Source organism: Adiantum capillus-veneris, chromosome 25, assembly GCF_014529385.1.
Source record: "Adiantum capillus-veneris isolate H3 chromosome 25, ASM1452938v2, whole genome shotgun sequence".
Lineage (NCBI taxonomy): Eukaryota > Viridiplantae > Streptophyta > Polypodiopsida > Polypodiales > Pteridaceae > Adiantum > Adiantum capillus-veneris.
In genome coordinates, this window is record NC_140955.1 from 122,968,436 (window position 1) to 123,112,614 (window position 144,179).

Genomic DNA, 144,179 nt, shown 5'->3' on the forward strand with positions numbered 1-144,179 from the left:
TTATGATTGGCTAAGCTTTGCAGGGTCCAATGAGGTGCCAGCTAGAGTATTATGCAAGAGGGGTCGACCAAGAGAGAGAGGGGGCTGATTATGGGAAGGCATTATCACACACACACTCACACAATCTCATGTGTGGAGCAAGAAGACTCTCTCCCTCCTTCTCAAGCTTTAATGGAAAGCTCATCATCTACTCTAAGCTTGTGAGAAGGGAGGCCTACACCAACAACTCTTTGTGATGCAAATCCAACCAAGAGCCAAGCTTCAATGCATGCTCATCTCCTCTACCATGCTAATTACTAAGCTATGCTAAGCTTTTGTGAGTGATTATGTGAGGAGATATACTTCTTTCTTGTAAGACTACTCCTTCTTCCTCTCAATCTACTCGCATACCCCGCTAGCTCTCACCATCTTCGAAGGTGTGTGAGGTCTTGGGTCTGAGACCGTGAGGGAATTGATGTTGTGTTTTATAAGTGTTTTCTTAGTGATTGAAGCTTCCATCTTCATTGCACTAGCTAGTTATTGAAGGAGCACAAAGAATTGTATTGTAAAATGTCTCGTTGTTGGGGGAAACCTATAATACAAAGCCTTTTGGAGGGGGGACTGGCTCCATGCAAATCCGGTCCTCAACTATTGTCAATAGCTTAATTTCTCTCTCTTTTGAAGTATTATTCATGCCTATCTAACTAGGTGTTATGCTTTTTTGTTGCTCTCTCCATCCAAGCACTCTTGCTATGCTCATTAGGAATCTATTCTAATGAAATGCTCACTATGTTTATGCTATTTTCCGCTACACGCAAAGTTACTAGGCCATTAAATGTTACATAAACATCCTACATCGAGGCCTCAAGACAGCAAATGTGCTTCTTGACGAGGCGCTAGAGGCGTTGCCAACTTCAAGATGGCGCGTTTAGTAAGTGCATATGACACACATCTTACTGTGAGCGCTTTGGTGGGGACACCTGGGTATGTACCGCCAAAGTACTACCAGATCTTCCTGTGTACAAGGCCAGGCAACGTCTTCAGCTTTGGGGTGGTCTTCTTGAAGCTGGTGGCTGAAGGGCAGGCTACATGGTCGATAGGAGCAACCAATAATGGTAGTGCTAATAGGCGATATAATGGGAAGAGGGAGTGGATTTAGTTGGATGGGTGAAGAGGCATGTAATAGAAGGCAGTGCAGGAGAAATGATGGATACAAGAAAACCACTTCACAATGCTTGAGGGAGAACCAGTGGCATGTATATAAAAGAGCAGGTGCATGACAATTCTAGTAGCTTAAAGGTCTTTGACCTTAGTAAAAATGCATTCATATACTATGGCTTGGGTTCAATGCTTACCATGAGACAAGTTCACCCCTCAAATCTAAGAAGAATTCCAAACTTCTAGAGCAGAAGTGTAACTATACGCGTTTCTATGTAGCCATATGCCGTATTACATCATGTACCTCTATGTATAGCTTGTCATTGCACATTTGCTATTTTAAGGTTCTGATAGAAAATGTGGGGAAACACTTCCGTAAGAATAGCAAGCCCTTGGCTTGGTTGTGTCAAAAGCAAATAGCTTTTGACTTTTCTGACTAAGCTCCATCATGGGCAGCTATAGGCTGCTCATTGTGACTATTTTGTGGTCTTCATGTGATGTGTAAGTAGAAAAAAACTACAAAACTTTGGAAGCGCAAAAACATCACTATCTTATTTCGAGACGAACCAACAACGTATTAACATAAGGGAGAACTATATATATCTATGTATATATATCTTTAGAGGGTCATATAACGATCAATTTGTTGCAAAGCAAGAGATTCAAAACACAGAAATTCTAACTTTTTTGTAAGTGAGCGACAAATTGTACATGACAACTAAAAAATACGGCAAGTGTCCAATGGCATCTGTAAAATGACACATGTACAATGTATGAGTTGTAATAATTCATAACAAAAAGTCATGCATTACTAATATCTCCATACTCATCCACAATCCAAAAAAAGTGAACATGTGGTTGGAAATGTCAACTCTTCCCAAGTAGTATTGCTCTCTCACTAGGCAGAGTTTGATCAAAAGACAACCACAAGCTATCGACAAACCAAACATGTTTGAGAGTGTTGTCTTCAAAAATGTGCTCCATCCACCTACACAACCATGGGCTTATTATGCAACATATTCACAAAATATTCAAATAAAAAAGAAATCAAGCAAGCAATACTTACATGACAAAGAAATTGAGCATACACGAACTTGTCTTTTTACTTGTGATATCACTTGCAAGTTTATAATCATGAGTGAACTCAAGTCTATATCTTGATGATCACAATTGGATGGGGCTTTCCTTAGATGATTCATTAAAAATAGGTCTCTCGTGACAACCAAAATCCAAAAGGAAAGAAACCATAACATGAACAAAAGCATAACGTGGTGTGTTTGAGCCCATGAGAAGGTCATGCACATAGTAACTCCCTTTTGGAGAAGAAATATCTATATGTATTTGAATCTTGATTTTAACAAAATTTTTTTAGGACATAGACGTTAAAACTGCCTCATTTTGCATAAAAATCGGAAACAAAACAAACAAATTATTTAGGAATAAAAAATGAAACCACTGTATGCACAAGCTAACAAACTAAGTCACAATAAGCAATTTACCAGAGACATGGTTTGGAGGTGATCCTTATTATCCATGTGTGATGTATCTTCAGCTTCACTTTCCATACTATCACTAGGTGTAGAGCATCTTCTTCATGTTCCTTCTCATAATCTTCTTCCTCCTCATATTTGTTATCCCTATATTTTCTTAGAGAGAGAGAGAGAGAGAGAGAGAGAGAGAGAGACATGGAAAAAATCTTATAATAAAGAAAAGAATACATGTATCGACATTGAGCAAGGAATAAGAGCATTTCTTACCATCCTCTCATATCCTTTTGCAATAGTTGGTTCGCAACACGAGTTAGCATGTCACTTCCCACTTTGCCATTTTCTCTTGCACATAGTGGCAAACTATCATGCATATGCCATCTTTCCAAAAAAAGAGCTAAAGCACCATCTTTTCTCACCATTTGCATTAAGATCTTTCAAATGTTTTTTTCGAGAAATTTTATCCGAGTCTCAATGCTTGAAAGCGCGTCCTGGCTTGCCTATGAGACCGTAACCCATTAGCCAGTTCAGACTTTTGACTACCCTTTGGTCTCCTAGTGGCTCTACGTTGAACGTCGATGATGAGACCATGTTGCTCTTTGATATGATGGATAAGATCAACGGGTTTCTCCCATGCTCTATTCCATATCGTGGACAAGCTTCATGTACTTGACAATAGCGAACAAGTGCCCCATCTCTTTCTCTAAACTCCTCAATGAAAAGTGGTTTTGCCTACAACATACACATGTATTCTCATCTTTTCTCTCTCTCTCTCTCTCTCTCTCTCTCTCTCTCTCTCTCTCCAATACACACACACAACACAAAAAGTATTGATTTGGTCATTCTCTCTCTCTCTCTCTCTCTCTCTCTCTCTCTCTCTCTCTCTCTCTCCCCCTCCCCCCTAATATACACAAAATAAACAATAATGATTTGATCATTCTCTCTTTCTCTCTCTCTCTCTCTCTCTCTCTCTCTCTCTCTCTCTCTCTCTCCCCCCCCCCCCCCTAATATACACAAAATAAACAATAATGATTTGATCATTCTCTCTCTCTCTCTCTCTCTCTCTCTCTCCCCCCCACACACACACACATAGCAAAAAATATTGATTGGCTCTCTCTCTCTCTCTCTCTCTCTCTCTCCCCCCCCCCCCCAAATACGAACACATGCTCAATACAAAGGCACACTAAGAAAAACATGTTGTGAGATAGAGGTATCCTAAACATACCACGATTTCCATTTTGTCCGCGTCGACATTGCATTGTGAATGTGAAGAGGAAGCCTCTCCTGTCCTTTTTGCGAGGCTCTGTTTTGCTGTACCTATCGTGTTCCTTGGTGTTGTGTCATCCTACCAAATGCCTTGCCCGCACATAAGTAAATTCAAGAAAATTGATAAATTCGGATTGCGTTTTGGGCGCTCTCCATTAGCGATATGCCCTCCTCCTCCAACCCTAATGAGGTGGACAATTTTTCCTCTACATTTGTGTGGGATAGCTTCCCCTCCTCCAACCCTAACAGGCTAGTTCTCAACCGTCGTTCAGGAGTTCATGCGCCCACAATTCTTGCTTCCTCACATGCGACAAGAGAGGCCCTGCGATTTCCTCCTCTCTCCACCCTCTTGGCCTCACCTTCCCATAGTCTGCAGAGCCTCCATCGCTCCTCTCTTTTTGAATTCTGCTTTGTGCACGACGATTTTGACTTTTTGAAGCCCCCAAATCCTTGTTTTCCACTTTCTAAAGTCTCCAACTTTCCACTCAAATTGAGGGCTGAAAAGGGCCCTTGATCGCCCATCCTCCTTCTATGTTTCGGCGTGCAATATAGTGAGGACTTCTCTCCATTATAATAGTTAGAAGATCCAGAGAGAGTGCTCTAAATGAGAGAGAGAGAGAGAGAGTGAGAGAGTGAGGACTTCTCTCCATTATAATAGTTAGAAGATCCAGAGAGAGTGCTCTAATTGAGAGAGAGAGAGAGAGAGAATCCCCCAAGATTCTCCACGATTTCTTTTGAATCCCGAGCTTCAAGTATCTTTTGGCAAAGTGAACTTGCAGAAAGGGAGAGTGTGTTGTGCTCCCCTTGGAGATCGAGCGATAAAGAAATGCAGTAAGAGCACGGGCGGTGGGTGCGTAGGAGATGGCGGCTCTGGGCATGCTGGGGTCTTCTACGTCGTCCTCTCCGGCTACTCGCATGCAGTCATCCCCCCCTCGTTCGCCCATTCAACCGCAGCATTATCAGCAGCAACAACAACAGCAACAGCCGCATCAGCAACCCAGGGTTGGCTTCCATGGTTCCTTTTTCTTGTACTTACATTGCCCATTTTCTTGCCTGAACTCTCTTTCTTGGTTAATGTCTCCACAAGGCCACACCTTTGAGGTTCCCTAATTTGGCTTCTGAAGCCTTCCAGCACCGAAATCGCAGATGGGTAATACGTGCTGCGGCTGCTACGGAAAGTCGAAGATTGAGCGATGACCAAATGCTGGTATGCTCTTCTTTTGTACTCAAAGCTTTATTCTTCTGTACGTCTTTAGACTGTACAACAAGGGTTTATGATTTATATTAACCGAGGTCAGATGGAGATTGCTAGTTCATGGCACCAAACATATTTGACATCGTTCCTTGGAACAATAAGTCACGTTTGTTGTTTCATCATGGATACCAATTATAGGCAATTGACTGCTCTCCTCTCTTTTGCCTGCCGCAGAACTTTCTGTAGACTCAGGCTGAATACACAAATGTGTGCCAAGCGATCGCTTTTGGGGATGGGTGGGCATGCACACACTAGACGATTTTTCAGTTTAAAAATTGAACCTGTTGTCAGCAATCTCACTTAGCCTATTGGTTCTACGCTAAGGGATGTGTGAGCTGGCAATGGTTCCATCCCTGCCCACGCTTGGGCAGGCAGTAGCGGCTGCCTATGCTGATGTCCACAATGCACATCAGTTTTCTTGCACTAATCGTTTTGTGGTGGCTGACTTACACGTCTACGTGCCCAAAATTGGGCGGGTGATGTGTAATCAGCCTCAGTTGAGTATGCTAAACAATTGAGATATATAAGGTCTTTGAGGTGAGATTTTTCATGGACATGTATCTTGTAGTGAATGCCTACTTTCATTTTGCTTATGTGTTTTTGCAATCTCCTCCATGATGAAAAAGCAATCCATGTTATTGGAGTGAAGCACAGTACCAGATTGTCGATAATAAAGAGACCAAGTTTGACAGATGCCAAGTATGCTAATGCCTTGCTTAACATGGAATGGAGGTAGTTTGCTAAAGCAACCACCTTCTGGTGCTCAAGATTGGACTACTGCACTCTTCATAATACATCTAGTTTGGGCAAGAGACCCACTTTGATGTACAATTGGTCCATATGTCTTGAGAAGTGGCAACAGAAAGTGGATGGGAATGATGTTAGAATAGGTAGAGGAAGATGCAATGAAGACACGGACTAGCCTCCGATCCGGTACACACCTCGACTCCAATCTGGCTCGGCTTGGAAAACTTAAAAGATCCTTTGACACTAGAGAGAACCTGCAATGCCACATACATAGACAAGGCAGCTATGGAAGAGAGATTACTGAGGTAGAAAACACTTCGTAAAGTACAACTCCCAAGGGTCCAACTCTCTCCGAGACTCTGCGTCCAGATGCTCTCGGGACGTGGCCCTCTAGGCACTTATAAATTGACAAGGGATGCCCAAAAGCCGAGCCCCAAAAGCATTAGTCGTAAAAGCACTTGAACGATAGTTCTTGAACTTCACCAAATAGCGTCTTGCAACCTTTCCTCTAACCTTTCTTTCTTTATGTGCCAATATTTGTTCAGGAACAAGGATTTCATCCAATTCTTCCACTTCGGGTTGTTCCTCATCAAGCATATTCTCTGGCACATCACCAACAAAGGGTCTTAGAAGGCTGACATGAAAAGCATTATGTATTTTCCAGCCTTCTGGTAGCTTCAACCTGTAAGCTACATCGCTGATCTTTTGTGAAATCTGAAAAGGACCATAATATCGCATACTGAGCTTAGGAAACAAACGTTTCTTGCCTTTCCTTTTCCTTAACCTGGCTTTTTCAAAGCGCAAAAGCACCCAATCACCAAGTGAAAATACAAGTTCACGATGGTGACGATCAGCAGCTTTCTTTTGCTTAGCCTGAGTCTTCTCAAGAGCAATCTTTATCTTCCTGTATGTTTCATCCACATCTTGTACATACTAGTCTGCCTCAAATATCTTGTCCTTAGTCTGTAAAATGGGCGGGACTTTCTTCCCTCCTTCCACTATCTCAAATGGTGCCTTACCTGTTGACGTATGCACAGTGTTATTATAAGCATATTCAACCAATGGGAGATGGTGTTCCCAAGTTGCCTTGTGCTCTGACACATAACATTTGAGCAGATCCAGGACAGTAGAATTTGCCTCTGCTGACTGTCCATCAGTTTGCGGATGAAACGAAGAAGAAAACTTTAGCGTAGTGCTCATGGTCTCAAACAATGCCTTCCAGAAAAGACTCATCATACGTGGATCCTTGTCACTGACAATTGACTGAGGCATCCCGTGGTATTTAAAGATATTGCTCAGGAATATCTTGACCATGTGTTCTGGCTTTATCTTCTTCCTCACAGGAATGAAATGGGCCTGCTTCTTGAACCTACAAATGATAGTCCAAATCCCATCATTGCTTGTTTGCGTCCTTGGAAGATCAAAGATAAAGTCCATTGCTATGCTTTCCCATGGCCTATTAGGGATCGGCAATGGCTGCAACAATCCCGGTTGCTTTTGCCTGTCAAATTTGACTTTTTGGCAAACTAATCATGATCTTACAAATGTGTCAACATCTTGACGCAAAGCTGGCCAATAGAAGAATGCCTCAACCCCTTTCACTGTCGCATCAATTCCACGATGTCCAACATAAGGTGGAGCGTGATTTTCCATCAAAATCTTTGGCCGTAACTGTTTAGTAACGCATAACTTTCCATGCATCATGAGAAAGTCATTCTCAAGCATATAGTGCTCATGATGTTGCCCATCAACAAGGTGGTCATAAATCCTTGCAAAATCTGAATCTTCAGCATATTGTGTCTTCATTTCGTCTAGTTCACAATGGTATGGAATTGACTGCTGAAATTTGGGGCTTTCGTGACAACACATCAGTCACCACGTTCTTTTTCCCTTGCACATGCACAATCTGAAAATGGAACATTGACAAGATGTTTGCCCATCGCATGTGCTTCTTAGACAACTTCGTCCGTGTGAGAATATCGCAAGGTTTGATGATCCGTTTGGACAACAAAATCAGCCCCTCGCAGATAGTGTTTCCAACTAGTGAGAGCATGAATTACTGTCAACAATTCTTTCTCATAGACTTGCAAGTTTCTTTCAGTCTTCAAAAGAATTCTGCTCTCATATGCGACTACTCGGCCATTCTGCATTAGAACTGCACCAAGACTATGGCCACACGCATCACACTGAACCACACAAGGTTTCCAAAGATCTGGTAAAATGATTACCGGATCTGAAGTCAGCTTCTCTTTTAAGTGTTTGAAAGCTAAAATTTCCTTGCCTGTCCACTTGAAAGTAACTCCTTTTCCTTGCGGTGCATGGAGTGGAGAAGCAATCTCGGCAAAATTTCGGATGAACCTCCTGTAGTAGGAACATAAGCCTAGAAAGCTTCGAATGTCATGTACGGACTTCAAGTCTGGCCATGACCTAATGCTTCCACTTTGGCGGGATCCATGCGTACCCCATCCTTTGAAACAATGTGCCCAAGGAAGTGAATCTCTTTCAGAAAGAATTCACTTTTTTTAGCATTAACGAGTAGCCTGTTCTTACGGAACTCATTGAAAACTGCGGTCAAGTGATCCCTATGCTCCTCTTCGGACTTTGAGTAGACAATCATGTCATCAAAGAAGGTACCCACGAAGTTTCTATGTGGTCTAAAAATTCTGTCCATCATTCTATTAAACGTGGCAGGAGCATTTGTGAGACCAAATGGCATGACAAGAAACTCATAAAGACCAAATGTTGTCCTGAACGCAGTCTTATGGACATATTTTGGCCTAATGCGTATCTGATGGTAATCACACTTTAGGTCTATCCTTGTAAACAATGACGCTCCCTCAAGCCGATCAAGAATGTCATCTATCCTCGGTATGGGGAACCTGTTCTTGATGGTATTCTTATTCAAGGCGCGATAGTCAATGCACATGCGCCATGAACCATCCTTCTTTTGCACTAAGAGTACAGGCGAACAAAAAGAGGATGAACTGGGCTGAATCAGCCCCTTCTCTAAAAGCTCGTTGACCTGACTCATAATCTCTTTCTGCTGGGTTGCACTAACCCTGTATGGTGGTCTATTCGGTGGAGTAGAACCTAGCACAAGATCTATAGTATGATCCTCACTTCTCTCAAGAGGTAACTCCCCTGGCAAAGAGTCTGAAAAACAATCACTGAAACCACTCAAAAAAGTTGACCTGTCTTTATCTAAGGTAGACAAATTAGATACAACTTCAGGTACTTCTTTTGCAAGATCAAGTATGCAGAAAGATGATTCTTTATTACAGATGAAATAGCAGAAGCAGAAACAACTGGAACAGACTCGCCTTTAAGCTTTACATCAAGGACACGAGTCTTTCTTCTATGTACAAGGGTAATCTTTTTGTTGTAAGTATCCATCATAGCATGCAACCTGTAACACCATGGGATACCCTGTAACACATCACAGCCCTCAAGTGGCATAATATGAAATTCTTCCGTATCCACATAGCTCTGAATGTGCAGACGAAGCTTTCCCAAAATGGGAGTAACAGGCTCTGAATGACCTGGGCATGCCATGTCACGTGATACATCCAACCCTATGTGTCTGTGGACAAGCTACACCATAGCATGGTTCAGTCAGTCCAGTCAGTTTAGATTAGCAGTGATCTGGCACTTTGTGAGTTTATTCGTAGAGCGTGCATGCCCAGTCACTGAGTGTAGATGCATATCCTCCGGTTGCACACCACGTAAGCATAAGCATTTCCATCAGATTCCATCAGAGTCAGTTTGGGGATTTTTCAAGTGACTTTATCCCATTTTCCCTATTTTTGACATTTTTCACTTATTTATTAAGTGGCTTTTGTTGGGTAGTTAGTAGGGCAAATTGGGTAAGTTAATATATAAGCAAACCCAAGTTAGCACAAATTGGCAGATGAGCAAAGATCACAATAGGCTTCCCCAAGCAGCAGGTGCTCCCTCCCTCTCTCAGCAAGGCCTCCCCAAGTCACCCCCTTGGTGAGCCACCCCCAGCAGATACCATCGCCATCATCACCCCATCCTTGGCGTTTCCTCCCACAGCAAAGCATCACCATCAACCATCAGTTCTTGGCGTTTTTCCCCTCCTACAGTCACTTCAGCCACAGCGTTTTTGGACTCAGATACATCAGCCATGCAGCGTTTTTAAACTCTGCAATCTCAGCGTTTTTTCAGCAATTACTAACGCTAGGATCTGCTGCCATTTCAGCGTTTTCTCAGCATGGAAAGCACTGCCACAAACAGCGTTTTTCAGCCTTCAGTAAGAGCAGCAAAACGCAGCAATAAGGAGACTTAGCATCAGCGTTTTTGACCTCAGCATGAACCCCGACAAGAACCATTCATTTTCAGCCTAAGTCGTCGTCATCTCCACCATCGTCGTCCTCGGCATAGTTCCATTGCATCAGTCCATTGCATACGCATTGTACACCTTTGTGCAATCAAAGTAGACCACTCTCGCCGACGAGAGTGGGGCCTTCGGAGGAGGGTTTTACAACCTCTCGGGTGTCGTATCTCTTCTCTCTCCTTCTCTCAGTCTCATTCACTTGCACGCACAATATCCACTCACTTTGTTCGTGACCACAGTACTCTACAAGACGGAAAACTCTAAGAACTAAAAGGAACCTTGAGCAATAAAGATCACTAATCTTGAGAAAATACAACATTCATTCCGCTGCACCTTACATGCCAAACTTGCTTCCCCTGTCATACCCATCTCCTCTGCACGAATGCCCAACTTTGATGCCTATTCTGGTGATATGAAATTTGCACGGGCTCGTGGATCAAAGAAAACTAGCATTGTCTGGTCTCTAACTTTGCCCCAAGCTCTACACAGCTCTGTGGCATCTGTGTTTGGCTGGTCTCCAGCCAAATCTGGAACAAGTCCTGCACTCGGCTTTGGCTTCTTCCCTTCATGGTCTGACTTGTCATCCTTATCCTGTGACTTCTTCTGTGGGCATTCATTTGCAAAATGTCCTTCCTGTACACAAATGTAGCATTTCTTGGCCTCCCTAAGAGCTTTCCTTTCTTCAAAAGTTTTGCCAGAAAAATGCCTTTTTTGTCCTTGTCCTTGTCCTCGTCCCGAAGAAGACTTAGACTGCTTCTTGGACGTATCACCTTCTTCAGTGGAGGGCTTCTTTGTGGGAGGCTCAGAAGGCTTTGCTGCAACATTGCCCTTGGCTGAAATCTGTTTGCCCTGGGACCCTTTCTTGTGGCTATTAAATCCATCGAAATCTCCCTTCGACAGATTGCTGGCCACTCTTGCATTCTCAATCAACTGAAACATATTCATGACAGTAGTCTTTGTGCAGTAGTCCCTGATTTTCTTGGGCAATCCGCAACGGTACTTCTCAATCTGTTCTGACAATGGCACAAACCTGTAAGAGGTAACTGGTAACAGTGCGGCCCAAAACTGTTTATTGTACTCTTCCAGATTCTCACACTATTTAGCATTCAACTCGTGCCATTCTGTCATCACATCCACTTCAAAAGTGTTTGTCAGCTATGCAGGTGCAAAAAGCTGTTTGAATTGGACCCACGTTGTTGGGGCTTGACCCTGGTTCAACAATGCGGTCCACCATGAAGCGCATTCCCTTTCAAGAAAGTGGGAGCCTTGCGTATCTTTGAAGATTTCGTGAAGTTTCCTGCAACATAAGCTGCATCGAACTGTTGTATGAAGGTCAAAGCCTTCAATTGGTCCTTAGTTCCTCTGAAAGTTTCAAACTTCACTTCCTGCCCACCTTCCTTGTAATCCTTAAGCTGACTCAAAGGAGCCACATTATCATAAACAGGTGCCTGTAACAGTGGTGCTCCATGATTGTTCATTCCAGCACTCGCATCAACTGTTGTACCTGTCATATCTGCATTTTGTATGTTTGGCTGCGAAAAACCAGCCATACCAAGTTGTGTTCCAGGCACTCGAAACTGGCCATAGGCACCCTGAAAACGTGGTTGGACACCCATGTTCGCGTACATAGGGTTACCCATGCCTGTTTGCATTGTCCCGAACACATTCCCTGGCATATAACCTGTGGAAGGTCTAGCCATAGCTTGGAACACTGAACCACCTCCGAAATAACCAGGATAAGTATTAGGTAATGGAAGGGTCTGACGCATAGCCTGTTCATTACTCCCTTGACCATTCACAAACGGTTCCTGTCCAGCTAAAGCAAGTTGCTTTGGATCATTGGACACCGCTAGTTGCTCAACCACATGGGCTTTCCCTCGAGCATCATGAGTCCTCTGCGCATTGGAAATCTCCTTTTCTTGCAACGGCTCAGTCATGCCCTGTGTAGGAGGCTGAAAACCCTTTGTCGGAGCCTGTAAGAACTCCTGCATCCTTGGATTGCTAGCCAACTGCTGAAACATGTCCATGCAGCTATGCAGTTGAGTTCTAAACAACCTGTCCTCTTCTTGAAGAGTTGAAGGAATTTTCTCTGTGCCATGTGAGGAAGATCCCTCTTCAGGTACTTAGTCTCTCTTCTTTGCCATAACAACAAGCTCTATGTTGCTTTCACCCACAACAATTCACGCTACACTTTTTGAAGAAAAAGTGACTATCCCGTCGATGGAACCATATAACCGGCCTATACAACGTAGAGGGCGGTACTATTTCAATTACTTGTTAACTTTACACAGAGCACTGAGAAGGGAAGAGAACACAGTTGTTTCCAGCGACTAGAATGTCACTGCGCACACGAGACCGACACCCTGTAGGCCCCAAAGACTGGCGCCCCTTTCGGTATTTCTTTATTCAAATTAAGGTAGACGATCCGACCACTTAGTACAAGCTTTCACAAAGCTGTCCAAACCTGGCGAGGGCTGAAAACGCAGGTTTTCAACCTGATTTCGGCAGCATAACGGCGCAAAAACCCCTGTAGGTCAAAAGCATCTGTCTAGGACGAATTCCCTCGCTATCTGGAAGCTTTCTGGTGAGTTGTCACAGAAATTCAACGGGCTGTAATTCTCTGTTTTTCACTGTCGGGTGCCCAAAAGCCTGTACACGCATCCCAAGGCTCTCACGAGGCTCCCCCGGTGTTCCCTTGCAGTTTAGGTGCGAAACCCTAAACCTGCAGAAAAACACAGCAGGTTGTAATTCCCTGTTTCGGATCGTTTTTAGCGGAGCAAACATGCCTACGCGTGTCCCAAGGGCTCCCGCACACAATGGGACAGTTCCCCTGTGAATTGGACGAGTTTTCACGCGAGAAAACTCTCCAAACTCGCAATCTTTCGCGATGGAACTGTGCGTATCTGTGGGGGATTAGCAATTAGCTAATCTGGTTCCTGTTCAGAAGGCTCTTGCCTTGGCAAACGCGCATAAACCCCCAGAACTGCACATGTTCATCTGAGTAGCCCAACTAGTGGGGCATTACCATATGTGCCAAAGGGGAGAGAGAGATGCACGAGAGAGAATCATCGCAATACGTGAGAGAGGAGAAGGCAAGCTTTCCATTAAAGCTGTAGACCTGCACCCACTACTCACACACACACTGTGGGTCACTTATCAGTGAAAAATCAGCCCCCTCTCTCTCTTGGGCGCCTCCTCTTGCTGAGGTGTCCTGCAGGCTGCTCTCCTCCTGCCAAGTGTCCAGTTTGCCCCTTTGAGTTAATTCCCTAGTTCCCACTGACTTATAAAGTTATAAGTGACTTTCCGAGTGGCCCAGACTTCATTTGGCGCACACAGGCTTCCATACTCATCAAAATTCACTACTAATTGGCCCGACCAGTCCCAGGCTGACCAACTCAGACTCCCGATATGAGAAACCTATTCGGCCACAACCGTTTCACACTGGCCATGCAATGTCCACTTGCACCTTTTCAAGGGTTCCGAGGAAAACAAGTAGAAATACAAATAAATAAAAATATCTAATACTTATTTACGAAAGGCAACAGGAAAAATACACCTCCTGGTGACAGACGGAGTGCCAAACCGTTCATCAAACACACGCAAACAATGGGGTCGAAACTTATCTTTCTGATCTAAATCAATCAACTGTGGCAAACTACAATGGAAATGCCGATGCTTGATGCTCAATCCTTCTTGTGCTCTTTCGGATACTGTGTCATGCCAAGGAAGAGACATGGAATGTGAATTCCTTGGGTGCAAACATTTCATCTTTTCACGAGTAACCCGCATACATCCGTCCTCATTCATGAGTGAATCGTGCTCATCGTACAATATGTCATACCTATGAAAAGGGATCCCATAAGTACGGTGACTAAAATACAAGAAAGCATCACGAATGAAACACTCGAACAATGCGTGCTGACTAATCATGCGTATACACAATACTTCCTGTGGGGGTTCTTGGGACCTCGACTCGAGAGCCAAGATCGGTTCTTCGTGATTGATGGAATCTTCCTGAGGGGGTTCTTTGGACCTTGACTCGAGAGCCAAGATCGGTTTTTCGTGATTGATCGAATTTGCAATGAGGTTAGCTTCACTAGAAAAAGCATCAACTAAACCATCATCCTTGTGAACAATCACATCATTATCGAGCAAGTCATCATGCTTGTGAATAATCACATCTTGATCATGCAATTCATCATGCTTATCATCTTGCTTATCATTATCATGCAAATCACGTGTGTCGTGCTTTGGAGAAGAAAAGACTGAGAGAGTCTCCTTCTTTTGATTCTTTTGAATCTTCGCCTGCACATTAGAAATGAGAGATGAAGAATGAACAACTTGCTCCCCATGAATGACAATGAGAGAGTGACTTTTAGCATTGAAAGTGAACGTATTTTCCTTTTAGTTCTTAGGGAAGGAGAGAGCCTTCCGTCCTTATGGAGAGTGCTATGATCACGAACAAAGTGAGTGGATATTGTGCGTGCAAGTGAATGAGACTGAGAGAAGGAGAGAAAAGAGATACGACACCCGAGAGGTTGTAAAACCCTCCTCCGAAGGCCCCACTCTCGTCGGCGAGAGTAGTCTACTTTGATTGCAGAAAGGTGTACAATGCGTATGCAATGGACTGATGCAATGGGACTATGCCGATGACGACGACGGTGATGACGACGACGACTTGGTGGCTGAAATCTGAGGTCTTCTAATTGCTGATTTTCGGGACTGTTTCAGTGGCCGAAAATGACTGTTTTGGCTGCGTTTTCTTGGGCTGAAAATGGGGGAACTGCTGCAATCAATGGAGATGAATCTGCTACTGTACCCTAGGGCTGGAAACACTGAGGATCTGATGCGGTTTGGGCTGGAAATCATTAACGCTGGGGCTGCCCTTCCCTTGCCAAAACGCTGGGCCTTTGCAGATCTGATGCTAGCCAAAAACGCTACAAAAACGCTGATGGTGCTGTGGTTTCAAGGCTGAAAAGCTGAGGCAAAAACGCTATGGGCTGCTGATGGTTGCAATCCCAAAACGCTGGCTTGAGGGGCTGCTTGAAGGGTGTACAAACGCAAGACAAAAAGGCCTCATGGCGATGGCTTGCTGTAGGGGGGAAACGCCAAAGGAAGTGGGAGGATGGCGATGCTAATGCTTGAAGATGCCCGCGAAGATGGAAGTCCAAAAACGCTGGGAGTGTTGGGGGGGTTCTGCTGAGAAGTTGTCTGTTGAGCGGGAAGCTCCTGCTGCCTCTTCTGCCAGAAAGTGCTAACTTGGGTTTGCTTATATATTAACTTAGCAAAATTGCCCTACCTACTTTTGTTGGAAAGTCACTTAAAAATAATAAGTGAAAATCCCAATAAATAGGAAAATAGGCTAAATGCATTGGAAAATTCTCCTAACTGATGCTAATGGATTCTGATGGGAATTCCGATGATCATGCTGTGTGCAACCGGAGGATATGCATCTATGCTAAGTGATTGGGCATGCACGGTCTACGAATAGACTCACAAAAGTACCAGATCACTGCTAATCTAAACTTGACTGAACTGATTGAATCATGCTGTGGTGTAGCTTGTCCACGGACACAGGGTTGGGATGTGTCACGTGACAATTTTCCGCCCAATCAATGAGAGGGTTATGCTCACGAAACCATCGAATGCCCAAAAGCATATCACATCCTGAAAGGGGAGAGACTACAAATTTTCTTCGGAAGGACGCTTGTTGAACAGTGAACAAAACATGAAGGCACTCGTGCGTGATAAGAGAGTCCATACCGGGAGAGAAGCCTGACGCCTCGAAAGGAGATGTCTTGCTAACCTCCAATCTAGCTCTTTCGACAAGAGAGTCACTAATCAAATCATGCAAATTGCCTGGGTTAAACAATATGACAAAAGGCTGACCCTTCACATGACCATAACACTTAATGAGTGACTCATCAATGGGAGGATCATGAGAAACTTGGGTCACACTCGTGTTCTCATTTATTGCATTGATAGAGGAAGTGGGTTCTTTGGGTTCTTTAGATTCATTAGAGTGAAGCTTAGGACATGTTCTTTTTATGTGACCCTTGATGTGACAATGAAAACAACGACCTTCCTTAAAATAAATGCTTTGTTCTTCGGACGTGATGTATTCTCCTAAAATTCCTTGTTCTGCCTTTTCATCTGGAGTGAGCTTAGGTTTAGCAATTGTGTTAGCTTTGCCCTTAGGTTCATTTGGAGAGTTCTTTTCTAAGAGAACCGTTCTTACCATTCTTACCGTTCTTACCGTTTTGAGGAGTTTGAGTGGGACTTGGAGAAGTCTTGTTTTCCTTCGGCTTTCCCTTGTTGTGCTTCATGTCTTGTGTGAAAGCAATCGCTACTGCCTTGTTGAGATCGATTGGGTCGAGGACTTCGACATCAAAGCTGATATAGTCGTCCAACCCGAAAATGAAAGCCTCCTTGCGCTCATCATCCGATTTGCGTAATTGGGTGTCGAGTTGCAAAACACGATCAGAGAAAAACATAACTGGCATACCATTTTGCTTGAGACTGCGCCAATTGTCTTTCAACCGTGCTAGGTACTGTGGTGGCATAAACCGCGCCGTGAGCTTGTCTTGGAAGTCGGCACAATTGAAGGAAAGGGGCCTGCCTTCCTTGGCTTCCTCTAGGTGCGCGGTCAACTGTGCTTGCCATGCGTGGTACCAATTAATGGCATCACCGGCAAGGTACATAGCTGTCGTCAAAACCTTGCTATTTTCTGTCTTCTTAGTTGTTGCAAAATAGCATTAAATTGATGCAACCAAGAATGAATAATCGTAGCATCCATCTTACCATCATACTTACTGAACGTGATCTTGATTCTTCTCTGTGACGGGGTTGTTGGAGTTCGAATCTCGGCTTGCGTTACTTGATGAACTACCAACATCTATGGCCGGCTGGGGTTTCGAGGTGAGAACTTGTCGGACCAACTTTTGCATGTGTAGGTCTCTGTACGCCTCATGCTCGGCCTCCAAGGCTGCTCGTCTTTCTTCGACCGCCTCCTTTCTTTCTTCGGCCGCCAAGCACGCTTGCTCACGCTCACGCTCAATAGCTGCCTTTCTTTCTTCGCATGCTTCGTGCTCGCGCTCCAAGGCAACGCGATTCGCTTCTTGTTGTAACATCATGTCCATCATGGACTTGATGAAAGCCTCCATAGGATTTGGTGCAAACCGTGGTAGCGTAGATGGGGAAGGAGGAGAGTCGAAAAAACCTCCTGGTGGGGAAACTTCTTCTTTACCACCCTCATGCTCATCACCTTCATGCAAAGTATCCATTCCGCTTTGGGTGATGACCATACACTGAAGTCTTGGGTTCTTAAGTTCACGAGGAACTTGGGTTCGTGCGGGTCTTGGATTCTTGGGTTCTTGAGTCTTGAGGTTCTTGAGGTTCTGGAGTCTTGAGGTTCTTGAGGGTCTTGAGTTCTTGAGGTTCTTGAGGGTCTTCTTTAGCTTGCAATCTGTGTTAGAGAAGGATCTTCTCTTTACCCGAGCTCTTCTCTTTTCCGCGGGCGCACCCCTTTGCGGCCTTGCGCTCACACCAAGGTTGCTTTTTCCCACCTCACATCGATTGGCTGGCCCCTAAGTGCACGGTCCGCTCTCAATGAGTGAAAAGAGAAACAAGGGGAGATTGGACAAGCCCTTATTTCTTGGGTTTCTTGTCACTCTTCAAAAACACGATCAGGAACCGACACGCCCAAGAGGACTTGGGTTACGTGCGACCACAACATTGCCAAAGCTCTGATACCAATGCAAGGTGCAATGGATGTGAATGTTGAACTTTGCTCAGAATGAGCGCTCCGAACTGTGCTCAAGGGTTCCTTTTACTTACGGAAGGGAGAGCCTTCCGTTCCTTTAGTGAGAGAGTGCAAATGATCACAAACAAAGTGGCAAACACTGTGAATGAAGGTGTTGAGATTGAGAGATAGAGAGAGAAGAATATGACACCAGAATGTTGTCAAACCCTCCTCCGAAGGCCCCACTCTCTATAGCGAGAGCGGTCTACTATTGATTGCACAAATCTCTACAATGCTTGGACTTGCCGACGATGTCGACGACGATGAGGACGACGATGAGACAGGCTGAAATCTGAAAATGCTAATGGCTGAAAACTGCAAATCGTTATCTACTGAATTCTGACTCTATGTTGGTGACGACGGCAACGACGACGATGCAACGACGACGCGTTGAAAGCGCAGATGTTGAAATGTGCGTTTTCCGGGCTGAAACTCAAACGCTCGTTGATCTGATCGTGCGGCGAGGATTTGCTGCTGGGTGAGATCTGCGAGGTTTGGGACTTCTATTGCGGGGTCTTGATGCTGAAAACTAAAAACGTTGATGCTACTTGTGGTTCTTTCGCGGCGAATCTGTAAAAACGCTAGGGTGCTTGCTGATTCAAAAACGCTAGGGGTTGATCTGGGTCCTACTGCAAAAACGCTAGTGATTTGCTGTGTCTTGCTGTCGTCGGGGCTGATCTGCAATGCAAAAACGTTGAGATGAACTGATCCAAAAACGCTAGGTGTCCTGCTGTGGTCTGCTACCTAACGCCAGGTAGATGTGCAAGTTGCAAAACGCTGGCTGATTTGCAATTGTTGTAAAACGCTGACTGATTCTTGTTGATGGCTGAAAACGCTAGGTTGACATGCCGGGGGGGGGGGGGGGGGGGGGTTGTCTTGCTGAGAAGGTGCCTTTTTGATGTCTGGTCTCTACTGCCTCTTCTGCCCAAAAGTGCTAGCGGTAGGGTTTCTTATATACTTGCATGGCTAAATTGCCCTACCCAGTTCCCAACAAAAGTCACTTAAAAATAATAAGTGAAAAATGGCTAAAATAGGGAAAATAGGTCTATGCACTGTAAAAATGCTCTTGATGGGTTCTGATGGTCATGTTGTGTGCAACCATCGGATATGCATCTACTCTAAGTGCCTGGACATGCACGGTTTGAGAACAGACTCACAAAAGTGCCAGAACACTTCCTAAGCTAGGTTGACTAAACTGAATTGAACCTTTGTCATGAAGTAGCTTGTCCACGTACACATAGGGTTAGATGTGCACGTGAGTAGCGCTCGCACTGGTCCTCCAAGGGAATGAACTTAAAGAAGGACATCGGAAGGTAGACGTCGAGAAACCTTTGGTTATAGTCCTCCATGGTGTAAGGTGCAACGGAATGAATGTTGTATTTTCTCAAGATTAGTGATCTTTATTGCTCAAGGTTTCTTTTAGTTCTTAGGGAAGGAGAGAGCCTTCCGTCTTTATGGAGAGTGCTATGATCACGAACAAAGTGAGTGGATATTGTGCGTGCAAGTGAATGAGACTGAGAGAAGGAGAGAGAAGAGATACGACACCCGAGAGTTTGTAAAACCCTCCTCTGAAGGCCCCACTCTCGTCGGCGAGAGTGGTCTACTTTGTACAATGCGTATGCAATGGACTGATGCAACTTGGACTAAGCCGATGACGACGACGGTGATGACGACGACGACTTAGGCTGAAATCTGTGTTCTTCTATTGGCTGAATTTCGTGGACTGTTTCGGGGCTGAAATCGACTGTTTTACTGCTGTCTTAAGGGCTGAAAATGGTGGATTGGTCGGGGGTCATGCTAATGGTAAAAACGCTGAGGTACTGTATCTGTCAGGCTGCGTTTTAGGGGCTGGTTTGCACCTTCTGAAAACGCTGCAAGGCTGTGGTATACATGCTGAGAAAAACACAAAAAACGCTGAAGGGGCAGGATCTTGCTAGCGTTAGTAATTCCCTGCATTGGCTGAAGTTTGCTGAGTCAAAACGCTAAGGGCTGAGGCTTGTGGGTCGCGGGAAAAACGCCAGAAAAGGCCACTTGTTGGCGATGGTAAATGCTGAGGAAGGAAACGCCAAGGGTGGGGAGATGGTGGCGAGGCTAAGTGCTAGAAAATGCCCTCGAAGATGGAGGTCCAAAAACGCTGGGGGTGCTGGGGGGGTACTGCTGAGAAGTTGCCTGTTGAGCGGGAAACTCCTGTTGCCTCTTCTGCCAGAAAGTGCTAACTTGGGTTTGCTTATATATTAACTTAGCAAAATTGCCCTACCTACTTTTGTTGGAAAGTCACTTAAAAATAATAAGTGAAAATAACCAAAAATAGGAAAATAGGCTAAATGCACTGGAAAATTCCTCTGACTTAATCTGATGGATCCTGAAGGGAATACTGATGATCATGCTGTGTGCAACCGGAGGATATACATCTATGCTAAGTGACTGGACATGCACGGTCTACGAATAGACTCACAAAGTGCTAGATCACTGCTAATCTAGACTTGACTGGACTGACTGAACCCTGCTGTGGTGTAGCTTGTCCATAGACACATAGGGTTGGGATGTGTCACGTGACATCCCCTCCTTTTCAAAGTGAGGTACTAGTACCGAACTGTATGGCAACTTCGTCTAGAGTCATGCTTCCTTCTTCTTCAAGAATCTCCATGGTTGAAAATTCCTGAAACCATCTCCAACACAAAACCATGAACATACCCATTCCATGTAAAGTGAAGGAAAAAAATATAGTCTTCTCTAAAGACTGTGTATGCAATGTAGATGAACATAGAGACGGAGTGACAACCCGTTCATCCAACACATGCAAACAATGCAGTCGAATCTTTTCTGTATGATCGAAATCAATCAACTGTGGCAAATCCCAATGGAAATGCCCATGCTTGGTTATCATACTATCATGTGCTCTTTCAGAAACTGTGTCATGCCAAGGAAGAGACATGGAATGTGACTTCCTTACATACATACCTTTCAGCTTTTCATGAACAATCCGCATACATTCGTGCTCATCCATGAGAGAAACGTGCTCAACATACAATATGTCATGCCTAGGAAAAGGGATCACATAACGATGTTGACTAAAATACAGGAAACCTTCACGAATGAAACACTCGAACAATGCGTGCGTATCAATCATGCGAACACATAATACTTCTTATGAGGGTTCTTTGGGCCTAGGCTCGAGAGCCAAGATCGATCCTTCGTGATTGATCGAATCTACAACGAGGTTAGCTTTGCTAGGAAAAGCATCAACTAATACATCATCCTTGTGAACAATCACATCTTCTTCATGCAACTCATCATGCTTGTGAGAAATCACATCTTGATCATGCAAATCATCATGCTTGTCATTGTCATCTAAATCATCATGCAAATCATTATCCTTCAAATCATCATGCTTCTCATAATCATGTAAATCCTGTGTGTCATACTTTGGAGAAGAAGAGACTGAGAGAGTCTCCTTCTCCTGAATCCTTGCAATCTTGTCCTGCATATTAGCAATGAGAGATGGAGAAGGAGCAATGTCCACTCCATGAAAGACAGTAGGAGAATCACTTTTGGCATTGAGAGTTGAAGTGTTAGCCTCAAAATCAATGAGAGCGTTAGTCTCACGAAACCATCGAATGCCCAAAATCATATCACATCTTGAGAGAGGAGAAACAAAAAATCTTCTAGTGAATGCAGTCTGTTGAATTGCAAACAACACATCAAGGCATTCCTCTGTGATGAGAGCGTCCATACCAGGACGAAAGCCAGAGACTTCGATAGGAGATCTCGGACTAACCTCGAAGCGGGCTCTCTCAATAAGAGAGGAACTGATCACATCATGCATACTACCTGGGTCAAACAATATGACAAAACGGTGCCCCGACGTACGACCATAACATTTAATGAGAGAATCATCAATGGGAGGGTCCTAAGAAACTTTGGGCACAATCGTGTTAATCATTCATTGCATTGACAGATGTAGTGGGTGCTGTGGTTCTTTAGATTCATTCGATTCAAGCTTAGGACATGTTCTTTTTATGTGACCCTTAATGTGACAATGAAAACAACGACCTTCCTTAGAATACGTGCTTTGTTCTTCCGACGTGGTGTACCCTCCTACAATTCCTTGTGCTACCTTTTCATCTGGAGTAAGCTTAGGTTTAGCAATTGTGTTAGCCTTACCCTTAGATTCATTGGAAGAATTCTTTGATGAGAGGCTGTTGGAAGATTGGTTAGAAGAGTTATCATTCTTACCATTCTTACCGTTCTTACTGTTCTGAGGGTTCTGAGAAAAGTCTGAGAGGTACTTGTGGAAGTCTTGTTCTCCTTAGGCTTTCCCGTGTTGTGCTTCATCTCCTGTGTGAGAGCAATCGCTACCGCCTTGTTGAGATCGATTGGATCGAAAACTTCTACATCGAACTTGATATAGTCGTCTAATCCAAAAAGGAATGCCTCTTTGCGTTCATCATCCGACATGCGTAATTGGGTACCTAGCTGCAAAACACGATTAGAAAAAGACATAACCGGCATACCATTTTGCTTGAGAGCGCGCCAATCGTCCTTCAATCGTGTGAGGTATTGAGGTGGCATAAACCGCGCCTTGAGCTTGTCTTGGAAATCAGCCCAATCGAAGGAAAGGGGCGTGAATCCGTCGGCTGCCTCTAGGTGTGCGGCTAGCTGTGCCTCTTGCCATGCGTGGTACCAATTGATGGCATCACCGGCAAGGTATATAGCTGCCGTCAAAACTTTGCTATTTCTTGTCTTCTTAGCTGTCGCAAAATAAGCATTAAATTGATGCAACCAAGAATGAATAACTGTAGCATCCATCTTACCGTCGTAGTTATTGAAAGTCAACTTCTCCGTGACTGGATGGTTGGAATCCGCATCGTGGCTTGCGCCACTTGATGAAATTCTCCGATCTTTGGGTGGTTCGCTCTTCGAGGCTAGCACGTGGGAAATAAATTCTTGAGTGCGTAGCTCCCTTTGAGCTTCACGCTCGGCGTCCCTTTCTGCCTTTCGTTCATTTCGTTTATCGCGCTCGCGTTCGAAAGCAAGGCGATTGGTTTCTTGTTGTGCCAACGCAACGCGATTCGCTTCTAGAGTGACGCGAGTCGCTTCTTGTTGTGCCAGCATCATGTCCATCATTGTTTTGACCATCATCTCCATAGGAGTTAGTACAACTCGTGGCGTAGATGGCAAAGGGGGAGGGTCGAAAAAGTCTCCTGGTGGGGAAAAATCTTCGCCGCCTCTCTCATGCTCATCACCTGTATGCGAAGTATCCATTTCGCTTCGGGTGACAACCATGCACTAGGATCTTTGGTTCTTAAGTTCACGAGGAACTTGGGTTCTTGAGGGTCTTGGTTCTTGGGTTCTTGAGGTTTTTGAGGTTCTTGAGGTGTTCTTTTGCTTGCAAATCGCGTTGGAGAAGGATCTTCTCTTCACCCGAGTTCTACTCTTTTCTGTGGGCGCACCCTTGGCAGCCTTGCGCTCACAGCAAGGTTGCTTTTTCCCACCTCACGTGGATTGGCCGGCCGCTAAGTGCACGGTCTGCTCTCAATGAGTGAAAAGAGACACAAGGGGAGGCTGGACAAGCCCGTCTTTCGTGGGATTCCTGTCACTCTTCAACAAAACACGATTAGGAATCGACACGCCCAAGTAAACTTGGGTTCGTGCGACCGCAACAAGCAAAAAAAATTCTTGTGGTTCTTTCCTTGAGTAATGCAAAACACTTCCAAAGCTCTGATACCAATGTAAGGTGCAGCGGAATGAATGTTGTATTTTCTCAAGATTAGTGATCTTTATTGCTCAAGGTTCCTTTTAGTTCTTAGGGAAGGAGAGAGCCTTTTGTCTTTATGGAGAGTGCTATGATCACGAACAAAGTGAGTGGATATTGTGCGTGCAAGTGAATGAGATTGAGAGAAGGAGAGAGAAGAGATACGACACCCAAGAGTTTGTAAAACCCTCCTCCGAAGGCCCCACTCTCGTCGGTGAGAGTGGTCTACTTTGATTGCACAAAGGTGTACAATGCGTATGCAATGGACTGATGCAACTTGGACTATGCCGATGACGACGACGACTTAGGCTGAAATCTGTGCTCTTCTATTGGCTGAATTTCGTGGACTGTTTCGGGGCTGAAATCGACTATTTAATTGCTGTCTTAAGGGCTGAAAATGGTGGATTGGTCGGGGGTCATGCTGATGGTACAAACGCTGAGGTACCATATCTGTCAGGCTGCATTTTAGGGGCTGGTTTGCACCTTCTGAAAACGCTGCAAGGCTGTGGGACAGGATCTTGCTAGCGTTAGTAATTCCTTGCATTGGCTGTTGCTAATTGGACTATTTTCTTATTTTTAATGATTAAATCTCTTTTTTATGATATTTTATTATGTGCACTAAGAACTGTTAAAAGATTGTAGCTACAGGAACTGCCATCAGGAACGAACAACTCTGATGTGTCATTTGATGGGTGACGGTAAACATCGCGAAGGAGTTTTCGTACGTTCGGTAAAAAGGGCCGGGTTACGAGTCCCCTGATGCGTCACATGATGGGTGACGGGTGCATCAGTTAGGGGGTATCCCGTAGGCTAAGGAGGAAATCCGAACTGAGTAAGAAAATACGCGTAAGAACGCAAGCACAAGAATAAAGATGGGTTCAATGAAGCTTTTTACGAAAAGTAGGAACAATCGTGGGAAGGCAGACGCTTCCCCGCGAGGAATCTATGTTTGCATTGCATTCGTGCATGTGGTTGCATCCAGGGACGCCTGGGAAGTATTGTGAAATGCATTGGTTTTAACTTATAAGGTTTTATTGAGTTTTTGGGCAGGTTCAGACCAATTTTAAAATATGCCGGCCGCCCACTTAATAAGTGGGCAACCACTTAGAAGATAAAGCAACAAAACCAGCCAGCGAATTCTCTCTCCCTATTTCGGGTAGAACAGCGCAAAAAAAAAAAAAAAAAAAAACGGCCGCGATCTCTACGCGAGCAGCTGTTCGTGCCGTGGCCAGGGAGCTATAAAAGCACCACATGCCCTCGGCCCCTCACTCAAAGGGGGTACCAACGTCAGCAAGAGAAGACTCTGCCGCCGCAAGAGATCGCGAGACTACGAAGCACGGAAGTCGCTTTTTCCCGCGCAAGAGCGACAGGTATTTATTGTGGATTCGCCATACGAATTGTTGTCGCGTGTTTGTGTGGTTTGTTTTGCAAGAATCTCTCGTCTTACGGGAAGGCCCTTCACGGGAAGTACGGCTTCACGCCTAAGTCCCTTACGTGAAAGTACGGCTTCACGCCTAAGTCCCTTACGAGAAAGTACGGCTTCACACCTAAATCCCTTACTGGAAAGTACGGCTTCGCGCCTAAGTCCCTTACGGGAAGGAACGGCCTTGTGCCCAAGCCCTTTACGGGGAAGCACGACCTTCGGGTCTAAGATTACAGAACGGAGGGGTTTCCTCGGGTTCTCGTGCTTGTATAAGAATTCTCCCTGAATAAAAGAATACTCTTAACGGGGGGGGGACCAGCCCATCTTCTGGTCCCCAATACTGTGTCGATCTTCTCCCTTCTCTCATGTTTTCAAAGAATTATAATTTTTAGATTTTCTAAGTGCTCGTGTACGCTCCCGTTTTGTGACAGTGGTATCAGAGCTCGGACTCCTCTCTTTCTCTGCAAAGAAGGACGATTCCGGGAAGAACGGGAAGAACCATGTCGAGCCAAGGAAGAAGCGTTGAAGAGGAGCTTCAACAAGTGCAAGCTCAGCTTGCGGAGTTGCAACAAATTTTACTGTTGCCAGACGTCCAAAAGCTTTTGGGCGGAATGAAGAAAACGAATGGAACTGATGCAGTCAAGCATCCAGACAACACTATTGGCTTGAGACCACAAGAGGCAAGAGAAGAAGAACGTGCCGAGGTGCACAAAGGATCTTCGGATCGTAATGAACGGCCTACTCCAAGGAAAGGCCAGGAAAAAGCGCTCTCTTTGCTAGACGAGAGCAAGAACATCTCTATCTCATCTCCATCTTACTCTCCTGATTATACTTCTACTTCTCGATCATCTCGTCAGAAGGCGGAAGCCGCTACTACTACTACTCTTCATCAACCTAAAGATAAGCCTCGATTCAAGAAGCATGGTCGCAAGTCTCAACATCTCATGAGAGTCTTCAAATCGGGCGACAAGGACATCAAGTTCGAAACCTACAATGGACGGAGAGACATCTCCAAAGCACTGTCCTTCATCAGACAGTTTGAAGTCGCCTTTACCAATGAGCACTTCACAGAAAGATCCAAATTACGCCATGTGGGGATGCACCTCAAGGAAACGGCAAGTAATTGGTGGCTAGCCAAGATTCTGGAAGGTTCTCAGGCCAGAACTTGGGAGAGCTTCAAATCTGAATTTTATGAACTATTTCTTCCACCTGACTTCGAGCAGGACATACGGAAGGAATGGGACTGGCTTGCCCAGAAGGAACATGAAAAAGTAATGACCTATGTGGACAAGTATTGGTCGGTTCTTCTGAAGGTCACTCCCTTCATGAAGATTGCCGACGAGGAAAAGAAAAGAAAGTTTGAAGCGGGTCTCCAACCGCAGCTTCGAAAGAGTATGAAGGTGTATCCGCATGATACTCTTCAAAGGATGATGTAGTCAGCAATCATTGCTGAGGATTTTCACTCAACTGGGACGCCCAGAAAGATGGAGCATAGCACTTACCGTGCAAGGCAAAGAGGGGTCTATGATGACCATGGGGGCCAAGGAAGAAAACTTCCTCCATTTAGAGACGATGATCATTCTAAGAAGCCAGAGGGCACTGGCAAGCGAACTAAGTATCTTTCTCCTACTCAACTTCAAACTTTCAGAGAGGAAGGAAGATGCTTATACTGTGGCGAGAAAGGACATATGAAACCGGACTGCCCGCTAAAGCAGCAACGGCAAGAACAAGCCTCTACGAGGCAAGAGAAAGCAAGGAAGGAACCCGCACCACCAAGCTCGAACTCAATTCCAGATGTTCAAGGAAACACAGAAACAGAGAAAGGGAAGCGTCAACTTCTGAAGGGTTGGGGGTCTTTGAACAACCAGCGAGTACTGATTCTTTATGATCCAGGAGCCACGGATAACTTCATCTCCCTGGATACTGCAGAACGTTTGTGCCTTACACCGGCTCAGCTTGGCACACCGGTTACATCCGGATCGGCATTCGAGGGGTTGACAACCAATGCAACTCCCGTGCAAGGACAGCTCAATCTTCGGATTGGCGAGTACAAGGACCGCGAATCATTTTTGATGGCACCCATCGAGGGATGTGATATCATCTTGGGTATGCCATGGCACTTTCACATGACACCTATTCTCGATTATGTGGAAAATACCCTCACTTTTGATCATGGGGGTAAGAAAATAAAGATTCAAGCTGATGCAGGAGATTGGCAGTTCCCAATTGCAAGTCATATCTCCATTAAGAAAGAAATGAAGAAGTGTGTTTCTGCTTACTTGATTTTTGCAAAGGATAAAACTAGTAGAGACTCTCTCTCTAGTCTGGAAATCAAGCGTCTTCAATTTATTGAAAAGTACAAGGATTGTTTCACGGAAACACTTCTTGATGAACTCCCTCCGGTACGCCTGGAAGATCACCGCATAGATCTCATACCGGGTAGCTCGCCTCCCAATCAACCCCCTTATCGGGTAAGTCTTGCTCAGCAAGAGGAAATTTTGAAGCAAGTCAACGAGCTTCTAGAGAAAGGGTTAGTACGGCCAAGTGCTTCACCCTACTGCTCTCCAGTTCTACTGGTGCAGAAGAAAGATGGCACGTTTTGAATGTGCATAGACTATAGGTCTTTAAACAAGATCACAATCAAGAATCGCTTTCCGATCCCTCGGATTGATGATATACTTGATAAGTTGCAGGGTGCAAGTGTCTTTAGTCGCATAGACTTAAAGAGTGGGTATCATCAGATACGGATCGTCCCTGAGGATGTCCATAAGACTGCTTTCCGCACAACCTTTGGACTATATGAATTCTTGGTAATGCCTTTCGGCTTGACCAATGCTCCTGCGACGTTCAATCGCATGATGGACCGCATTTTCAGCCCGTATCGAGCTTTTACGGGAGTATTCTTTGACGACATACTCATCTTCTCTAAGTCAGAAGAGGAACATCGGAAGCACTTAGACTTAGTGTTTCAAGAATTGCGAAAGCATGAGTTGCATGTGAATGCAAAGAAGAGCGAGTTTTTTCTCTCAGAGATACACTATCTCGGCCATATAGTCTCCCACAATATATGTGAGTATGGATCCTGCCAAGATCCGAGTGGTAGAAGATTGGCCTATTCCCACTATGGTACATGATGTACGTAGCTTTCTGGGATTATGTTCGTATTACCGACGGTTTGTCCGAGGATTTGCTCATGTAGCAGGACCACTTCATGATTTGACAAAGAAGAAGATTCCTTTCAGATGGGGATCGAGACAACAAGGAGCTTTTGATCGGCTCAAGTACTTGCTAAGCCATGGACCTATTTTGATAGTGCCTGACTTAAGGAAACCATTTGAGGTGCACTGCGATGCTTCAGGCGATTGCATCGAGCAGTGTTAAACCAAGAAGGCCATGCAGTGGCTTATGAAAGTAGACGGCTTAAGGATGTAGAGTTGTATGCATCAATCTACGAAAAGGAACTCACGGCTGTGATTCACGCCTTATCAAACTGGAAGCACTATCTTCTAGGAGCGGATTTTGTGATCAAGACTGATCACCAGAGTTTGCGGTATTTTCTTACGCAAAGGAAACTATCTGAGAAGCAGATGAGGTGGGCAAACTTTTTGTCTATGTTTCACTTCCAGATCCTTCACACGGCTGGGAGTAAGAATGTAGTCGTAGACGCATTGTCTAGGCGGCCAAGGGTGAACGCTATCACTTCGGTGTATCACCAAGAATTAGAAGCACTACCGGATTTGTATCTGAATGTGTCCACTATTTGGGAAAAGCTACATCGTGGAGAGAATGAGTTTCCCTATTCCATTCGGGACGGTTATCTCTACCACCATCAGGCCATATGTGTGGCGGAACCATTAAGAAAGAAGATCATGGATGACGCACACGCTTCACCTTATGCGGGTCATCGGGGTATTCTCTCTACGACCTTAGCAATGGAAAGATATTTCTTTTGGCCTAGCCTTAAAGCAGACATTGATAAGTATGTCAGGGAATGCTTGGTTTGCCAAAAAGTGAAGTATGATCGGCATAAGACACCTGGGTTGCTACAACCATTGCCTGTGCCTAATGAACCCTGGGAAAGTATTGCCATGGACTTCATCATGGACCTCCCTAGAACTCAGACTGGAAATGACGCGATCTGGACCATTGTGGACCGGTTTAGCAAGCAAGCACACTTTATACCGGTCAAGAAAACGATCAAAGCAGATCATATGGCTAGGGTCTTCCTGGCACAGATCTTTAAGCATCATGGAATGCCTAAGTCTATTGTGAGTGATCGAGATCCTCGCATGACAGGAAATTTTTGGCGTGCCTTGATGGATAATCTTGGTACAAAGCTGAATTTTTCATCTGCTTACCATCCTCAAACGGACGGGCAAAGTGAGATAGCCAATTCCACAATATTGGATATGTTAAAAGCTTATGTGTCAGACCGGGAATCTGACTTGGAGAAATATTTGCCTCTTGTCGAGTATGCGTATAACAATACCATACACTCATCGACGGGGAAAGCACCTTTTGAGATTCTCTATGGTAAGCCTTTGCTTCCACCCATCCTTTTAACTAAGGATAAGATCTTTGCAGCAGATGAGTTTGTCCGGGATTTGGACACCGCCTACGGGCAAGTTAGGAGAGCTATTCTACGCTCTCAGGAAAAGCATAAGAAAGCTGCAGACAAGCACAGAAGGAATCTAGACTTAACAGTCGGACAGTTAGTCTTACTCAAGTTTGAGAAGGCAATACTTAAGAAACAAGCGTCTCATAAGGGGAAGGTGGTAAAACTTTCTACCCGTTACTATGGGCCGTTTAAGATCACTGAGCGAGTGAATGATGTCACCTTTCGAATAGAGCTACCGCTTAATTGGAAGATCCATAATGCTTTCCATGTCAGTTTACTCTGGCCGTATGTGGGACCGCCTCCGAGCTAGCCTAGCGCTGAGGAACCTCCTGAGGTTGAGGAAACAGAAGAAATACTCCAACCGGAGCAGATAGTAAGTCATCTGGAGCGGTCTCTCAAATCCGGAAAGATAACATGGAAGTATTTGGTTAAGTTTAAGAACTATTCGAATCTAGATGCTCAGTGGATGACGCAGGAGGAATTAGCAGCTTATCCCGAGATACTGGAGGTATATGTCCAAGCACTACAGTTGAGGTCAACTATTTAGAAGCCAGAGGGATGTTGCTAATTGGACTATTTTCTTATTTTTAATGATTAAATCTCTTTTTTAGGATATTTTATCATGTGCACTAAGAACTGTTAAAAGATTGTAGCTACAAGAACTGCCATCAGGAACGGACAACTCTGATGTGTCATTTGATGGGTGACGGTAAAACATCGCGAAGGAGTTTCCGTACGTTCGGTGAAAAGGGCCGGGTTACGAGTCCCCTGATGCGTCACATGATGGGTGACGGGTGCATCAGTTAGGGGGCATCCCGTAGGCTAAGGAGGAAATCCGAACTGAGTAAGAAAATACGCGTAAGAACGCAAGCACAAGAATAAAGATGGGTTCAATGAAGGTTTTTACGAAAAGCAGGAACAATCGCGGGAAGGCAGACGCTTTCCCGCGAGGAATCTATGTTTGCATTGCATTCGTGCATGTGGTTGCATCCAGGGACGCCTGGGAAGTGTTGTGAAATGCATTGGTTTTAACTTATAAGGTTTTATTGAGTTTTTGGGCAGGTTCAGACCAATTTTAAAATATGCTGGCCGCCCACTTAATAAGTGGGCAGCCACTTAGAAGATAAAGCAACAAAACTAGCCAGCGAATTCTCTCTCCCTATTTCGGGTAGAACAGCGCAAAAGAAAGAAAAAAAAAAAAAACGGCCGTGATCTCTACGCGAGCAGCTATTCGTGCCGTGGCTAGGGAGCTATAAAAGCACCACATGCCCTCACTCAAAGGGGGTACCAACGTCAGCAAGAGAAGACTCTGCCGCTGCAAGAGATCGCGAGACTACGAAGCACAGAAGTCGCTTTTTCCCGCGCAAGAGTGACAGGTATCTATTGTGGATTCGCCATACGAATTGTTGTCGGGTGTTTGTGTGGTTTGTTTTGTAGGAATCTCCCATGTTACGGGAAGGCCCTTCACGGGAAGTACGGCTTCACGCCTAAGTCCCTTACAGGAAAGTACGGCTTCACGCCTAAGTCCCTTACGGGAAAGTACGGCTTCGTGCCTAAGTCCCTTACGGGAAGGAACGGCCTTGTGCCCAAGCCCTTTACGGGGAAGCACGACCTTCGGGTCTAAGATTACAGAACGGAGGGGTTTCCTCGGGTTCTCGTGCTTGTATAAGAATTCTCCCTGAATAAAAGAATACTCTTAACGGGGGGGGGGGGGACCAGCTCATCTTCTGGTCCCCAATATTGTGTCGATCTTCTCCCTTCTCTCATGTTTTCAAAGAATTATAATTTTCAGATTTTCTAAGTGCTCGTGTACGCTCCCGTTTTGTGACATTGGCTGAAGTTTGCTGAGTCAAAACGCTAAGGGTTGAGGCTTGTGGGTCGCGGGAAAAATGCCAGAAAAGGCCACTTGCTGGCGATGCTAAATGCTGTGGAAGGAAACGCCAAGGGTGGGGAGATGGTGGCGAGGCTAAGTGTTGGAAAATGCCCGCGAAGCTGGAGGTCCAAAAACGCTGGGGGTGCTGCCGGGGGGGGGAGGTACTGCTGAGAAGTTGCCCGTTGAGCGGGAAACTCCTGCTACCTCTTCTACCAGAAAGTGCTAACTTGGGTTTGCTTATATATTAACTTAGCAAAATTGCCCTACCTACTTTTGTTGGATAGTCACTTAAAAATAATAAGTGAAAATAACCAAAAATAGGAAAATAGGCTAAATGCATTGGAAAATTCCCCTGACTGAATCTAATGGATCCTGAAGGGAATACGGATGATCATGCTGTGTGCAACCGGAGGATATGCATCTATGCTAAGTGACTGGACATGCACGGTCTACGAATAGACTCACAAAAGTGCCAGATCACTGCTAATCTAGACTTGACTGGACTGACTGAACCCTGCTGTGGTGTAGCTTGTCCACGAACACATAGGGTTGGGATGTGTCACGTGACACATGGTCTCTGTGTCAAGCATTTTCAAGTTGCCACATTCTGACCTAATCTGGACTTCGAATATAGAAGTCTTGTAACTATGTGCAAAAACTGTTTTGAAAGCTTGCCAGGTCCTTGGATGTCATGTGCACAACTAACCCTATGTGCATGTGGACAAGCTACTTCAGGTCTAGGGTTCAGGTCATCTTAGGAAGTCTTCTGGCACCTTTGTGAGTTTGTTCGCAGGCCGTGCATGTCTAGACACTTAGAGTAGTTGCATATCCTCTGGTTCCACACAACATGATCATCAGCATTACAGTCAGTAGCCATCATGAGCATTTTACAGTGCACAGAACCCATTTGCCCTATTTTAGTCATTTTTCACTTATTAAATAAGTGACTTTGTTGGGAAATTGGGTAGGACAAATTGGCTAAGTGGATATATAAGAAAAGCTAGCGCTAGCACTTTCTGGCAGAAGAGGTAGCAGAGACCTAGTGTCTAGCAGTGCACCTTCTCAGCAAGACCCGGCAGGACAGCCTAGCGTTTTTCAACCATCAAGACTAGCCTAGCGTTTGCAACAATTGCAGACCAGTCCCAGTGTTTTGCAGATTGCAGATCAGCTTGGCGTTAGCATTTCACAGCAACAAGCCTAGCGTTTTTGCAAGTACAAGGTCAGCCTGGCTTTTTTGCATTTGCAGATTCACATCCGCGTTTGCAGATTCCCGGCGACAGCATCAGCCCTAGCATCAGCGTTTTCCATTTTCAGCAGTCAGACAACATTTTTGCAAGTACAAGGTCAGCCTGGCTTTTTTGCATTTGCAGATTCACATCAGCGTTTGCAGATTCCCGGCAGACAGCATCAGCCCTAGCATCAGCGTTTTCCATTTTCAGCAGTCAGACACGGCAGGTCAAGTCCCAAACCTAGTAGGTCTCACCTTCCCGCAGCACATCCTTGCCGCGTGGTCAGATTAGCCAACGCTTTCAGTTTCAGCCCGTTCGCAGATTTCAGCATCTGTGTTTTCAGCGCATTGTCGTCGCGTCGTCGCCATCGCCGTCCTCGCCGACATAGTGTCACGTGCACATGGCTCTGTGTGCCACGTGGACATACTTCATTGACCTCCAGAGCCAGTTTTCCCTTTCTTCCTAGATAGGGATGTCTAGAATCCTAAGAGGATTGGTACCAGCAATTTTGTGAGCCTGTTCGTAGGACCTGCATGTCGGACAAGTCCATTAGATTAGGTTTTCCAGTTTGGAACCCTCTTGCATAAATGGTTTGTATACGCGTTTTGACAGATGTTATTACACTACGGTGGGCATCTGGCATGACAAGCATGTAGTTCTAGGTTAGAGGAATCCGATGTGCCAGACCTCGCATCGATAGGATTCTCAGGAGGGCAGATGTGCGACAATCTCACCAAGTTTGGACCAATTTTTAATAAATCATTTTATGATTTATTTGTTGGCAAAACTGGTGGACACTTGCCCTACCTAAGGCCTAATAATTACTTAAGTCTTATTCCTCACCTATAAAGGGAACCCTGGAGCTAGCACTTATTCATATTCTTAGGGACTGCAGATCAGCCCAATGTTTTGCAGAATTCAGCCAGCACCTAGCGTTTCTAGAACTGAGCCAGCGTTTTCAGCAAGAGCTCCAACGTTTTGCAGAATTCAGCGAGCACCTAGCATTTCTAGAATTCAGCAGCCAGCGTTTTGGTTTTTCAGCCCATCCTTGGCCATGTGTGCAAGAGATTCACTGCAGTCCTCCTTGACGGATGCGGTCCGGTACCTCGGCAGCCAATTCAACCCTCTCCTAGGCCATTCCCTCACCGAAATTGAGTGCGCCATTGCTGTCCATCATCGGCCTCATCGAGATCTGCGTTTTCAGCCCATCATACTTCTCACATCGGGAATGCAAATCAGCCCGTGGTGGTCATCCGCAATTCCCACATTGGAGAAGGATCCAAGGTGCATCAAATCAGCCCCGGAGGTGCCTCTTCCCGAGGAGTTACTGCGGTGATTTGTCGTCGTCAAGTCAGTAGAGGTTGCATTGAGGTATTGCATTGTGTATACATTCCATTTACGCAATCTAAAGCAAATACACATCGGTAACGGTGTGGGGAGACCTTGAGAGGGTTGGTTGGGACCCCATCGGGTGTCGTTCTCTTCTTCCCTCTCTTTCTCTCTCCCTCTACACATCTCTATTGCATTCTCTCAACCCCTCTCTTTAGGGGAACATAAAAGGAACATTCATTGAAGCACAAAGTACTCACTAATGCAAGGAAAGAAGGAAAGGATTTTGTGGAAGTGTAAAACTAGATCTTCACCATTTTAAATCTGCTGCACCTGACATTGGTATCAGAGCTTTGAAGATTTTGCACTAATCCGCTAATCCCCAAAAAGTTTTTTATTTTCTCTCTTGTGTTTTTGGTTGTGTTGGTAGCCCTGCGGTGTATACTCCTCCCACTCTTGAAACAACAGGCCTGCCATTGCTCGTAGAGCCGTGCGCCTTGAGCGTCGGAAAATAGCAACCAATTGTATACCGGGTGTTGCATGTGGGGTGTGCCAACGAGGGGATAGATAGTCTCCGGAAGTTTAGTGTGTGATCTTCCTTGAACCAAGAGGAGAAGTCCTTGCATGGTCAAGACTCGTAGCGGTATGAATACCTCCACCAATCAAGAAGGCGAGCAAGTGCCACCTATGGATCCTCCTAGCCCTCCCCCCACCTCTCGACCTAAATGACTTTGAATTGAGCCCAAACACCCTTTTACTATTAGAATTCTAGTGCCGACCAACTTCCTGTCTGCGGATGAAACTACTGTTTCACAGTGGCCATACAATGTCTGGCCATTTGCAATGTCAAAAAGAGGGTCTCAAAAATTAAACGAAAATCATCGGAAAGAAACCAACAACTAAGGTTAGCAGTTGCCACGTCCTCGTGACAGAGTCTCGAAGAGAGTTGGACCCTCAAGAGTTGTATTTTGCGAAGTGTAATAATAAAGAAATATTCAAAGGACGCTAGTGCATCTTCGCTCGGAACTCCATCGCACCATGTCGTCTACTCTCGTTCTTTCGTAGTTATTGAAGTGTTTTGAAGTGCTAAAGTATCGCCAAAATGTGTAGATTGTCACAAACTGTTGTTGTGTCAAGTCATTGAAGAACGAAGCTACCGGTCGAGGGGCCTAAACCCTAAGAAGCAGAAGCAGTACAAGGAGATGACCTGACAGCTGTACGGATTCACAGAATTCACGTTGACAGGCTGTACGGAAAACCCAAATTTTTTGTTGGCTGTTGACGTGGCAAAACTGTACGGATTAAGGTTTGGGGCCATTACTCTCTGGGATGGAATTCCGCCACTCCGTGTCGGGTGTTGTCTCTCTCTCTCTCTCAACTCAGTTGTTATTGAAGTGCTAAAAGTCTATTCAGTTTGTTCTCTTCTATTGGCACGTGGTGCCTGTCTTGTGACAAGTGGTATCAGAGCATTTGGCGTGTGCTTTTCTGAAAGCATACCGGTCCTACAAAAGAGCAGACATAGCAAACGAGAGACTATTGGAATTTGATTTGAAGTAACTTATTTTCCCCGCCCGGACTTATTAGCCACTCCCACCCTTACTTCATCGTGCATCGCGCGCGCTCCCGTCTTCATCGCTCTGTCTTATAGGGCATAAAGCCATAAAGAACCCAAGCCAGTGCTTCCCCATGTGTCTCAAAAATTTAAATTTTGCCTTGAGTTATCTACACGGCTTCCTCAATGAGAAAAGAGCTGAAATCATCAAACTCTAGCTTTTCCTTTGTGACTTGTAGATGAGTGTCCTAGACACCGTTTCTGTTAGGAAATAAGACGTAGCTAAATAGATATTTGAGTAGATTACTTAATGGAGAGAGATAGATTCACACACAAGAGATTATAGAGTAGAGAGAGAGAGAGAGAGAGAGAGAGAGAGAGAGAGAGAGAGAGAGAGTACACACGATATACGTGGTTCACCCAATGTGGGCTACGTCCACGGGAAAGTAGCCACTCAATGGCTTTAGCACTTCAAAAGAAGAAGTAGTTTACAAAGGGATTAAACCCTTAATAGAGCTCCCGCCTTGCTTCACTCTCACCACCTCACACTCACCTTGTTGCATCAACTTCACACTATGAAATATGTGTAGAAATGGCCTCCTTTTATAGGCCAAAAGGGTTGCCCTCTCTTATGAGAGGCAGCCATGTGTAGTCGCCCTTGTGCGAATAAGTCCAAATCGGACCCTCCAATCCGCCCATGTGTGGCCGCCCTTGAGAAGACAAGTCCGCTTTTGAATTCGGCCACCGGCCATTGACTACCGGCCACCGGCCAACCGACGGTTGTTTTCCGACCAATCTCCGGCCGCCGTCCGGCCATAATATTCCGGCGAGGAAAAAAAAAGTCTCGGGGGCGGGCCCCTAAAGTTTCCCCTGATTCTTGGCCGTGAAAATTTTGGTTTTCAGTGAGTGATTTTCCTTCACACACGATGGCTTCTCCTCATAATGGGGGCCTTACAAATGTGCGCTTTTACCACAAAAAATTACAAGGGTAAATCAGGCTCTATACTTAAGAGTTTCATACTCCTTAAGCAACTTCGTGAAAACCAAAGCAGCTAACTGAGTACTCGTCAATGCATTTTTCATAGCCAATAGTTGATCATGAATAACTTTAGCCTTTATAAGAAATGATTGCATGGAACTTCCTCGTGGAAAGTGGATGGCAAATAACTGTCCAAGAAGGGTGACAACTCGCGTCGTAGATTCCCGATCAAACATTCCAATGAGCTTGAACCACATATCATTGGTAGTTTGCAAAGTTTGAATGGTTGGAGAAAGGTCCTTTGTAAGAGATTCCACACTGGCCGACATAGCCTTCGCATTGCCGCATCTCAATCGACACATAATTCGAGATATTCGTTGTTACGTACACATCTAACCCCTTGTTCATGTGAACAAGCTGTACCTACTTCTAGGGTTTAGGTAGCCTAGGAAGGTGTTCTAGCACCCTTGTTGTGAGAGTGCGTGTGTGTGGAAGCGTGAGAGAGGAGAGGAGAGAGAGAGACAGTAGACACGAACGCAAGATATGGTGAAGAGAGGGCGATCAACCCCGCATGACTACCATGAGCAGAAGACCCGTACAATGAGTATAATGGAAGTGGGTACCCCCCTGGCCCTATAAATAGGTGCCCAAGGGGAGATAGGGCAAGGCATGATAAAAATCCCCACCACCCAATAGAAAAATGATATATGGAAATATGAGGGCGCCCGGACAAAGTGGGCGGCCGGCCCCAAACTCGAGCGGTCGGACCAAGAGAAACCTAGGCTATGGGTGGTCAGCCCGGAGACATACTAGCCGTACAAGTATGCCCTAGACTTGTGAAGCAGCAGAATGGTGTAAATCTAACACCCCCTCTCAGCATCGGATGCTGAACAAACCGCATGAAGCCGAAGATGTGGTCACGTGACATATCCAAACCTGTGTCCATGGACAAGTTACAGCATGACCAGGGTTCGGTTCAGTCAAGTCAGTCTAGAATAGGAAGTGATCTGGCACTTTTGTGAGTCTGTTCGTAGACCGTGCATGTCTAGACACTTAGAGTAGATGCATATCCTCTGGTTGCACACAGCATGATCATTAGCATTACCATCAGAAACCATCAGGAGCATTTTCCAATGCACAGAACCTATTTTCCCTATTTTTGACATTTTTTCACTTATTATTTTAAGTGACTTATGTTGGGAAACTGGGTAGCGCAATTTGCATAAGTTAATATATAAGGAACCCTAGCGCTAGCATTTCTGACAGAAGAGCAAGGAGAACACAGGCACAAGTTGCAACAGGTTCCCCCCTCTCTCTCTCAAGCAAGATTCCCCTTAGGCTGGCGTTTTTCCACAAGATTAACCCAGCGTTTTCAGAAGCCCTTCCACCGGCATAGGCAGCGTTTTTGGGACAGTTTGCATCATCATTCCAAGCATCAACTTCAGCGTTTTTGAAGCCTTCAAGACGGCGATTTCAGCCCCCTACACTTGACGATTTCAGCAGCCATAGATCAGCGTTTTTGCAGCAGCGTTTCAGCCCCATCAGGCCAGCGTTTTCAGCAAGCAAATTCAGCGAATAAAATATGAGCAAAATCAGCGTTTTTTCAAGCAAGCCAAACCAGCAAATACAGTTAGCCAATTCAGTGTTTTGTCAACAGCCAATTCAGCGTTTTATCAATAGCAAATCAACGTTCTGGGAATAGCAAGGGAGTCAGTTGTTTTCAGCATTCAAGGCCACTGTAACAACTACCGACGTGTCGAAACCCTAATTCTGTTGAAACCCTAGCAAGGAGTCAGTTGTTTTCAGCATTCAAGGCCACAACAACAGATAGAGGTTCGTCGTCGTCGTCATCGTCATTGTCGTCTTCGAAGCATCTACACTTGTACTAGATTTGTGCAATCAATAGCATAGACCTCTCTCACCATCGAGAGAAGGGCCCTTGGAGGAGGGTTTGACAACTTTCCGGTGTCGTATTCTTCTCTCTCTATCTCTGAGTCTCATGCACCTTCATTCACAGTGTTTATCCACTTTAATTGTGATCATTGCACTCTCTCACTAAAGGAAGGGAAGGCTCTGCCTTCCGTAAGTAAAAGGAACCCTTGAGCATAGTTCGGAGCTCTCATCTTGAGCAAAGTTTAATATTCACTTCCGCTGCACATTACATTGGTATTAGAGTTTTGGCAGTGTTCTGTATCACTCAAGGAAAGAACCACAAGGACTACATTTTTTTTTGCTTGTTGCAGTCGCACGTAACACAAGACCTCTTGGGCGTGTCGATTCCTAATTGTGTTTTTGAAGAGTGACAGGAAACCCAAGAAAGAAGGGCTTGTCTAGCCTCCCCTTGTGCCTCTTTTCACTCATTGAGAGCGGACCGTGCACTTAGCGGCCGGCCAATCTACGTGAGGTGGGAAGAAGCAACCTTGGTGTGAGCGCAAGGCCGCCAAGGAGTGCGCCCGCGGAAAGAAGCAGAACCCGGGTGAAGAGAAGATCCTTCTCTAACACAGATTGCAAGTGAAAAAAGAACCTCAAGAACCTCAAGACTCTCGAGAATCTCAAGAACTCAAGAACCCAAGAATCCAAGACCCACAAGAACCCAAGTTCCTTGTGAACTTAAGAACCCAAGACTTCAGTGGATGGTCATCACCCGAAGCGGCATGGATACTTCACGTGGAGGTGATGAGCATGAGGGTGGTGAAGAAGAATTTTCCCTACCAGGAGGTTTTTCCGACCCTCCCCCTTCCCCATCTACGCCAAGGATTGCACTAACTCCTATGGAGGAGTTGAAGCAGTTGTTTATGGAAAGGAAGTTAGAACGCGAAGAAAGAAAGACAGCTATTGAGCGTGAGTGTGAGCAAGGGCGCTTGGCGGCGGAAGAAAGAATGGTAGCCATAGAGCATGAGCACAACGAAAGGAAAGCCGCCTTGTTCCGATTTTTTTCTCAAGTGCAGACACAGATGCAAGAGATTTGGAAAAAGGAGACTCTCTCAGTCTCTTCTTTTTCAAAGCATGAAACACATGATTTGTATGATAATGACAAGCATGATGATGATGATAAGCATAATGATGAGCATGAGATTTGCATGATCAAGATGTGATTTTTCACAAGCATGATGGTTTGCAGGAAGATGATGTGATTGTTCACCAAGATGATATTGTTTCTAGTGATGCTAATCTCATTGCAGATTCGATCAGTCACGAAGAACCGATCTTGGCTCTCGAGTCGAGGTCCAAAGAACCCCCTCAAGAAGAACCGATCTTGGCTCTCAGCCTAGGTCCAACGAGCCTCCACAGAAGTATTATGTGTACGAGTGATTAGTCAACACGCATTGTTCGAGTGTTTCATTCGTGATGCTTTCCTGTATTTTAGTCACCGTCCTTATGTGATCCCTTTTCATAGGCATGCCATATTGCACGATGAACACGATTCACTCATGAATGAGCGCGGATGTATGCGGATTACTCATGGAAAGATGAAATGTTTGCATTCAAGGAATTCACATTCCATGTCTCTTCCTTGGCATGACACAGTTTCAGAAAGAGCACAAGAAGGATTGAGCATCAAGCATCGGCATTTCTATTGTGATTTGCCACAGCTGATAGATTTAGATCAGAAAGTCAAGATTCGATCTCATTGTTTGCGTACGTTTGATAAACGGTTTGGGACTTCGTTCTTTGTTGATCTACATTGCATGCACAGGCTTTATAGAAGAGTAGAATTTTTCCAGTTACTTTACGTGGAGGTATGTTCATGTTTTGTGTTGGAAGTGGTTTCAGGAATTTTCATTCTCGGAGATTCTTGAAGAAGATAGATGCCTGACTATAGACGAAGTTGAAGCATCGAAGGAGCCACAGAAGACTTTGTGTCGCTTTCGGAGCGGCCCAAAGAAGCAAGCGTTGCAGACCTTTATAAGTTCAAGTATCGCATGACCCATGCATCAGAGTGGGCCAACGAAGAGTCCTTTCCAGGATTCCAGATGCTGAGGAAAGCTTTTCCATGCATGGGAACCCCCCCATATATTTTTGCCCTTTTATCAAAATATTTCCCATTATATAAGTTACTTTTGATTTTTTCTTCCTTTTTCACAAACGTTTTAGCCTTTATTAAATAAATAATACTTATGCTAATCAATCACGATGTAGCATAATAAGTAAGCTTTCTTTGTTGATCTCTCTTTTGACCTTAAAAATATTAAATATATATATTCTAGTATTTTCTAATATTTTTTTTTCATGTATGTATATTATTCCACTCTACCAAATATTTTATTCACTAGTTTTCATTTTCAAACCTCAACCCCACTTTCAAATTTCAATAATACCTCCATCTAAATGATTGCCAATCTTTTCAACACTCTAGGTCATGTTTTCATACACATGAAGGAGCTTACACTTGAAGGCAAGAGAGAAGTCCACTCAAAGGGGACCACCAAAAGACTTTTGCAGCCACAAATAATACATTATTTGGCTGAATTTTTTAAGTAAAGAAGAACCCCGAATCTGAAGGAGCGTTCAACATGAAAGATGTAGCTCGTGATCTCAACTTTTAGCTCAATTTTTTTCAGAATTTTTGGAGTTATGAACACGGAGATATGATTTTTGTAGTGGACCCCAGTTTTCTCGTGTAATGGTGACACAGGCCATCCCCACTTTTCTTCCTTCTAAAATGGCTATGGTTCTACAAGTCTTCAAGCATGATTACAAGAGACAAGGCTCTTTTAATGAGGTCTTGGCTAGTTTAGAGTAATTCTATCACCATTTTTGGAGGATCCATCCTCATCAACAAATATCTACCTTCGACAACCTCTTATAATTTTCTTACCTCTCTCTTCTCTCCCTAATAAGCTTATGTCTATCCAAAGCTAGACTATTGTAAATATTTCCTATCCTCTACATCCTACCCACATTCTCTCTTTTTCTCTCTCTATTGACTCTGGTATTCTAAATAATGAGGAGACAAGATGGGAGCCACAGTCACATGCACCCCATTTTCCTAGTCACCAAAGTGGGACACTCACCTCAAATAGAAATATTGCTAAATCCTTCCCTCCTTCCCTATATAAGGAGGCCATGAGAGCTCACTTGGGGGGAGATACACACCACACACACACACAGACACACACACACACACACCTATCCATACACACTCTTGTGCTACATGCTTGTAGCATGAACCCGAATCACATAATCACAACACCATCACCATGCACAAAAGATGAGCACCACACCTCCACACCACTTGTAATTAAGGGTTGCAGGCACAATTTCAAGAAGAAGAAGGGTGGACACACTCATGATATTCCTCGCCATCAACTCCCATCTCTCCATTATGCCTCCTACGATCTTGTTCCCTTGTCATTTACCTGCCATACGCTACCTATTGTATTCATCTTTTGCAAGCAATCAACACACTCCATCTTGGTGCCATACTTTGTGTCGCTTTGGATACATCTCATTGTGAGTATGGTATATGCTTGTTCCTTGCCATTTTTTTTCTGCTTATGTTAAGGTGTGCGGATTCGCCACCACACACACACACTCTCTCTCCCTCTCATATTCCTATCATCTTGCTACTTCCATCTTAAGGTGTGCGGATTTGCCACCTTTTGTATGAGAAGTGAGCATACTTGCATGTATCCCTGACCTCGTTATCTTCCTTACTACATGCACGCGTAGCGAGCCCATTCTCACTCACTCACCACTCCTCTCACCTTATTCTCCGACCACCCCATTCCACATTTGGGCGTGGATCTTGAAATTGTTTTCCATGCATGCTTCATTGTGTATATGTATGCATCCTAGCCGCATATCTTGCTAGGTGGTGCCCCTATTGTGTATTCCCCATGATGAGGCCATTGTGCATAGTCTTGGTGTAGAGGCCACCGTGTCTATTTTTTCCACTTCCGCCTCTCATTTGGTGCCCCCACGGAGGAGGGCTCTTGAAACCCTTCAGTTTACAAGACTGAAAACCCTAAACTATTGTGAATGGATGAATGAGTATGAAGAATTTTCTAACTGGACGACAGAAGAAGAAGAGCTCCAAGCACAACTAGACGAACTCCGCATCTCCATCGAAGCTCGAGTGCCAGGCGTAACGGTAATCGATTTGAAGTGGGAGAGTCAACCAACGCGCCAAACCCAGTGGATATACATAGGCCAAGTGCCAAGAAGAAGAAGGAGAAGGTGGAAACCATGTCCGCAACCTACAACCAACCAACAACAACAAAATGGAAGGAGCTCTGCACAATAGAGAATCAACACTATTCTACTTTGAGAATCGGGTAACTCAAGTCACCGAGGTAATTATCATAGTCAGTTTTCAAGTCGCACCTGATGCTGCAGCACAGATAACAGAAGCATTGGCTCACACTCTCACTAGAGAAACTAGGGATCTACTGAGTTTGTTTGAGGAAAGAACACCACCCTCTCCTACAAGCTTGGACAGTGACTAAGCACCTCTAAGCTTCACATGAATCAGGACAACCTACCTCAAGACAGATCACACATACCAACACATGTACGCTCAATCAAGGTAATATTGGACTTGAAGATTCACTACCAACACGTCATTGATACCATGCCGGGTGGGGAGCGGTTTTTTGAGGTTCTGGCATCAGATCAGCCATTTGTTTTACCTTTGGTACAAGGCAATGTACCGTTTGAAGTTTTAATCTATGTCCTAGTATAATAGGGTATACACGCCTCCTTGTAAAGAAGAAAAAAATTTTGCAAGTTAAGAAGTGTGTCTTTCTAGCTCTCTCTCAGTAATCATGGCAAATGTAGCATTTCCAACCTTTATTGGTAAGGTGGGCGAGGATGCTGCAGACTTTCTAGACAACTTGGAAATAGCATGTGTCATCTCTGCGAGAGATGATGATGCTTCGCGCTTGCGCATCTTCCGACTTCTAATGAAGGTGGAGGCAAGATCATGGTACAATGCCTTGGCACAAGAAACCAAGGAACAGTGGGACTTATTAAGGGCAGCCTTTGTCAAGCGTTTTGGAGAGGGCACAACATCAGAGAAGCTATGGCAATTGTTGACAGAGTTGAAGCAGGGCAGTATGCTGGAATACGCATCATATGAGTCAAAGTTTGTAGATTTATGGGGGCGATGGGTTGCATCGCTAAGAGAGGATGAGGGGGCACCTGATTTCCTAAAGAAGGATCGGTTTGTGGCTGGGTTATGGCCAACTCTTAAAGAGAAGGTGAAGGGAAGGTTTCCTGCTACGTATGAGCTAGCAGTTGAAGTGGCCCACCTTAAAGACAAGAAGTTACGCCTACAAGCCAGGAATATCGATGGAGAGAAAGCTGTAGGACCCCACCACCTCTAGCACCACCTACAACAGTCGCCCAGAGGATTCAACCACAAGAACCAATTGAAGATCAGCAAGACCTGCTCAACCGAATCACCAATCAACTTGAGAATCTCTCAGTCCATTTGATACAACAAGGGCATGCACACAATCGCAACCAAGAGCAAGGGAGAGGACAACGAAGGCAAAACCAAGAATACCACTGCTACAATTGTGGGGAGGATGGTCATGGCATGTACTACTGTCCACAACCAAGGAGGCAGAATTTCAACAGAGGAGCCAGACAAAACCAGGTTTCACCACCAAGAGCAAGACCACCACCACCGAGGGCACCACGACAAGCACCACCCATGCAAATCTTACAACCACCGATTCAACCACAACCACCACCACCACCACCACAACTTCTCATTCCACCCTTACCCCCACCACCAGTTGGCAATCAAACAGTAAGCGTCATCAGTCTTGAAGATAAGGGAAAGGAGAAAGTAGAGGAGGATAAGACCAAGGTTAAAGGAGTAGATGCCATTGGGGTAAAACGCGCTAGGCATGGTGAATCTTCTCAAAAGGAAGAAAAGATGCAGAATAAAGGGGAATCTAGCAAAAAGCCGTCCAAGTCAGGACGTAAAATTGACATTGTAGATTTCTCTTTGGGTGAATGTTCTAAACCATATGATTTGGTTCAAGATGTTTCTGTGCAGGGCCCAAAAATCACCTGGCCCCAGTTACTCCACCTAGCACCTAGGGTGAGGAGACAATGGACAAAGATGGTTAACACGAGGCGACCAAAGCCAAAGATAGCTGGGGCTATCTCCGGGAGGAATCTAGACGACATACTACCAGTGATGGATGCTTACATAAAAGGGCAACACATCTCCAATATCTACATCGATGGTGGCGCACAAATATGCGTCATGAGTGAAAAAATGATGCACCGTTTGGGTTTAGAGGTGAGTCGGCCGGCACCATGCCGAGCCAAAATGGCGAATAATTTAAAAGTTCAATGTGTTGGTGTCATAAATGCAGTTAGGATAAAGGCATTCAACACCGAGGTAGATGTGGACATCTTTGTCATGCCACACAAAGGGGAGGGCTATCCTATCATTCTAGGGAGGCCTTGGCTTATGGCTATGAGAGCTAAGCAAGACTGGGACACCGGCATAATCCAAATGAGAGATGCCAAAGGGAAGCCAATACTTTACGACATGAAGAAAGGTCGGCAATGCGACATGGATCTAGAAACCTCTATGGATGAGTTTTCTAGTGGTGACTCTTCAACCACTTCAGAGGAGTCAACAGGGAGTGAAGGAAGTGATAGCTCCATTGAGGTAATGGGCCTCACATTCAACCACAACAAGGTGGACCCTTCAAATTTGCAACCACATGTGAAAGTGGTGAAGACACTTCAACTACCCCTATGGCACGAGATTGGTGAAAGACTCATGCAGAGAAATGCAATTGAGGTCTACTGGCACTTTAGGTTTTCCTTTCTAACTGTGAACATAGTGTGTAACATTAATTTGGGAAGCTCTTTAAGTTGGGTTGCGACAAGAGTGGAAGGATTGACATCAACAACGAGTGAAATCAATCTAGGACACACCAATCAAGGAAGAATGGTTTTGCATACTAGTGGTAACATGGAGTCATTTTTCAAAATGTGGTTTGCAGTTTATCTTTTGTACATGGTGGGCTCTCTTGTGCAACAGGCATCAACCATGCAATCTATCCATGTGGGCAACAGGTCTCTATTAATTTGGCATGAAGAAGGAAAACAAGCAAGATATGAGGATTATGGTTTCTTACTCCCTTTTGGCTATGTGTCTAGACGAGGAAGCCATGCATGGTGCCGCTTTGGAATACTGTTTTGGTATTGTTTGAACCTCGGAACGACGCAGGCCGATGCTTGGAGAGCGTTTCGTTGTATGTTTGAAAACCTCGGAACGACGGAGGCCGATGCTTGGGGAGCGTTCCGTTGTATGTTTGAAAACTTCGGAACGACGCAAGCCGATGCTTGGGGAGCGTTCCGTTGTATGCTAGAAAACCTCCGAACGACGCAGGCCGATGCCTAGGGAGCGTTTGGTTGTATGCTTGAACCTCCAAGCGACGCAGACTGCGGTCTGGGGAGCGTTTGGTTGTACAGTCCTCTGAGCTCATGGCCCGGACCTTTTTAGGTTATTTGCGGGGGGAGTGACGAGTTAGGCGTTGAGTAGCTTCATACCACAGACCGTTTGTCTCGGGGGAGTGCTCAGCGACGCTGTTTGTTGTGTCTTGTAACCTGCATATGTAAGCATTTGTGTTGCTTTGTGATGTGCCAATTACTGAATATTCCTAATTGGATGAGATTGCCTGGGTATGTAATTTTAGTGCATCAAGACACCCGTGGAAGATCAGTACGGTCTGGGTGTGATGGCTAATTTTACTATGCCGGAATATCAAGAGTTCCGATATGGACGAAAGGAGAAGCTAACTCCTGGATCAAAAGAGCCGAAAGGAGAAGCTAACTCCTTGATCAAAAGAGCAGAAAGGAGAAGCTAACTCCTTAATAAAATGAGCAAACTGATTGTTCCTCGGAATGTCCCTCGGAATGACCCTCGGAAATTTTTGAGCTAACTTGAGGTGTTTTGCAGATATGTTGTAATTGCAGACGATCACTCTCTTTCAAGAAGGGGAGATGTAACAAACTGCTGACGTGTCAAAACCCTAATTCTGTTGAAACCCTAATCCTAAAATAAAAAACCCTAATTTTGTCCAAAACCCTAATTCTGTTGAAACCCTAACCCTAAAATCAAAAACCCTATTTTTGTGCCCAAAACCCTAATTTTGCTGAAACCCTAACCCTAAAATCAGAAACCCTAATTCTAACGGAAACCTTGATTTGCTGACTTGGCGGGTTGAAGCACGATTTACGAAAAGTTGACAGCTTTTGGCATTGCTTTTTGGACCAGGAGCTTTTGAGTTTTGAAGGCTTTTCACTGTAATTGCTTTTTAGGCCAAGGGCCTTTAAATATGAGGCTAGGGCTCATTCTCTGGCATGCTTCCCAGTGAAGGTGCAGAGTGTGGAGTACCGGCTTGTACTGTGTTGATGCAATATAAAGAAATACCGAAAGGGGCGCCAAGGTTTGGGGCCATACTCTCTGGGGTGGAATTCCGCCACTCCGTGTCGCATGTCGTCTCTCTCTTTCAGTTCAACTGTTATTGAAGTGCTAAAAGTCTATTTAGTCTGTTCTTTTCTATTGGCACGTGGTGCCCGCCTTGTGATAGCCACAATAGCAGATAGAGGTTCGTCGTTGTCGTCACCGTCATCTTTGAAGCATTCAGTTTTCCACCTTAGCATCACTTAGCTTCGCATCTACACTTGTACCAGATTTGTGCAATCAATAGCATAGACCTCTCTCGCCATCGAGAGAGGGGCCCTTGGAGGAGGGTTTGACAACTTTCCGGCGTCGTATTCTTCTCTCTCTATCTCTCAGTCTCATGCACCTTCATTCATAGTGTTTATCCACTTTAATTGTGATCATGGCACTCTCTCACTAAAGGAATGGAAGGCTCTCCCTTCCATAAGTAAAAGGAACCTTGACCATAGTTCGGAGCACTCATCTTGAGCAAAGTTCAACATTCACTTCCATTGCACCTTACATGTGAGGCAAATGATGAAGATGTTTGCTCCGATGTCCACTGAAGGACAATACTCCGACGAACTCCGCGAGTGTAGCAGTAGTCTGGGGTGTCACGACCACCAAGAAATCACCATGTTTAAGTGCCGTCACTAGCAGTGTAGTAAACTGCTGTACTGCGCCGATACAGTGTGAAGGTACTGCGTGAAGGTCCCGAACTGAGTGTGAAAACAACTCCTTGTCGGAAAAGAGTGCCAATAGACCTGCAAGTGTCCTGCCCAATAGGATCTATGGTGTCTGTAGTCAAAACGTCTGGAGAAAATGGGGAAGCCCAGGAACTGTCATGAGAATGATCAAAAGCCCATGAATCTGTAACCTAGTGTGGCTAGGTGGCTAAGCTGTGTAAAACTCCAGGAAGGCCAGCTGTAGCAATCTGCGCCGTAAACGTCCTCCAAATCAAGGAAAGCCAGACTAAACAATCTGCACTGTAGAAGCTACCGTAAGCTGCAACCGTCACCAAGAGACCGCACGAACCACCACCGGATGGTGTCCTGTTAGTAGGTAGTGTCACCAGCGTGTGACTACTATCTATCCTTTTTGTTGATTTCTTTCTTATTATCTATTTACTTTCACTTTTTGGAAACACCCCTCGGGAAATCTAACTGCCCTGCATTGCATAGCTAGTGTGGAACTGTCCAGAGGGAGTCGAGGCCTGAGGGCAAGAGAGCACTAAGGTTGGACAAAGACTATGGTTAGCCAAAGTGGGGTCATTGACTAGCCAAAGTGGAATCCTTTGCTACAGAGGCTACATTTCAGTTCTGGATGTGGCCGCAGTGTACAAAGAGGGTCAGATGACCTAGAAAGATACAATGGCAGCATCTCCTAAAATTTAGGGAACTGCTATTTTGGCACCTGAAAATGTGTTGGCGTCATCACCTCCGGAATGACAAAGGGAACATTTTCTTACTCTGCCGTGAAGTCAACTGGGCAACCGGTTGGGAGATTTTTAGGCAGCAACCCCGAAACGGGAAAATTCTTGTAAATGTGCCAAGTGGCACCTTCTGGTGCACTTTCCTCATGCAACAAGAAGTGGCGCTGAATTTTAAGCTGGGAGAGGCTCATTTGCAGCTTTTGTCACAGGTTAAGAGCTATGGAGTGCTTGCTTTCCCTCTTATGCACAGTGCGGTGCCAGGAGTGATGCCCTGCACGCTACGCACTGCCCTCTCTCTCCCCTTTGGCAGTATGTTATGCCCCTCTAGTGGGCTCTTCATTTGACCAATGTACAGTTGTGTGGGTTCATGCGCGATTGCCGAGGCAAGAGCCTCTTGCACAGGTATTGGATTAGCTAGCGGCTAATCCCCCCGCAGGTACAGGTGAATTCGGAGAGGTTTCACGCCAGAAATCTCGTCCGATTCAAAGGGCAAGTAGCCCTACAGGTGCGGGAGCTCGAGGACTTGCTAAGGATGCGACTGGCACGCGAAACGGAGCCCGAAACAGTAAATTACAGCCTGCTGTGTATTTTTGCAGGTTTAGGGTTTTGGCCCTAAACGGACCCTAATACCCTCAGGAGGTTCGGGGACGCAAGGGGACCGCTGTATAGGCGATCTGGCGCATTTTCAGGGCTGAAAACAGAGAATTCAGTGTGCTGTAGATTCTCGCCAGGTTTTGCAAAGTGCCCGTATGCGTCGGGAAAGTCATTTAATGCGTGGGAATACTGACCGTGAAGGGTTCTAGTACAGTTATGTTGCCGAAATCAGGCCAGAACAGTCAAAATTCAGCCAAGGTTGTGCGGGGCAGCTTGGAAAGAACCACAGCGTTTATTCCCTCTTTTAAACAATAAAGAAATACCGAAAGGGGCGCCTAAGTTAGGGGCCAATATGGTGTCGGTCTTCTCATACAGGTGCATTCTAGCATCTGTATCCCATTCCCCTCTCTTGTGTCACTATAGCGCAGGTATAATAGACGACTAATAATGGGTGAAAGCTAAATCAAGGTTTGAAGTAAAGTCTACCGCCCTTTTTGGATTGAACAGGCCGGTTTCATGGTCCATCGACGGGATTAAATCACTTTTTCCCATAGAAGTGAGCCTTGGTCACGTTGGGCTTGAAGACACAGGGGATCATAGACCAGACACGGGGAACTGCAATTATGGCTGACAAACCAGATGATGTGACTGAAGAGGTTTCCTCTTCACAGGGTCAACAGACACATGAAGTGGGTGAGTTCTCAAGACCACCACAGACGGATGATGATATATTCAGGACCCAGTTGGCTACTGCTGTGGCTATGTTCACACAAGAAATGCAGAACCCAAGGTTTTTAGCCTTTCTGCAACCTCCTGTTCCGTCTCAGCAAGTTGGGTCACTGGATCATATTCAAAAGCCTGTTAAGGCTCGAGCACAGGTGATTCATACTGCACAGTCAATGGAAACACATGTACACTTGACGGAGAACATACAGTCTCCACAACCTGTGCCTAAGATGCAAGAACAGGTGGCTGAGATGCCAGTCTTTCAAGCTGTACCAGTTCAGCCCGCCACCTTTCAGCAGCCTATAGCTAGTTCTAATGGGCAGGGAAGCAACCTACAGGCTATGCAACAAGTCTTCCCACCACCTCCAGTACACCCTGGCTATTTTGGAGGTGGATCGGTATTCCAGAGCATGGCTGGTCATGCACCTGGAAATGAGTTTTACACGCCAGGAACAATGTTCGGGAGTGCTCAAACGATGATGCCTAACCCCATGTACGGTGTCACGGGCATGCTACCAGGGTTTCAAAGCACTCAAGGCCAATTTGGGATGCCACAGGCAAATTTTGGTATGGCTGGAATTACAAATCAACAGCCAAATATGGCATTTCGAGGTCAAGTTAATAGCGGCCAAGGAACACAGATGAACCCTAATAGTGTTCCCATGTTTCAATCACTTCCATATGACAATTTGACGCCGCTGGAGAGGCCAACTCCGTACAAAGAAGGTGGCAAAGGTGTGACATTCACGACCTTTACAGGGTTTGATGATAGCAAGAAGGCTCTCACATTCCTCCAGCAGTTTGACAAGGCCTATGCAGGGGGAAACTTTACAGAGGCTTCCAAGGTCCGCAAGGCAGCCACTTTCTTGACAGGGAATGCGGGACAATGGTGGACAACTTTATTGCTTCAAGGGCAAGCTCCGTCCACATGGATTTACTTCAAGCAGATTTTTGCAGCAGCATGGTTATCTGATGATTTTGAAGCAGATGTCATGACAGAATGGCACCAGCTTAATGCTGCTACTTGCAAGAATCTGGATGATTACAATCGGAAGTTTTGGAAAGCTCTACTTCCAGTAACTTCCTATAGGTTTGTGCCATTGACAGAACAGATTGAAAAATACTGTTGTGGCCTACCCAAAGGATTGAGAAAGTACTGTACGAAGACCAAAGTCACTACTTTGACGCAGCTCATCGAGGTAGCAAACACTGGCAATGGTTTGCTCAAGGGAGAAGATTGTGAATTCAATACTGGCGTCAAGGAAGGATCGGCCAAGAAAAATTTAGCGAAGAAGTATGTTTCCAAGGAGGTTCCTAAAGTGACTCAGGAGCCAGCCAACGCAGGGAAAGGCAAAGCTTCGGCTGAATCAGTAAAGGGACTAGCGAAGAAATGGAAAAGACGTTTTCCTCGCAAGTCTGAAGAGCAAAAGAAGGTCTTGAGGACAGAGAACAAATGCTTTATTTGTGAGCAGCCTGGCCACATTGCTTACAATTGTCCTACAAAGAAAAGGCCAGCTGATTCTGAAGACAAGGAGGACAGGAAAGGAAAGAAGCCCATGGCTGGTCTAGTGCCAGATATGGTGGGCGACAAGCCAAATTCAGATGCAAGTGAGCTTTGCAGAGCATGGGGAAAGGTCAGGGATCAAACAATGCTTATCTTCTTTGATCCAGGTGCCAAAGCCAACTTCATTTCCCCAGAATTGGCTTCAAAGTTGGGAATTAGACCTGAAGAGATGGGGTATACAACAGAGGCAGGTTTGGCATGTCCTGGCCATACAGAGGCTGACACCCATCATTGGAAAGTTGTGTCACAAATTCGGAGACAGCCATAAGAGCAGCCTGCTGTCCAGGGTAGTATAATGTTGAATTCACACCTCATTTGACAGGGTGAGACGAGAAGCATTGTTCAATGCAATTTTGGGTTAGCTTTGCTCGATGCAATTGTTCAAGAAGCATTGTTCAATGCAATTTTAGTGTCTGGGAAAAATAATTTTCTCAACGATCCCCCAATTCCTCTTATGGATTTTCCAAGAGGAAATTTGAAACTTTGAGCTAATTTTTACTAATTTTACACTGTCCTCTCAAATCTAAGGGGGATTTTTCCTTTTACTCTTCCTCTCAACCAGGATTAAAGAGGCATGATTTTAAGCCGAGGCACTTTTCCCGCGCAATGCTTGGAATTCAAAGTAGATGTAGGCATGCGTGGTGGGTGAAAAATATTGATCTCACCTTAGATGCTGAAGAATTTTACATCATGCCACTGGACGGATGTGATGTGTTGTTAGGTATTCCTTGGTTATTTCGTGTACAGGGAATCATGGATGCCTACAACAAAAAGATCACTGTACAGAGCAGGGGAAAGACTCACATTCTGGATGTAAAGCTTAAAGGGGAGTCTATTCCTACTGTATCAGCTTCTGCTATTACTTCTGTAATGAAAAAGCATCTTTCTGCGTACTTGGTTTTTGCACGTGAAAGTGTCAGATTGTGATGAATCAAATTTATCTGTGCTAGATAAAGAAAGGTCAATGTTTTTACAACAGTACGTGACTGTTTTTCCGATTCATTACCGTCTCAATGACCGCCAGAGAGACCCGAGGACCATGCGATAGATTTGGTGCCAGGCAGTAGCCCACCAAATAAGCCTCCGTACAGGGTTAGTGCGGCTCAACAGAAAGAGATAATGGGCCAAGTACAGGTTCTGTTAGAAAAGGGCTGATTCAGCCCAGTTCATCTCCATTCTGTTCTCCAGTGTTGTTGGTGCAGAAAAAGGATGGCTCATGGCGTATGTGCATAGACTACCGTGCACTGAACAAGAATACCATCAAGAATAGGTTCCCTATACCTAGAATTGATGATATTATGGACAAATTAGAAGGAGCAGCTATGTTTAGCAGGATAGATCTAAAGAGTGGGTACCATCAGATCCGCATTAGATCAGAGGATGTGCACAAGACTGCTTTTAGAACGACGTTTGGCCTTTACGAATTTTTAGTGATGCCCTTTGGTCTCACAAATGCTCCTGCTACGTTTAATAGGATGATGGATAGAATTTTCCGTCCACACCAGCAGTTTGTTGGTACATTCTTTGATGACATGATAGTTTACTCAAAGAATGAAGAGGAGCATAGGCATCACTTGGCCATTGTGTTCAAAGAGCTACGCAGTCATAGGTTGCTCATCAATGCAAAGAAAAGTGAATTTTTTCTGGGACACATTGTCTCAAAGGATGGTGTCAGAATGGATCCTGCAAAAGTTGAAGCGATCAAGTCATGGCCAAATTTGAAGACGGTGCATGATGTCCGAAGCTTCTTGGGACTATGCTCCTATTACAAAAGGTTTATCCGAAATTTCGCTGAGATTGCTTCACCTTTACATGCCCTTCAAAAGAAGGTAGTCACCTTTAGATGGACACAGAAAGAGATTTCAGCTTTTAATCTCTTAAAGGAAAAGATGACTTCAGATCCAGTCATTGTGTTGCCAGATCTTAGGAAGTCATTTGTGGTCCAGTGTGACGCTTGTGGTAGTAGCATTGGTGCAGTGCTAATGCAAGATGGCAGGGTAGTAGCCTATGAGAGCAGAATTTTGCAAGGGCCAGAGATGACCATGCAGGTCTATGAGAAAGAGTTACTGGCTGTGATTCATGCGCTCTTAAGTTGGAAACACTACCTGCTAGGTGTAGATTTCGTTGTCCAAACGGACCATCAGACCTTGCGATACTTCTTGACACAAACAAAGTTATCTGAGAAGCATATGCGACGGGCAAATATTTTGTCCATGTTCCATTTTCAGATTGTGCATGTGGAAGGCAAGAAGAACGTTGTGGCTGATGCCTTGTCAAGGAAGCCACAAATTTCAGCTGTGTCAATTCCTTATCATCATGAACTTGATGATATGAGAGAACAGTATGCAAATGATGAAGATTTTGCAAGGGTCTTCGAGCAACTAATGGATGGACAACGTCATGAACACTATCTTCTTAAAGACGGGTTCATGATGATGCATGGCAGATTGTGTGTCACAAAGCCATTGCGACGCAAAGTTATGGAAGAGAGTCATGTCCCATCGTATGCAGGGCATCGTGGTATCGATGCTACAGTTAAAGTGGTTGAGACATTCTTCTGTTGGCCTACATTGAGAAGAGATGTGGATGCCTTTGTGCGAGAATGCCTAATATGCCAAAAGGTCAAGTTTGACAGGCAAAAGGCACCAGGGTTATTGCAACCACTACCTATTCCAGATAAACCATGGGAAAGTATTGCTATGGATTTTATCTTTGATCTTCCGAGAACGCAGACAGGAAATGATGGTATTTGGACCATTATTTGCAGATTCAGCAAACAGGCTCATTTTATTCCTGTCAGGAAGAAGATAAAACCAGATCAGATGACACGCTTGTTTATGAGCAATATTTTCAAGTATCATGGCATGCCACAGTCGATTGTTAGCGAGCGTGATCCACGCATGACAAGTTTGTTCTGGAGAGGCTTGTTTGAGAATATGGGCACCACGCTCAAATTCTCTTCGTCATTTCATCCTCAAACAGATGGGCAGTCAGAAGAGGCAAATTCTACTGTCCTAGATCTGCTGAAGTGCTATGTGTCAGAGCATAAAGGAAAGTGGGAGTAGTATTTGCCATTGGTGGAGTATGCATACAATAATACAATGCATTCATCAACTGGCAAGGCACCCTTTGAGATAGTTGAAGGTGGCAAGAAAGTTCCTCCCATACTGCATACAAAGGACAAGATATTTGAAGCAGATAAGTATGTTCAGGGCATGGATGAAATGTACCAGAAGGTCAAAGTGGCCTTAGAAAAGACTCAGGCAAAGCAAAAGAAAGCAGCTGATCGTCACCGTCGTGAAGTGGTATATTCACTTGGTGATTGGGTGCTTTTACGCTTTGAAAAGGCAAGGTTAAAGAAGATGAAGGGCAAGGAAAGACTGTTTCCAAAGCTCAGCATGCGTTACTATGGGCCTTTTCAAGTATGCGACATAATCAGTGATGTTGCATATAGGCTGAAATTGCCTGACAGTTGGAAGATTCACAATGCGTTTCATGTGAGTCTTCTTAGACCCTATGTGGGTGATGTGCCAGAAGATATGCCAGTTGAAGATCAGCCGGAAGTCGAGGAACTTGACGAGATCTTAATCCCTGAACAGATTTTGGCACACAAAGAAAGGAAAGTGAAAGGCAAGGTTGCTAAGCGTTACTTGGTAAAGTTCAAAAACTATCCACCAATGGATGCTAAGTGGATGGAAGAAGGTGAACTTGCAGAGTCACCAACTGTGTTATCACTTTACCTTGAAGCCTTCGATTTGCAACCTACCTAGACCCCTTGAGTTTCAAAGCTACATGGATGTCAGTGTGACAATGGCTTCTGAAACAAATGATGTATATGGTATTTAAAGTGAGCTCAAATGAAGTACCTGTTACATGAATGTTAGAGCTGTACAGATTGTCAGTTTGGCAATTGCTCTTATGGAATGTCCAAAAGTTTGGTTAGTGCTATAGAAGTGAGTATTTCTTGTCAGTTTGTCAAGGATACAGTAATTGCTTCTATTAAAGAGTACATGTGTAACTGCATTCTTAAACTGTCGGTTTGGGTATGCTCGAAAGTGTTACGGGATCCAACGTGTACTATAAGACAGTGGCAAAATGTGTTCATTGGAAAGTTAGTGACTCAAAGCAATGGCAGAGTGCGAAGCTACCACTATGTCATTGGGACAGGGTTCACACGCAAGCAATACATGAGTCGACAAGGTGTTGAAAACACCAGGGTTGACAATGAGCATGTATGTGTCGTACATGTGTCGACAGGTGTTGAATACATCAGTGTTGACTAGGAGCATGAACGACATAGATGCAAACGAGGACGTTTGAGATTTCAAGAGGGGGGTATGTCACCAGCGTGTGACTACTATCTATCCTTTTTGTTGATTTCTTTCTTATTATCTATTTACTTTCACCTTTTGGAAACACCCCTCGGGAAATCTAACTGCCCTGCATTGCATAGCTAGTGTGGAACTATCCACAGGGAGTCCATGCCTGAGGGCAAGAGAGCACTAGGGTTGGACAAAGACTATGGTTAGCCAAAGTGGGGTCATTGACTAGCCAAAGTGGAATCCTTTGCTACAGAGGCTACATTTCAGTTCTGGATGTGGCCGCAGTGTACAAAGAGGGTCAGATGACCTAGAAAGATACAATGGTAGCATCTCCTAAAATTTAGGGAACTGCTATTTTGGCACCTGAAAATGTGTTGGCGCCATCACCTCCGGAATGACAAAGGGAACATTTTCTTACTCTGCCGTGAAGTCAACTGGGCAACCGGTTGGGAGATTTTTAGGCAGCAACCCCGAAACGGGAAAATTCTTGTAAATGTGCCAAGTGGCACCTTCTGGTGCACTTTCCTCATGCAACAAGAAGTGCCGCTGAATTTTAAGCTGGGAGAGGCTCATTTGCAGCTTTTGTCACAGGTTAAGAGCTATGGAGTGCTTGCTTTCCCTCTTATGCACAGTGTGGTGCCAGGAGTGATGCCCTGCACGCTACGCACTGCCCTCTCTCTCCCCTTTGGCAGTATGTTATGCCCCTCTAGTGGGCTCTTCATTTGACCAATGTACAGTTGTGTGGGTTCATGCGCGATTGCCGAGGCAAGAGCCTCTTGCACAGGTATTGGATTAGCTAGCGGCTAATCCCCCCGCAGGTACAGGTGAATTCGGAGAGGTTTCACGCCAGAAATCTCATCCGATTCAAAGGGCAAGTAGCCCTACAGGTGCGGGAGCTCGAGGACTTGCTAAGGATGCGACCGGCACGCGAAACGGAGCCCGAAACAGTAAATTACAGCCTGCTGGGTTTTTTTGCAGGTTTAGGGTTTTGGCCCTAAACGGACCCTAATACCCCCAGGAGGTTCGGGGACGCAAGGGGACCGCTGTACAGGCGATCTGGCGCATTTTCAGGGCTGAAAACAGAGAATTCAGCGTGCTGTAGATTCTCGCCAGGTTTTGCAAAGTGCCCGTATGCGTCGGGAAAGTCATTTAATGCGTGGGAATATTGACCGTGAAGGGTTCTAGTACAGTTATGCTGCCGAAATCAGGCCAGAACAGTCAAAATTCAGCCAAGGTTGTGCGGGGCAGCTTGGAAAGAACCACAGCGTTTATTCCCTCTTTTAAACAATAAAGAAATACCGAAAGGGGAGCCTAAGTTAGGGGCCAATCTGGTGTCGGTCTTCTCATACAGGTGCATTCTAGCATCTGTATCCCATTCCCCTCTCTTGTGTCACTATAGCGCAGGTATAATAGACGACTAATAATGGGTGAAAGCTAAATCAAGGTTTGAAGTAAAGTCTACCGCCCTTTTTGGATTGAACAGGCCGGTTTCAGGTAGGGTAATCCAAGATGAGGGGAAAGCCAGACTCAACAGTCTACGTTGTGAAGGGCCTCTGAGAAGAGGTGTGGTCAGACCAAGCTGTCTGCATCGTAATCATCCTCTATGAAGAAGGGAAGCCAGACTAAGCAGTCTGTGCTATGAAGGTCCTCTGAAAAGAGGAAAGGCCAGACCAATCTGTCTACATCGTCTTGCCTCTATCTCCTGCCTCCAATCCTCCGCTATCAACCAAAACAGAATCCACGCCAACGCCGCCGCCAAACTGCAACTCGGTGTGGCTCTGAATGTGAATGAGCTGGGAGTGGCCTACTGCCCAGGTCGAGGGATAAGTCTGCTGTAATGTTACTGAGGGTGAGTGTAAGTAACTTTGAAGGTAGCAATCCAAATGATCAGGAGTGTAGAAGAGCAACTGCACTACCATCCAAGCCAAGCTCCTGGTGACTCCCGATGTAGTCGCGTAATGATGCTTGATCTCCCACATCTCGCGGGTAAACTCTCCAAGAGAGTCCAAAGCACTGAAGTCCCACTCCAGTCTGTAGATGCAAGCAATGAACCTGTCCAAGAAGAGATCCAAGATCCTCTCCCTAAGTCCATGTAGATGCTCCTGTGTAAGTAAGTGATCTGACGTGTCGAGAGGTCAAGTGGTAAGTGTCTATCCACGCAAGATGGTGGTGTCGTCTCTAAGAATGCCGTTATCCCATATGCCATGAGCATGGCCATATCTCGTGTGAACTCCTCTGATGAGTGCATAGGTGTGTCCATTGCAAACCACACAAGTCACCACCCCCTCTGGAGTGTGCAACCGCCGAACGATGGTTGGAATGAATGGATCTCCCAAGGATCGTACGCCTGTAGATGATCAAGCTGATGTCGAAGCTACCGTGTATTGTAGAAGTCATTGAGAGACCGCACGAACCACCATCAGGAGGTAACTTCATCCTCTGTGAAAAACACAAACCATGTGGCTGCTGTCCACCCAAAAACGCAACTGCGAGGTGATGAAAACGCTGCTGTCCAGCAATCTTCAGCGTGCTCGTACGCTCTCGGTAGGGTCCGGAGCGGTGCAGAGGGTGTAGGGAAGGGTGGTGAATCACTGTCACTGCCCTAGATGGGCTGAAAACAGAGAAAACAGCAAGGGGTAATGGATGAAACCCGATGAAGACGGAGAGGATACTCGCCGGCAATGTACCAGATGCAAAGCCGGGAAGGTGGTGGCGAGATCCGGGGTTCAGAAGCTGAGCGCTGCCCTCCTGCTGCAAAAACGCAGGTCAATTTACACGCCACTTTTGTTGCACTTGTTGGCACCAAAAACCTTCTGTTTGCTGAAAAAACAAAGGCTTGATAGGTACCCTAGGTGCCTAGCAACTTGTGGAAGGTGTCAACACAAAGTTACCAATAAAACCACCGAAAATGGGCTGAAAACCCAAAAACGCAGATTTGGTTGAAAAACGTAGATGGAGTAGAGGAGGTTTCCGGCAATGAAATGATCCCAGAAGTGAGGCGCTAGCAGCCTGATGCAAAAACGCTGACTTGATTTGCAAAAACGCAGGTGGAGGGGGATCCTCCGCGACGAAAAACGCAGATCTCATCGCACGCCTGGTTGTTTGCAAAACATTGGCAGAATTTGCATGAAAATGCTGGTTATATTGATCTTGGGAGGAGAACCTGATGTGGAGATGCGTTGTCCCAGGCCAATGGCCATGGAAAGCGTAAGCTGTTGATACCATGTGAGAGTGCGTGTGTGCGGAAGCGTGAGAGAGGAGAGGAGAGAGAGAGAGAGAGAGAGACAGTAGACACAAACGCAAGATATGGTGAAGAGGGGGCGATCAGTCCCCCCATGACTCGTACAATGTGTATAATGGAAGTGGGTACTCCCCTGGCCCTATAAATAGGTGCCCAAGGGGAGATAGGGCAAGGCCTGATAAAAATCCCCACGACCCAACAGAAAAATGATATATGGAAATATATGAGGGCGATCGGCCCCAAACTCGAGCGACCGGTCCAGGAGAAACCTAGGCTATGGGTGGCCAGCCTGGAGACATACTAGCCGTACAAGTATGCCCTCGACCTGTGAAGCAACAGAGTGGTGTAAATCTAACACTTGTGAGCCTATATGCATGACATGCATGTCTAGGCACTTAAGAGTAGTTGCATACCCTCTGATTGCACAACCCATGTCATTAGCATCAGTACTCAAAACCAAGCATGAGTATTATCTACCGCATGAAGCCTTTTTTGCAAATGCATATGAACCACCTCTTATTTGGCAATTAATTATTAATAAATGACTTTTGGACTACCAAATCGTGGGGGGAACTAAAGGGCTGCTCGACCCTGCATTTGCTAGCTATATAAGGAACCCAAGGGCGGCAATATGAAGCAGAAGACCCAGAGGAAGAAGACTCAGGAGCACAGAGCAAGTAGTGCCCCGTAGGGCCTAGGATCTCTGGCGTTTTTCTCAGCCTCCATCAGCGTTTTTGGGACAGCAGCGTTTTGTGTTTTGCTCTCCCTTGGAGTACCGCAGCAGTACCATCCCAGATCAGCCTTGTCTTGTTGCGGCCAGTCAATTCCCTGCGACAAGATCAGCATTTTCAGTTTTCAGCCCATAGACCAACCAGCGTTTTTCAGTTTTCAGCCATCCTCGACATCGTCGACGACAGATCAGCCCATTAGCTTCGCCGTACGACTCCCATCTCATCGGCATACCTAGCATTTTCAGATTTCAGCAATTCAGCCCTTAGCAGCTAGCCTTGACGTCGTCGTCATCATAATCGTCGTCGTCAAGTACCACAACATTTAGAACCATTGTACCAGACTTGTGCAGTCTAAAGAAAATACCTCTCTAGCAATAGAGAGGGAGGCCCTTGGAGGGGGGTTTGGGACCCCATCTGGTGTCGTCTCTTCTCTCTCTCTCTTCGCACTCTCATGCACTATTCACTCACAATTTCCACTCTTTTGTTTTGGTCATTGCACATTCTCTCTCTAAGTAAGGAAGGTTCTCAGTAAAAGGAACCTTGAGCACTCACTGATCACTCATCCCGAGCTTACATCATCATTAACTTCCGCTACACATTACATTGGTATCAGAGCTCTTTGGCAATGTTCGGTATCATCACTCAAGGAAAGAAGCACAAAGAACCACATTTTTTTCTTTGGCTTGTGATCGCACGTATCCCAAGACCACTTGGACGTGTCGATCCCTAATTTGTGTTTTTGAAGAGTGGCAGGTAACCCAAGAAAGAAGGGATTTGTGGCGTATTGATCTACCATATTCTCGAAGCTTCGATGATCTATCGCGGAAATAGCCAAAACCAAGGGCTTCTGACACAATGCATCTGCCACAAAGTTTTTCTGTTCCTGTCTTGGACTATCTGAAAGTGAAACTGTGACAAGGTGTTAGCCCACCGCATCTGCTTTTCCGAAAGCCGCTTCTACGACAAGAAGTAGAGTAAACTCTGATGATCCGTAAAGATTGTAAAATGAGCTCCGAGTAAATAGTGTTGCCACTGAGTAAGAGCATGGATCACTGGTAATAGCTCTTTTTTTATAAATCTGTGCAACCATTTCAGGACGTAAAAACATCCTGCTCTCGTAAGCAATTACATGGCCTTCTTGCATCAAGACTGCTCCCAAATTGTGACCATAAACATCACAGTAACTGGCTTTTGCAAGCTTGGTAAGGCCATCATGTGTCTAGTAGGCAACGTTTCTTACGTTTCTTTGAGAGTCTAAAAGCTTGCAATCTCTTTCGTCTCTTTCGGTCCCTGGTAAAAGGAACTCCTTTCTGAGTCAGCAAAGGCAAAGGTGAAGCTATCTCTGCAAACTTCCAAATGAACCACCGATAATAGGAGCAGAAGCCCACATAAGCTTTGATCCTCATGAACATTCTTCAAATCAAGCCAATAGTCTGAATTTTAACCGGCTCCACATTTATTCCTTCTGTTGAGACGATGTGTCCCAAGAAATGTATTGTAGGCAAGAAAAACCGAGATCTCTGGATTTGCTCTTGGCATGCACTCTTTGCTCATGCATGAATGTCCTGATGGGACAGTGTTAGTTCAAAATGTCGGTTTTCGTCGTCGTTTTGTGGTTTCTCCTCTCAAAGGATGTGATTTGATTTTTGGCGTTAAGTGGTTTAAAGGTTATAATCCACGTATTGATTGGAAAGAACACACTCTCTCTCACAGTTGATGGAGCGTCTCTTGTGGTCCTTCGCTGTGACAAGAACACTCCTTCTTTGCCATTAGTCTCTCACTCTCATGATTGGAACGAGGGTAAAACACGTAGTATGATTATTTCTCTTAGTACACAATCCCACAGTCTAGAAAAGCATGAATCATTGCATGAAAAGAACTCTCTTGCTGTCTTGTCTTCTTTGAAGCAGGACATGCATTTTGTGCATGATAGAGATGTGATTGTTCGCAAGGATGATGGTTTGGATGATGATGTTTCTAGTGAAGCTAACCTCATTGCAAATACGATTAATCATGCAGGACCGATCTTGACTCTTGAGTCGAGGTCCAAAGAACCCATATAGGAAGTATTTTGTCTTCAGCACGCATTGTTCGAGTTTCTCATTCGTGATGGTCTCTTGTATTTTTGTCACTGTCTTTATGTGCTCTCTGTTCACAAGCATGCCGTATTGCATGATGTGCATGATTCACTCACGGATGAGCACGGATGTATGCGGATCACTCTCGAAAAGAAAGAAGATTTGTTTTCAAGGAATTCACATTGTTTCACGATTGTCCCTTTTGTCAGTCGATTTGTCACGTCTATTCCTGGCATGACATAGTCCCGGAAAGAGCATGAGCACGATTGTCCATCAGCCATTGGCAATTCCGTTGTGATTTGCCACAGTTGGTAGGTTTCAGGTTGAAAAGTCAAGATTCGATCTCACTGTATGGATTTCCACGATTTGTGTTACTGATTTCTGCCAATTTTGCGCAAGGCTTTTGGAATCAATTGCTTTTGGGGATTAATGATTTTAGAAATGATGCTTTTGAGGCTTTGCTTTTGGGCATCCCTTGTACTGTTTATAAGGACCCTTTGGGCCACTGTTTGGAGAGCATCTAGATGCTAAGTCTCAGAGAAGAGGACCCTCAGGGAGTTGTACCTGTGTGAAGCAATAATAAAGAAATATTGAAAGAGGCGCCAATCTTTAGGGCCAGTGCATCTTGGCTCGGAACTCGGCCGTGCCGTGTCAACCCTCCTTTTCTCTCTATCTATTCAAGTTCAATGATATTGAAGTTTTTGTTCGTGTGTTTCTATTGATTTCTCACTTGGAGTGTCCAAGCTTGTAACATTGGTATTAGAGCTCAGAACGAGTGCAAAAAAGAAGAGATGTGCTCATAGAAAGAGTTTGACAAAGCTCTTGAAAAGAAGCCAAACCAATCGATGAAAAGCTTAAAGCACTTTCGGAAAAAGAAGAAATCAACGGATTTCCTTGGTTATTTGGATCGGGAAACGACTTTAAAGGATGTGAGCGGATCCAAGAAGCGTGCTCGTTTTGAGGATGACCTAGATTTTTCCTTCTTCAGAGAATTCAACAGGTCGTCGTCCTATAGTTCCAGTGAGGATGAGAAAAAGCGGAGAAAAAGCAAGAAAAGCAGATTTCTGAAAAAGTCTAGTGAGCGTAAGGAGCCATCTAGCAATTCAGAGGAGGAGATTTTGTCCTCTTCTAATACCCCTTCTATTTAGGCCCCTCGGCTACACTTCTTGGGTTCAGTTCTTCTTGTCCTCTCGGCCAGTTCTTTCCATTTGGGCACGCCACGACAGCTTCCCCTTTTTTGTATGATGCGAAGATCTATGATTTATAGTAATGCTTTCTTTTTGAAAAATGGTTCGTACTTTAATCATGCGCCTTCCACAATGTAATTTGTAATTGCATTGGTAGTGTTAATCTCTTTCTCTACATAGATCTAGACATGTTTCCATTTATCTATATCAGGCATATCTAGGCTTAAAATCGCATGATTTATGAAAGCATGTAACGATGAGGAACGTAATTTTTTTTAGTGCTCTAGTGCTGCATTAAAATGTACGTAAATACTAAAAACGCAGTACACGGAGGTACGTAACCACTTTGAACGAGGTGCATCACATTTAGGCTGCACTTGGTTTGGACCGAGTAACATTGGCTGGCCCGACTCTTTGTGCAGGTGCCCTATTTTAGGGTTTTTCTCATTATGTCGTCGGGCTGTTGGTGGGACTGCTGACTTGGGCTTGTACCCATATACAGGTAGCTTCCCCGGTTGCGCTCAATCGTAGAAGAGGAATCATGCCTTGAGGTTGAAATGATTTTGGCTACTCTCCTCGGTGCGCTCCCAAGGAGCCTTCCCGGGCACAAAACCGTGGAGGTCAACAATAGGATGCCTTAGTGTGCAAGGGGCTCTACCCAAGTGAGTCCAAGATTGAGAGAGGAAGCCTCGACATGCACATGCAACCACCCCCCCCCCCCCCCCCCCCCCCCCCCCCCCATGCCCCTCACACCTCTCAATATGACACACCTCTCAATTGCTTCATCACCTTTCTCATTTATATCTGGGAGAGAATGTTTTCGTCAAGAATGCTTGTATGAATAACGTGTGATCTCAAAAGAGTAAGAAAACCTCAAAAGAAATTTCATGATATTTTCTTTCAGTTAAACAAGATAAAAGCATTTAATTCTTATATAACTAATTATTTTTGAGTTGAGGAAACAACTCACATCAAAACTCTTCATCATTTTAGGCTTAGCAAAAGATTATAACCCCTTAACATACTCCTAAGGTTAATCTTCTAGAATTTTGTTACACTCTAAGGTCAATCTGGAGAAGACAGGATAAAAGGGGACTTTAATATGTTCTTTTGCTACCCTGCATGCTGTTTCTAGAGCTTAATAAAGAACTCGTCTTTTCCAATCAGGTTTATGTGCCCCCTCACCCTTTGATTAAGCATTGGATCTCAGTCCTCCGCAATGAGTTGAGTCCGCCGCCTATTTTCAGTAAGGACACATTTGTCTCTTTTTTACTTGATGATACGAGCTTTGTGTGTGAGAGCTATGAACGTTCTGTCTGTTTTATCATTTGGTAGAAAGTGCTTTGGCAGAGCTTGGAAGGTACCTTATTTATGAGGCATCAAGGGATTGGCTGGTAATTTGTAGATTCTATCTTGACAACGTATAATCTGTCATTTAATTTGACAGTGCTGATCTGTCTTTTAAATTTGGTTGGCTTGTTTGTAGACAACAGTGACAGGTGAAGTACAAACACCATGTGGGGTCGCTAACGTGGAGTTTATAGATCCAAGGGATCCAGTTAGGGTCAGTGATGAACTGCACATTATTAGAGAGGGTGATTGTTTTCTTTATTAAGTAAGGCTTAAGCAGTCTTGTGGATTGGTATGCTATGCAATGTTTTTGCCTAAAATCAATGTGCATGGTTGTAGCTCTCAGTTACATGCGTGTGTGCAGATTATCCATGATTGTGACTTTGCCTTATGCTAAAATTGTGAAGGTGAGTACTCTGCACATTTCGGGTGTAAGACTGCTGTTGCATATTACATCATAACGTGGCAAGGACATTGATGCAGATGTTAAACCTGCAAATTTTGATGCTCAAGGCCTTTTGCTGATGCTCTGCATGTAATAGCGTGCACATTTACCCTTCTGAAACACTAGTTTGGAGCGGGCTTAAAACTTGTGCGGCAGAGAAATTAGCATTAATTAAGTTTTAACATGCTGAGGCCTATACATGTATATTATACCATATTTAGGGACGTGGAAGTTGTGAATGTGTAAGGAAAGAAAGATTTGAAACAGTGACGAAACCTTGAAACTCCTGAAACATTTTGGGTGGTGCTGAAATGCCCCGACATGCAAAATGGTCTGCAATGCCCCTCGAGTTTTCTCTACAGCTCACAAAGTTGACCTGTTTTGGACAGAATTTTCTCGGTTTTTATATGCTGACTTTTTGGTTTGACTTTCGTTTCCTCCTATGGGGTGAAACGTGTGGAGTTTTGGAATGGAGCGTTTGAAGGCTGAAATGTTTCGCAATGATGCTGTTAAAATTAAAATTAAAATTAAAATTAAAATTAAAATTAAAATTAAAATTAAGGGTTCTAACCACAGGTTCTGGCTTTTGATAATGGACATTCAATTTAGCGTTCCAGTCGGCTTCTTTCTCGATTTATGGTCTCTTTCATGCTCTTATTTACGTACCCATTTGATTGTAAGGGCCCCTCTGGAAAATTGTGTTATTAGAGAAGAGGAATGCATAATCAACAGAGATATCCTTAAGATTTGGGTCCCTATTCTGTACATTCAAAATCAGAAGTACGCGTCTGTTAAGCTGGGTTTAGTATATGGTAGTGCACTATGCTAGGAGGTGAATTCTCATGATTTAGCTGGCGGAATTTTCACTTGATCTTTTCACCACCTTTTGTTGTGTCTTATTGCTGTTATTCAGCTAAGACCGTCCCAAGGAATCCGAAGGCTGAAATACTATTGCCACTAAAGTTAATCAATTCATCTCAAATATAGCAGTCAGAAAAGTGCACCTGAGAAAACAAAGTGAGCATTTAATTTGCCTGCAAAATGCGTTGCTGACACTATCATCAGCTGGCTCAACGTGTGTGCGCTCCTTTAAAAGTTGTAAAACTTTGCTGCTTTAGAGTGCACATGCGACTGCAAGGAATGAGACTGTTGGGTCTGTTAGGGCAAGCCTAACCTGTCTGCATGCACCTTTGGACCACACACAGACGCAACACAGAAGGCTAGACAAGAACTCTAGTCACTTAGTAGGGTTTATATCCATTTGTGCACTGTGGAGCCAATGCACATTGGCACGCAAAGTTATTTTTTTTGTGATAAAAGTAATGTTATGGTATGCTTGCCGCTTTTGGTTAGGTGATACCTATTCTCCGAGCAGGCCTTGTTCTTGTAGAACATGTTTCAACAGTCCTTCCAGCGACGCAAACATACCATGTTGGTATGTTACTTCTTACTTCAGTAGTTTGATGTGAATTACTATTGAATTTTTTTTTTTCATGGATAGCTGATATCTTATTTGGAGGCACTCTTTTATGAGCAGGATTTCAGCGTGATGAAACGACTCTGAAGCCCAGTCTGTATCTCAATAAGTAAGTCATTGCTACATAGTTATTACATGGCAAAGTAGAATTGTAGTCAAACCTGATTAAAGAAACCAAAACATTGTGTTCCTGCTTCATAGGCTTCCAGAAAGGTTTCCAGATAATGCACGGGTCATTGTGGCTGATCCCATGCTTGCAACAGGTACTTCGGTGTCCCCTTTTCTCTATGAAAGAAACATGGGGCTTTGTGTTGCCTATTAAGCATGATCAATGTAAGCAAGAGTACAAAAATTTCGGTTGCTGTCTCTGCTGTGGAATTTTAGGTTAAATAATGGTCTTGTAGGGGGGACAATGGTGGCTACCATCGACCTTTTGAAGGAGCGAAATGTTGACCACAAGCTTATTCGTGTAGTAAGTATCTTGGCACAAAGGCATCACTTTAATATGGACCTTAAACCTGACAGTTGTCTGCTCAAAAATTTACTGCACTATATTCTGTATGCTCGATGCAGATATTTCTAGGACATCTGCATGGCGCAATACTGTAGGTGCATACAAATTAGACATGCTTGATGCAAAACAACATTCGGAATACAATTAAGCCTGAGAACAAAAATGAAGCTTTGTCACTATCAGTGTGGAGGATGTTGTCATTGCATAGTAGGAGTAACAATTGAGCAGGACTGAATTAGTCCTTTGCTGTTTTTGGTGATGACGGTGCACTCTATGAAGCGTGGAGTTCAACGTGCATTATTCAAGTTTTTAGGGGGCAGTTTAAACTTATACACTTTTGATAAATTGCTTCAGGTTTCTGCTGTAGCAGCTCCACCTGCTCTGAAACTTCTGGGAGAGAGGTTCCCAGGGTATGTTTTTGCTCATTGGCTTCGCGGTCAGATGGGTAAATCTTATCGGTGTACATTATCCACCATTAGGAAAAACTAACGAAAACCTTTTGTATCTGACAGCTTGCGGGTCTATACCGGAGTCATCGATCCGTCTTTGAATGAGAAAGGGTAAAGACTTTTGCTCGAGTCCTTGTTATCAAATTTCATTTCCTGTGTGATGATGGAGCTTTCTTGTGTATAGGTTCATCGTGCCAGGTCTTGGGGATGCTGGAGACAGAAGTTTTGGAACCTAACATTGTGGATATAGTGTGGCAGCTGTCTGCTTGCTTTTTTCCACATGTGGAGAACTGGAGCTCTTTGAAAGGCATGTTTGCCTTCTTCAACGTGTGCTGATGAATGCTATCCTTCCTGCTTTTGGCGGAAAAAGGCTCTATATTAATGTCCTCTTTATATCAGTGATCAATGATCACTGGTCAAAGTTGCAACTTCTCTTCATTTTTAGTGTGTGCAAAGATGTGAAGATTACAATTCTTTACGCCTTGTACTAATGCCACTCCAATGACATATATGGCATCACCTTCTATAACATCTGCGACGTAGTGTCATGTCGCTTAATCAGAATTCTGTGCATCAATTTGTGAATGGTTATTTTGAAATACCATGCTGATTGTAGCTAGCTTGTTTGTGTAGAATGATACTCTACATAAATTGCTGTAATGGGCAAAAGATCGTGTTTCTGGTCATAGGAAACAGACTCGTTGTAGTCATTAGCCGCATTAAAAAGATAAGATGCAGAGGGATCCCTATGAACATTATCTATAATCAGATATGGGTCAGGAACATTGCTATAATCAGATATGGGTCAGGATCAGTCTAATTGATCCATTCTAAGTGATGGTTTTTTCTCTGTTGCTATGGTGGAAGTGATGGACTAGTTTTATTTACGTGATCATTCGATCAAAACATATGTGGAGTCCACTATACTGGCTAAGAGTTCGATTGTCGGGCATATTATAACAGTTCTTTGTAACTGGTTTGGTATTTAATCTGGCTCTGCACCTGTGCCTATGGCAGTTGATTGTAGGAATTATGTCTTAAAACTGGGAAACCTGTCTTTGGATATGGGAATGCGCTAGGGTTTAAAGATGCTTGCATATTATGGAGCTTCTGCACTTTGTATATTGCAAACTCTTTCAAAAAATGCTCTGGATCATAGCTCAGAAGTTGAGAAGAGCTTCAACAACTAGGCTTGAGAGCTGGGAAGCGAAGGAGGCGAAAACAAGCGCGCGTGCACTCCAGTGACGCATGTGTACATTTTGACTGAACCTTGTTAGTTGGCATAAGCCAAATGTACCTTTATCTTAAGCAAGAGTCATTATCTTGAACACTTTTGTTTCACATGCTGCTGCTCCTATCACTGCCAACATGGAGGGCCATTCTTTGAAGTGTTCGACTATGAGCCCTTGCTATTCAAGCACAGTCTGCTGCCGCAGGGTGTTGGAGCAATGCGAACTTGTGGAGAGAGAGAGAAAGAAAGAAAGAAAGAAAGATTTTTAACGTCTATGTCAGGCCGAAATCGGCCTATGAGACAAATCAAATGTACATGGTGTGTATGTCATCCGTCTATCGGAAAGACAAATGAAACAAAACTGATACAAAACTAAATTGAATGTAGGTAGTGGAGTATCTGAGGAGGGATGGAGCTCTATCTCTAGGGGTATATGCATGTCTATATGCTCAAGGTAGTACAATCATGACGTCATCTCCCCATACCAGCATGTTGTATCTCCCTACACGGCTAGCTATCGAGAGGACTCAAGTGCAAGGCGTGCATATTTGTCTCTGGGAAGTTCCCACATGCAGTGTATGAAGGAGACAGATCTGGTGAGCGCCTCAATCACCAATGGGGAGGCAGCTAGCTCTGCTCCTATAATAGCACGTGGTATTGAAGTCTTGGCCTTAATGAGCCGCGAGATCATAGAGACCAGAGGCTTCTCCATGTCCCCCCATCCATCACCGCGGCCTATCCTCCCATGATGGTCCAGTGAAGGCCCCCAAATCTCAGCTCCATAGAGCAATACAGAGGCCACCAAAGTGTCAAAGAGCCAGAGCTTCGTTCGAGGCTCCTGAAATTGAACCTGTGAACACATCCTTTCCAATTTACCCAATGTTGCATGGGCTCTGGTCAATCTAGTCTCTGCTGCCCTCCTCAATGAAAATGCTGATCCACTGAAAATCACTCCAAGGTAAGTGTAAGCATCTGTATACTCCACGTTCTCCTGTCCGTATGTGAAGGTGGGCGCTGACCTCCTGATCCACTGTGGGGTGGTATTAAAAACCATGACCTTGGTTTTACCAAGGTTGACGGACAAACCACTTTCTTGGGCAAACCTATGCAAAGCATCCACTTGACGTTGCATCCCCTCCGGAGAGTCAGAAATCAAAACAATATCATCAGCATATAACAATAGTGGAATCCATGTCCCCGCTAGCTGTGCACCTCTATCACTGTCTCTCTCAATGTAGTTAGAAACCTCATCTACATACATACCAAATAGAGTAGGAGAGAGCGGGCAGCCCTACTTCACCCCAATAGTGGAGTGAACCGGTGTGGATAGACCCTCTGGGGTGCGTACATGCCCCACTACTGACCTATATAATGCCATGACCCCCCAAATGAGCTTTGTGGGTACTCCCATCTGATGTAATCTTCGCATCAGTCGCTCTGGGCATTGTGGCAAATGCTTTACGGAAATCCACAAAGCTGCAATTGATCCGTCTCCCACGCGACTTGCCCTCCTCAATGATGGCTCTGAGAGTCAAGATATGGTCAAGAGTAGAAAAACCCCTCCCGAAACCTGCCTGCCCGGCTGCGCGTATCCCCTCTCTCTCTGCCCATCTACTCAGCTGCTGCTGCTCAAGAATAGATGCGTACAACCGTGCCAATGTGTGTCCAATCCGGATAGTGCGATAGTTCCCAGGCTCCATAGGGTCTCCCGACTTGAAGATAGGTACAATAGTAGATAGGCTCCAGGTATCAGGCAAGCCCTCACACATGGCACGGTTAAACATAACTGCTAGAAGCTCTGCTAGTAAATCACTGGCATGTATGAAATGCTTAGCCACTAAGCCATCATGATCATATGATTTCCCAGTCTTCATCCTGTCAATGGCCTTCCTCACCATCTCAACGGTGAAAAAACCACATGTGTGCGGGCATGGATCGAGGGGGTCGGGAAGGGGGGGTTGCTCAGGAATTGTGTACAAAGATGATGCATACTGTCCCAGGCCTCTGTAGAAGTGATGGCAGGGGGGGGGGGGGGGGGGGGGGAGTGCTCATGAAAGAGCCTCCACGCCTCACGTGAGTCCTGACTCAAGAATAAATGGTATAGATCCTGCTCTAGGCGAGCCAAAAATACCCTCTTCTTCCGTCGCACTAGGCGTCGGAAGTCAATCTGTGACTGCCTATGAGTGATGTTCCCCAAAAGCACCTCCCTCTGAAGTCTAGCTCTGGTGTCCCGGCATTCCTCATCATACCAACTGTTCTGGGACATGCTCCCTGAACGGCGTCTCTGCTCAGGCTGGGTGTGTGGGTATGCCTCTGCTGCTGCATCATGTAGTGTCTGTGTCAGTATAGTAGTAAGCTCCTCTAGAGGTCGCCCTGGTTCCTCTGTGCATAGACGTCTGTAGATCCCATCTATGTATACAGAGTCCGTCTCCTACGTGAAGGTGTAGCGAGTAGGGGCTGTTGCCCGTAGCCTGTGTGCTACACTAAACTGAAAAGAAATGGTCAACGATACAAGAGCATGATCCACTGCCACACCAACAGGTTTGGGTCCAACCGTGAGGTCCTGGATACTAGAGATGAGGCTCGGTTGTGCCATGACATAGTCCACTGTGCTGGCTCTATGTCTGTGTGGGAAGCATGTGAAGCCTCTCGAAGCAAGAAACCTCTGTATGCCATTCAAGATGGCCAGTCCATGTGCGGTGCCCATGTCTATGAGGTGTCGTCCATATTCAGTATATTCCGCATCGTGTGATAGTTTGGACAGGCCCGTCTCTACAACATCTAGCTCTCTCAACATCTCCTCTGAAGTATCATAAAACACTGTTTGGTGATGAGCAGTCCTAGCATTGAGGTCCCCTAGAATGATAATGTCACCATCTCTAGAGAACTCCCATATGTCATCATCCAAAATAGAAAAGGGGGACTGTTCTCTCGGTGATGCATAGACTGACGTACTCGGGGGAAAGTAGCAAATAGCAATGTAGAGATATCTGCCTGTCTTTTATTTCAATCTCACCCACATGTACATAGCTTGCTCATCCCTGCGGGCTATATGTATCAATGGTTGCAAATCCTCTCTAAATAACACTGCCACTCTCCCCGAGCTCCTTCCTCTGTGCTCTGAGCGTGTCTCCTGTCTGTAAGCTGTCTCCCATCTGTATCCACCGATGTGAGGCATGGATTGCCTAGGGGCTTGGTGTGTCTCATAGTAAAAGATGATGTCTCTTCCAGTAAAGCTATCCTCAAAAGCACCCACATCAAGACGCATGGATCCATTACAGTTCCAGGCCGCCACTTTGAGTGTGGTCCTATAAGTCTCGCACCGTCATGTGGAGCGTCGCTCCAGTATTACTACTCTTCCATCTCGGTGAAAGGAAATCTTGCCTTTCCCCCTTGCCACTCTAATCTCTGGCATTACTTCCTGTATATGAGCGATTTGCGAAAGAGTAAGATCATCCCCGAGAAAAATGCCCGTCTCTTTAAGAGTTGGCCTTTTCTTCAAGAAGGACTTCTTCGCTTCCATGGAGGGAAAACGGAGGATGAGTACCCTTTCTTTTGAGGTTTCTCCACTGCTTTCATTTTTCTTTATGTTGCCCACTTTCCAGGCTCTTGTGTGCATCGGCTCATGAACCCCCCCCCCCCCATCAAGGCCATGAGTTCTTTTACCTCTTCGTCCACATTGCCTTTGTCTTTAAGACCGCAAATTCTCACATGTAAAGCGCACACACGTCTTCTTTGCTCCTCCTCTAGTGTCTGATTAATGATAGTGGGTGTGGATGTGGACGTTATCTCCTTGCCTTTTCCTTTCTTGGCCACCTCGATCCATTTCTCAGCTTCATCTGCCTTCTGCTGAGTTTTTGTAAGAACATCCATCCAAGAAGTCATCATCTCTTTGTGTTGCTCTTCTCCCTCTTTGATGGCCCGTACTTGCTCCTTGATAGTATTGATTTCTTCGATTACTGAGGGTTGCAATTCGCCCTCTTCCAGTGTATTGCTTGATCGTGCTTCGGCGAGATCTTTTTTGAGTGACGCAATCTCTTCGTCCTGAGTCGTCACCCGGTCTTCCAGTGCGCTTATCTTGCTTTCTTAGATCAGGACGCGTCTTTCGAGCATATTTATTGTGCCCAATAGATTGCGGTCCATCTTGGTAATAGTCTCCGTCATTTCCTCTTTGCACTTTTGAATGGCATCCTCTAGGGGGTCGGCTTTATCGCTCAGCTTCCTCATGCTGAATCACTGTCCGAAAAAGAGCCAAGCGCACATATGCATCCACACTATGCATACATTGTCTCCCGTATCAAGCATACATCCGCATTGAGCATTCCACGGCGGGTAAAGATACAAACACAACCCACTGCAGGCGTCACCCTTAAAGCCAAAAGCCAAAATAATGGAGGAGCCTTGCGCTCAATGTCTTGTCTAACGCTGTCCTGCATACACCACAAATCCGAACCTGTCCAAGCTGTCCCACACAACCAAAACAGCCCTGGGTCTGCTCCTGTTCTAGCACCTGTAGTAGTAGAATCGGCCTTTCTGATTTTGTGATTTTCCTTTGATTTTGTGATTTTCCTTTTTGCTTTTCGGTGGGCAGTGTAGAAACGAGCTGTGGGGCTCCAAACTCCACCTACTCCGTTATGCTACCATGTGCAAAGCTGAAGCTGGGCAATCGAGAAAGCGCCTTCTCTCTTCACATGACCGCCACGCCAATTTTGACTTGATGTGTGTGTGTGGGTGCACGCGCGCGCGTGTGTGGGAAAACACAGAGATGGAGAGAGACAGAGGCGGAGTGTGAGTGTAGGCTCACGCGCGCTCACACACGGGTGCTAAGAGGAGGCACAATGTGTGGTGGAGCAATGCTGGCCTGATACCACAACTACTGATCGGATTGAGCTCTTATTCAATTATGGGTAAAGAATAGCATGGGTTGGTAATGAGGTTCTCCTTGAGCTCACTGAAGGGGGGCTTGAACCCACAACCTAGTGATTTTAAGATGAGCCCTAGCAAGAAAAACATATGCTCTAACAAACAGGTACTCCTTCAGTGAATGTTAATAAGCCTCTCCCACTTGCGACAGCGTAACAATTTGTACCATTTTCAAATTGGCAGCATATGGTGGCTGGGACACAAGGGCACTTGAACCCACAACCCAGTAATTATGAGGTTTTATTTGAATAAGCCCCTAATTGAGAAGGAAAGATTTTGCCATGAATATCTAGTCAAAGAAGGGCTTGCTGCAGGTAGCCTTCCTTACCTTACCATCATTATTCCCGGCGATTTTGTCCGTTCAAAGTTTACACTGCCCAAGCCCCACTACTGCTTACTCGTGTTCTTTTGAGTTGCCAATCCACTTCAAGACTCTTCAATAACAGGTCTCGAGTTCAAGACTCGTTGGATATATCTTAAGCAATAGGTCTTGAGTTCAAGACTCCTAAGAAGATAGATCTTTGAGGTCTCTTGGGACTACCCGAGTATTTTGAGAGATAGCCTCCATCAAGAAATTTCGACACCTAGTCTTTCCCATGCCATCCAGCATTGACACACACAATTAAATTGATTCTATAGAAGAGCAACTTGCCTTTTGGAGATTCAACAATGTCATTAAAAAAGAAGCGTGCTTGGATTTCAAGAAAACTCCATGTACAAGATTTTAACTAGTCTTGCTTGGTGGGCCTCGCTATATAACATCTATAGAATAATCATGTAACGTACGCCAATTGCGATCAAATCCAGCTTATTGAACTTAGGGTCTAGATTCTAGAAGTCACTACTGAAGGACATTTATGTTACCTGCGTTCGTCTTCATTTTAACTTTTGTAATGTTAGTTTGATTGTACAATTGATTCAAGGCAAGGTTGTTATAGTGTTGGACATTTCATCTTGTAAGTAAATATAAATTATCATAGTAGTGTTGTTGATGTAGTCATGCACATGCGTCTTATCTATAATACATGCACCCAAGGTACAAACAAGAAAATAGATAAAGCATGAATGAACTACAACAATAAATGAGGTGCTTTACTGACCTGCAATGTTGTACTGCTGCTTTCGATTGTCCAATCTATAGGCCGATATTTGAGTGAAGCTACAAAAAAGCAACGTGAATAGTTAAACACAACATCTTGCAATGAAACGTCACAGATTGAAAGTGCAAAGTATATAGTGCACGTCATACAGAGGTGCCACACAAAAGTATGGTGGAGAGTTGGCACTGTGGTCTCTCCAAAAAATTATAAGAAACGGAAGCCGTGCCCTGTCCCGTAGCGTTTATGTGTTGCACCAAGCAAACGCATGCGCATGGGAAAATGAATGCAGATAACGGACCTTGCAATGTTGTCGAGCTAAAGTCGCGCTTGTGCAATTGGAACATGCAGTGTTGTGAATATATGTTCTGCTTGTTAAAAGTCCCCCACCAACTGCTCGTTTGTTTTTTCCTATAGTTTGCTCTTGCTCTTATTAAGGATACCCCATATCTAGCCACCAGTGCCCCGGCTGCAAATCTTGTTGCTCAACGACCTCCTTTGTTGAAGCACTGCTCCCCCATTAATTCCTCTATACTACTCGTTAGTGGCTCCTTATTCTTTGTAGCTGCACGCCCCAGGGCAGTCACTTATCAAAAGACCCCTATATCACGTGCGTTCAAGAGGTAATTAATAATACCCCAATATACATACTATACTTACACTGTGAACCTATTTAAAAAAACCCCACCTCCCTCTATATGTATACATTTTTATACATTTTGGTCTTTTAATAATCCTCTCCGGTTAACTCACGTGATATCATACACATTCTAAAAAGTAACCGCCCCGAGCTGCACGCTCTGTTAGCTTCTCTTGCCTCGTTCTTACCTACTCTTCAACTAGCACTGCTCGTTGCCTCTTTATAACATTACAACTCTCCTTAGAACAATAAATGCTTTGCTGTTCTGTTTGTAGATCCCAACCACCTGCTTGTGCACCTTCTGTGAAATCTTGTTCATTTTCCCTCTTTACGTTGGTTTATGACCTTACACCAAGTGACACCAACTTTCCTAGTCTTCTTCACGCCCTCAAACCTACAACTGCCCACCCATCAACTTTTCTGCACTTAAAGAGAGATCCATCCAAAAGCAGCTGGCAGTTCAGTGAGCAATGCGGAAGTGCCATTGTGACAACCAGTTTATGATGCAGAACCTATTGCATCGAGAAGGTAAAATAAGCGTTCGAGGCCGCTTGAACGGTTTACCGAGGACCTTGCAAACCCTGGTTACTTGTTATATTTCGCAGATCATGGCCCTTAAAGGTACTTGGGGTGCTTGCCGACATGATGAGCACTCTCAACGATCAGATATTTGGTGCGATCAAGGCATGGCACAGGTCTATTCTAGTGCTACTGAGACAAAAGATATCAGATATCAATCGACGATCAATGGGCATAATCTGGAGTCGAGTCACCAAACTTGTACTTGCTTTGGAACCTGCGAACTGCCTGAGAATGCCTACAGACTGCACGCCTGTGAATTGCGCGAACTGACAACTGTGGTGCTTGCGAACTGCACGCCTGCGAATTGCGCGAACCGCTGCAAGGCCTGTCTGCGAACTGGAGGCTGCGGCGTTGTACTTACTTCAGCTTTAAGCTTTTCACTTGTTTGCTAGCGTGAAAGGCTTCCAGGGAGAAGCTGCCAAGTGGTAGCTTGTGCGATCAGATAGGGGAGAAGAGCCTTTGGCTCACCAAGTAAAGAGCTATATTCTAAACCTTTCCTATTTCATCCCATGATGTCGCCCTTCTACATGCCTTGGCTTCCAGCTCTTTGCAAACCTTCCAAAGAAGGACAAGCATTGACGTCGTCTTTCTTTGTGTGCGCCTATACGTAGGTGGTTGTCGGCGTGAAAATAAAGCGGTTTGGGAACAAGAACTTGAGAAGTACTTTTAATAGGAGACCGGTGAGTAGTTGCAGGAGGACGAGAGAATCCTACTTTGCTCTCGAGTTGCGTCCAGCCTCCACGTGTGTGAGAACGCCTTCCGCTGCAGAGCAACACTCTTATTGCTGTGGCCTTCATGTTTTGAAGTACAATCCACGAGCCAATTTGTATTTTATTCTCAAATGCGCTTGTGACACAGAGCTGCTTTTCAGTGCTAGTTATTGAGGCCATCGGATTCCGATCAAAGGCAATGGCCTAGATCATGCCAAGTGGCAGCTTGCATGATCAAGAAATCGAAAGAAGACATTAGGCTCACCAAGTAACCAAGATCGTTGTGATCGTTATTGTGCTTGCTTCGCATCAGGTGAAAATAGCTCTCTGGCCCTGTCCCTGTTGAGAATCAAGGCACTGCCAAGCACACAGCCCCTGCGTAATTCAATATGTAAGCATTGCCTTGAAGTCCAAAGCATAGGTGATTTCGTTCGGAGAGACGCTTTGACTTTGCATCTGCCAGAAACAGCCCAGAGCTTCCTGGCCATGCCCTGTACCACATATCTTGTAATCAATACATTCCAAGAGTTCACATCCTGCACAAGAAGCTCCTCAAGTAGTTTTTGTGCTTTCTGAAGTACACCATATTTGGCATACATGGTGACCACGGCCCTGACTAGCGATACCATCGTGAATTTTCTTGCCCATATCAGCGTCTTGCATAGTGTCACATGCCATCGAGAAGAAAGCATAGGTGATTGCATCTGGAGAGATTCACTCGCTTCACATTTGCTGAAAGCAGCCCAGGGATTCCTGGCCCTGCCGCATTTGGCATACATGTCGACCAAGGTTGTGCCAAGCATACCATTTTTTTTTCAACAGCCCCTGACTAACAATATCGTCATGAGTTTTTTTGTCCATCTTAGCGTCTTCCAAATTGCCACATGCCTTCAAGATGTAAGCATAGGTTATTGCATCTGGAGAGATGCACTCGCTTCGCATTAGCTGAAAACAGTCCATAGCTTCCTGGCCCACTCCTGTTTTTAGCGTATCCAGCAATCAGTGCATTCTCGATATCAGCGTCTTGCATAGTGCCAGAACGCAAGCATATGTGTTTGCATCTAGAGAGATGCCATCTCTTTGCATCTGCTGAAAACAGCTCAGAGCTTGTTGGCCCTGTCCTTGTTGGGCATATCTTGCAATCAATACGTTGCAAGAAACGACATTCCGGACGAAAAGCTCAATGGCACTCCAAGAGACGACATTCCAGACAGAAAGCACCTGAAGCAAGTTTTGTGCTTTTTGAGATGCACCACATTTGTCATACATGTCGACCAAGACAGTGCCAAGCACGATGTTTTTCTACACGACCCCTGACTAACAGTATCATTATGAATATTTTGGTCCATATCAGCGTCTTGCATAGAGACACATGCCTTCATAATGCAAGCATAGGTGTTTGCATCTGCATCCGCTGAAAATAGCCCAGAGCTTGCTGGCCCTGTCCTTGTTGGGCATATCCAGCAATCAATGCTTTGCAAGGAATGACATTCCGCACAGGAAGCTCAAAAACGACCCCTGACTTACAGTATCATCATGAATATTTTAGTCCATATCAGCGTCTTGCATAGTGCCACATGCCTTCACAATGCAAGCATAGGTGTTTGCATCTTGAGAGATGCCATTTCTTTGAAGTTTGCATCCACTGAAAACAGCTCAGAGGTAGCTGGTCCTGTCCTTGTTGGGCATACCCCGCTGAAAATAGCTCAGAGGTAGCTGGCCCTGTCCTTGTTGGGCAAATCCCGCAATCAATGCGTTGCAAGGAACGACATTTCGGACAGGAAGCTCGTCAGGCACTTTTTTGAGCCATCTGAAATATTTAACATACATGTCAACCAATTAACAACATCTCGTGTAATGCCACACACCTTTAAGATGCAAGTGTACGTAGGTGATTGCATCTGGAGAGATGCCATCTCTTTGCATCTATTGAAAACAGCCCAGAGCTTCCTTGCCTTGTCCCTGTTGGGCAAATCCCGCAATCAATGCACTCCAAGAGACGACATTCCGGACAAGAAGTTCCTGAAGCAGGTTTGTGAATTCTGAAGTACACCACATTTGGCATACATGTCAACCAGTCGACCAAGGCAGTAAGTATCAAGCATAAAAGCATAGGTGATTGCATCTCGAGGGATAGGTCTCTCTTCTCACACGTTGAAAACAGCCCACAGCTTCCTAGCCATGCCGGTCCCTGTTGGGCATATCCTGCATTCTGCAAACAGCCAAAGCTTTCTTGCCCTGTCCCTGTTGGGCAAATCCCGCAATCAATGCACTCCAAGAGACGACATTCCGGACAAGAAGTTCCTGAAGCAGGTTTGTGAATTTTGAAGTACACCACATTTGGCATACATGTCAACCAGCCGACCAAGGCAGTATCAAGCATAAAAGCATAGGTGATTGCATCTTGAGGGATAGGTCTCTCTTCTCACACGTTGAAAACAGCCCACAGCTTCCTAGCCATGTTGGTCCCTGTTGGGCATATCCTGCAATCTGCAAACAGCCCAGAGCTTTCTGGCCCTGTCCCTATTGGGCAAATCCCGCAATCAATGCACTCCAAGTGACGACATTCCAGACAAGAAGAAAACAGCCCAAAGCTTCCTAGCCATGCCAATCCCTGTTGGGCATATCCTGCAATCTGCAATCAGTGCGTTTGAAGAACGCGATAAATTGAGAGCAGCGGCACAGATTGAGATTGAAAAGCAACGATCATGGCAGCAATCGGGCCGTCCGATCGTGGCAGTAATCGCACGTCAAATAATTGCTCTATGTGGACGAGCGTGCTGCCTAATTTGGCATACATGTCAACCAGCCGACCAAGGCAGTATCAAGCATAAAAGCATAGGTGATTGCATCTCGAGGCATAGGTCTCTCTTCTCACACGTTGAAAACAGCCCACAGCTTCCTAGCCATGCCGGTCCCTGTTGGGGATATCCTGCAATCTGAAACAGCCCAGAGCTTTCTTGCCCTATCCCTATTGGGCAAATCCCGCAATCAATGCACTCCAAGTGACGACATTCCAGACAAGAAGAAAACAGCCCAAAGCTTCCTAGCCATGCCAATCCGTGTTGGGCATATCCTGCAATCTGCAATCAGTGCGTTTGAAGAACGCGATAAATTGAGAGCAGCGACACAGATTGAGATTGAAAAGCAACGATCATGGCAGCAATCGAGCCGTACGATCGTGGCAGTAATCGCACGTGAAATAATTGCTCTACTATGGCCTTAGACTCACCAACCAAAAATAAAAATAGCTCAACTGTACAAAGTTTGCTCTTTGGAATATCATAGAAAACAATTTTGTATGGCTAGGAAATCAATTTTCATAAATTGAAAGATCCAGGTCATACTTTCCTTCCACCTCAATTGTCAAACCCGTGTTTTGGGCATAAATGAAACCCCCCATTGTTGAAGGAAAAACTTATTTTTTCCAAGTAGTTACCTACTTCAACATTGTCTATGAAAATTTCCATCTCTCTCTCTCTCTCTCTCTCTCTCACACACACACACACACACACACACACACACACACACACGATGTTGAGCCACCCAACAGACAGTTGGGAGCTCGTCATTTGCCACGTGTTCCTCTCTCTGCCTCTTTGTCCCTTTCTTTGTCTTCTCCGTGTCGAGAGGACGGGTCATGCACTCGTGCTTTTAATAGAGGGAGCAAGTGTATGTTCTTGGTTGTAAAATAAGACAGCTCCCCCCCCCCCCAAAAAAGAAGCAATGGGGTGATTTTTGACAGGCACCCTAGCCCTTGAACTTCGAGGATTTTGCAATTTTCCAACAACGCTCGATTTTTTGTTTTCAAACATATGAGCATTTTAAGAGATAAATCACTATATTTGAAGTCTAAATTTTGTAATAGTTTTCACTTTTAAATCTAAAATTTAGAGGTAAATTTATATGTGGGGTTACACTAAACCCAAGTTTTTTACGAGAGTTGTTCTTTAGGCCTTTTAATGTACTTTTTGATGGACATGTGAAGAGTGCGTGCACGCTTGGCGTGCTATGCGATGAAGGAGAACATAGAGATTTTGGGTGGAGCCCTTAGTGAGGATTATAATACCTCACTAAGGCCTTTTAATGTACTTTTTGATGGACATGTGAAGAGTGCGTGCACGCTTGGCGTGCTATGTGATGAAGGAGAACATAGAGATTTTGGGTGGAGCCCTTAGTGAGGATTATAATACCTCACCACTCCTTATTTTTTTTATATAACCAAAGAAAGAGATAAGATCACTAGTACGGCCAGTTAGTTAAATGGGTCTCTGCTAGTCACTTCGTTTGAATCCCAACAATCTCCCACTTGAAGGTCAACGTGGCCCAAGTGGCTATAGGTGTAAGTATGTACAGAGATCAGAGTCTAGTAGTCAAGTAGTGAGGAGATCTATACGTTTATCTCCTACCCCTTAGTGGTTTCAGCTAAGATTAGACTATCTACCGGTCATTGATTGCTGCGAAGAGCCTACTTGCTACCAAGAGGCTATTGAGATGGAAGAGAGCATGAAGTGGGTGCAGGCAATGCCATCTAAGTATAGCTTGATTATGACGAATGAGACTCAGGAACAAATAGAGTCTTTAGAGGCAAACAAGCCTTGTCGTGCAACTGGTGACAAGCGCAAGCGCTAAACAGAGCCCAACGGCCTCTACGCCACGCCCGTGCATGCAGGACTTGTCACGGGACAACAACTCAAATAACACTAACATAGCACACACACACACACACACACACACACACACGATGAAAATCCTTCTGAATGTGAGGGCAAACTTGATTCAAGGTGGTATTTACAAAACCCTTCGTTTTGACGAGATGAAGAACACGGTTAGAGAGAGAGAGAGAGAGAGAGAGAGAGAGAGAGAGAGAGAGAGAGAGAGAGAGAGAGAGCGTATAGTGCGTTCTCTAGTGAATTTTCACGTGTGCAAAGATCCTACTCCTATGCATAGTGACCCTTGGAGTCAACGTGTGTGCATGACTTCTCTTTCAAGTGCTGACCCCCGATAGTGACCTCTCAATGCTCTTTTATAGGTGCACGCTCCTTGGCTTAGTACAAACTTAATTAGGTTTAGGGCCTTAAGCTGGAGAGACAAAGCAGGTAGTCGTGTCTCGGATGGTTGACTATGCTTTGTTTTGGGAGAAATAAGAAAATGATATTCTCCTAAGTGGGCCTCTGTGACCATCACTTTGAGAGAGGTGGAATATACAAATGTTTTTTTTACAAATCTTGACTTGGAAAATGGAAAATGAATTACCCTACGGATGATTACTGGAGAAATGCGTCGTGGATGAGATGTCGACGAATCGCAGGCTTTACTGATGCGTTGCTGTAGCGCGCTCGTCGAGTTCGATGCCGGTTGAGGCATGCCTTCGACGTTTTTCTTTGAATTGTTGTCGTCATCGCGTGTTTTTGGTATTGTTTGTCGATGTGTCAACGTCCATTCCTTTGCTTTTTTTTGCTTCCTAGGCGTGCCGTGTGTTTGCGTTGTTGGTGCGTATGTGACTATGTGCGTGCGCTTATGTGTGTAGTGTATGTATATGTATGTTTGTGAGTGTGGGTGTGTGTGCATGGAAAGAGAGAGAGAGAGAGAGAGAGAGAGAGAGAGAGAGAGAGAGCTAAGGTGGTGGCCCCCTCTGTGAGCGCGAGGACAAGGGGGGGGGGGGGGGGGGGGGGGGGGGCGATGGTGGTGGAGGCACCCTGTAACAATTAAAAAAAACGTGTTTATATATTTTTTTAAGCTCCCCTCTTGGGGTTTGTTCCTGCGGCCAAGGCTTTTGAAAGCCGGCCATCATTAGCCCTCCCCTTCTAGCTAGAGACATTCATGTCTCTAGCTCTGCTTCTTCATCTCTAGCAGCGGAGTTGGAGGGTTCTCTCTCCTTTGGAATATCTACCATGAACTTCGGATCAAACTTTAAGAAGTACCTTTTTAGCCTCTATTCATTGACTCTGGTCTTGTGAATTCGACCATCTGCCTCCATCAATTTGTAACTACCATTGGCGTATCGCCTTTTAACAATGAATGGCCCTTCCCATCTGGGCTGAAACTTCTTATCTTTCCTAGTGTCGAATCTATTGTCGTATCTCAATACTAACATGCTTTTCTTCAGACCCTTTTCCTTAAGTCCTTGACTGAATCTGATCTTTACCCTTACAGTACAAGGTACTGTTTATAAGGTGGTATCTTGTTGCCTTTCGGACAAGCCATTGTTTCTGGCCCTTGGTATACCCTTCAAGACATTCTCCTGTATAGCTGATGATATCAGGCATAGCATCGCTACCTTGAAAGAGGGGCAGCTTCAATTTGATTGCTCCTGTGGTAACATCTTGTATTCTTTCCTTGGCTAGAGCATCTGCTTCTTGATTTTCTGCCCCTGGGGACATGAAATAGCTGCACCGCTTTAAACTTTCTTAAAAGATCCTTAACTTGGTGTAATTGGCCAAGCAAAACCTGATTTTTACAAAGTCAAGTTCCATTTATCCGCTTTATTAAGAGCATGGCATCGCCAAACACATTAGGGCCAAAAACGACTCAAAAAGGGTTGTGTAAGGAATTAGTTAACTTACTAATTAGCAGAGCCGTTTATGGTCAAAACGGCTCCAAATTTGTCCGTTTTGGTCATTTAAAGCATATCTATGCAATCTAAAGCGTATCTAGGTATATATCTCTAAATTTTCAAAGAGATATCGTTTCCTTCACATTCCTTTGCGGCTCATTTCGAAATTTGTTCTCATTTACTTCACTTGGCGGCAAATAGTTGTTTCCACTTTTGAATCACTCAATCTCTCTTTTTTCTCTCACCTTTCGCGAGCTTTATCTCTTCTTCTCTGATGCACCTTGTTCTGCTACTACATTATTTCCATTATACTTTCTGTGTGTTCATTACTTACAATGAGTAATATATCTTCCATTAGTGATAACCGCAAGTTTTACTTGAACACTAAGCTAAGCCAAGAATATGCTACTACGTGAAGTGTTTATCAAAGACCAGTTACAATTGCAAATGAAGCACAACAACTTTGCAACGAGGAAAAGAAACACATTGATATATGGACAGATGGGAGCTTGTATCCACCGGATCCTAGCACTGGAAGGTATCCATCTTTTCACACAACTCATGATTTGATGAGATTTGTTGGTGATGGGGTTGATGTCTTACTAGGATATAGTTCTAGGCTATCTCATTTACACATTGATCATACACATTACATTCAATATCTCAAAACTGTTTTGTCTTCAAATGCAACAAGAATTTTAGAACTTGAAAACCAAATAGCATCTCTAAAACAAGAAAATCATCAGCTTCAAACCTTAAAAGAAACTCCAATAAGATTAAGGGCACGAGTAAAACGAATGAGAGATGTAGTAAACTTAACAGAAGGTTCTGGACAAAGAAAAAAAAGATTAAAGATTACTAGAGAACATGTGATTAGTCTTTTAGGATTTGATATGTCCAATGTTCAAGAAAGGGTGAGATTTTTGAATGAGGTAATGAACAAAAGTGATATTTTGAAACTTTTGAAACTTCCTGAAAATCAAACTTTACTGAAAGATTGGTCCAACCTTCTCAAATGCAAGAAGTTTGTGACATAGTGGGGGTGAGTAGAAGGGGTTACAGGGCCATATGTAAAACCTGGTTTCAGGTTTTAAAGTATTACAAGATTAAAGCTTTTGGGTTGCCTAGGCCTCACTATGTTGGGAAAGTTAGGACTCTGTTAAATGAAGAAATACCCGAACATTTTGGAGAGTACTATCATATAGAAGGAACGATGCCATATGAAAAAAAAAAAAAAATCTTCTTTTGAGTACAATATTTTTAATAACATTTGGATGAGTATAAAAAATTTTCAATCTGCTATGGTGAGATATTATAACATGCAAGAAGTAGATTGCGAAGGAAAACTTATATTTGTTATGAAATTGGATGAAGCTCAGATTCAGAAATGTCAAAAAATGGAAAGAGTATGCATATCCCTAATGAATAGAGCATTGGACTATAGCCAGGGTAAGCTTGATTCCCCATACCACAAAACTCAATCAGAAATGGAGCTTTGGTGGATCGGAGCAGCTCAAATACCAGTAGAAAATCACGATACATTGAAATGGCTCTTTTTGTAGACCGATATCCCTTCTATTATACAGGACCAAAATGCAAGTGAAAAACTCCAGGTAGATGGCATGGGTGACTTTATTGTAGAATGGTACTTGAGTGCCGACCTAAAAGCATTAAAGTGCATGTTTGGTGTATGTGGAGGTGCCAATACTAAGTATCCATGTCTATATTTCATGGCAAGCAGTGGAACAAAAGGATGGCTTGTAGAACACGAGGTTGAAAAACCACCATCGAGAAATAGTGTGAACGTCATCGACTACCCATCGTCTTCTATGATTTGGGATCCAATTCTAACAATAGATTTAAAAAATGTACATATATGTACAATGCATGGAGAGATTAGAATCTTGGACAAATTGCTTCGACTCCATCTTGATTATGCATATGCTATTAAGCCAAGTAAACTTGCAGACGAGTGCATAGAAAAATGCAAGGCTTTGCTCTCTCAAATGGGTTTTCATGGTGGTCAAGTGCATCTAAAAAAAGATCCTACTCTTTCAAAAGGAACGGGTGATGTTTTGTAAGATGTTTCAATGGGTGGAGCAAAAGCCAGAAGATTTTTGAGTAACCATGACAACAAACAAGTTGATGCTATGTGGAACTGCTAGAAGGATCTTTGTGTAATAACAACCAATGTCAAAGTAGACCACATGTAGCCAACAAATGCATGGAAGTGTGGAAGAAGCTTGACAATTTTTTGAAAGTTTTGAGACAAGAAGTTAGCTCTGCTACTTATGCAGATGACTTTAAAAGGACAATATAGCTTTTAATAACTGCTATTATAGATGCTTGGGGAGCAAAAGACATCACATATAACTTGGTGAGTATTCAATTACTTTTTAAAGTCTCGATAGTATTTTACATTGCATCCTATGAGTTCAACTAACTTTTTTTTTATTTTTAGCATATTCTGTATCGGCATGGACCATATTTTGCAAAACAAGGACCCCTTGCAACATGGAATACTCAAGGAATGGAAAAATCTCACTATCAAACGAGGACTTCTCTTTTCAAATGTATGAAAAAGGGAGGGGGACAAAGAAGGAGCAATGCACTAAAGGAATTATTTAATTGGTTCTATAGGAGGCAATTACAACGGATGAGATCAAACAACCATGCTGCTCAACTAGAGATGCAGATTAATGCTTCACTTTGAAACTTTGTACCGAATCTTTCTAAAGAGATCCAAATTCAAAAAAGATATTTTGGTGCAAAGAATTATCAAATTTACATCAGTTTTTGATTTTTTTGATAGCTCTAGGCATGTGACCCCTATATCTCAAAAACTTTCTTCTTTTATAGTCCCCAAGAAGGTTGACATTTGTCTCCTCAACTGCTGCTGCATAGCTAGAGTAGCAAAGAAAATATCCTTCTCTTGAGGCATTGAATCCTGCAGCATACCCAAATATTCTAAGTGTTGCAGCTCTCTCAAGTAGCATGATCTTGTTTGCATTGATTTGAAGGGGAGTGTACCCCAAAAACCATGACAATATCTCCAGGGCAAATATTGGCAACTCAGGATCTTCAAAATACTGCATGTGAAAAGCACAGAAGGTGGCACTATCCAATGTGGGCATGTAGTGCATGAGAGAGGAGGCATCCCTTCTTGAAGTGCCCTCTATTTCTTTCCCTCTCAAGCCTTTAGCTCTCCCAAGAAAATTGTCTTTGTCAAGGAGTTCAATCTGCAAAACAAGACATAATGATTAATTAATACAAACTTGAAAAAAAAGGAAGATTTCAAAAGGGAGATCAACTAAATCTACCTTTTGCAACTCATCCTCAGCAATGACTTTTTCTTGAAGGAGATTGCATGATCCAGTCATCTCTCTTATGTCAACGTCCTTTTCAAAATTTTCAGCTTAACACTAGAATGGTAACAGGACACTTTTATGTCCTTGGACACTTTTGTGTCCTGCTAAGTGGCCATTTTGCTTGAATTATTTGAAGAGTATGAAAATGAATTTCTAGGTGCTATATATCCACAAAGTTGCCTTATGATCTGAAAAAAACTTAGCATTTTTTTTTGAGTATCGATCTCACCATTAACCTTACTCTTGCACAACATTTTTGAACCTAAACTGTGTGAAAAAACGGGTCTTGTTTTTGGCTTTTTTTTCAAATTTTGGCAACTATACCACTCTAAACTTCATGTTTGTGAGGTTTAGATGGCTAGAGGTTAGGCCTTCATAGTTCTCAACATGTTTTGATGCTTGTAGGGAGAGCTAAGTGTTAAAATTGAAAGTTATGACCAATTTACAAGAATTGCATAATCCTATTTTTTGGCCAAAATTAGCACTTTTATGATTTTTTTGGTGGCTTTCTTGATATCCAAATTCAATTTTGATTGTGTAAGTGTAATGTATAACATAAAGCTAATCTTCCTTGATTTTTGGGGGACCTAATATGCTATATAGCATAGTATATGATGATGGTTGAGTTTTTTGATTGCTGAAGAATACGATACATTTTAGAGTAGCAAGTATAACTTTCTCAATATTGCTAGTTTCTTAGGCCGATTGTGTGTATTTTGTAGGTAGTAACCATATCTAATCATAGAAAACTTGGCTAGATATTGAGTAGTTTCTATGGTTTTCTAGAGGTCATAATGCTAAACCCAGTTTTTTCATATTTGCTGTATTTAGCACTTTATCATTGCCCCCAAGGTTCCAATTGTAAGAGATCCATTATCCCTTTGACATGCTCCATGGCTCCTTTTGAATCCAGAGGCCCAAAGGGAACTAAGAAAACATGTATATAGTATGTGTATTGAGCGTGACTATAGAAACTTTGATGATAGGTCCGCAGAATGGCAAAAATGCAACTTTTTTGTACCTTTTTTTTTGCCCAAAAAAAAATAAGTGAGGTAAAAGCAACCATATGTTTTGGTCACCAACCCGTTGAAGTTAACGGGGCATTTTATCTCATGTCCTACAAAAATCTCCACTCTTATTTATATGCAATCAACCGTAAGAAATTGCTGTTTTGGGCAAAATGCACTGGTCCATCAAGTTTGGAGGCTTGTCGTGACCAAGGGATGAGAAAAATTACAAGTTTCTCATTCTTTCCATATGTAGTAGTTATTGAACTATAAGCTCATGAAAGGATTTTTCAAAATGAGTGGATCTACTATGGTTTTGGAAATTTTTCCCAAAACCCTGAAAGGACACTTTTATGTCCTGTTAGGTTACCATTCTAGTGTTAAAGTCTCTGCCAAATTATTGGATGCCAAGCTCAACAAGTCTCTTCTCAAAATCCTCATCTTTGAGGGAAGGTTTCTCCTCTTCCACTCTTCTCATGCATAGAGCAAGTGCATCAGGAGCAGGAAGAAAATCTTTATTGGATGTCTGAAGATCAAGTGCCAAAAACTCCTCTTTTGACTCTTATTCTGTGTTAATAAAATCTTTGGCCACCTCAGAAGCTTCAGAAATGGTTGCAATACAGTAGTCCTCCCTCATATTAAGCATACATTGGATATGATGGAGAGGGATATACTCTTTTCTATTGATATAGAAGTAGGGAAGGTTTGGAATAGTAAGGGAAGCCTCAGACACCTCTACCTCCTCTGTTGGCTCATCAATGACAGTACTAGCTCTAAATTGAGCCACATCAAAATTTGCACTCTCCTGCTCCTCACGTGCAACATCAATTTCCTCCCCTTCTAGAATTTCACTTTTCTCAAGCTGCAAAACTGTGGAAACATTTGTATTTGTTCCCTCTTCATCTGTATCTTTCACTTCATCAGCTTTGCCTTACATGTCAACTTTAAGGAACAAAAAGAAAAGAAAGGCAACTTCTTTTGGAACAAGTTTGCAAGGCTTTGAATGTAATTGACAAGAAATGGTAGGTGGACAAATAAATGAAGTCTTCTTAGAGAATCTTCCAAACCTCCTTGCTACTTTGCCTTTCTCAATTGAGTTGGTAGTAAATTCATTTAGATGGCAATAAGTCTTACCATCTAAAGCCAAACACTTGCCTTCAACTGCCTCTTCAAACTCTTTGAATTCTTTTGACAAAAAGTCCTTCAAATAGTCTAGCATAACTACAAGATCAAACAAAGGATATTTCATATGCTTTGGTGTACACATCCATGTCATCACCATCCATCACAGCAACCAAGAGCTTCTCACTTGGACTCTCCTCTAAAATCTCTTCACGACCTTTGTTCATGGTTTGGTTGAAAAAAAAATCAAATCGGAGAAGCTAGACCAAAACGGAGAGGGTGAAGCCAAAGAACCCAAACGGCGCGATAGAAGCCCTAGGCACAATCTGCGGCTTTCGTCTATCGCATTGTGCCTGTCGACAAGGACGCGCCAAAAGAAGCCCGAATGAAGCGATAGCGTCGTGCTCGACCAAAGTGATGGAGTGGAGAGGGAAGCCCGAACGAAGCGATATAGGTCCGTTCCACAATTTGCAAAGACTTCCCCTCGCGTCGTGCGGGACCAAACTGATGGAGTGGAGAGAAGCCCGAACGAAGCGATAGAGGCCCCGTCCGGACTTTGCAAAAGCTAACCCTCGTGTCGTGTGGGACCAAGGCGATGGAGTTAAGAGAGAAGCCGTGGTAGAGTGGAGAGAGAAGTAAAGCAAAGCAGATTCTCGTGTCGTGCGGTACCAATAAAAGTACAACACCAACAAAAGACGAGATCAAGCTTTATATAAGGTGGTCAAAAATTACCGTTATGGACACGTGTCATCCATGCACACGTACCACGTGGCATGCTTCCAACGGTCGTTGTACGGACGGTCAATCGTATAAAAAGCTAGAGTCACGTGCTCATTTTTCACCTTCCCCCAAACCACACATTCACGTCGTTTCGTACCCCAAGCATCCTCCGGCATCTTTTCATCGACCCGCACACCCCCTTTTTGCCCAATTTTTTGCACTTCCGGAGTGCGTCTTATCCCTATCCCATATGACGCGATAGGGAGGTCTTCTAGACTGTGGGTGTCCCTCCTATCGCGTCGTGCGGTGTCCTTTCATGTTTTCGGGCCAAGCACTACCGAACTCAACATCTTCACATACGACGCGATAGCGAGATGCTCTAGACTGTGGGTGGCCCACCTATCGCATCGTGCGGTGTCTTTTTATGTTTTCGTGCCACACGCTACGGAGCTCAGCATCTTCACATACGATGCGATAACGACATGTTCTAGACTATGGGTGGCCCACCTATCGCATCGTGCGGTGTCTTTTCATGTTTCTGCACCACACGCTACCGAGCTCAGCATATTCACATACGACGCGATAGAGAGATGTTCTACACTGTGGGTGGCCCCCTTATCGCGTCGTGCGGTGTTTTGAAGTATTTTGTGACAAAAGGTAGAAGTTTTCAACTCTCAAATGGCGAGGACAAAAAAAACTGCAACAAAAGTTTACCAAGTCCCAAAAGATCCAGACCTATTGCTAGAAAAAGATTGAATTATCAAGTCAAATATCTAAGGTAAATAAGAAAAGCACAAAAGTCTACTTGTCTTTTGATTCCAAAGCTACCTTTCATGAGAGTTGTCATGAGAGTTGTCAAAGAGATATTAGATAGACTTGTGAGCATGATGAATATCAAAACCTTTGTTTCAGTAAGGTGGCAATCTCAAGCCTTGATGTGCCTTCAGGAGGCTGTCGAGGATTTTCTCATAGACTTTATGAATGATAGATACATTGCAGCTGCATTTGCTCATAGGGTCACACTTATAAGTAAAGATTTTGTGCTTGTGTCAAGGCTGAGGTACAAGTTTGATAAGGCTCTTGAGCTTACTCCTAGTGAGGATCTTAAAGCCTTCCAAATTTTAAATATCCCCCCTTCCAGGCAGCAAAAAGATTCAGGGGTTGTCATTGAAGATGTTACACATCAATATGAGACAAAAAAGGCCCAGGATGTCAGAGGATGCTATCCTTACAGAGCAAGCAAAAATTTTAAGAGCATCCAACTCTCTCCTTTATGAAAAAGTTATAGGCCAAATGGTGGTGGATGTCTCCTTGTGTGGGGATGATGAGGTGTATTGTGACATATTCCCTCAAGACACAAGTATGCTTGTAAACCCCAACATTGAGCTTGGTGATACTGTGCTCTTTATTTGTCTTAGGTATGTGTTGCCCCTTTTCTAATTATTAGTGCATGTGCAGGCACAAGGGCCTCATTGGGGGATGTGTTTTCTTTTTCAGGTGTCTTATGAGGGATCTTCCAGAGGCTATAGCTATGCAAATTCCATACTTGATCCTCTAGTGACACAATGCCTTTTTAACAAGCAAGGAAGCCTTTTAAGTTTTTTTGAAGATTTTAACATGATGACCTGCAATTACATAATATACCCCTATGTTGAAGGGTAACTCTTATAACTCAACATGTTATTAAATTTTTTTTGTGGTATTCCTAGCTAATTGTTATTTTTTGTAGAGGACATTGGAGTCTTATTATCTTCAATCTTTTGGAGAAAGATATTATATTTATGAATTCATTGTCAAGTATCCATGGAAGAAGTAAACTGTAAGTATGAAGTATGATCTATGATTGATGGCCCATTGTTTTCTATCAATAGCTTTTTAATTGTCTTCTTGCAGTGCTGCCAAACTTATTGTTGGTCACCTGAGTACCACAAATAAGGATTACAATATGGAAGGTTTCAAGTACTACAATCAAAAAGTGCCTTTACAAACAGACTCAACATCTTGTGGCTGGAGGGTGCTTGCCAATGCATGGAGATATCTTGAGTCAAGGTGCAAGATGACTACACTCAATGTAAGTGTGTATCTCTTGTGCCATTGATTTATTTTGATTTCTTAACTATGTATGTATGTACTCATGTCCTTTAATTCCTTTTTCTATTTGTTTCAGTTGCATGACTATCTAGAGTCTTGGCCGGTCACGTGGGTGAGAGAGAAGGCTGTTTCTATGGTTTTGGAAAGATCAATAAACCCAAATGATCCAGAACCTCCTTTGCCACCAAAGAAAGGTAGAGCCACCAAGGGTTTTGATGCAAAGAAAATGGATCACAAGAAGAAGAGTCCTACAAAGAAGATCCATAAAAAGAAAATCCCTTCAAAGAAAAGGGATCACAAGAAGAAGAGTCCTACTGATGGAGGCTTTTCACAAGCCAAGCTCCCATACCCCTCTTCTCTCGTCCCCACCCCATGAAAACCCCCTCTTAGGGAGGGAGTGATAAAAGGCATTGGAAAAAGTAAGAAAAAATAAAGTATGATTTTGTAAATATATAAGAAAGGTAAAATAGGCCACCTCATGCCTGCGGGGTAGCCCATCCCCACCTTGCCTCCTTTTTCTTCACTGTTGCCCCGCCGTGTGTCCCTTTTCCTCTCCTCCACTCAAAAGGTCAACCCCCTCTCTCTTCCCCTTGTCCTTTCTCCTTTCTCTCTCCCCTCAACCTACCCCACCTCTCATCAATAATGCATTATAACTCACCAATAATGCACCCTAACTCACATGCAACTTACCCTATCTTCCAAAATAGTATACCCCACCCCCTTTTTCTCTCTCCTATCATATCCCATGACCCAAATACCCCCCTCTCTCTCTAAAGGGCGCCATGTCTCTTGTTTTGTAGCTAAATAACCTCCCCCACACTCACACACACTCAGTTTCACTGAAAAAGGTGCCCACAGACCCATCCCCACCCGGTGGTTACCTGATTTTTCTTGTGTTCACACACATCTGCACACAGATTCACCTCTGAACACACTCCCCTCTCTCCCTTCTTGTAATTACTTTATTCTCCATGTCACCTCTCACTTTTTTTCATCAACCCATCTCTCTCTCTTAGTCTCTCTCTCATGAGACTGCTGTTCTGGCACATATACACACAGCCAGACAAGTGGGGCCCACAGTCACATGGCCTATGTAGATAATGATTTCTTCATTTCTAAATTCTAGAATTTCTCCCCCCTCCTCCCCTATATAAAGAGGGGTCACCATCACACTAAGGACACACACAACATCACCAAAGAACACACTATGCACTGTGTGTGCCTAGTGCACACACACACACCCACACCATCACCATCACCGCAATCACCATGCTCGTCTTGAGCATGACCTCTACACCCTTGGGCTATGGAAGATGAAGGGAAATTAAATGAAGGATCATGGCCATAACCCTCGTGCGAGTCTTCGCCATCAACTCCCACCTATCCGCCATGTGCTCTACCACGCTCTCCCTTCTCATTCCCCTACCCTATGCTCCCCATTTCATCGCCTTATTCTCTAAATAAAGCTTGAGGTTTTGTGAGTATGTTTTCTTGCAATGTTTTGCCCATGTCAGGTGTGCGGAATCGCCACCTAGTCTTGTGTTTGGAGTGAGCTTGTGTATGTGTGAAGGGTGTGCGGATTCGCCATCCTTCTGTGGTACCTAAGTACTAAGCCGCTATACACACTCTCTCTCTCACTTGATCTCATTCCCCTTCCTCTTCATCATTACTCCCAAGCATCCATCTCTCCTGGATGAAAACTTTGTTATGGTGGTATGTTGTTTGCGTCCTAGCCGCTCAAGCTAGGTGGTGCCCCCTGTTTGCTTTACCATGACAGGCTCGAGGCGCGCCATTCGGTCCCCGGTGTTTTAGAGGCCGTCGGGGGTTCGGGGTTCGCTTTGCTCCCGTCACTACAAAGAAGAGCCATGCCAAGAAGAGTCCTGCCAAGGGGAAGAGTCCCACCAAGAAGAAGAGCCCTGCAAAAAAAAGAGCAGATACAAAGGGCCATCCATTCCGCTCAGCATTGAAATTCAAGGTTCAAAAGCGTCGTACAACTAAGAACACTAAGGGGGAGGCACCTAGCTCGCCTTTCAAGCTACCATTCATGTTGCCAAAGAAGGTTACCAAGTCACCCAAGCCAACCATTCCTCAGGAGCCCAAAGCACCAATCCCTGCCAAGTCCCCCGTGCCAAGCCCTGAGGAGCCCAAGTCACCACCAACCACTCCTGAACTTTCACCCCCTTCTGAACACAAAAGAAAAAGGGTCTCTGAGGATACAGAATCCTCTTAGGCGAAAAGAAAAGTGGAGTTTCATGATTGATTACTCCACAAAAGCTATGTACACTTTTGTTCATTTTGTCCGTATGAACATATACCCTTTGGTGATTCATAATTTTGTACTTCAAATACTTAATACCAACTATCGATTCTTAAATGTGTATCATGGTGTCACGAAAGTTTAAAACAACATAAATAATGATCACAATAAGGTAGAGAAAAGATAAATATATTTGCAAAATGCAATGATTACAATATTGAACTTGTTTTTTCAAGTCCTTGCAAGTGGCTCATATACAACTCTTTTTGGGGGAAGGCATGTGATGCAAGAGGTTGAATTCTCCATCCTTGTGCTCACCACAATTTTATCCACTTTGAATCTATACTTAGGAGATGTTTCATCAAGAAACTCAAGAGATTCTCTAACATCATGTAGTCTCCAATTTGTTGCTACTATAAGGCTTCTATACTCGATGTGTGGATGGACAGTGACCTTTAGTTCAAACTCTGGACAATTTTCCTCAGAGTCGAGAGGAACCCAACTACTTAATTTGCTTCTCCATCTCCTATAGTCGTAGCCCAGAAACTAATGATTGACAACATAGTTGATATGAGATAGACATAGAATTTGGGCTTAATCTACAACTAATATTATCACCATTATGGAAAGTTTCTTTGGTACTCCATCCATCTCCAAGTACATTATCCAGTTCAGTCATAAAAAGTCTTCTATTAAGCCACATCGTCTTTGTCCTCTACAAGTCTATTGTTTTAAAACATGCCACAAAGACATGTATAGGAAAGAACCATTGAACTTTAATCCTTATTGATATCTTGCCTGGAGACATAGCTTTAAGGATGTCTTCTTTGATCTTGGATTTGAAGCTTAATATAGTACATGCATCAGGAGCTTCCCAATCAAGTGAACTTATGGTGGGAACGGGTAACTGATTCAGTTCTCCATATGCACCTTCTCGTGATGGAACCTTGTATTCTGCAAAATAGACAAAAAAATCCATTGTTTTGTAAAAGGAAGATGGCTTGTCAGTATACATAGCATCTGCAATCCCTTTATGTATTGCTTTGAACGTCCCACTTAGACTCTCCACAGGCTGCCATTCCACAGCTGTTGAAGGAAATATATATGGAATGGAATCAAAAAATGAGAAAAAACAATGGGAGAATGAAAAATTCATTGTATCAAATAGAAGTTTTTTTTTACTTACAGTAAGAATGGAGTGTGGGATGTTCTTCCCAGTCTAACACCATATCCTTGGCCATGTACACATGTTGAACCTTAGCTAGTCACTTTGAAAGCAAGAACACGACTTTTCCAATGGTTTTTTACTTTATCACGTTTAGTTCTCTTCACTCTGTGTACACCTTTGCATGAAGGAAGCATTGTTACCCAGTCATTCACACGAAAAGATATGGGCTTCCAAAGACCATCCTCTCTAACATTATGAAAGTCACAAGAAGTTATGTTATGTGAAGGGCGACGTGCAAAAGATTCCATGGAAACTCAGAGATTAGAGAAGAAGAAAGAAAATATAGAGACGAAAAGACCTAAACCTCTCACAAAATAGAGAGAGAGTGAAAAAGGTATACATTTGAAAAAAGTAGGTGATTTATCGTCAATGGCCTTGTTTTGAGAGCCTTCTGACATAGATTTTGTATCTGTTGGAATTAGGGTTGCAGAGAAACACACATAGCTTGGAGAAGACGAAGGAAGCTCAAGGCACACAATAGAGAGTGTATTACTTAGTGTGCAATGGAAAGATAGATAGCCCTAGAGTGATGGGCGTATATACAATGCACGGGGGAAAAAACCTCCTAAAGAGGGAAAAAATGCCCCGGCGGTCCTAGTGTGTTCACACACATCACTACCACATGTATATGGTAACACATCCCCCCTGGAGTGATGCGGTGAACGAGAGCTGGCACATGAGTAAAGGGAAGTGCCATGCCCTGAGGACAGGATCAGTCCACAAAGGGGAGTAAGCCCAAATCTTTGCGGAAAGCTTCAAGTTTCTCACGAGACAATGCCTTTGTGAAAAGATCTGCAAGGTTGTCCTGTGTTGGCACATAAGCCAAGATGATCTCTCCTGCTAAGAGCCTCTCCCTGACATAGTGGTAATGCACCTCAATGTGCTTTGTGCGAGCATGAAAAACTAGGTTTCTCGCAACTGCCAATGCGCTCTGACTATCAGTGTAGATAGTGTTGGCAGTGTCCTGTCCAACACCCAAATCAGGCATAAGACGTCTGAGCCATACACACTCAACCGTAGCTGTGAAGACTGCCCTGTACTCAGCCTCACAACTCGAAGTGGCCACAGTAGGTTGCTTCTTTCTCAACCATGATATACATGAACTGCCAAGCATGAAACAAAAACCACTTGTGGACACTCTCGTGTCAAAACAACCAACCCCATCTGAGTCCGAAAAAGCATGTAAGTTTGGCGGAAATAATCCCCCCTTGGGATAAAACAAGCCAAGATGTAAAGTGCCACTAAGGTAGCAGAAAATCCTCTTGACAGCCTGCCAATGCTTAGACCCTGGGCTATGCATAAATCTGCTGACCTGTGAGATTGCAAACTGAATATCTAGCCTCGTGTTCCATACATAAATGAGGCAGCCAACAGCAGTTTGGTAAAGAGTGACATCAGCAGGATCACCAGCATCATGTAGACTCAACTTCAAACCTGTCTCCATGGGAGTGGCAATAGGTTTGCAATCCTCAAGTCCAAACTTACATAGCAATGTCTCTATGTAACTTTTCTGACACAAGGCAATACCACCATCACACTGCTTAAATTGTATACCCAAATAATGATGCAACAGCCCCAAATATTTCATCTTGAAAGTAGCATTCAAATCAGACTTAAATTCAGCAATATGTCTCTCATTTGGTCCAGTGATCAGCAAATCATCAACATAAAGAACCACGATGAGAAATACATCACCCTCACGCTTTACATAGAATGTGCTTTCTGTTGGACTGTTACGAAAGCCTTGTTTGACCAAATGAGTGTCAGCTTTCTCATACCAAGCATGAGGAGATTGCTTCAACCCATACAAAGCCTTGTTACATTTGCACACTTTGTCCTCTTGTCCTTTTATGACAAAACCGCGAGGCTGCGTTACATAAACTTTCTCAAATATGTCACCATTCAAGAAAGCAGTAACAATGTCTGATTGATATAAATCCCAACCAAAATGAGCTCCCAATGCACATAGAAAATGTACCGTAGTCATACGACAAGTGGGAGCAAAAGTCTCTTCGTAATCTATGCCTTTTTGCTGTGCATAACCCTTTGCAACAAGTCGAGCCTTATGGCGATCAATCTCACCATCCGGTTTCCGTTTCAACTTGTAAACCCACTTCGTACCAATAGCCTTTTTGCCAGGAGGCAAATCACATAAAGTCCATGTGTCATTTTCTATAAGTGCATCATATTCTGATTGCATGGCAGCCATCCAATTTTTTGAATTATGTGCTTCATCAAAAGTCAGAGGCTCCTCAACATCATGTAAACTAGACATAGCCAAAGCATAACAATCTGATGCATAAGATGCATGGCGAGAGCCTGAACGAGTACGACTAGACAAAGGTGTATCCAATTTACTATCACGCAAAGTGTGCACCAACCATTTTGGCATACCTCTAGCCTACTCATTTTCAGCCCTTTCCTCATCAAGTACATCATGTACATCTGCATCAGTAATAGGCTGATCTAAAACATTTTCAGAAACCCCCATAGGCTGTACATTTGCCTCATTGGAACTTACATTCGTATTTCCACCACTGAAAAGAGGCAACAAAGTGTCATAAATGTCCTGTGAGCTTACATTACTGTCTCTAGTACATGACAGCAAGGGCTGAACAGAATCTTCCACAAACACTACATCCCGAGAAACCAAAATATGTTTTGTTTGCAGATGATACAACCTGTAACCTTTGCTTTCAGCACTATAACCAACAAAAATACATTTGACAGCCTTATCATCCAATTTTCTGCGCTGCACTTGTGGCACCAAAGCATATGCCAAACAACCAAAAACACGCATGTGTTCAATAGAAGGCTTTCTATCATGCCATGCTTCATATGGAGTAATAGACTACAAAGCTTTCGTAGGACACCTGTTTAGTACATAAGTGGCACACATGATGGCCTCAAGCCAAAAAGAATGCGGTAAAGCTTGACTTTTGACCATACATCGTGCCATTTCCGTCAGTGACCTGTTTTTCCTCTCAGCAACACCATTTTTCTGAGGCATATAAGGCACTGTACATTGGTGTTTTATCCCACAACTAGCCAGAAATGCATTAAATTCATGAGACATATACTCCCCCCCTCGATCGAAACGGAGGGTGCCCATAGTACATTTCGAGACATTTTCAGCCATAGCCAGAAATTGTTTGAAGCACATAAAAACTTCGGACTTCGCTTTAAGTGGAAATACCCATGCATGCCTGGAGTAGTCATCAATGAAAGTCACGAAGTACAGGTAATTGCCCAAGGACGGAGTTTGCATGGGCCCACAAACATCACTATGCACAAGCTGCAACCTGCATGTGGCCCGAATTGAACCATCCTTTGGAAACTTAGAACGCTGCATCTTACCCAAAATACAGCCTTCACAAACATGTTTGATAGGTGCTTCAAGAGGCGGCAAAGAAGCAACCATATCAGATTTCTGCAAACGCAGCAAACTGGAAAAATTCAGATGACCAAAACGTGCATGCCAAAGTTTTGCATCTGAAATAGCCCTTGAATCTGCAACAGAAATTTTTTCCACACTTGTCATACAAAGTGAGCTTATACAGCCCACGGCACAAAAGGCCACATGCAACAATTTCATCACCAAAACTGAGATCATGAACTGTACATCTGTCATCCACAAATTTGACTACAAGTCCAAGTCTAGCAAGTGCGGATACAGACAAGAGATTCTTCTTGATCCCAGGTACATAAAGTGCATCAACAAGTGTGAAGGAACTGCCATTAGCAGCAGTGAGCACAATCTTTCCAACTCCCTGAACTGGATAAGAGGCGTTGTTGGCACAAGTGACTGAATTCCCATGAGGGACAGACTCGAGAGAGGTAAACAATTCACGATGTGAGGTAATGTGCTTTGTAGCACCACTGTCGAAATACCACACATGTGAATCTGCAGCAATTGACAAGCATGCATCATGGACAACAGGATTGTAAGTGCACTCTGCGCTAAAAGCCCATTCTGCATCAACATCAGCAACACAGTCTCCTTTCACAGAAGACTCAACAATGGCTGCATTTGTAGTGGAACCAGCATTTGCAGTGGAACCACCCTCTTTCTTCTTAGCCTCTTTGGCCTTCAACTTAGGACACGATTTGATCAAGTGATCATTGGCTTTACAATAATGGCAACGCAACTTCTTTTTGCCCTTATCACCAGAATTGCCAGACGAAGTACTGCCAGCAGAAGCATTAGGAACATAATTTTTGCCACTCGCAGCAGAACCATAAGAAGTGGCTGCATTACTGTTACCACCCTTTCTTTGAGAAGCAATAAAAGCCTGTTCAACTGCATGCTGCCTAGTCCTGTTTTTTCTGGAAAGTGACTCTTGCAGCAGTAATGTGCATAATGCATCAAACTTGACAACTTCACGATTTCCTTGGGTCATCAGTCTCCAAGTACTAGCAAAAGTCTGGTAGGAATCTGGTAAGGCATCAAGAACAGTCTGCACAAGGGAACTGTCAGAAATGACTTCACCTGCAGAAATAAGCTGCTCATTGATATCCTTGACACTAGCAAGGAAAGTGTCTATATCATCTTCCTCATGCATAATCTTCGACTCCAGCTCTTTACGCAACAAAGCAATTTTAGCCTCATTGCGGCTTGCATAAAGACCTGTTAGAATATCCCAAGCCTGTTTTGTAGATTTTGCTGAACGGATGTGAGGAACAATGGTGTGCTTCACAGACAACGCAATCAATGCATGAGCCTGCGCATCCTTAACATCCCAACGAGCTTGTTCTGCCGTAGGCAAAACAACTCTAACAGCTGCAATCCTTGCAGCAAGACCTGCAACATCCTCAACATCGCCTACATCCTCAGAACCAGGACGTGCATTAATGCCCTGCACAATGTTCCAGACACCTTTTGACACAAGAACATGTTGCATCATATAAGCCCACATAGGGTAGTTGTCCCCATCCAACCTCTCCTCAGCAGCAAACATCTTGAACACATCTGTGTTGTTGTTGTCAGCCATGGTAAATGCTACACCTGATGTGAAAACTACCCAAAAATAGGAGAAACGGAGTGGGAACAACCTGTGCTATATAGCACAAACCGTAGAAGACTATAAGGCACATGTTATGCAGAATTTGGCACTGACAGAAATTCTGCACAAAATGACGAAATAGCCTGTGCAGTACTGCTTGTAGTGGAAACGGAGGCCAAAATGAGCCCAAATCAAAATTCTGAGCAGACCAAGCTCTTCGAGCTTACCAAAATATTTGTCGACCTGCGAACGTTTGCCAAAGCTCACTGAAATCGGAGAAAGTGAACGGCGTGTGCTGGAGCAGCTGGCGACTAAGCTCGGGAGGACGTGACCTGCTCTGATACCAATTGTTGGAATTAGGGTTGCAGGGAAACACACACAGCTTGGAGAAGACGAAGGAAGCTCAAGGCACACAATAGAGAGTGTATTACTTAGTGTGCAATGGAAAGATAGATAGCCCTAGAGTGATGGGCGTATATACAATGCACGGGGGAAAAAACCTCCTAAAGAGGGAAAAAATGCCCCGGCGGTCCTAGTGTGTTCACAGACATCACTACCACATGTATATGGTAACAGTATCTTTTGACAACGCTTTTGTGAAATATAAAATAGAATAAAAGATGAGACTTCATTACTTTGGGCCGCAAATTTAATGAGCTCACTTGCCAAAAGCACCTAAATATAGCAGTTTCAGCCTTATGATCAAGACATTTAGCAGTTCTCTGTCAAAATAGGACCACCAAAACCTAAAATAGAGGAGTATATGTGTCAAATGACTATTGGACTATTCCTTAATCCTTAGATTAACAAACAGCCCTTTTTGAGTCATTTTTGGCCCTAATGTATTTAAGCACTAAACCCCTTTCAAAACACATTGTTCTAATCCTAGAATTAGGGCCGCATACTCTGCTTCGTTGTTAAAGTGGGAGTGTAGTAGCTGCCCGATTTTAGAGAAGACTTTTTCTTTTTGCTAATTGAAAATGACGACGCTAGCTATAGACTGGTCCACTGTCCTTTTGTAAGCTCCATCAAAGAAAAGAGAATGAGCTCCTTCTAGCTTAGGAACTTCTACCAATGGTGTCACTCCTTTGCCTTCTGTGTTGACCTTTAGCTTCTTCTCATAGTGACGATGAGTAAGAATACCTGCTAGACTAGCTCTGGTTATAATGTAATTGAACTCTTGTAATCTAACAAGCCACTTAGATATTCTAGATGAGACATCCATGTGTTGCATCACATACAGAAAGACTTCTTCCATTGTTAGAATTACAAAGGGTCTAGGCAATAGATAAGAGAGGAACTTAACATTAATGTAAGCACCATGTGCTCTACCATGGTGAATCTTTTTTCTGATGGGGTCATGACATGACTAGAGAAGTAGATAGGATGCACGAAAGAGGTTTGGAGGTCCTTCTGCATTAGTATTGTCCCAAGTGTATCACTTCCTACACTGGGGTTAACATAAAATGGCTCGTCCCATCTAGGGCGTGCAATGGTGGGAAATGAAGTCAGGATCCGTTTCACTTCGCTGAACTGTTGCTCATTTTCTTCACTCCATAGGAAGACATCTCTATGGGTGACTTGTTGTAAAGGGAGAACCACTTGAGAGAGCAAGTGAATGAACCTGCTCAAGTACCTTACCTTCTGAAGGAAAAAAACCAATTGCTTAGCTGTTGTGGGTGATGCCAAAGAAACTAAAGCTTGAACCTTGCTTGGGTCAACCTCAATTCTTTTGGCTGAAATTACATGGCCAAGAAGAGTGACCTTGCTTTCACCAATGTGACACTTATCTACGTTAAGATAATCACCCAAGGTTTGCAGCCTAGCCAGACCATCATAGACCTTGCTCAAATGAAGGGAGCGAGAGCTGTAGATGCATAAATCATCTATGAAAACCCATATTGACTTACCAAAGTATGGTTGGAAGACAAAAGTTACATAGCGTTGGAATGTGGCCGGAGCATTGGTGAGGCCAAAAGGCATTACTCTGTAAGAAAAACATCCCCATGATGTTATGAAGGCTGTCTTTTTCTGGTCTTCTTCTGTGATGCTAATCTGGAAGTAGCCTGAGTAGCCATCACATACTGTGTAGTGCTCATGACCTGCTACCTCGTTGAGAATCTCGTCTTGGAGTGGGAGGGGAAAATGATCCCTCTTTGTTGCTGCATTGAGAGATTTATAATCTACACAAACTCTCCACTTACTATTCTTCTTTGGTGTGACCACCACTGGAGAGACCCACTCCGTGTCTTCGACGGGGTAAATGAAACCTGCGTGTAGCAAGTTCCTTACCTCTTTGAGTAATGCCTCTTGTTGAACTACCCCAAGCCTTCTGAGCTTTTGCACTACAGACTTACTTCCTTCCTTGAGTCTTATGCGGTGCTGCACCACTCTGATGCCTGTGATCTCGTTATAACCATCAATGAAAAGTGTGGTGAAGTTACCCAGCATAGAGATGTACTCTGCTCTCTCTTCATTCGCTAACTCACTGGAGAACATCCGATCTAACTTACTTGTATCCACCAAGGATTGCGTACCTAATGGTCCCTCTTGGTTCTTTAGTGGTGCTTCAGATTGTGTCAAACTCTTTGGATCTCTGAGGATGACTCCCATAACTTTGATGCTACTGTCGCTCTCCTCACTTGTTGTCGTCTCTTCTCCCGGGGTGGTCGAAGAGTCACCGGTGAATTCATCTTATGATGCCTCCAAGATCATGTTGCATTGCTTCCCAATCTTCCTGTTGTAGAATATGGGCTTCCCTTTAGCATCTTTCATCTGTATCATTCTGGTACTCCAGTCCTCCCAATGATAGCTCCAGCTATCCTTGGTCTTGAATTTCTAGTACTTACCATCTTCGTCCATTGTCTCCTCATCCTTGGTACAAGATGGAGTAATTGGGGCTCGGTTATTTTCGGGCCCTGCATCAAAGCATCTTGAACTAGGTCATATGGTTTAGTATACTCGCCCAACAAAAAATCCATGATGTTGACCTTCTGCCGAGGCTTAGACGCATGCTTGCTAGACTCTCCTTTTCCTTTCATCTTTTCCTCCCTTTGAGAGGCTTCTTCGTGCCTAGCACGTTTCACTCCCATGGCATCTACTTCCTTCTACTTTTCCTTTTCCTTTTTCCTTCTCTTTGACGCACTCTTCTACCTTTGCCTTTTCTTTAGCTACTTCAAGACTGATGACACTCATTGCTTGGTTTCCAGCAGGTGGTGGAGGTAGCGGTGGAATGAGAGGTTGCGGTGGTGGTGGTGGTTGTACGGTGTCGTGATGCTCTACGACCACAAGGTGAAACGTTGACATAACACAAGATTTTAGGTATTATTACTACTCAAACAGATTATTGATTGCCACCCCTTGGAGTATATTGCATACGGGGTTGTGCTCAACAAATCTATGGTTGATACATATATCTATTGTAGTATACTTCAGAGAGCAATAAGTGCGGCTGACATAGCGATATTTTCGACATGTGCTCAAAGATGATTTGGTAAATATGTAAACCAAAAGAAGTGCTATGTGATGTTTCAGTTCTCAAGTATTCTAATGTGATGTACTTCAAAGAATCTTAAAATGTGTTTGAGGAGCTTGTTGCCCACCGAGGTCAGTTTGGCGACATGGCTTAGTAAAGCTTGAAGCTATTGGATGCAAGGGACGACTTATCTCCAATGCATTCACCTATACGTGTGTCTTGAAGGTGGAGATCGATAGTATTTTAATCGACGTTCAAGACCAGTGTGATAAAGTAATAAGAAGCAAGACATTGTGGTCGTTGAAGAGGAGCGAGGAGAGAAACCTAAGCTTCATGTTGAGGCCAGGGCTGTGGAGCTTCAGCTTTGAGGAGCTCGCAACTGGTGCTAAGAGCTGGGTGTCGGCCACTGCAGGAGGGCCAGTGTGAATGGCCGCATGTTGTTTTATTGATAGAGAAAAGCAAGGCTAATAATATAAGGTGAGCTGGCCGTTTATAATAAAAAAAGAAAAAGCGCGTCAACTGCGGCATTAAGGAGCGCCGTAGAGAAGGAGGGCGGCAGGAGCACACGACGGGCCGCTTGAAGAGGAGCTGCCGGCGAGCGAGGAGAGGAGGTTACTGGCAGCCGACGAGCAGGAGACCAGGTGATGAGTAAGAGAAGCGAAAAGGTTGAGGCGGCCAATAAGCAGGAACTGTGGGCGAGTTCGGGCAGCGTGACAAGAGGAAGATAGAGCAGTCGAAAAGCAGCTAGGCGTGTAGCGCTGGCAAGTAGCAAGGGAAGGGAGGTCGTCTTTTTGGCGAGGCCGAGAGGAGCTGAGAAAGCGCTGTTGCTGACAGAGCAGCGCGAGTGAAAAAGCAAGGGCCACCATCCGAGCAAGAGATTAAGGTGGGGAGAGGTATCCCCAAGCCTGTAATTGCAGCAGGTTGAAAGGGAGAGACAGCGTGCCGTCAAATAGCAGAAAAAGAAGGCCGAGAGCAGGGTGGTAGGAGCAGCGCGAGGGAAAAGCAAGGGATTTCCTCTAGTGTGATTTTGATATTGCTGGGCACTATGAATCAATGGTTTTTGATTTTGAGGTACCTAAAGTGTTGACGCAGAACCTTGACAAGCGGAATATTGGAGACTATGAGGTGAAGCTCAATCATAGGCGGCTTTTGGATGGCATGCTCGAGGTTTGTGGGGTGATGAGGAGGTACCACATAACAAAGGTTTAAAGACAAGATAATCGAGTGAGGGAAAGATATCGGGAGGTCTTTCAAGCAAGTGCGTTGTCAAGTAGGTTGAGAATGAGAGCGAGGAAGAAAAGCGAGCGTCAATTGCAGTAGGTAAAGGACATGGTTGGAACCGACAAATTGCCAAGGCCTAGAGAAGCAGATCTTTAGCAGATTTCAGAGGTTTGTTTGAGTTAAAAGAAGACCGAAGCAAGTGTTGGCAAAGTAAGTGCACGTGAAGGTGGTCAGGAAGAGCAAGGGAAGAGCATTGAGGCCATACAGATTTGACATTTGCACTTTTGCTCATAGTCTCGGTGGGTTCAAGAGCACTTGTTGTCTATTGCGATCAAGTTACTTTTGTATATTCACATTTTAGTTCATTTAAGTAATTCAATTCAAGGTGTTTAAAGTGTTCTTTTGTGCTGTATTCTCTTAAGATGAGCATCTTTCTCTTACTGTTGCCCACAGAGAGTAGCCAAGTGCTGACCCGGCTCAACTCGTGAACATAAAATCCCCCGACAACGGGTGGTCGAAGGATTTGGACCGGTGGAATCAGCTCTGGTTGCCTGAGTAGTGGGGGAGCGCTGCTGGCCTCGCTCGCCCTTGGTGGAGAAATCTCATTCTGCCTTACTCCTCTATTGAAGTTGTGCCTTCTTGGATGAGGACAGTAGTACATGCCATGGCCGTCCTCTGCACAGTTGTAACAATGGTAGTCTTGATTCTGTCTTCGCTGCCCTCTTCCTTGCTTTGGATTTCTGGCAAGTGCATGCACTTGCTGCACCAAATGTACTGAAAGATTCTCTAACTGGTTGGTGATTTGGTTGAGCAGGTCTTGTTGATCTTCAGCCGGTTCTTGTGGTGGCCGATTCCTCTGGACGACCATTGTAGGTGCGGCTAGGTGTGGTCGGGCCCTACCCGGTTCCTCTTCTTTGATAGTTCTAGCTTGTAGACACAATTTCTTATCTTTCAGGCGGGCTACTTCAACTGCTACCTCATACGTAGCAGGAAACCTCCCCTTCACCTTTTCTTTAAGAATTGGCCATAAACTAGCCACAAAGTGGTCTTTCTTTAGGAAATCGGGTGACCCTTCGCCATCCTTCAGCGATGCAACCCATCGTCCCCATAGATCTATGAACTTTGATTTGTATGCTGCATATTCAGCAATACTTCCTTACTTCAACTCCATCAACAATTGCCACAATTTCTCCAATATGGTGTCTTCTCCAAAGCGCGTTAGAAATGCTTCTCTTAGGAGGCCCCACCTCTCTTTGGTGGCTTGCACCAAGGCATTGTACCAGGATCTTGTTTCCACTTTCATTAATAGTGGAAAAATACACAGACGCAAAGCATCGTCATCTGAGCATCTTTCCCCACCTTACCCGTAAAGGTTGGGAAGGAAATGTTTGCCATTGCAAAACACGATTTTCAAACTCTTTTTTGAAAAAATTCTTCTTTTTTCTTAAACACAGGTAGCTTAGCGACTTATAATAGCTTCTTACAAGGTTGGGTGGATAGATCAAAACAGGATGAAAATTGAAACATTAAAGGAGTGATGATAATCCAACACAAGGAAGATAATGGGATTTGTGGAGCTCAGGATCTCTCCTAGCATCGCAACACAAAACAAAAACACAATCTTCTGCTGATAGAAGATCTTCTTATCTACATATATATGTACGTGCATGTGTTGCAAAAATATTAACGGAAAAGCAGTTAAGACCATATTAGGTATTTTGGTAAAAATCTCACATTATGGGAATCTCCAAATCGACTAAATTCATGTAATTTGGGAATTTTCCACTTAAAGTGGGAAAAATTGAGGTGTGTGGTTAGTAAATAAAGTGAAAATCTCATAGGATTGTGGTGTTGATAAACACCAAAAGTCAAGAGGATGTACAACACATGGATTTGAATAATAAATATAAATTACATAAAACAAAGGAAGATACAAAAAAGATTTTGTTTACAAACTGACTAGTATAGTCACAATAGAAGCTCCACATAATTCTACTCCACATTTGATACCATATCTGAACTTTGATCCAAGTGTGGTTGATGTGCACGAGTGAGGCCTTCTTTGGCTTTTAGAGCATGCCTTTCTGGAATCTTTATTCTAGAAAATGGTCCTTCTTTGTTGGGTCTCCAGGACCAAACAATTGCATCTACAGTTTCCCACACTTGTGGGTCCTTATAGTTGACAGCCCAATAACCCTTCCAACAATTGCTGTAAGCTTGAGTATCTGTCATCCCACTTTTTCTCGCGCAAGGTGCCCAATATTGAATCAAGAGTTTTCTGTAGTTTGGTGATGTAGGCTCATTATCAATGTCAGATAAAGCCATTGCAAGCCACACTGGATAGATTTCTGTGTCACTCGGAACAAGCATAAGAAAGTCACCTTGGTGCACATCAGACATAGGGTCAAACTCTTCCCTTGGCCTATCTCGTTGAGGCCCACAAAAATGATCGTTCAACTCTTCAAGGCCTAGGAATCTTTCTGCTCCTTGTTGCAAATTCATTGTAGTGCTTTGTAGGTGAGAATATTCTTGAGTTTTTGGCCAAAACATTTCATACAAGACTCTCTCTGATATGATTGCTTTTCCAATCTCTTCAATTACCTTACTCCAATAATCTATCACGGGTCTATAATATCGCGGAATACTTGAACCATTCCCTAAATTTTTCCAAAATTTTATATAGTTCTTTAGCCCCAAAATGACTTCTTCGTGGGCCTTGACATACTCCGCCATTTGTACTAGAGGTGGATCTCCATGTGGTAACATTGGCTTGCCTTCTGTGTCTGTTTTCCAAAGGCGAATACTTCCACTCCAACTTGATACACCTACATGTGCCTTATATTGCATCATTGGTGTCTCATCCTGCATAAAGAACCTGAACTGAAGCGGTTTGGAATGTCCAACAAGTATGTCTTGTCCATCACAAAGATAGCCATCACAATATTGCTTGAAATCGGGGATCTTTGTGAGAAAAAATGGAGCTGGAGATGAAGATGAGCTGTTTCGTAATGTATCCATCAAATGTGGCAAAGTATAGGTTTGTGTAACTCTCAGCTTCTCTAAAAACCTACTAAACATGGCGTCTATGTCCTCATGTGTATGCCCAACCATTAAAAATCCCACCTGGATGGTTTTGAAAACACCCCTTGCAACAAGCATTGACAAATAGGCAAATAAGTATCGATTTTTGTTTTCCCCTGCACAATTATCCAATTGTAGCAACAAGTTCTCTGGCAATCTGCGAAATGTTGACCCCAATTCCTCTTCTGCAATTTCTGACGACTGCACAATGGGCTCTTTTCCATCACTCAAGTTATGGTAGTCCAAAGCATCCCTTGAGTTCAAAGCATGTAGTAGTGAAATATTGCTCCTTGGAAGTCCATTTGTTACTAGATCACCAAGAGGATGCTTATCTATCCTCTCTAGGTTATGTAAACAATTAGCAATTGAGCCAATTGTAAGATTTGGATCAGCTGGCCACAAACCATTCAAGACAAAGTGTCCGTAATGACCTTCTCCATGTCCATGAGTGATCATGCCAATCAATGCCACCTGCAGATTATATCCTGAATCCACACCCTTGGGAACAATGAGTAATCTAGGAATGGCAGTTTTCTTTTGATCCATCTTATCATGGATTATGCATACATATTTTTGTGGTTGAGTTTCTGAATACGTGCGCCATGCATAATATAGGCTTCTGCAACTCTTTTGTTGTGCCATGTGAACTTCTCTCTCCCTCAAGAGAAGAGCTCTCTCTTCAAGAGAAGGTTTAGCTTCTAACCTTGCCTTGATTGAGCTACAAATATTGCACTTAGAGAACTCACTCGTCTTTGTTAAAGTGACATGTGGGTACTCTTTGTTCAAAATTCTACCAAAAGAAGATTGGGATAGCTTCTTCTCATAGCCCATTTGGTCAAGTGTCGTGTTGATTTCACATAAAATATCCACTTGTTTGTATGTTGATGGAATCACCAATTGAGTCTCTCTTGAGCCATCTAGCAGTGTTCTACTTCTATGTGGCATCTTCTCAGAGTTGTTTTCCACAAACTCATTTAGTAGTGCTCTTGCTAAACTAGTATGTTGAAGTCCCCTTCTCAATGTACATGTGTTCCCATGTACATATTGGCGCACACCATTTTCAAAGTTCTCCTTGTATCGATAAAATGATGTCTTTGGTATTCCATGTAGCTCATACCATGCTCTACAACAAACTATAGAGCCATTTAGCCTGAATTGGTATCGTGACTTCTCATCTTTCTAATAACATATAGAAAGAACATCATAAACATAATTAGTGCGTGATTTTTGAGACTCTCCCCAAAACTGTTGTCGTAACCTTGTCACCATATCACGATCTGCAAACTGGCAACATTTTTGTGCACAACAATCAATGCATGATACCCTTTGAATTGATTTGTTTGAAAGGTAAAAAGTCGAAGCTGGTGCTGCTTTTGATTTTTGAGTCCTGTTCATGAAAGTGTATCGTCTCTTCCTTGACAACTGGACAACATTACTCCCATCAAGTTTTTTTCCAACATTGTCATCGTTGGATACATCCTCATATGTAGCATGCATGCCATCAACAGGAACAAATCGTTGTAATGGGCTCCCATTCAACATTGTTGTCTGCTTGATGGGCCACTTTAGCAAAGTGATTCTACCCACTTCAACCACATCATCAGTGCTTGCATTTTCTCTTTCAATACCCACACTCACACAATCAGGACCAAGTTCCTGAAAGTTGACATAATCATGTGGAAATACATATAAGATGGTCCCTTCATTCATGGTTTGCATCATTGTGTCATCTTTTAAAAGGACCCTCTGATTTCTCCAAGACTCTCGAATCATTGCTTCAAATTCTGGGCTTGTCATAGGTATTGCATCTGTAACTAGAGGATCAGAATGATCATGTTCTTCATCACCATTGTAGCTTTCCTGTGGATCAATTAAGTTCCCATTTAATACAAAAGATTGCAAAAGAAGCTTTGACCATTGAACAGCACTCCATAATGAGCCTTGGAGAGATGAAGTATCCATTGTAGGAAAAGGTAGGACCACATCCTTCAAGCATTCCTCCACTAGTATGGAGACATTTCCGTGCCCTATCTTTGTACCAGCGCAAGTGGAATCTGGATCTGTTCTACACACACAGCCAATACCAACAATTTCATTGTCAAGTATCATATGTACTTTCTCCCTAGATTCAAAGTCCATCCTGTAAGTGAAAAATATTACATTGTTAAATCCATAGTTATAGAAAAATACTCTTCAAACAAAAAATCATGCTACAACATGGAAAAGGTTTGCATAGGTTGGACAAGTGGTGAACCTTGAGACCAAATCCTCCTTGCTATATTAATGGAAGCAAGGTTGGAAATTATGGTGGATCTTGAAACCAAAGCATCCTTGCTATATTAGAGCATAGGTTGGACAAGTGGTGGACCTAGTTGTAATACCCACTGCCACCTATCAACTACTATAGGACTATGCTTTCCAATGTCCAAGTATCCCTTAAGGCTTTCAAGGTTAAACACGTGGTGGACCTTGAAACAAAAATCCCCTTTCTATATCAGAGCATAGCTTGGACAAGTGGTGGACCTAGTTATAATGCCCAATATCCAAGGTGAAATACCTTAGGACCTTGCTACCTTGCTTGCCAATGTTTACGTAGCCCCTCATTTATTTAATGGAAGTAAGGTTGGACAAGTGGTGGACCTTGAAACCAAAGCCTCTTTGCTATATGAGAGCATAGGTTGGACCTAGTTGTAATACCCACTGCCACCTATCAACTACTATAGGACTATGCTTTCCAATGTCCAAGTATCCCTTGAGTCTTTCAGGGTTGAACACGTGGTGGACCTTGAAACGAAAATCCCCTTTCTATATCAGACCATAGCTTGGACAAGTGGTGGACCTAGTTATAATGCCCAATATCCAAGGTGAAACACCTTAGAACCTTGCTACCTTGCTTGCCAATGTTTACGTAGCCCCTCATTTCTTTAATGGAAGCAAGGTTGGACAAGTGGTGGACCTTGAAACTAAAGCCTCTTTGCTATATGAGAGCATAGGTTGGACCTAGTTGTAATACCCACTGCCACCTATCAACTACTATAGGACTATGCTTTCCAATGTCCAAGTATCCCTTGAGTCTTGCAAAGTTGAACACGTGGTGGACCTTGAAACAAAAATCCCCTTTCTATATCAGAGCATAGCTTGGACAAGTGGTGGACCTAGTTATAATGCCCAATATCCAAGGTGAAATACCTTAGGACCTTTCTACCTTGCTTGCCAATGTTTACGTAGCCCCTCATTTCCTTAATGGAAGCAAGGTTGGACAAGTGGTGGACCTTGAAACCAAAGCCTCTTTGCTATATGAGAGCATAGGTTGGACCTAGTTGTTATACCCACTGCCACCTATCAACTACTATAGGACTATGCTTTCCAATGTCCAAGTATCCCTTGAGTCTTGCAAGGTTGAACACGTGGTGGATTATTGAAACCAAAATCCCCTTTCTATATCAGAGAATATCTTGGACAATTGGTGGACCTAGTTATAATTCCCCTCCTTTCTTTAATGGAAGAAAGGTTGGAAAAGTGGTGAATCTTGAAACCCAAACCCTTTGGCTATATATAGAGGATAGCTTGGACAAGTGGTGGGCTTAGTTGTAGTATCCAATGTCCAAGGTCCAAGGTGAACTATGTAAAGACCGTACTTCCAAAAACAAAGTCATACAAGTGGTTCTCCTTCAAACCAAAACTTCCTTAGTGTATTAGAACATAGCTTGGAGAAGTCGTGGACTTAGTTGTAATGGTGAATGTCCAAAGCAAACTATTATAGGACCTTGCTTCCCAAATCAAGTTTGGACAAGTGGTGGATCTTGAAACCAAAACCCCCTTACTGTATTATAGCATAGCTTAGATAAGTGGTGGACCTAGCTGCCATGGAAAATGTTCAATGTGAACCGCTATAGGACCTTGCTATTAAATGTCTAAGTAGAGCTAGCTTCTTTAATGGAATCAAGGTTGGGAAAGTGGTGCATCTTGAAACCAAAAGCCCTTTATTGTATTAGAGCATAGCTTGGACAAGTGAGGGACCTAGTTTTAATGTGTGATGTCCAAAGAAAAGTATTACAAGACCTTGCTTTCCAATATTTGAATTGGTCAAGTGGTTAAAACTAAGTATAGAACTTTGACCATTTTCTTCTCGAATTGCCAAAAAGCTAGTTTTAGACACCCCTAAATGAAAATGGTTTAGGGTGGCCTTAAGCAACGTTTTTTCAAAGACTTGAACAAAAGGGTTGCCGAAGAGTAATGAAAATTTATTATGGCTTGAAGTGCCTGAGTATGTGAAAACAAGCCTAGGTTTTCCACGAGGCAAAAGGTGACATAATAAGAACATTGGAAACTTAGGATTGACCATGTGGCCTAAACTTTGGCAAGTGAAGTGGTGGCCAAGTTTTGTGGCACACTGTGCACTTGGTCCTATATGTGTTGACCACTTGGCTAAATCTAAGACCATAAGGCCAAACCTTTGGCACCTTAAATATAGTATGGGACATAATCTAGAACTGCTATAGTAAATTAGTAGTATAGTTAATATGTTAATATTTGTATTATATTTAACTATATGCTAAATATAATTTATGTTCAAAATTTCACTAATGAAGAATGTTCCCATTTAGCACTCCAGATGCGGGGTCTTAGGGCAATGCCACAATGGAGTGACAAGGCAGCGCTTCCACGTGAGGTTTGGGGGTAGCGCTCTTGATGGGGATGTGGAATATAGCGCTCTCGATGGAGGGGCTTGGGAGGCTGATTTTGGGATATTGTTCCGGGCGGGGTCCTGGGGAAGCGCCCCAGGCGGGGTCCGGGGCAGAGCCCCGGGCGGGGTCAAGGGGCGGCAGCCCCTTGTCGCTTCCCGGCGCGACTGCCGGGCGGGGTCGAGGGGCAGCGCCCAAAGATTTTTTTTTAAAAAAGTGAATTCATAGTATAGAGTTACGCATGTTTTGCATATTTTCAACCATGATTTCTTTAATTTTGGCTGTGTGAATTGGTTAATGTTTTATATTGCTTTTGTTTTTTTTAATCCTATGATAAAACATGGACTTGTAGCATACGTGGCATTCTAATAAACTCTATCAAGATTAGGCACAGAGAGAGCGCACGAGCAACGCACACAGAGAAAGCAGGTGAGCAGCAAACACACAGAAAGCGCACACGGATCGCACACAGTTGGAGTATACGCACACGTAGAGGAGCAAGCCCAGCATCGTACACAACACACAGGTGGAGCGCACAGGATTGAAAGTTCGCGCACAAGATAAAAAAACAGCAGCGTACGCAACGCTTTCCAGAAGGGCAGGATCGGGCATAGCTTCTTCTCAGGAGACATTGCACACCTCACGAATAGAGAAAAAACAGGTATTTCTCTCTCGCTCACTCTCTGTCTTTCTCCATATAGAGAAGATGGTTCTCTGTAACTCTTCTTGCACACACACTCTCTCGTCAAAAGACAGAGATACGTAGTTTAAAAATATCCCCGCACACATACACATATTCCTACACATCGTCTTCCTCTCTTCCACATACATAACCACAGTGAAATCTGTTATCTTGTTGTCTCTCTCTTGAAAATACATGCACATATTCCCACACATCGTCTTCCTCACTTCCACATACATAACCACAGTGAAATCTGTTATCTTGTTGTCTCTCTCTTGAAAATACGTGCACATATTTCCATACATCGTCTTCCTCTCTTCCACATACATAAACACAATGAAATCTGTTATCTTTCTCTCTCTCCTCTCTCTAGAAAACAGGTATTTCTCTCTCTCTAGAAAACAGGTATTTCTCTCTCTCTCTCTCTCTATCTATCTATCTCTGTATCTTGCTATCTCTCTCTTGAAAATACATGCTCATGTATGTGTGCGTCTATGTTATCTATGTGTATGTATGTATATTTGTGTTATTTCATTGTAATACTCATACATAATGCAGATACACAATTACACTTAATTACGATATGCACACATAGTATATATACATACATAAATATCACAAATAACTAACACATTGTAATACTAGTAAACTTGAATGGAAGACTTACTTGCGTGATCTGTTAAAGTCGATTCTTGTAGCGAGTTTTGGATGCTGAGCTGATTTTCCTCTAATCCATTTTTAGATATGATTGTAACTTCTGTTTCTCAAAAATAGTAGTGTTGTTTAGTGATACACCTAATGGACATAAATGGTTGAAACTAGGACATGTAGACCAAAAATACGTGTATTTCTTTGGATGAATATATACACTTTTTGGTGACCCTTACCACAAGTGGTGGACCTTGAGACCAGTGGACTATAAGGACCTCCAAACAATACCTTGTACACTCAATCCTTCTTGGTATCTAGGTTGGACAAGTGGTGGACCTTGTTCAAATTCTCTAACCACTCTCTCTAACATGGTGACATAATTTAGGTGTGATAAATTCATATCTATGCAAACTAATATCAGTTTAGGCTTGTTAATTTGAATTTGTTTGAATTTATGTACAATATAATGATTTGAGGTTTGCATATTTGACTTTAGGTGGTATAATGATATCTTTTTGTGGTAAACTTGAATTTAAAATCAATTTTGCGTGGAATATTTTAAATTTAAGTGGTAAAATTTAAATTTTTATAAAAAAGTTTGAATTTTAAAATTTGGGCGGGATATTTTAAAATTTAGGCGGGATATTTAAAATTTGGGAGGGATATTTTAAATTTAGGCAATCAGATTTTGAATTTTAAATTTAGGCGGGAAGGTTTTGAATTTATAGCGAGATCTCTCTTACATAAGAGAGTATAGGTTGGACAAGTGGTGGACCTTAAAGCTACAGCATCCATGCTACTATACATGATAGGTAGGGAATTTAGTTGAATATTGTATGTATAATATATATGTAATAGATCTAGCTTGGACAAGTGGTGGACCTTGGAGCAAAACCCCATGTAAAACATATCATGCACATTCCAAGTGGTGAGAAAAAATATCATTTAAGATATAGCCTTATAGGTTGGACAACCTTAACACCAAGATATTCTTAATGTAATGACATAGAGTGGAAAACTGGTGAATCTTGAGACCAAACCATGCTACTAGCGATAATAGCTTGGACAAGTGGTGGACCTTGAAAGTAATCCCCCCATCTACGAAATATTGTGGGTTTAAGGTATTTTGATGGAGCCTAGCATCTTGGAGACATGGTGCAGCTTGCTTCTCTTCATGTTTCAATGGAGCCTATCTTGGACAAATGGTGGAGCATCCTTCTCTCCATGTTTGAATGGAGCCTAGCTTGGACAAGTGGTGGACCTTTGCTTCTCTCTATGATTCAAGTGGTGGACCTTGGAACCAAACCCCCATGTAAAACCTATCATGGTCACTCCAAGTGGTGAGAAAGAATAACCTTTAAGATATAGCCTTATAGGTTGGACAAGTGGTGGACCTTAACACCCAAATATTCTTAATATAATGACATAGAGTGAAAAACTGGTGAATCTTGAGACCAAACCACTCAGGCTACTACCAATAATAGCTTGGACAAGTGGTGGACCTTGAACGTAAACCCCCCATGTTTCAATAGACGTAGCTTCGACAAATGGTGGAGCATCGTTCTCTCCATGTTTCAATGGAGCCTAGCTTGGACAAGCGGTGGACATTTGTTTCTCTCTATGTTTCAATAGAGTTAGCTTGGACAAGTGGTGGACCTTGAAACCAAACCCCCATGTAAAACCTATCATGGTCATTCCAAGTGGTGAGAAAGAATAACCTTAATGATATATCCTTATAGGTTGGACAAGTGGTGGACCTTAACACCCAGATATTCTTAATATAATGGCATAGAGTGGAAAAGTGGTGAATCTTGAGACCAAACCACTCAGGCTACTACCAATAATAGCTTGGACAAGTGTTGGACCTTGAATGTAAACCCCTCATCTACGACATATCGTGGGTTTAATGTTTTTCGATGGAGCCTAGCATCATGGAGACATGGTGCAGCTTGCTTCTCGTCATGTTTCAATGGAGCCTATCTTGGACAAATGGTGGAGCATCCTTCTCTCCATGTTTCAATGGACCCTAGCTTGGACAAGTGGTGGACCTTTGCTTCTCTCTCTGTTGCAATAGAGTTAGCTTGGACAAGTGGTGGACCTTGGAACCAAATCCCCATGTAAAACCTATCATGGTCACTCCAAGTGGTAAGAGAGAATAACCTTTAAGATATAGACTTATAGGTTGGACAAGTGGTGGACCTTAACACCCACATATTCTTAATATAATGACATAGAGTGGAAAAGTGGTGAATCTTGAGACAAAACCACTCATGCTACTAGAGATAATAGCTTGGACAAGAGGTGGTACTTGAATGTAAACCCCCCATGTACAAAATATCGTGGGTTTAAGGTATTTCGATGAAACCTAGCATCTTGGAGACATGGTGCAGCTTGCTTCTTTTCATGTTTCAATGGAGTCTATCTTGGACAAATAGTGGAGCATCCTTCTCTCCATGTTTCAATGGATCCTAGCTTGGACAAGTGGTGGACCTTTGATGATCTCTATGATTCAATAGAGTTAGCTTGGACAAGTGGTGCACCTTGGAACCAAACCCCCATGTAAAACCTATCATGGTCACTCCAAGTGGTGAGAAAGAATAACCTTTAAGATATAGCCTTATAGGTTGGACAAGTGGTGGACCTTAATACCCAAATATTCTTAATATAATGACATAGAGTGAAAAAGTGGTGAATCTTGAGATAAAACCACTCATGCTACTAGCGATAATAGCTTGGACAAGTGGTGGACCTTGAACGTAAAACCCCCATGTTTCAATAGACTTAGCTTCGACAAATGGTGGAGCATCCATTTCTCCATGTTTCAATGGAGCTTAGCTTGGACAAGTGGTCGACCTTTGTTTCTCTCTATGTTTCAATAGAGTTAGCTTGCACAAGTGGTGGAACTTGGAACCAAACCCCCATGTAAAACCTATTATGGTCACTCCAAGTGGGAAGAAAGAATAACCTTTAAGATGTAGCCTTATAGGTTGGACAAGTGGTGGCCCTTAACACCCACATATTCTTAATTAAAGTGGTGAATCTTGAGACCAAACCACTCAGGCTACTAGCAATAATAGCTTAGACAAGTGGTGGACCTTGAATGTAAACCCCTTATCTACGAAATATCGTGGGTTTAATGTATTTCGATGGAGCGTAGCATCTTAGAGACATGGTGCAACTTGCTTCACGTCATGTTTCAATGGAGCCTATCTTGGACAATTGGTGGAGCATCCTTCTCTCCATGTTTCAATGGACCCTAGCTTGGACAAGTGGTGGACCTTTGTTTCTCTCTATGTTTCAATAGAGTTAGCTTAGACAAGTGGTGGACCTTGGAACCAAACCCCCATGTAAAACCTATCATGGTCACTCCAAGTGGTAAGAAAGAATAACCTTTAAAATGTAGCCTTATAGGTTGGACAAGTGGTGGACCTTAGCACCCACATATTCTTAATAAAAGTGGTGAATCTTGAGACCAAACCACTCAGGCTACTAGCTATAATAGCTTGGACAAGTGGTGGACCTTGAATGTAAACCCCTCATCTACGAAATATCGTGGGTTTAATGTATTTCGATGGAGCCTAGCATCTTGGAGACATGGTGCAGCTTGCTTCTCGTCATGTTTCAATGGAGCCTATCTTGAACAAATGGTGGACCATCCTTCTCTCCATGTTTCAATGGAGCCTAGCTTGGACAAGTGGTGGACCTTTGTTTCTCTCTATGTTTCAATAGAGTTAGCTTGGACAAGTGGTGGACCTTGGAACCAAACCCCCATGTAAAACCTATCATGGTCACTCCAAGTGGTAAGAAAGAATAACCTTTAAGATGTAGCCTTATAGGTTGGACAAGTGGTGGACCCTAACACCCACATATTCTTAATATAATGACATAGAGTGAAAAAGTGGTGAATCTTGAGACCAAACCACTCAAGCTACTACCAATAATAGCTTGGACAAGTGTTGGACCTTGAATGTAAACCCCTCATCTACGACATATCGTGAGTTTAATGTTTTTCGATGGAGCCTAGCATCTTGGAGACATGGTGCAGCTTGCTTCTCGTCATGTTTCAATGGAGCCTATCTTGGACAAATGGTGGAGCATCCTTCTCTCCATGTTTCAATGAGCTTAGCTTGGACAAGTGGTGGACCTTTGCTTCTCTCTCTGTTTCAATAGACTTAGCTTGGACAAGTGGTGGACCTTGGAACCAAACCCCCATGTAAAACCTATCATGGTTACTCCAAGTGGTAAGAAAGAATAACCTTTAAGATATAGACTTATATGTTGGACAAGTGGTGGACCTTAATACCCACATATTCTTAATATAATGACATAGAGTGGAAAAGTGGTGAATCTTGAGACAAAGCCACTCATGCTACTAGCGATAATAGCTTGGACAAGTATCGTCCCTTGAATGTAAACCCCCCATGTACAAAATATCCTGGGTTTAAGGTATTTCAATGAAGCCTAGCATCTTGGAGACATGGTGCAGCTTGCTTCTCTTCATTTTTCGATGGAGCCTATCTTGGACAAATGGTGGAGCATCCTTCTCTCCATGTTTCAATGGACCCTAGCTTGGACAAGTGGTAGACCTTTGCTTCTCTCTATGATTCAATAGAGTTTGCTTGGACAAGTGGTGGACCTTGGAACTCAAACCCCCATGTAAAACCTATCATGGTCACTCCAAGTGGTGAGAAAGAATAACCTTTAAAATATAGCCTTATAGGTTGGACAAGTGGTGGACCTTAACACCCAAATATTCTTAATATAATGACATAGAGTGGAAAAGTGGTGAATCTTGAGACAAAACCACTCATGCTACTAGCGATAATAGCTTGGACAAGTGGTGGAACTTGAACGTAAACCCCCCATGTTTCAATAGACTTAGCTTCGACAAATGGTGGAGCATCGTTCTCTCCATCTTTCAATGGAGCCTAGCTTGGACAAGTAGTGGACCTTTGTTTCTCTCTAGGTTTCAATAGAGTTAGCTTGGACAAGTGGTGGACCTTGGAACCAAACCCCCATGTAAAACCTATCATGTTCACTCCAAGTGGTGAGAAAGAATAATCTTAATGATATATCCTTATAGGTTGGACAAGTGGTGGACCTTAACACCCAGATATTCTTAATATAATGGCATAGAGTGGAAAAGTGATGAATCTTGAGAGCAAACTACTCATGCTACTAGCGATAATAGGTTGGACAAGTGGTGGACCTTGAATGTAAACCCCCCATCTACGAAATATCGTGGGTTTAAGGTATTTAGATGGAGCCTAGCATCTTGGAGACATGGTGCACCTTGCTTCTCTTCATGTTTCAATGGAGCCTATCTTGGACAAATGTTGGAGCATCCTTCTCTCCATGTTTCAATGGACCCTAGCTTGCACAAGTGGTGGACCTTTGCTTCTCTCTATATTTCAATAGAGTTAGCTTGGACAAGTGGTGGACCTTGGAACTAAACCCCAATGTAAAACCTATCATGGTCACTCCAAGTCGTGAGAAAGAATTACCTTTAAGATATAGCCTTATAGGTTGGACAAGTGGTGGACCTTAACACCCAGATATCCTTAATATAATGACATAGAGTGATAAAGTGGTGAATCTTGAGACAAAACCACTCATGCTACTAGTGGTAATAGCTTGGACAAGTGGTGGACCTTGAACGTAAACCCCCCATGTTTCAATAGAGTTAGCTTCGAGAAATGATGGAGCATCCTTCTCTCCATGTTTCAATAAAGCCTAGCTTAGACAAGTGGTGGACCTTTGCTTCTCTCTATAATTCAATAGAGTTAGCTTGGACAAGTGGTGGAACTTGAAACCAAACCCCCATGTTAAACCTATCATGGTCACTCCAAGTGGTAAGAAAGAATAACCTTTAAGATGTAGCCTTATAGGTTGGACAAGTGGTGGACCCTAACACCCACATATTCTTAATATAATGACATAGAGTGGAAAAGTGGTGAATCTTGAGACCAAACCACTCAGGCTACTACCAATAATAGCTTGGACAAGTGTTGGACCTTGAATGTAAACCCCTCATCTACGACATATCATGGGTTTAATGTTTTTCGATGGAGCCTAGCATCTTGGAGACATTGTGCAGCTTGCTTCTCGTCATGTTTCAATGGAGCCTATCTTGGACAAATGGTGGAGCATCCTTCTCTCCATGTTTCAATGGAGCCTAGCTTGGACAAGTGGTGGAGCTTTGCTTCTCTCTCTGTTTCAATAGAGTTAGCTTGGGCAAGTGGTGGAGCTTGGAACCAAACCCCCATATAAAACCTATCATGGTCACTCCAAGTGGTAAGAAAGAATAACCTTTAAGATATAGACTTATAGGTTGGACAAGTGGTGGACCTTGAATGTAAACCCCCCATCTACGAAATATGGTGGGTTTAAGGTATTTAGATGGACCCTAGCATCTTGGAGACATGGTGCACCTTGCTTCTCTTCATGTTTCAATGGAGCCTATCTTGGACAAATGGTGGAGCATCCTTCTCTCCATGTTTCAATGGACCCTAGCTTGGACAAGTGGTGGACCTTTGCTTCTCTCTATGTTTCAATAGAGTTAGCTTGGACAAGTGGTGGACCTTGGAACCAAACCCCAATGTAAAACCTATCATGGTCACTCCAAGTCGTGAGAAAGAATAACCTTTAAGATATAGTCTTATAGGTTGAACAAGTGGTGGACCTTAACACCCAAATATTCTTAACATAATGACATAGAGTGAAAAAGTGGTGAATCTTGAGACAAAACCACTCATGCTACTAGCGGTAATATCTTTGAAAAGTTGTGGACCTTGAATGTAAACCCCACATGTTTCAATAGAGTTAGCTTCGACAAATGGTGGAGCATCCTTCTCTCCATGTTTCAATGGAGCCTAGCTTGGACAAGTGGTGGACCTTTGCTTCTCTCTATGATTCAATAGAGTTAGCTTGGACAAGTGGTGGACCTTGGAACCAAACCCCCATGTAAAACCTATCATGGTCACTCCAAGTGGTACGAAAGAATAACCTTTAAGATGTAGCCTTATAGGTTGGACAAGTGGTAGACCTTAACACCCACATATTCTTAATATATTGACATAGAGTGGAAAAGTGGTGAATCTTGAGACCAAACCACTCAGGATACTACCAATAATAGCTTGGACAAGTGTTGGACCTTGAATGTAAACCCCTCATCTACGACATATCGTGGGTTTAATGTTTTTCACTGGAGCCTAGCATCTTGGAGACATGGTGCAGCTTGCTTCTCGTCATGTTTCAATGGAGCCTATCTTGGACAAATGGTGAAGCATCCTTCTCTCCATGTTTCAATGGAGCCTAGCTTGGACAAGTGGTGGAGCTTTGCTCCTCTCTCTGTTTCAATAGAGTTAGCTTGGACAAGTGGTGGAGCTTGGAACCAAACCCCCATATAAAACCTATCATGGTCACTCAAAGTGGTAAGAAAGAATAACTTTTAAGATATAGACTTATAGGTTGGACAAGTGGTGGACCTTAACACCCACATATTCTTAATATAATGACATAGAGTGGAAAAGTGGTGAATCTTGAGACAAAACCACTCATTCTACTAGCGATAATAGCTTGGACAAGTGGTGGCCCTTGAATGTAAACCCCCCATGTACAAAATATCCTGGGTTTAAGGTATTTCGATGAAGCCTAGAATCTTGGAGACATGGTGCAGCTTGCTTCTCTTCATGTTTCGATGGAGCCTATCTTTCACCAATGGGGGATCATCCTTCTTTAAATGTCTCAATGGAGCCTAGCTTGGACAAGTGGTGGACCTGTGCTTTTCTCTATGTTTCCATAGAGTTAGCTTGGACAAGTGGTGGACCTTGGAACCAAACCCCCATGTAAAACATATCATGGTCATTCCAAGTGGTGAGAAATAATACCCTTTAAGATCTAGCCTTATAGGTTGGACAAGTGGTCGACCTTAAAACCTAGATCTTCTTAATATAACGACATAGAGTGGAAAAGTGGTGAATCTTGAGACCAAACCACTCATGCTACTAAGGATAATAGGTTGGACAAGTGGTGGACCTTGAATGTATACCCCCCCCCATGTACGAAATATCATGGGTTTAAGGTATTTCAATGGAGCCTAGCATCTTGGAGACATGGTGCAGCTTGCTTCTCTTCATGTTTCAATGGAGCCTATCTTTGACAAATGGTGGAACATCCTTCTCTCCATGTTTCAATGGAGCCTAGCTTGGACAAGTAGTGGACCTTTGTTTCTCTCTAGGTTTCAATAGAGTTAGCTTGGACAAGTGGTGGACCTTGGAACCAAACCCCCATGTAAAACCTATCATGTTCACTCCAAGTGGTGAGAAAGAATAACCTTAATGATATATCCTTATAGGTTGGACAAGTGGTGGACCTTAACACCCAGATATTCTTAATATAATGACATAGAGTGGAAAAGTGGTGAATCTTGAGACCAAACCACTCATGCTACTAGAGATAATAGGTTGGACAAGTGGTGGACCTTGAATGTAAACCCCCCATGTACGAAATATCATGGGTTTAAGATATTTCAATGGAGATTAGCATCTTGGAGACATGGTGTAGCTTGCTTCTCTTCATGTTTCAATGGAGCGTATCTTGGACAAATGGTGGAGCATCCTTCTCTCCATGTTTCAATGGACCCTAGCTTGGATAAGTGGTGGACCTTTGCTTCTCTCTATGTTTTAATAGAGTTATCTTGGACAAGTGGTGGACCTTGGAACCACACCCCCATGTAAAACCTATCATGGTCACTCCAAGTGGTGAGAATGAATAAAGTTTAAGATATAGCCTTATAGGTTGGACAAGTGGTGGACCTTAACACCCAGATATTCTTAATATAATGACATAAAGTGAAAAAGTGGTGAATCTTGAGACCAAACCACTCATGCTACTAGCGTTAATAGGTTGGACAAGTGGTGGAACTTGAATGTAAACCCCCCATGTTTCAATAGAGTTAGCTTCGACAAATAATAGAGCATCCTTCTCTCCATGTTTCAATGGAGCCTAGCTTGGACAAGTGGTGGACCTTTGTTTCTCTCTATGTTTCAATAGAGTTAGCTTGGACAAGTGGTGGACCTTGGAACCAAACCCCCATGTAAAACATATCATGGACATTTCAAGTGGTGAGAAATAATACCCTTTAAGATATACCCTTATAGGTTGGACAAGTGGTCGACCTTAACACACAGATCTTCTTAACGTAATGACATAGAGTGGAAAAGTGGTGAATCTTGAGACCAAACCACTCATGCTACTAGAGATAATAGGTTGGACAAGTGGTGGACCTTGAATGTAAACTCCCCATGTACAAAATATCGTGGGTGTAAGGTATTTCAATGGATCTTAGCATCTTGGAGACATGGTGCAGCTTGCTTCTCTTCATGTTTCAATGGAGCCTATCTTGGACAAATGGTGGAGCATCCTTCTCTCCATGTTTCAATGGACCCTAGCTTGGACAAGTGGTGGACCTTTGCTTCTCTCTATGTTTCAATAGAGTTATCTTGGACAAGTGGTGGACCTTGGAACCAAACCCCCATGTAAAACCTATCATGGTCATTCCAAGTGGTCAGAAAGAATACCCTTTAAGATATAGCCTTATAGGTTGGACAAGTGGTGGACCTTAACACCCAGATCTTCTTAATATAATGACATAGAGTTGAAAAGTGGTGAATCTTGAGACCAAACCACTCATGCTACTAGTGATAATAGGTTGGACAAGTGGTGGACCTTGAATGTAAACCCCCCATGTACGAAATATCATGGGTTTAAGATATTTCAATGGAGCCTAGCATTTTGGAGACATGGTGCAGCTTGCTTCTCTTCATGTTTCAATCGAACCTGGCTTGGAAAAATGGTGGAGCATCCTTTTCTCCATGTTTCAATGGAGCCTAGCTTGGACAAGTGGTGGACCTTTGATTCTCTCTATGTTTCAATAGAGTTAGCTTGGACAAGTGGTGGACCTTGGAACCAGACCTCTATGTAAAACCTATCATGTGCATTCCACGTGGTGGTAAATAATACCAGTTTAGATATAGCCTTATAGGTTGGACAAGTGGTGGACCTTAACACCCAGATCTTCTTAATATAATGACATAGAGTGGAAAAGTGGGGAATCTTGAGACCAAACCACTCATGCTACTAGGGAGAATAGGTTGGACAAGTGGTGGACCTTGAATTTAAACCCCACATATACAAAATATCGTGGGTTTAAGGTATTTCAATGGAGCCTAGCATCTCGAAGACATGGTGCATATTGCTTCTCTTCATGTTTCAATGGAGCCTATTTTGGACAAATGGTGGAGCATCCTTCTCTCCATGTTTCAATGGACCCTAGATTGGATAAGTGATGGATCTTTGCTTCTCTCTATGTTTCAATATAGTTAGCCTATATTAGACAATTAGTAGACCTCGAATCTCTCCATGTTGTCTAGAGCTGAGATTGGACAAGTGGTGGACCTTACTTCTCCCTTCCCTTAGTTTACTAGCTTAAAAGATAACTATGTATACTTGCTTAGATCTAACTTGAACAAGTGGTGGACCTTGTATTTACACAAATTTAATTCATTACAAAAAAGTATATGCTAAAATAACATTTGGTTTTTTTTGTTTCAGGAAAGATGGCTCCAAAAAAACAGGTTACAAGGGTTGCTGTCTCAGTTGACTATACTTGCAATGATGTTAGGAAATGGTATTTGGACATACAGGGTATAGACAATTTCATAAGGTGCATCTATTTATTGCCAAAAAGGAGAATGGAAGCTTGTTTGAAGATGTTGGACAAGTTGTGGAAGCATCTGTCTCTGTAGTTGATAGTCATCCGGAGGTGGAATGCATTGACATTCTAGTTCCAATGAATCTAGAATTTCAACTATCTCCAGGAGCATATGCATTGGAGCGCATGTCTAGAAACAAAGAAGAGACAATGTTTTCTCGAGGATGGAAGTTTGCAGAATCAAATCCAAACATCACAGCAGATCAACTTCAAAGCTCCATCATTGCCACACTACAACGAAAAAAGGTGAAAGCTTCACGACCACCATCCACAAAGAAGCAAGCAAAAGTGCAAAAAGTAGCAGCTAAGCGAACTAGTTCCATTTTGGATGTAGACAAGGCATCTTTGGCATCCTCATCAACAGAGGGTTCAATGTCAAAGATGAGAATTGTGGATCCAGATGTTTTAGAAGCTGAGGCCATGAAAGGACAAGAAAAAGATACAGGTGGAATGAATAAGTACATAAATTATTTTCCTTTCCAATATAGGGAATTTGATATCCCTATTCAAAATTGTTGGCTAGCTCCTGATCACTATAATGCACGTATTATGGATAAAAAACACGCTGAAAGTGTGTTATTTGGATTTTCACGGAGTACGACCAAGCCTGCAGCATGTGCATATTTGATGCCTGTTCGAAATGAAAAATCAAAGAAGGGGACTCCTTTGACTGTAGAAGAGGTAGAGGAGCAAAAAATTAAAGATTATCATTATTGGATTCTTGATGGGCAACATTCAATCTATGCTGCAAAAGTTTTGCTTCACAATGAACAAAACAACAAAGAGGTATTTGAAAGACTGATTAGCGTGTATAAATTTAGAAAGGCTCGCATTGTTGTGAATGCTCCTCCATTTGTTGCAACTGATATATCTGCCATTGCAAATGAGGAGGCTCAGTCATTGTATGTAGAACTATAACATTTAATACTCACAAAGACTTAATTACTTAAGAGCTTGAACTCAATAAGTTTTGGACCTTTTATCAATACCCCCTTGATATGATACATTAGATCGTAGCATGGTTAAATGGTGATGCTTCATAAATTGAACCTAGCTTAGACAGGTGTTGGAGCCTAAATTTAAACTAACCTTGCTAGAAGGGAGCTTATGTTTGGACTTGGAGAACTAGCATAAGTAATCAATTAGAGCATAGATTAGACATGTGGTGGTGGCTTTAGAGACCAAAATCTTAATGAGCTTGGAAAGGTATTTAAGTACTTCAATTTACTTAGTTTTAGTACTCACTAAAGGCATAGCTTGACAAAAGGTGGACCTTACATGGATCCTAATTTCAAGAGGTGTGGTAGACCTTCAAACCAAGATCATATAGCTTGGACATGTGGTGGACCTTGCATGGAGACTAGTTTAGACAAGTGTGGTACACCTTGTAACCAACACCCATTTGTTATATTAGCTTGGACAAGTGGTGGACCTTGCTTTTATGTTTCAATGGAGCATATTTTGGACAGGTGGTAGACCTTGTTTCTCTCCATGCTTCAATGGAGAGAAACATTAGCTTGGACAAGTGGTGGACCTTGCTTTTATGTTTTAAAGGAGCATATTTCGGACAAGTGGTAGACATTGTTTCTCTCCATGGTTCAATGGAACCCACCTTAGACAAGTGAAGTACCTTGAAACCAAACCCCCATAATACAACCTACTAAATAGGTTGGAAAATTGGTGGTATATGAAACCATCCATGATAGAGCATAGTATAGGTGAAAACGTAGTGGTCCTTATATCAATTACCCATGCATAGCTTGGACAAGTGGTGGACCTTGATTCTCTCTATGTTTCAATGGATCCTATCTTGGACTATAGATATATCTTACTTATTTCCATGCTTCAATGGATTGTAGCTTGGATAAGGAGTGGACCTTCAAACAAAACTCCACAGCATAGCATATATTAACAATTCATGGGTTTTATAGAGATTTTCTTGCCTATTTTGGAGAGTTGGTACACCTTTATTCTCCATTCTTCAATGGATATGAGGTTGGACAAGCGGAGCTGGAGAAGTGGTCAACCTTAAAATGAAACCTCCCATGCTACAACCCATCATAGATCGTATATGTAGTGGACCTTGAAACTCTTTTATGTCCCTAGCTTAGAGAAGCATTGCACTCTTTATTATCTCCATACATGAAGGCAAGGTTGGACAAGTGGTGGACCTTCAAACCAGAATCTCTATGCAATAATAGGCAAGTGGTGGAGCTTGTTTTCTCCATGTTCCAATGGAGCCTAGCTTAGACAAACAATGGAGCTTGCTTCTCTCCATGTTTCAATGGATCCTAGCTTAGAAAAGTGGTGGAGCTTTGATTCTCTCCATGTTCCAATGGACCATAGCTTAGACAAGTGGTAGACCGTGAAAAAACCCCCCGTATACAACATATTATGGGGTTTTCATGTTTCAATGGCACCTAGCTTGGAAAAATGGTAGAGCTTGCTTCTCTTTATGTTTCAATGGATCCAATCTTAGCCAAGTGGTGGACCTTGAAACAAGAATGCCCCCCCCATGTACAACGTATTATGGGTTTTAAAAGCACTGGGAGAAAATAATAACTTTGATAAGTGGTTGACCTTGCTTCTCTCCATGCTTCAATGGAGCCGAGGTTGGACACATGTTGGAGAGAAGATGGTTGTCCATGAAATAGGACCATGCATGCTATAATCAATCATATGTTGTACACATGGTGGACCTTGCAATTGTTTTATATGCCTAACTTGGACAAGTGGAGGACCCTTGATTACCTCCAGATATCAACAACAAGCCAAGTTTGGACAAGTGTCGTACCACCAAACCAGAATCTCTATGCTACAATAGAGTATAGGTAGGACACGTAGTGAACCTTGATATCAAACCATCCATGCTACTAGAGATGATAGGTTTCACATGTGGTGGAACCTTGTATCAATGTTCTATGTGTAGTTTTTGACTAGTGATAGACCTTGAAACTAATCCCTCTAGGCTACAAGAAAAAAGAGATGGATGAGGAGGCTAGACTACTTTTGTTGCATCAATGCATCCCATGTTACCACATATACTATAGGGTTCTTGGATAAGTGTTGGATCTTGTGTCAATGCTCCATGTCTAGCTTGGACAAGTGGTGGACCTTGGTTCTCTCTATGCTTCAAATGGGCAATAGATTGGAGACACAGTGGCCTTTTTTTTCCAATGATTTTATTTTTTGGAAACCTTGGAGGCACCATGTAAGAGGCACTCTAAGTCTTCCATACAATAGACCTATTGGACTATAAAATAATGATATCTTTCTTTGATATTGTCATTATTTTATGCATAATATTTTCTTCTCTTTGCAGACACAAAGGAGTTAAGTGATATAAAAACTAGATGTATTTCACACTATGATTGGCATGAAGATCCTTTTGGGGCACCAAATTTTCCTATTCCCAAAGATGTAATTTTCCATATTAACGGTGTGGATTTTGAAGTGCGACTTTCATGTATTGAAGGAGCTGGTTATTGGCTATTTGTGCATACTACCCTGGAAAGTGTTTTGACTATTCTAAACTATGGAGGGCATAAGTATAGATATCAAGACTGGAAAAAGATATGCAAAATTTTTCCAAGAGCTTATAAATATTCTCTTCTAGAGGATCCAAACATAGAAGAAGAGGAAGATCAATCATACATTATTGGTTGTGTAGAAGAAGGAAACGTGTTGGGCTATATAAATAGTTCTCACAATACAAATTTCTGTCCCAACGTACGCTATACATTTGATCCAAATTTGCCACCTTGGCATAAATGCACCTCTTCACACATCAAGTCAGAAGAATATGGCCATGTATGCATTGAGACTATTTGTCAAGTTGAAGCAGGAGAAGAGTTGTTTGCTGACTATAACTTTACTTGACATTGTAAAGTATTGTACATGGATGGAAATCTCAAGTACATGCATCATTTTCATTTTTCATGGATGAAATCTCAAGTGAATATAACATTTGATTATTGTTTAGTTTATGCTCAACGAGAATCTAAAGTGCTCTTATGCTTTGTGTGTTGTCTAACTTATTTGACTACCTTGGCCATAGAATCTTGATTCTACTCTAGATTTGTGATAAATCTTATCAAAATTTAATCAATGTCTAGGTTGGACACGTGGTGGGGCTTCAAACATTACTGTCTTAAACAAGTGGAGTTATCTTACTTGAATAAGTGGTGGCCTTTGAATCTAAATCTAAGCCAAATCTCTAATTGTTTGCTTGTAGTCTAGGTTGGACATTTGGTGGACCTTGTATCCATGTTTCCTCAACAAGGGTGGCTTTTAGTTTTCACTTTAAGTACTCATCTTTAATAAAGTGTAGGATGGAAAATGTTGAGTTAGTAGATTGTATTTTAGACAAGTGGTGTTTGGTGTACGAATGCTGAAAATGGTTGCAAGGATTCTAACAACGACTTTACCTTAAATAAATTTCTTACTAGGAGTTCTACATATAAATATGGTGAATAAAATTCTAGTGGTTTTGAGATACCATTTGTGTGTGTGTTTTCTTAGATTCACAAACTGGGATGGATAATGCTCCTATGGTTCAGTCAACAACTATAGAATCCATAGATTCTATGGTTTCTAAAGTGCCCAAGATGGATGATATTTCTATACTAGAGTCTAGTGTTGTGCAACTTGAGCAAGCTTCCAATAATGAGAACCAAGAAATCGATGCTTCAAAAATGCAACATACATAAAAAGAGACTGAAAAGTCCACTCACGAGCTATTGCCAATTGGTACTACGTCATGTAGCGTAGATGTTGAGAAATCCATGCTTACAATTATATTGGATTTAAATGGTCTATTGTTGAAACGTTCCCCTCAACCATCCTCACACCACAACTCAGTGCAAATGGATTCAAAAAGATATATTATACTCAGGCCAGGTTGCATCCAATTCTTGAAGACTATTTTACAGAGGTTTAATGTTGCAATTTGGTCGACAGCTACTAGGAATAATGTGTATCAAATCCTTGCAGCACTAAACAACTTAGCTGAGGATACATTGCATTTCTTTGCAATTTGGTTGCAAGATGTTTGCTACACCGCTCAAACTCAAAAATTGTTTAGACCCGACAATCCAAATGTTGAGGCAATGTTCAAGCCTCTAGCCAAAATTGCCATGGGGTTTGAATGTGATCCACAAAGAACAGTGCTTATTGATGACTCTCCTTACAAGGGATGTATTTCACCAGCAAACAATTGCATTTTTCCACCACAATTTGATGCTGAGAAGATGGTTGACAATATGCTCTTGGAGGAGCTACTGCCATACTTGATTCAGCTTGATGAGAGAAGGGATGTGCGTGATTTAATTGCTTCTAATCGTTATGGACAACCTATAGTGACAAATGATAGTGAATACAAACAAATCATGGAGTATTGGAAGCAGAAAAATGATGTTTGGTCAGCTAAGGTGTTCTTTACAAGAAGAATACCACCTGCAAAAGGTGACAGGGATGAAACTATCATCGAAAATGCAAGTGACACAAGTCACCGCAATGAAATGAGAAGAGCCCAAATACAAGAGATCTTAGCAAAGGAGCGTATACCCATTGAAAGCATGATGGCGTCACAATTGACCACTTTAGCTAGGCAATTGGGTTGTAACACAAAAGGAGTTTTGAAGGCAACCACAGCAAAGGCTTATATAAATAAGGTGAAAGCTGAGAACAATCTTCTAAGGCTGGATAGAAAGCAACCCTAAGGTACTAGTGACATGTCATATATTCTTGATACACATACTTGAACACTCATGTGCATGGTATCTAACAAATCTTTCTTTTTATTCCTTCCTGCAGGATCTTACAAAGGATACTACTAGATGGAGCTCAATCAATAGAGATTTTGATATGTTTGCTCAAAATAATGAAGCAGTCACCTACATTTTTTGTTTATCAATATCAAAGAAAAATGTTAGGTATACGTGGTCTGCTAAGGAGAACAATGCTTTCGAAAAGCTTAAAGAAAAGCTTATCTCTCAACCTGTGCTTACACTACCGGATCTCTCAAAACCATTTGAGGTCCAATGTGATGCTTGTGGTGATTGCCTTGGGGCTGTTTTGCTCCAAGAAGGGCACGCCATAGGCTATGAGAGTCGAAGGCTCGACTCTGTTGAGCAAGCTCTAGGCATATACGAAAAAGAACTCCTTGCAGTTCTACATGCCTTAGACTCATGGAAGCACTATTTGTTGGGGACTCCTTTCATTCTGCGAACGGATCACCAAAGTCTTAAGTACTTCATGACGCAGACCAAGCTCTCCGACAAACAAATGAGGTGGGCAAATTTCCTTTCGCAATTTCATTTTCATATTGCTCACATAGCTGGCAAGCATAATCAAGTAGCCGATGCACTCTCAAGACGACCGAGAGTGAATGCGGTTTCCATAGCAACTCACAATGATCTATCTTCAATGATAGATGAGTATGCTATTGATCCCGATTTTAGAGATGTGATTTCAGCCCTTGCATTAGGGAAGAAAGAAGAACCATTTACTTTACAAGATGGTTATCTTCTCTATGGCAATAGACTATGCGTTACTAACTCACTACGTGAGAAAGTAATGTATGAATCTCATGCTCCCCCATATGCGGGGCATAGAGGGATTCAGTCTACCCTAAAGGGAATGGAAACATATTTCTATTGGCCTACCATGAAAGTGAACATACACGAGTATGTTTCCAAATGTGTGGTATGTCAAAAGACAAAATTTGATAGAGGGAAGCAACTTGGATTGCTTCAACCCTTGCCAATCCCTAATTCACCGTGGGAGAGCATATCCATGGATTTTATCTTTGGATTGCCTAAGTCTATCCATGGGAATACGGGAATATGGACGATAGTAGACAGGTTCAGTAAACAAGCTCATTTTATACCTGTCAAAAAGACTATCAAAGCCCATCAAATGGCAACCCTCTTCATTTCACAAATTTTCAAGTACCATGGCTTGCCAATGTCCATAGTGTCGGATAGAGATCCTAGAATGACCAGTAATTTCTGGAAGGGTCTCTTTGAGAATTTAGGAACAAGGCTAAACTTCTCTTCGGCCTATCATCCACAAACTGATGGCCAAAGTGAAATAGCTAACCTAACTATTCTCGATCTACTAAAAGCCTATGTAACGGAAGTAGATCAAAGATCCCAATGGGAGAAGTACTTACCCTTAGTAGAGTATGCTTACAATAACACTGTACATACTTCTACAGGAAAAGCACCTTTCGAGGTAATAGAGGGAAGATCAAAAAGTCCCTTGCTACTTAAGGTACATGGGAAGATCTTCGCTGCAGATGAGTATAGCCGAGACCTACAAGAATCTTTCCAAAAGATTAAGGATGCTATCTCTATCTCACAGCAAAGGCAAAAGGCTGCTGCTGATAAGCACAGAAGAGCCCAAGCCTTTAAAGAAAACGATTGGGTCTTGTTAAAATTTCCCAAGGCTCGATTAAGGCACACGACGGGCAAGAATCCTACGGGCCACCAAAAGTACTATGCTAAACTAGCAAAAAGGTACTATGGTCCCTTCCAGATTCTTAGGCCAATCAATGAGATGGCCTATCAACTTAAGTTGCCCAAACATTGGCTCATACACAATGCTTTTCATGTGAGCCTCTTAAAGCCTTACAAAGGAGAGCCACCTCAAGAACCAACTATTGAAGACCCACCGGAGATCGAAGACCACGAGGAGGTGCTGCAGCCCGAGTCCATTCTCCGACATGAAGACAAGGTATTAAGAGGCGGTAAGACTATCAGACGATATCTTATTAAGTTTAAGAATTATCCTTTTGAAGATGCTAGATGGATGCAAGGCATACAATTAAAGGATAACCTAAACCTTGTCAATGCTTACAATGCTTCCCAAGAGTAAGCAAATGTACAAAATGTTAAAAATGAACAAAAATTTTTGTCTTATAAGACTCTCTTTTTCTTTATTTGTGCACAAAAATGAAGTAGTATGCATGCTTAGATCAAGTTTGTGGAGACGACGTCTCCCAAACACCAAGTAGAGCTTGTCACTCTACTATGGAAGACTGATAGGACTAATGTGCAGACATGCTTGCGGCAGCCTCAGGCTCTCAAGCGCCAAATGGACTAGTCATCCATTATGGAATGATGTCGTAGGGTAACATAGGGATCCTCTACCCGCTAAGAAAAGGACTCATGCATATGCTTTATCTTCTCTACACCATAGTCGAGGACGACTATGATTTCAAGAGAGAGGTAATGTCATAATAATCAATATCTAATTCTCCTAAATGATTTTCTCATATTAAACTGATCATTTAATGTGGGGAAGTGCCAAGGGAGAAAAAGCTAGAATATTGGTTAAGTTAGCAAACCGGCCACAGTAGGGATCCAAAGGAGGGAAAATAGGGATCCAAAGGGGGGGCCATCTGCAAAAGAGCCATGTGAAACAATGGGCCAAAAAGACCCTAAGGTTCAGCCCATTAAGACTTCCAAAATGCTAAGGTTCCAAAATTCAAAGGTTGTGTCCAAAGGTTAACCCTAGGGAAAATTGGATGCTTAGTGTGAGCTCAAAAAGTCTTTGCATATCCCTACATGGGAGGGGGCGAGCCCCAAAGCTAGGGGATGAGAGAGAAAGCTACACACACACACACAGGCTCCCTTTACACAAAGGGAATGAGGGACACATGTCAGCTCCCTAGGCCAGATGCCCACAAGGTGTGCCCAATTCCTATTGGAAGACCCTTGAAGTGGACCAATGAGAATTAAGCTAGAGTAAATCTAGTTTAATTAATTTAAAAACATTTAATAAAAGAAACCAATAAGAATTAAGTGTCCTAGAAGACTATTGGGCAGTCTCCCAAGGGGTCCAATGAGCATTCAGGAGCCCCATGGCTTGCCTGATTCCTATTGGCCAGGAGGCAAAGGGGTCCAATGAGAGTTTAGTTTAATTATTTTAATTACCTAAAGCTCTCACAAAAGGGGAAAGGGGGACACATGTCAGAAGGCTATCACTTATGCTGCTTAATCCCTATTGGCTTGACCTGGGGAGGTCCAATGAGGCAAAAGCCATCCTAACTTAGCAGCTAGGGCTCGCCCAAGAGAGAGAGGGGGCTGATTTTTGCTGGGCATTGACACACACACTCTGACACTTGACCATGTGTGAAGGAAAAATACTCTATCTCCTCCCAAGCTTTAATGGAGAGCTCATCACCTACTCCAAGCTTGTGAGATAGAAGCCTACATCAACACTCTCTTGGCATGTGGATGCAAATCCAACCAAGAGCCAAGCTTCAATGCATGCTCATCTTCTCTACCAAGCTAATTACTAAGCTAAGCTATGCTAATATGAGTGATTATGTGAGGAGATGTACTTCTTTCTCGTAAGATACTTCTTTTTCCTCTCAATCTACTCTCATACCCTGCTAGCTCTCACCATCTTCGAAGGTGTGTGAGGTCTTGGGTCTGAGAACGGGGATAATTCAAGTTGTGTTTGATTAAGTGTTTTGCTTGGTGTATGAAGCTTCCATCTTCATTGCACTAGCTAGTCTTGAAGGAACACAAAGAATTGTATTGTACAATGTCTCTCTTGATGGGAGAAACCATAATACAAAGCCTTTTGGAGGGGGGACCGGCTCCATGCAAATCCGGTCCTCAACTGTTGTCAATAGCTTAATTGCTCTCTCTTTTGAAAGTATTGTCGATGCTATCTAACTAGGTGTTATGCTTTTTGTTGCTCTCTCCACCCAAGCACTCTTGTAATTCTCGTTAAGAATCAACTCTAATGAAATGCCCACTATGTTCATGCTAAATTCCGCTACACAAAAGATTTTAGGCCATTAAATGTTACATTGGTATCAGAGCTCAAGGTTTCTCTTTTCTTGCTCAAGAAGGGAGGTCCTCAAGCTAGCTACAAATGGTTGGTATTATTAATTGCCTGTGAGTAAGTAGAATAGGGATTTTTCAGCCTTGCAGTGCGCCTGCCTTTGTGCAGTTAACGGGGCATCACCGTCGAGAGCTATGGTCTTAATAGTGGAGTCCTACGGGGCTTGCCTACGGCTTAACCACTATTGAGCTATTAGAAGCTTGACAGGAGCCGGTGCTGTTTTGGTGTCGAAAGATCCTCTCTTCTATTCCTTGCAATTAATGGTATTCGAGCCGCGGGTACAGTAGCTTGAGTGCTTTTTCTAAAGGGGTAAAGAGGAGTAGCAACTAGGGCTTGAAGTGCCAAAGTACACCTAAAAAGTTTACACCTAAAAGTTGTTAGAATGGCTGACAATATTAAAGAGAGTGAAATTAATGTTGATAACTTTGATTTTGCTCATGAGCAAGCTACTAATGATGCTTCAATGCTTGTTAATTATCTTGTTTCTAGGCTTCAACAAGCCATGGGCAATCCATCTCTCCAAAGTGAAGTGCAACGGCAGCTCCGTGCTCACGGGATTCTCCAAGCTCATTACCATGATGAGAGAACACCTAGGAAGCCTCCTTGTGAGACTACCAAAAGAGGTCTCTCTCCGATTCGGGAAGAAGAAGAGAATCCATATGAAGGGCTCAAGAACTTACTTCTTGATGATGCATCTCCTTCCCAAAGGAGAACTCAAGAGCCTCCACCGAAGGAACGAGAAAGAAGCGAGTCTCCCGCCACCTCGGCGGAGATGGCTCCACGAAGACGGCGGGCTAAACGCTCTCCATCACCACCAAAGCGGAGAAGACCATCACACTCTTCTCCACGCCATAATTCAAAGAGGGATGATAAAAAGCAAGAGAAGAAAAAGGCGAGAAAGAGGACACCCTCTTCTCCATCTTCTTCATCCTCTTCCTCTTATGAAAGCTATGGTGAAGACGACAAAGAACAAGACAAGAAAAAGGCAAGAAAGAGGTCACCCTCTTCTCCACCTTCTTCAAATTCTTCATCTTCTGAAGAAAGTGATGGTGGAACTTTTGAACCATCAAAAAGAAGAGGCCATAGGAAATCCTATGCCGCATGGAAGAGGTCGTCCAAACTGAAGAAATTCAAAGAGGGAGGGAAGAGCATCTCTTTCCTTACCTATGATGGCACCTTCGGTGCTACAGACAAAGTTTTGGCCTTTATCCAGCAATTCGATGCGGCGTTTGGAGATGAGGGCTTCACGGAGTCCTCTAAGCTACGCCATGTAGCTATGCACTTTCAAAAGTCCGCCAGACAATGGTGGTCTAGCCTACGAGCCAACGGTGAAGCTCCACGAACATGGAAGGCTTTAAGAGCTTCCATTATGAAACAGTTTTTGGCCACCGATGCCAAAGACAAAGTACTCACCGAATGGCGAAGCTTAAAGCTCTCTCCCAATGAATCCATCCACAAATATGTAGACAAGTTTTGGGACTTACAACTCAAAGCCACTGTCTTCAAAAGGTTGGATTTTGGAGAGCAAAAGCAACAATTTTGTGCGGGCTTAACCGAAGAAATGGCGGAGTATGTCAACTCCCAAAGGCCACGTACCATATCGGCGGTAATACACCATACTATGGTGGCCTCGCGAATCAATTTCCAAACGGGGGGTAAAAGAAATAATAAACCCCCGGAAAACAAAGGTTCCAATGAGCCTAAGGGGAAGGACAATGTCCAAAAGTCTCCTAAGGGCAATTCCAACAAAGCCAAAGAGAAGGGAGTTTACAAAGGAAAGAATAAACTCTCTCCTGAAGAGCTTGAGCGTTATCGTAAAGATAACCGGTGTTTCAAGTGCGGCAAACAAGGGCATGCGTACCGCGCTTGTCCCCAAAAGAACAACCGCCAAGATCCTCCTAGACCTTCTTTGGTTGAAATCCAAGAGGAAGAGATTCACCAAACTCACCACAAAGGATCTCCTCTATGCCATGCTTGGGGAAAGGTAAGAGAACATGATGCTTTTATTCTCTTTGACCCTGGTTCTACTCACAATTTCATATCTATGGAGTTAGCCACCAAGCTAGGCATACAATCCTACGAGATGGGAGATATCCTACCCGCAGACAGTGCCTTCAAGGGGCAAGAAGCTTCAGTCACTCCCTTAATCGGGAAATTGAGACTTCATGTCCAAGGCTATGTGGACAAAGAGGATTTCTTTATCTCTCCTCTCAAGCATGAGGATGTAATCCTAGGGGCACCATGGTTTGACCGTCTGGCTGCCCATGTTAAATTTCCTGAAAGGAGAATCTCCTTTAAGTTCAGGGAAAAGGACATGTATATAGATGCTAGGGAGATGGGTAACACCATCCCCATTGTACATACACCAGCTTTCAACAAGTCAATAAAGAGCTCTATTTCCGTGTACATGATTTTTGTTAAAGATTCTCAAAATGAACCTAATGCTTTAGCAAAAGAAAATAAAAGCAACCAAAAGGAATTAGAGTTATCCAATTTTCTCAAGGGGTTTCAAGATGTCTTTATTGACGACATCCCTTGTGAGCTACCTCCTAAACGAGGTAATGACGACCATGCAATTGAACTTCTTCCAGGAAGTTCACCGCCTAACAAACCTCCTTATAGAGTTTCTCAAGCTCAACAAGAGGAGATTATGCGGCAAGTGCATGAGTTAATTGAGAAGGGTATGGTTAGGCCTAGCTCATCTCCATTTTGCTCACCTGTGCTATTAGTGCAAAAGAAAGACGGCACATATCGTATGTGTGTCGACTATAGAGCACTAAATAGGATCACTATCAAAAATAGGTTTCCCGTTCCACGGGTAGAAGACCTATTTGATAAGCTACAAGGATCGACCTACTTCAGTAGGATTGACCTAAAAAGTGGCTATCATCAAATAAGGATAGTTGATCAAGACATTGTAAAGACCGCATTTCGTACTACATTTGGTCTTTACGAATACATTGTCATGCCTTTTGGCTTGACTAATGCACCAGCCACATTTAACCGCTTGATGGAGAAGCTGTTCAGACCTCATCGAACCTTCACTGGAGTGTTCTTTGATGATATTATCATCTACTCTAATTCATTGGAGGAACACAAGCAACACCTCCAGGTAATATTTCAAGTTTTAAGAGAGAATAAACTTTATGTTAATCGAAAGAAAAGTGAATTTTTCTTGCAAGAGATTCAATATTTAGGTCACATTATCTCTCAAGATCGAATCCAAATGGATCCATCCAAGTTAGAGGTAATAAAAGGATGGCCTAAACCAAGGAATCTTCATGAACTAAGAAGCTTTATAGGTATGTGTGCATACTATAGACGCTTCATAGAAAAGTTCTCACAAATTGCGGGACCATTACATGACCTAACAAAGAAAAATGTTAGGTATACGTGGTCTGCTAAGGAGAACAATGCTTTCGAAAAGCTTAAAGAAAAGCTTATCTCTCAACCTGTGCTTACACTACCGGATCTCTCAAAACCATTTGAGGTCCAATGTGATGCTTGTGGTGATTGCCTTGGGGCTGTTTTGCTCCAAGAAGGGCACGCCATAGGCTATGAGAGTCGAAGGCTCGACTCTGTTGAGCAAGCTCTAGGCATATACGAAAAAGAACTCCTTGCAGTTCTACATGCCTTAGACTCATGGAAGCACTATTTGTTGGGGACTCCTTTCATTCTGCGAACGGATCACCAAAGTCTTAAGTACTTCATGACGCAGACCAAGCTCTCCGACAAACAAATGAGGTGGGCAAATTTCCTTTCGCAATTTCATTTTCATATTGCTCACATAGCTGGCAAGCATAATCAAGTAGCCGATGCACTCTCAAGACGACCGAGAGTGAATGCGGTTTCCATAGCAACTCACAATGATCTATCTTCAATGATAGATGAGTATGCTATTGATCCCGATTTTAGAGATGTGATTTCAGCCCTTGCATTAGGGAAGAAAGAAGAACCATTTACTTTACAAGATGGTTATCTTCTCTATGGCAATAGACTATGCGTTACTAACTCACTACGTGAGAAAGTAATGTATGAATCTCATGCTCCCCCATATGCGGGGCATAGAGGGATTCAGTCTACCCTAAAGGGAATGAAACATATTTCTATTGGCCTACCATGAAAGTGAACATACACGAGTATGTTTCCAAATGTGTGGTATGTCAAAAGACAAAATTTGATAGAGGGAAGCAACTTGGATTGCTTCAACCCTTGCCAATCCCTAATTCACCGTGGGAGAGCATATCCATGGATTTTATCTTTGGATTGCCTAAGTCTATCCATGGGAATACGGGAATATGGACGATAGTAGACAGGTTCAGTAAACAAGCTCATTTTATACCTGTCAAAAAGACTATCAAAGCCCATCAAATGGCAACCCTCTTCATTTCACAAATTTTCAAGTACCATGGCTTGCCAATGTCCATAGTGTCGGATAGAGATCCTAGAATGACCAGTAATTTCTGGAAGGGTCTCTTTGAGAATTTAGGAACAAGGCTAAACTTCTCTTCGGCCTATCATCCACAAACTGATGGCCAAAGTGAAATAGCTAACCTAACTATTCTCGATCTACTAAAAGCCTATGTAACGGAAGTAGATCAAAGATCCCAATGGGAGAAGTACTTACCCTTAGTAGAGTATGCTTACAATAACACTGTACATACTTCTACAGGAAAAGCACCTTTCGAGGTAATTGAGGGAAGATCAAAAAGTCCCTTGCTACTTAAGGTACATGGGAAGATCTTCGCTGCAGATGAGTATAGCCGAGACCTACAAGAATCTTTCCAAAAGATTAAGGATGCTATCTCTATCTCACAGCAAAGGCAAAAGGCTGCTGCTGACAAGCACAGAAGAGCCCAAGCCTTTAAAGAAAACGATTGGGTCTTGTTAAAATTTCCCAAGGCTCGATTAAGGCACACGACGGGCAAGAATCCTACGGGCCACCAAAAGTACTATGCTAAACTAGCAAAAAGGTACTATGGTCCCTTCCAGATTCTTAGGCCAATCAATGAGATGGCCTATCAACTTAAGTTGCCCAATCATTGGCTCATACACAATGCTTTTCATGTGAGCCTCTTAAAGCCTTACAAAGGAGAGCCACCTCAAGAACCAACTATTGAAGACCCACCGGAGATCGAAGACCACGAGGAGGTGCTGCAGCCCGAGTCCATTCTCCGACATGAAGACAAGGTATTAAGAGGCGGTAAGACTATCAGACGATATCTTATTAAGTTTAAGAATTATCCTTTTGAAGATGCTAGATGGATGCAAGGCATACAATTAAAGGATAACCTAAACCTTGTCAATGCTTACAATGCTTCCCAAGAGTAAGCAAATGTACAAAATGTTAAAAATGAACAAAAATTTTTGTCTTATAAGACTCTCTTTTTCTTTATTTGTGCACAAAAATGAAGTAGTATGCATGCTTAGATCAAGTTTGTGGAGACGACGTCTCCCAAACACCAAGTAGAGCTTGTCACTCTACTATGGAAGACTGATAGGACTAATGTGCAGACATGCTTGCGGCAGCCTCAGGCTCTCAAGCGCCAAATGGACTAGTCATCCATTATGGAATGATGTCGTAGGGTAACATAGGGATCCTCTACCCGCTAAGAAAAGGACTCATGCATATGCTTTATCTTCTCTACACCATAGTCGAGGACGACTATGATTTCAAGAGAGAGGTAATGTCATAATAATCAATATCTAATTCTCCTAAATGATTTTCTCATATTAAACTGATCATTTAATGTGGGGAAGTGCCAAGGGAGAAAAAGCTAGAATATTGGTTAAGTTAGCAAACCGGCCACAGTAGGGATCCAAAGGAGGGAAAATAGGGATCCAAAGGGGGGGCCATCTGCAAAAGAGCCATGTGAAACAATGGGCCAAAAAGACCCTAAGGTTCAGCCCATTAAGACTTCCAAAATGCTAAGGTTCCAAAATTCAAAGGTTGTGTCCAAAGGTTAACCCTAGGGAAAATTGGATGCTTAGTGTGAGCTCAAAAAGTCTTTGCATATCCCTACATGGGAGGGGGCGAGCCCCAAAGCTAGGGGATGAGAGAGAAAGCTACACACACACACACAGGCTCCCTTTACACAAAGGGAATGAGGGACACATGTCAGCTCCCTAGGCCAGATGCCCACAAGGTGTGCCCAATTCCTATTGGAAGACCCTTGAAGTGGACCAATGAGAATTAAGCTAGAGTAAATCTAGTTTAATTAATTAAAAAACATTTAATAAAAGAAACCAATAAGAATTAAGTGTCCTAGAAGACTATTGGGCAGTCTCCCAAGGGGTCCAATGAGCATTCAGGAGCCCCATGGCTTGCCTGATTCCTATTGGCCAGGAGGCAAAGGGGTCCAATGAGAGTTTAGTTTAATTATTTTAATTACCTAAAGCTCTCACAAAAGGGGAAAGGGGGACACATGTCAGAAGGCTATCACTTATGCTGCTTAATCCCTATTGGCTTGACCTGGGGAGGTCCAATGAGGCAAAAGCCAGCCTAACTTAGCAGCTAGGGCTCGCCCAAGAGAGAGAGGGGGCTGATTTTTGCTGGGCATTGACACACACACTCTGACACTTGACCATGTGTGAAGGAAAAATACTCTATCTCCTCCCAAGCTTTAATGGAGAGCTCATCACCTACTCCAAGCTTGTGAGATAGAAGCCTACATCAACACTCTCTTGGCATGTGGATGCAAATCCAACCAAGAGCCAAGCTTCAATGCATGCTCATCTTCTCTACCAAGCTAATTACTAAGCTAAGCTATGCTAATATGAGTGATTATGTGAGGAGATGTACTTCTTTCTCGTAAGATACTTCTTTTTCCTCTCAATCTACTCTCATACCCTGCTAGCTCTCACCATCTTCGAAGGTGTGTGAGGTCTTGGGTCTGAGAACGGGGATAATTCAAGTTGTGTTTGATTAAGTGTTTTGCTTGGTGTATGAAGATGGAATTAAGAAGTTATAGATTAGAAGTGGACCTTGCTTGAATGTCACATGCATTAAATTAAAGAAAAATAGCCAAGTGGATTGTATTCCTCAATGGATCCTTGCTTTCACAAGTTGTGAACCTTGAGTTACTTTTACATTAACTTGGACAAGTGGTGGACCTAGAAACCAAGCTCTCCATGTTGAGATAAGTTGTAGGTAGGACAGTAGAACATAGACAACGATAATGGATGCAATATACTCGTCTCCTAATAATCCAATTGATTGAAACCATGGTATTTTAGTTGTTTTCATTGTGTATTGTATGTGCATAAAGTGGAATGAGACCTTAAGAAAACTCAAATTTTTGACAAAATCTCTATATTTTGTACATGATATATTGAAAGTTGTCCAACCTGGGAATTGGGATTTTCCCACTTTACCTAATATGGTCTTAGTTGGTCCGTTATCCATGATGCACAAAGTGTAGAGTACTCACTTATACCCTTACATGCCGGTGTTGATAAGTCGGCACATCCACAGGAGGCCATCGCCCTTCATAGGCTCCACCTTCCCTTCATTGCTCAGCACGTATGGAGTGATGGCGACGTGTTTGACCACTCCTAGCCTTTTAGCTAGCAACATTTGCAAGTAGTTACCGTAATCGGCTCGTTGCATAAATTCCACATCATTTAATTGTAGCTCCTCTCCGGTCCACTAGGTTTCACCTGTGGTAGACAGTTTCTTTAGGATGAGTTGTATGGGGAGAGGAGAAAGGCCCTCTACCCACCTTCCAAAACAACGAGGACAATAGCCAAACCACTCCTCTCTAGGGCATGGGAACCTTCTTATCACCTTCGCTTCAGGGTTGTCGAAGTGAACTGACAGCACTCACATGCGTGCCGCGAATCGATAGGCGATCTTTCGTTGCTTTGCTGAAGGGATAACCTTCTTTTTGGCAGTCTAGGCACGATTCTGCTTTCCAGATCCAAACTCGAAGTACTCACTTGACCAGGTGTTTCTTCTTCCTTGGGGGTCATGTGATTTGGGATTGGCCTAGCCCTCCTTTTCCTTTGGCACGAGCAGCCCCTTTGGGCCACTTAGGAGCAGATTCTACACTTCTATTTTTAGATTCCTTGGGGAAGAGAGGCTTTACTAACCTCTTTCCTTCCTTAATATGGAGGATTTTCTAGCGGTGGACGTCGATGTAGAGGATTTTCGCTTCTCCTTTACTTCTGTTGATGGCACTCATTGATAGAGTGAGGTGGGTGACTGCAATGAGAGCAGCCTGGTGCCCTCCCTTGGGTGTGTCTCTTGATTCACGGTTAGAATGAGAGATGCAAGATGGAGAACTTACTTTCTGGATATTGACGACGATGTATTCCGACAGCAGCACTTCGATGAAGGCTCTTAGTGCTTCTTCAATTTCTTCTTCCTCCATTCTCCAATTGGGGAATTCCCCCAGCCACTCGTCCATGGTCGACGACATGGATCATTTTGAGCATTGTAAACTGAAAGATTTTGAGAAGCCCTCCTCAGTGGGGGCACGAAATGACAAGCGCAAGTGCTAAACGGAGCCCAGCGGCCTCTACGCCAGACCCGTACACGCAGGACTCATCACCGGAGTGAATAGGGGGGCCACCATCTAGCTTTGAGTGGCTAGGACGCGGACAACAACAACTCAAATAACACTAACACAACACACCGTGGAGAGAGAGGGGGGGGGGGGAGAGAGAGAGAGAGAGAGAGAGAGAGAGAGAGAGAGAGAGAGAGAGAGAGAGAGAGAGAGAGAGAGAGAGAGAGAGAGAGAGAGAGAGAGAGACGATAAAAACCCTTCGGAATGTGAGGGAAAACTTGATTCAATATGGTATTTACAAAACCCTTCATTTCGGCGAAATGGAGACTGCGGTGAGAGAGAGAGAGAGAGAGAGAGAGAGAGAGAGAGAGAGAGAGAGAGAGAGAGAGAGAGAGAGAGAGAGAGAGAGAGAGAGAGAGAGAGAGAGAGAGCCGATAGTGCGTTCTCTAGTGAATTTTTACGTGTGCGGAGATCCTACTCCTGTGCATAGTGACCCTTGGAGACAGCATGTGTGCATGACTTCTCTTTCAAGTGCTGATCCCCGATAGTGAACTCTCAATGCTCTTTTATAGGTGCAAGCTGCTTGGTTTAGTACAAACTTAATTAGGTTTAGGGCCCTAAGCTGAAGAGACAAAACAGGCAACTGGGTCCCGGATGGTTGACTGGTGCTTTGTTTTGGGAGAAATAAGAAAATGATCTTCTCCTAGGTCGGCCCCTGTGACCATCACCTAGAGAGAGGTGGAATGTACAAATGTTTTTTTTACAAAGCTTGACTTGGAAAATGGAAAATGAATTACCCTACAAATGTTACTGAGGAAATGTGTCGTGGATGAGATACTGGAAAATCGCAGGCTTTACTGGTGCGTTTGTGTAGCGCGCTCATCGATTTCGGTGCCAGTTAGGGCATGCCTTCGATATCTTTCTTTGAATTGTTGTCGCCATCGCTTGTTTTTGGTGTCTTTTAGTGATGCATCGACGTCCATTCCTTTGATTTTTTTTACTTCTTGTGCGTGCCATGTGTGTGCATTGTTGGTGCATATGTGACTGTGTGCGTGCGCTTTTGCGTGTAGTGTATGTATGTGTGTGTATATGTACGTGTTTGTGAGTGTGGGTGTGTGAGCATGGAGAGAGAGAGAGAGAGAGAGAGAGAGAGAGAGAGAGAGAGAGAGAGAGAGAGAGAGAGAGAGAGAGAGAGAGAGGTTGTTTTTCTTGATAATCGAGGAGAGAGAGAGACGGAGGGTGGTGCCAAGCTAGGGAAGAGAGAGAGAGAGAGGGGGTTTTTTTTCTTGATAATCAAGGAGAGAGAGAGGGTGGGTGGCGCCAAGCTAGGGAAGAGAGAGAGAGAGAGGGTGAGCTAAGGTGGCGGCCC

General features: G+C 43.4%; 2 protein-coding genes and 2 pseudogenes across 2 annotated transcripts; 2 read left to right on the forward strand and 2 right to left on the reverse strand.

Annotated features, from left to right (window-relative positions):
* Positions 1-1,925: 1,925 nt before the first annotated feature.
* Positions 1,926-2,824, reverse strand: LOC147425574 (uncharacterized; annotated as a pseudogene).
* A 1,838-nt stretch (positions 2,825-4,662) lies between these two features.
* On the forward strand, positions 4,663-68,031 carry LOC147425575 (uracil phosphoribosyltransferase-like). Its single transcript, XM_086500761.1, has 12 exons — positions 4,663-4,892; positions 4,978-5,097; positions 64,271-64,349; positions 64,439-64,497; positions 64,590-64,667; positions 66,252-66,333; positions 66,436-66,484; positions 66,577-66,638; positions 66,780-66,847; positions 67,244-67,299; positions 67,402-67,449; positions 67,523-68,031. Exons 1-12 carry the CDS (start codon positions 4,752-4,754, stop codon positions 67,572-67,574), a joined length of 894 nt encoding a protein of 297 aa, XP_086356887.1. The 5' UTR covers positions 4,663-4,751; the 3' UTR covers positions 67,575-68,031.
* Positions 68,032-75,799: 7,768 nt separating this feature from the next.
* LOC147425576 (uncharacterized) lies at positions 75,800-79,760 on the reverse strand (annotated as a pseudogene).
* A 24,148-nt stretch (positions 79,761-103,908) lies between these two features.
* On the forward strand, positions 103,909-105,966 carry LOC147425577 (uncharacterized). The gene is made up of 5 exons (XM_086500295.1): positions 103,909-104,535; positions 104,804-104,868; positions 105,023-105,053; positions 105,199-105,263; positions 105,384-105,966. Exons 1-5 carry the CDS (start codon positions 104,402-104,404, stop codon positions 105,440-105,442), a joined length of 354 nt encoding a protein of 117 aa, XP_086356421.1. The 5' UTR covers positions 103,909-104,401; the 3' UTR covers positions 105,443-105,966.
* Positions 105,967-144,179: the final 38,213 nt, after the last annotated feature.

Bases quoted from the DNA above. Each gene is read 5' to 3' on its own strand.
- LOC147425575 (XM_086500761.1), top strand. From the start codon at position 4,752: ATGGCGGCTCTGGGCATGCTGGGGTCTTCTACGTCGTCCTCTCCGGCT. The intron at 64,498-64,589 runs GTAATTTGTAGA...GCTTGTTTGTAG, and splicing joins AGGCATCAAGGGATTGGCTG to ACAACAGTGACAGGTGAAGT. The intron at 66,848-67,243 runs GTAAGTATCTTG...AAATTGCTTCAG, and splicing joins ACCACAAGCTTATTCGTGTA to GTTTCTGCTGTAGCAGCTCC.
- LOC147425577 (XM_086500295.1), top strand. From the start codon at position 104,402: ATGGTTTTTGATTTTGAGGTACCTAAAGTGTTGACGCAGAACCTTGAC. The intron at 104,536-104,803 runs GTACCACATAAC...GAAGGTGGTCAG, and splicing joins GTTTGTGGGGTGATGAGGAG to GAAGAGCAAGGGAAGAGCAT. The intron at 105,264-105,383 runs GTAGTCTTGATT...TTGGTTGAGCAG, and splicing joins TCTGCACAGTTGTAACAATG to GTCTTGTTGATCTTCAGCCG.